General features: G+C 37.7%; 6 protein-coding genes across 9 annotated transcripts in view; 4 read left to right on the plus strand and 2 right to left on the minus strand.

Annotated features, from left to right (window-relative positions):
• Positions 1–2,999: 2,999 nt before the first annotated feature.
• On the minus strand, positions 3,000–4,292 carry LOC117291653 (alpha-N-acetylgalactosamine-specific lectin-like). The gene has a single exon (XM_033773497.1). It carries the CDS (start codon positions 4,180–4,182, stop codon positions 3,649–3,651), a length of 534 nt encoding a protein of 177 aa, XP_033629388.1. The 5' UTR covers positions 4,183–4,292; the 3' UTR covers positions 3,000–3,648.
• Positions 4,293–5,852: 1,560 nt separating this feature from the next.
• LOC117291657 (echinoidin-like) lies at positions 5,853–7,539 on the plus strand. Its single transcript, XM_033773499.1, has one exon. It carries the CDS (start codon positions 5,930–5,932, stop codon positions 6,539–6,541), a length of 612 nt encoding a protein of 203 aa, XP_033629390.1. The 5' UTR covers positions 5,853–5,929; the 3' UTR covers positions 6,542–7,539.
• Positions 7,540–10,386: 2,847 nt separating this feature from the next.
• On the plus strand, positions 10,387–12,042 carry LOC117291150 (echinoidin-like). Its single transcript, XM_033772701.1, has one exon. It carries the CDS (start codon positions 10,485–10,487, stop codon positions 11,103–11,105), a length of 621 nt encoding a protein of 206 aa, XP_033628592.1. The 5' UTR covers positions 10,387–10,484; the 3' UTR covers positions 11,106–12,042.
• A 3,365-nt stretch (positions 12,043–15,407) lies between these two features.
• LOC117291131 lies at positions 15,408–33,078 on the plus strand. Its single transcript, XM_033772675.1, has 7 exons — positions 15,408–15,580; positions 19,022–19,177; positions 20,640–20,754; positions 24,566–24,642; positions 31,182–31,327; positions 32,257–32,422; positions 32,909–33,078. Exons 1-7 carry the CDS (start codon positions 15,411–15,413, stop codon positions 32,949–32,951), a joined length of 873 nt encoding a protein of 290 aa, XP_033628566.1. The 5' UTR covers positions 15,408–15,410; the 3' UTR covers positions 32,952–33,078.
• A 13,689-nt stretch (positions 33,079–46,767) lies between these two features.
• LOC117291491 (solute carrier family 28 member 3-like) lies at positions 46,768–92,412 on the plus strand. 3 transcript variants are annotated; one of them, XR_004519156.1, is made up of 12 exons: positions 46,768–47,007; positions 56,181–56,333; positions 60,310–60,593; positions 65,091–65,232; positions 66,165–66,356; positions 67,576–67,737; positions 72,049–72,305; positions 79,907–80,075; positions 81,127–81,300; positions 89,656–89,836; positions 90,378–90,549; positions 91,982–92,412. XR_004519156.1 is itself a non-coding variant. In XM_033773229.1 (11 exons), the coding sequence occupies exons 1-11, from the start codon at positions 46,774–46,776 to the stop codon at positions 90,476–90,478; spliced, it is 2,049 nt and encodes a 682-aa protein (XP_033629120.1). In that variant the 5' UTR covers positions 46,768–46,773; the 3' UTR covers positions 90,479–92,412. The 3 variants fall into 3 exon arrangements, 2 of the variants coding, with proteins under 2 accessions (XP_033629120.1, XP_033629121.1); XM_033773229.1 differs by having other exon boundaries at positions 90,378–92,412; XM_033773230.1 differs by lacking the exon at positions 46,768–47,007 and adding an exon at positions 54,899–55,113 and having other exon boundaries at positions 90,378–92,412.
• Positions 92,413–98,849: 6,437 nt separating this feature from the next.
• Positions 98,850–144,179, minus strand: part of LOC117291490 (cGMP-inhibited 3',5'-cyclic phosphodiesterase A-like) — a 61,995-nt gene continuing 16,665 nt past the window's right edge. For both annotated transcript variants that reach the window (XM_033773228.1, XM_033773227.1), the window contains exons 2-13: positions 131,912–132,172; positions 130,621–130,696; positions 127,171–127,868; positions 125,812–125,967; positions 124,514–124,625; positions 117,892–118,014; positions 115,024–115,223; positions 112,588–112,791; positions 110,556–110,717; positions 109,208–109,382; positions 106,833–106,949; positions 98,850–105,328 (exon numbers count right to left, since the gene is read on the minus strand). In XM_033773228.1, the coding sequence (XP_033629119.1) occupies positions 104,991–105,328; positions 106,833–106,949; positions 109,208–109,382; positions 110,556–110,717; positions 112,588–112,791; positions 115,024–115,223; positions 117,892–118,014; positions 124,514–124,625; positions 125,812–125,967; positions 127,171–127,868; positions 130,621–130,696; positions 131,912–132,142 (2,592 nt within the window). In that variant the 5' untranslated portion in view covers positions 132,143–132,172 and the 3' untranslated portion in view covers positions 98,850–104,990. The remainder of the gene's footprint in view (positions 105,329–106,832; positions 106,950–109,207; positions 109,383–110,555; positions 110,718–112,587; positions 112,792–115,023; positions 115,224–117,891; positions 118,015–124,513; positions 124,626–125,811; positions 125,968–127,170; positions 127,869–130,620; positions 130,697–131,911; positions 132,173–144,179) is intronic.

Consider the following 144,179-nt stretch of genomic DNA (forward strand, 5'->3'; position numbering starts at 1 on the left):
TAAAAACGTTCACATGGAAACGGTGCTGTTTACACTCATGTAAACTTTTCTTTACATCCTGCTTGAAATTATTTTCTCTTCTGCGGCTCTGCAGGTATAATTTTTATTTCAAATTAATCATTGTTTTTGTTTTGTTAAAGAAAATTATGTTTTATCTTTGGAAACCTCTTGTTTTTATATAATACAGTATGACCTCTAAGATTTGTAAACTCACACAGCTGGACAGGCTTAACGGAGTTGCTCAGACAATTGAAAATATCAGTGTTTTGACAACTACTTTCTATTTACACGCCTTGGATTTGTTCATCTTAGAAATAAAGTAAAAGCTCAATAAGTACGATGAAAAGGGGCTTGTCTGAGAAAACTTCAAAAAGGAAAGCCATAAAAGGGTGACCCCCTTGCGCCCCTACCAACTATAATTGTACTCTATAGTTTCGGCGCTGATAACGACACACCAACCTTCTGCATTTTTACCCAACAATTAAACAACAATTTATTCTTATGAAATTGGAAAGTTATTGTTAGAAACAGCCGCAGGATTTCGATAACCTACGTTTCCAAACCGAAAATATAAACATCGAACCATGAATGAAGGAACGGATCGAACTATGTGAGTTTGTCTGCTGCCCCCCCCCCCTAAAAAAAAAGGCCCTATGGATGTGGCCCACTAATTAATATGCCTCATTTATTTTGGTAGGCCTTCAAATTATTCTAATTTAGCCCAATAATGGGGTACGGTGTAAAACATTAATTTGCCAGATTGTGACCAGGTGATCGGTGTCTTGTAAATTGAGGTATTTTGGATGACATAGGCCCTGAAGTAAATATACCTGTTTGACGAAAGGTGTAGGGACATTACTTTTTTTTCAAGATTTATGCTCGGACGTTTTGGAAGTTCCACCACTAGGGGTGTTTTTGTTTGGAGTGGAGAATGACTCGACGGGCCCGGGACTCACCATATCAAATTGAGCAGAGGATAAAGCTTCAATAGTCAATGGATAAATTAGTTCCCTTTACTGTAAAAAGATGTGAGACTTGAAGTATCAGTTTTTATTTTATTTTTGAATGTGCAGCATTTTGCACTGTGCTGTATGAGGTTTTTTTTATACTTTACTTTGGTGTGACCTGTTGGGGGCGTTAGTGCAGGGTTGAATAGACCGTATCGCAAATACCAATGCGCAAGCGCAGACTGTTGAATGAGGTGCATTGTGGGATATTATGGATCAAATTTAGATACCAGCTAGACCACAATGCACCTAATTCCAAGCTTTACGCGCGCGCCCCGGTATTTGCGAAAAGGTCTATGTACACCTTAACAGGGAGGCAATCGTAAGCTAATTAAACCAACAACCCTTTCTGTAAATCCAAAGATGTGATGGTTGTGGCTTTTTTGGATTGCTGAACAACTTGTATGGTATTGTGCCCTTGCTGTGGGAGCTACATTTTTCAAACGGGCACATTTTGGGGGTAACCAGCCCTCTAACGGTCCTATTTTGCTCGAAATTAGTGTGCGCCACTTTTTTTTAAAGATGGAGTCTCAAGTTGACCTACTCGTTCAGGGTGGTTTTATGTTGTTTGGGACTATAGCTCAACAATTTATTGGCTATCCTACTTACAATTGAAAATCAAAATTAAGTTGATAAGTAAAAATATTATTAGATTTGTTTTTCCAGAGATAGTGACTTCTGAATATTTGGTGAGTAATTCAGAGTGGTATTAAGCATCCAACTTATGTTACACGTGGAGCTTATTAGTGTGATGATGCCCCCAAATCAAGCCCCAAAGCCACCAAACCCAAAATGTTTGAGGCAGGGATAGAAGGGTCAAAGGGAGTAGGTGATCGGTGCTCGCCTTGAGTCCAATCACCATCATTCATAGAGTCCCACATACTTTGTTGATAGTAAAATCTTCTATTTCTAATACTGTCCCACTAATTTATTGATTGATTGTTCAAAATAAATATAGATAGGCAAATGTAACTCTCATCTGTATCCATTACTATTAAGAAAATACGTCATACTGATATTGCACCACAGGAAGGGGGGGGGCAGTTAGACTCCGTGATGATTTTTGTATTGAATGATGCCGATACCTTTGCCTTGGTTTCGACACCGCCCCCTTCCCCAACCCCATCATCCAGCTCACACTTTGGGGGAGAAATCGTTTAGGGTTGCACCGAAAATCATGCAGGTTGTATATTATAACAAAACAACTGCCCCCTGTCAGACCCACTGACAAAAGATTATAGAGCGCCAAGGCGCTCTATAATCTTTGCTACTGACCCAATTTCATAAAGCTGTTAAGCAGAGGAAAACATGCTCAGCAAAACAAAAGAGTGGGGCACCAGTCACAAAAATGTAAACTTTATGAAATATTAGCTGGTTACCTGATTCTTCTATGCAAGATTTCACTGTGCCTAGCAAATTAAATTGTTGTTGTTGGGCTTGCAGGCTTTATGAACTGGAGCCTTGTATAATATAATACGCATGAAAGCCACCCACAGAAAATAACCATGAGGCAATGTCCCCCACCCAAAACAGAATTATTGTACAGATGTGCTCCTGCACATACTTATTTTACCTAATTGATTTAACTTGACAACTGTAGATTAATACCCCGATTGCCTGCTTCCGTGAGACTTATGTAATAACCCCCCCCCCCCCAAGTAACGACACGTCCCCCATCCGACCCCTTAACATCTTTGCCACGCCCTGTGCCCAATTTCATAGAGCAGATAACACAAAATTAGCTAAACACAACAAAATTTTGCTTACCAGAATAGAGTTACCAGTCAAACAATTTGTGACTGGTATCCTGCTTGTTTCTGCTTAGAAGACAATTGTTAAGCAATATTTCCTGCTTAGCTCTATAAGTTGGGCCTTGGGTGCCATAGTTAGTTTTGATGGTTGTATAGTAGGGACGGAGGCCTGGTTACCCACTTACCAGTACTAAATTAACAACAATATTAAAATAAAACAATAGAGCAAAGACACAGAAAATAGAATTACTTTGTTGAAGACTGTTTAATGATCTCAACAACGTTGTTGACGTGTTGACTTTATTTTAAAATAAACAAAGACAGTGATGTTTGGATGGAAGAACGTCCAGTGAAACATAACATAATCTGCGCTATTGTTTTTTCATAAGTTTCTATTCATTCGTATACTATAGTTTTCAGTATTTGACTTTCTTCTTGCCGTACAACTTTTTCTTTTCTTCTAAAGATGAAATTACTAATACTGACGTGGTTGATGTCGTTCATAAACTTCAAGTTTTATAATGTATGAACCTCTACCGCAGCTATACGTTAGGAGGAATGACAACGACTGTTTCCTGTAGTCAAAACGTTCAACTTCGCAGCACTGGACAGACCTAAACTTGGGCTGATTGTTGGTGACTCTGTTTAAATTATTTAACACAAAATATATTAAAATGGTTCTTATGGTAAACTGAAGCAAAATGGAGTTTCAAAAGTTTGGTTTGTCCGGAGACATCAGTTCTCTTGGTATCACATTTTGACCTCAGTCAAGTAAAGGTCACCATCCAGTTCTGTCAGATGTCCGATTTCTTGAAAGTGAACCAGTTCGTAGTCCCTCGCCGTGTGTCGGAGCATTACCCCCATTACCCTCGAGTTCAAGTCTAGTTTGTTTAACGTGGTACCCCTTGTCCTGGTTGTCCTGGGCACTGTACGGGTTTCTTGTTAGGGATGATGCAAACGTATGGATGGAGCCTTGTGCATACTTCATCGCCCCATTGTCCCTTCTGGAGACCGTCCATACCCTGAACAGAGACGCAGTTTTCCGCCAGGTTGCTTACCGGATTCGACTGGCCGAAGTTTCTGTATGTGACTGACCAGCCGTCGCTCCACTGGAAGGTACCCTCAATCTGTTGGTCGTGCATGCCGATCCAGAACGGCCCCTGTGTCGGTACGCTGATCATATCGTACAGCCTGGTCACGAAGTTGTTCTCGTCCAGGGAGTGGACGGAGGCGAGATGTCCAATGTCGCCCCCGGTGCAGGAGGTGTACGAGTTGCAGTGCTTCTCGGCCTCTAGCCATGTCTTTGACTTAGCTACTGCTAGGTAGCATGCATCGTTCTTGTACGGGGTGAAGTCGGCGGGGCACTCGCCCGCGACGAGGACGATCACCGTCAGTAGCGAGAGAGCTTGAAGCATCGCCATCATGAAGTCTCAGACCAAAATGGTGCAGCTGAAGTGAGTGCTATCTGCAGTTTGCTTTAGAGACGCACGACCTAACCGGTGGTGTTACTTCAAAAGAATGGCGAGGAGCGGTCGCGTTGAAAAAGCAACCGATATCACTTGATGTGCTCACCAAAAGAAGAAGTATGGGCGTGGACGTTGTCATCGGGCATCATTTGCATATGTAGATTTATGTTAATGAGTGATGCATTGACGTATGGGTCAGTCATGTCAGGCTGGGTCAAGGGGTGAGGGTGTCACATCGACTTAGCTGGTTCCTGAGTCATACATCGCCTGATTTCCGTTCATTAATCTACAAGGATATGAGTTTAACGGTCGTATCGTTGTGTACCAGTGCCGTGTCGAGTCAACTTGTACCACTCTCTATGATCGTGATCTATTGACTTTTTTGTTATTACTCCATAAGTTTAATGACAATAAAAAATACCTGGAAAAGAACACTTTGGAGGTTGATATTATTAAAGTTGTTAGAAACAACCCCCTTTGAAGTAGTGTCGTTTTGAGAAATAGGTATTCTGAGAAAGGCATGCAGCATGCAGTGTTTCTAAGGTATCTGAAAGCACACAATTTTATATGCAACAAGGGTGTTTTCCTCCATTATTGTCTCGCGACTTTCATGACCATTTGAGCCCAACTTTGTTTACAGGTTCGTTGGTTTGTTGCACTTGTTTGGGGTACACTAATGAGTGAGGATACTTCTTGTCTTTGTCAACCAAAAGTGGACCAACTTTAAAGGCAGTGGACACTATTGGTAACTACTCAAAAAAATTATATTAGCGTAAAACCTTTCTTGGTGACGAGTAATGGGGAGAGGTTGATGGTATAAAACATTGTGAGAAATGGCTCCCTCTGAAGTGCCATAGTTTTCGAGAAAGAAGTAATGTTCCACGAATTTGATTTCGAGACCTCAAGTTTAGAACTTGAGGTATCGAAATCAACTATCTAAACGCACACAACTTCGTGTGACACGGGTATTTTTTTCTTTCATTATTATCTCGCAAGTTCGATGACCGATTGAGCTCAAATTTTCACAGATTTGTTATTTTTATGCATTTTATGTTGAAATACACGAACTGTGAAGGCTAGTCTTTGACAATTACCAATAGTGTCCGCTGCCTTTAAGGATGACAGTCACAAACAGGATTAAAATGAAGTAACAAAAAAAAAAAAAAAAAAAAGAAGAAGAGAAAACTAAGGACTGAACAATGATTTATTCTCGAGTAGTATACTGCAATTCTGAACGGCATGGAATTTTGTACCTGTCTTGCGTGGTACTGTATTTGACCTTTTTGCATTTACATTAATAGTTTATGTATTCCCGCCGTTTCTGTTTCATTTGTTGATTTATTCAATCATTTTATTTTGACGATGTCATCTTTGAAGGATTATCTCATTTTCAATCGAGCCTGGGGTCACAGATTTTCTTTGAAACTTTAAATTTTCGTACGATAATGCTCTGCATCGCGGAGGAGTGTTGTGACTGAGATTATGCTAATTGCACACACAAAGATAACGCCCTCTTGCAACTATCGTCCAATCACAGTCCATCTCCGCTTACGCATAATTAGGTGCACGGCGCATGCGTGTTTACCTCACCAGCACATCGAGCGAAAAACGCAAGCTGTTTGCCGCGTCTCATTGCAAAGTGTAGCGAGCAGACGACCGACAGTTCGCGCTCTTTTTGCAATAGCCCCTGGTTTTTGCAGTCAAGATGGAGTCCAAAGCAGTATTGATATGCTTGGTGCTGTGTGCTGTATTCTGTGGCTCGAATGCAGGATGCCCAGCTTACTGGACACAGAATGGAAACTCTTGCTACAGGTTTATAGGCCTGCCACAAACCTACGCGAGAGCCGATAGTGTTTGTAAGATGTTCGCAGGGTGCGGAGAATCAGGGCGTGGGATCGGCCATCTTATCTCCTTGAACACACCCATGGAGAACCAATTTGCGTTCGGTTTGCTCGCCAACGTCTTCGGTGAGATCCCTCCAGCGCAAGCTTGGCTCGGACTGAGTGACATGAATCCCAACCAGGAATTCATGTGGTCTGATGGAACCCGCCCTACGTACAAAGCATGGGGACCCAACAGCCCATCACAGAGTCACAATTCGAACTGTGCAATCTTTGGTGAGTTATTAGCACCAAGATGGATGGACGTAATGTGTGAGGAAGAATTCCCATACATCTGTGAGATGCCTGCTCGTAGTGAGTTCACCTGCCCAGAAGGGGCTGGCCCCGCCGCTGCCCCTGTTCCCGTGATACTTAAAAACCCCAACGAGCCTAGGGTCGTCCGATACCCCGATGGTCTGCCCAAGCCACAACACTAGACTAAGAAAACCAACGAAGGACGTTGACGAAATCTACACATTGCATTTTGCTCCTTGGGGGAAGCATTTCATCGGTGTGAAGACCGCGGACACTTTGCCCTCATCACTATTCATTGAACTTTGAACTTTGACCTCATGAACTTTTGACTCTTTAAAGTTTAAAGCACTTTTATTATAACTGTTCATTTACGTCAAGTTTAAAGCCAAACTCAAAGTATTATGATGGATTGATTTCAATTATGTGTTCCTTTTTAACCCTTTTTTCCCCCGGTTGGCTAATTATTCACTTGTTACCCCTCCCCTATTTTTAACCGATTTTTAAACAAGATAACCGTCTTCAAACTAATCTAAAAGATTGTCATTGTCACCTGTCGTGTTTTCAACGACACATCAGGGCCCAGTTTCATAAAGATGTTCAGTAGAAAATACTGCTGAGCAAATTTCTGTACAAAGCAAAGTGCTAAGCAAAATATATGAGCGGGGCACCAGTCACAACGAAGTAAACTTTATGGACTTTTGGCTGGTAACCCGTTTCTGCTGAGCAATATATTTTTCTGTGCAAAAGCAAAATATGGGCGGGGCACCACTCACAACAATGTAAACTTTATGGAATTTTCCCTGGTAACCCGTTTCTGCCAAGCAATATTTGTATGTGCTAAGCAAGTTTTGTTCTTATGAGCTTAATGAAATTGGGCCTCTGAGGACACATCAGTTGAATTCGTGCCTCCATTTTGTTTTTCTAGACATCAATGTGGTAACCGGAAATACGAGCGATTTTGAAAGAGAGCGGGACCAATTAAAACACTCTGATTTATCTTTTAGCTGTGTCGTGTCAACATAAATTTTGTTTGTTGTGTTTAACTGTTCAATGACTTGGTGATGAACATAATTATATTTTGAAGTACCGAAAGCCAACTGACATTTTATGTTTTGGGGTGTGGTTTTCTTTTCTTTCTAGTAGGTGAATAAAACAAGTACACTGCAAACGAATAAACGAATTTGGACTGTCTTTTTCTTGTGTTTCTTAAAAGTAGTCCAATCATTTATAGAAAGGTATAGCCCCCACAATGCATGTCCCAATGCGTTGATCGGAGCGCAAATGATTCTGGGGGAAATCAGAGTCCGCACAACACTGACAGCCATGAATCATGGGTGCACCCCACGAAGTAGGAGAAAATAGAGCGTAATTTAGACCTGATTAATGATTTTTGTAAAATATTCTTGATTATTAGACAGATTGAATTGAGGGCCCCAAAAAGGGTTTCAGTGTAAAACAAATAGTCCTGAGAGGTGTATGATTGACGTTTGAGCAATTGAACTGCTATAAGTGGTGTTTTTATTTAGAGGGGAAGAACTTGACGTGGCCACTCAGGACCCCAAATACCGAGCTAGCAGTGGACAAAAGTAAGAGTCAATTGAATCATTTTTATCCAACAGTAAAAACCTGTGAGAGTTCTAATTATTATTCCAATATTTATATATCTGTCATAACATACATAATAAGAGCTGGGTTTTTTATTATTATTTATTTACATATTTACGCCAGGTTTTACTTTATTATGTGGACTGCATCTTGCCCCATGATGCTTGGTTTCCCAAGATGCATTGCGCCTTTGAATGTTCTGGGTGTGTTTGTATTGTGTTACTATACATGTATAGGGGGAATTTCTTTACTGGTGATAGGGGCGGGCAGGTAATTCGCGTCTGCTTGAAACCTACATTTTATTATTTAGAGATATTGAAACCTAAATGTTCATATGATGCTATAACATTTAAATCTGAATGGAAGTCGGGCCCTATAAACTGTTTGGAAATGCTGTCCCCACACTTCTGATTATACCACGTTCTGTAGTCAAGAAATTGTGTATGCTTTGAATCAACTGGGCCCAAAACATTTTTGTTGCACAATGAAGTCACATGATGGGCGGTACAAAGCAGACTATTTCACTATGACAGCTGTAGGTTACAAGGTAATGTTGTTGGAAGAGGGGGGGGGTGTTGTGAGTCACATATCCGTTGATTGTACGTAGCTTTGCCCCTCGTACCATCACAACACCTCCCTGGATGTAAGTGACGTCGGGGACTTCTAAAGGTGCCTGGAATACTCAGGGACCACGTTCAGAAAATAAAGTTACGAAGTTGGATATGTAGAAGAGTGTATACGAGAAGTGTAGAGTGTGTGAAAGAAAATAGAAAAGAACTTCAAAAGACAAGTTTTGTTATTCAATGAGAAGAATAGTGGAGAGACACAGAACTTGTTTTTCTGCTGATAAGTTATACGTATTTTTGTGATTACCTGATGGAATACCAACTTTTGTTGTAAAAACTATTGCTTACCTTTACTTTGGAAATAAAGGGTGGTGGACATTCAGTGAACTAACAGTTTCGCAGAGGGAAGTCGCATCAGAGGCCCCCCCCTTAAAAGTTTAATAATTATAATTGTAAAAATCAATCCATTAATAAACAAATGAATAATTATTCTTGTAATGACCTGATGGAGTACCAACTCTTGTTGCAAAAACTAATGTTTAACTTTCCTTTGGAAGTTGAGGGTGAACATTAAGTGAGGAAAAGTTCCGCAGAGGCCCCCCCCCCAGTAATAACAAATTATTATGGTAAAATACATCCATTACTAAATAAGTGGAAAGATCAACAATAAAAAATAGACACCCTAGCAAACAAATAAATTAGTAAATCAATAAGTGTATAAATAAATAAATAAATAAATAAATAAATAAATAAGTAACTATAAAAACAAACAAACAAATTAGGCTAATAAAGAAAACAAAATATCAAAATAATTCCTGGAATTCAATGAAATTGAAGACAAAATGGGGCAGACATCATGCTACATCAAAACGCAACATGACTCATGAGGTAAATAACATGATGTTGAAAGGTGCGTGTACAGGAAGTTCTTAAAGGCAGTGGACACTGTTGGTATATACTCAAAATAATTATCAGCATAAAACCTAACTTCGGTAACGAGTAATAGGTAGAGGTTGATAGTATAAAACATTGTGAGAAACAGCTCCCTCTGAAGTAACAAAGTTTTCGAAAAAGAAGTAATTGTCCACGAATTCGATTTCGAAACCTCAGTATTAGATTTTTAGGTCTCGAAATCAAGCATCTGGAGCACACAACATTGTGTGACAAGGGTGTTTTGTCTTTCATTATTATCTTGCAACTTCGACGAGCATTTCAGCTCAAATTTTCACAGGTTATTTTATTTAGATACACCAAGTGAGAAGACATTTACCAATAGTGTCCAGTGTCTTTAAGACAATACAATAATGATGCATGAAGCGTTAAGTTTGTGCTTAAATTCGAGGCCCTAAACACACATGACGGATCCGCTATTATTTTTTCAAAAACAATAAAGATCACCATGTTTACAAATTTTCACTTCACAGATCTTCTGATGTTTGTACAGACCTACACTATGTGTATAAAGTACCACAATGGTGAATAGTAAATTTAAGTTATTTGCACTGTTTTCCATTAAACTAAAATCGCTAACAGTATCTGCGTCAACAACTTATTAAAAAAGTAAAAGTAAAAGATGTTTCGTATTAGAGATTACTCATAATTATGAATACGGTCAAGATGTCATCCAGGGATAGCACCGAGTAGGTCGGGAAGGGGCGTGTTTATGGGGTCAAGGTTTACCCCCGCACTCTCAACAACAAGTCAAGAGGCGTGGCTTAGACCGGGTTAGTTGAAAGGTCACGATGTTCACGCCCACTTAAACTCTCAGCCAATCACATCGCTTTGTTTATGGAGCCAGGGTTTCGCGTACTGCGCAGACGTATCCAAGCCGCCTCTCCATGTTGACTGCAGAATAGAGCAGTGCTAGTTTCTTCTCACTGCAGACCCAAGCCAGCAAACAACCGACACTTCAACTATTTTTTTTGAAAAATCTACTCAGTACGAGGGGCCAACAATGAAGCTGTTAGCATTGCTGGCGTGTATCACGCTGTACGTTGGGATCTCCAATGCCCACAACTACGACCCATGCCCAACATACTGGCTGAAAAATGGCAAATCTTGCTATCGGTACTTCGGCCAGCTTTCGAACTGGATAACTGCCGAGAATATCTGCAGGATGTTCTCGGGATGTTCCGGCGGAATTGGCCACCTCGTCTCCATCAATGATGCTGCGGAGAATGACTTCGTTTTCAACCTTGTGAAGGGTATTACGGGGGGAAACGTTCCACCCCCAACGTGGCTCGGTGGGAGACGCTATGCCGCAACCCAGCTATGGCAGTGGAGCGACGGCACAACCGTTAGCCCGTACAATGCATGGGCCCAAGGCCAAGCACCGCAGCAACAGGGCAGAAATTGCATGGTTTTCAGCGAAACCGCGCTGCCAACTTGGAGAGACATCAATTGCCGAAACGAAATGTTCCCGTACATTTGCGAGATGCAAGCAAATGTTCCAGTTGACCCCAATACGTGTGCTACCGGCGGGACAGGAACCGGAACAAACCCATCCGCCCAACCAGTACCTTTCCGCTACACAAAGTCAGGGAATGTAGAACAACGCAGAGTAAGTGAGCCATAGAGCGAGACGTCTAAAGAAAACAATCGTTACAAACTCCGAAACACATCATTATAAAGCAGGAGCGACTGCGTTCAAATAGGAAACGTGGAGCAAAACAGGAGTGTCTTCATCAAACTGCAGTCGTCTTTTATTGACCCTTGAACTTCGACCTTTGAGGAACAGTTCAAACATTGTTTGGATGGCCGTATAAGATCCCTTCATGCGTCACTGCCCAGACTGTGTCAATGACTTTCTCAATTACTCACCTTTAAACTTTAACAAAATTACTGGAAGAGGTTATGAACATGACGTCATTTTAGTATGGCGCCCTCATTGGCCATTCCCTGTGCCTCTAAGATGGCAGCTTAATGACGTCAATGCATAATGTCCATTGTTTACTCTCTTTTTTAAATCCAACATCAACAAAGTTGCCTTTTGAAGATTCTGTCTATAATCGGACACCAAATGTGCAGCCATTTCTAGTTCCACTCATTTGTAAATTAAAAAGAGAACAAAATTATTAATTGGGAAAGAGAAAACGATTGTGGTACCCTTTATGCCTCAATGATTATTAATGTAATCATGATGTTGTTTATTTGGAGTCTGACCAAAATGTCTGTAGCTTGATAATGATGTGTGATGTGCCATTTTTGTTAACAGGAAATAATCGATGACGTCAGATCGTTGGTCATTTTGCAGTTCAAACAACAACATAATTCAAAACCCAAAGTTTTCTCAACTTTTTTGTCATCCAAATTACAAAAATTAAGCTGAAGTTGCACATTCTAGAAAAGAAAAATTACTGCAGATAAGTCTTACACCCTTTGGGTAAATGTTGTAACTTTAGTCTCTTTATGAACCCAAGTTTTATTTTGAGAGCACTGTTGCCTAGATGTTGTTTCTCCAACTAGAAAATAATGATCAAAATAAAATTTAAAAAAGTGATAATATTTCAGTATGAATAGTGTGCTTGTGTATTTTATTTTTGTAACTTACTTTAAACAAACTTTTTATGAGCGGAATGTTTTTTTAACGGACATGCTATTTGAACTTTGTTCACCATTAAAATGTAATTTTGATATTTTACACCTCCGATTTTATCGTAATTAGGCCTATCGATTAAAATATCAGAAAAATTAAAAACACTTCTGCCGTTGACGGCGCGCGTCAAAAAGACAATGCTTCGACGTCATGCTTGGGAGTTTGCTTTATCTCCAAGCTGCAACAACAAAGCGGCTATATAAATTGGAGCTCCAAACTATGACGTAACATGATGGATTTTGTAACAGAGCTTTTCGTGAATCTTTTAGAAAAGCGCTGGAAATTATTGTTTTTTTTACACAACTAAAATCTATTTTACAGTATTGACTCGATTTCCCTATTGATTGAAATATTTTAAATGAAATTCAGCAAAGTTCACGACTTGACATTTTTTTTTTCGCTCAAGCAGGTATTTAAAAGTTAGGGGCGTGGTCGGTGGAATGGGACGTGGTGGGTCGGGGTGGGATTCATAGGTATAATTATGTTTTTTGCTTGAAAATGACGGGAGAATAAGCCCATCCCATGAATCACGCATGCTTAACGACCTAATTGTGATAAACGCCATAAAGTTGTGACGAATAAACGTGCATGCGTCACGCCACCACCATCCCCATCCCGCCCAAAAGGTGCAGTATTATGCTCTTAAAGAGCGCCCTCATTTTGTCCAAGCCAACTTCAAAGCTAAACAAAACTATGCTTATCAGACTAAGTTACCAGCTTGACTACCACTGTGTTGAACAAATGTTACTGGTGTCCTGCTTAGTTGTGCTTAGCAGAATATGTTAAGCAATGTTGTTCTACTTAAGCAGCTCTTTGAAAAATTTCCCAGAACTTTACTCCGCTATTTTTTCTGTTCTTAAACTTACTGTTAAAGGAACACGCTGCCTTTGATCAGACGAGTTGGTCTAAACAAAAAAGCGTTTGTAACCGTTTGTTATAAAACGCATGTGGCTGGAAGGATTTTTTAAAAGTAGAATACAACGATCCACATAATTTCCTCGAAATTGCGTGGTTTTCCTTTTCCTTTGCAAACTACACGGTCCAAATTTTGACTCCCGTAAATGGCCGACCGTGTTATTCGACGAGGTAAAAGGAAAACCGTGCAATTTCGAGGCATGTTTGTGTGGATCATTGTATTCTTCTTTACAACATCTTTCCAACCATATGCATTTTATAATAAACGGTTACAAATGCATTTTATAGACCAACTCGTCCGATCCTAGGCAACGTGTTCCTTTAATAGTTAAATAATGTCCCTGTTGTATTAGAAAACGTTGTTTAGCTTTGCCTACTTAAAAAAGTCGCTTTGCCGCGAAATGAAACTGCAATTTATGGTCTCCCCTCATTAACGTGGGTTGAAGGAGTTTGATTCAAAAGAGGGCGCTATGAAAAAAAAATCTACATTATTCCCGTATTGGTGCACCCCTCTAAAATAATACAGTGCAAAACGGCTAAAACATTTTTTTTAACGAACAAAATACCTAAAGGTCTCCATCCAGGGCTCATCGAGCAAAAACATACATACACTTTTGTGTAATTATTTTCCAAACCTTCAAGCATCAATCTTGACAACATTCCCTCATACCTCTAAGCAATTAAAGATGCTATGTCAGATTTTTGGCCGATTTAAACCAACATTTTTGATTTAAAATTCAATAGGTATTTTGATGGGGGTCGAGAATGTTACAAGCTTTGACCAGTAAAGGATTTAGGTACTTTTTCAAAATGTCCACAGATTTACATACAACTTACAGGATTTGAAGATAATGAGAGTGGATAGCTTCCCTTCAAATATTACTTACTGAGGGGCTGTAGTTTTTGAGAACCAATTATTAAAACAAAGTCATAAAAATACGTTTTTATATGCTCATAATTTTCGTCTCATGAGACGAATATTATTTTCACGACACTGTTTTACTCATTTCCCCAAAACTACAGCACCTCAGCACGTAATATTTTCAGGGAAGCTTTCTACTATCGTTATCTTCAAACTGTGTAAGTTTGGTGTAAATCTGTGTTAAACTTTTTTACGTTAGAGCGGGTGATACTCTTTGAAACACCATTCACTAAAAAAAATCTATTTTTTAATGTTTGGGGCCAAAAATCTGACATAGCATCTTTAATTTGGAAGTCAGCAACCCAAGGTCACAATTATTTTGGGCACCATTTTTACACTATATCCCTTTTCTTGGGCTCTCAACAAATCTGCTTTCAAAGCATTACTGAGGTCGACGCTCTGTTTCTGCGTTGTGTGGGGGGGGGGGGGGGCACACAGAACCTCATGCCATGAGAGTGGGGGTAATTAGTTTGGCGGTCGTCAATAGAGGGCGATCTGCAGCTTTATCTTACAGCCTCACAATTATGAGTCAAATTATTATATTATTTTCAGACAGCTAAACTATTAATTTGTTCTAATGAGTGTCGCGTAGGTGGGATAGCCATTTAACTTTTAGAGGAACACGTTGCCTTGGATCGGACGAGTTGGTCTATAAAAAAGAGTTTGAAACCGTTTGTTATGAAATGCATTGATTAGAAAGATGTTGTAAAAGTAGAATATATTGATCCACACAAGTATCACTCAAAATTGCACGTTTTTCTAAATACGTCGCGAACTAACACGGTCGGCCATATATAAATGGCCGACCCTGTTTGTCGACGAGGTAAAAAGAAAACCACGCAATTTCGAGGCATATTTGTGTAGATTATTGTATTCTACTTTTCCAATATCTTTCTACCAATATGCATTTTATAACGAATGGTTACAGAACGCTTTTCAAAGACCAACTCGACCGATCCAAGGCGACGTGTTCCTTTAAGCTAAACATGGAAAACACCCAAGAACTACTTAATAAACTAATATCGGACTTTTCTTTATTATTCTTTTTAGAACTTACAAGTGTCCCCCATGCGTCAGGTTGTATGATCAAGAAAGATGGTTGTATAAAGTCAATAACCCCATTTCAAAGTACTGGGTCATTATAAAAATCAATTCCTTTTATCGTCGTATTATTTTTGTCAATCAAAGGGGATGACAGACAGCTCCGCAATGGATAAATTAATGAGACCGTTACTGTAAGGTCTGCATGTTCAAAATAACAAACAATCTGTGGATGGTTTGCTGCCAAAAAAAAAATGCAAAAATGTGGTGAAACCAGCACGTGCTAGCGCACGCAAAAAAATCGTTTTGGGAGGCAAACAAAAATGTATACTGCGCCCTCTTGCGTTTAAAAAAAGTTTTTATTGGTGGCGCGCTTCACGTTATATTAGCAGTGCGGAAAATTCAAAATGGCTGCGCCCGTCGTAGTGAAAATGTTTCCATCAGTTGTCTATGACAATAGTGAGGAAAAATGCCACCTAAATGAACGAGATACGGAACTTGACTTAAGAAATGACTTATTTGGAGTGAGGATTCCTGGGAAGAGTAACAGGTGTTTACTTATAGGTAAACGAAGCAGGTGAGTTAGTCTCATTGAAGTTGATGACGTTTGGAGGACATCTGACATGCATGGTTGCTTACATTAAATTACATGTATTTGACTTTTTTATTTGAGTTATTTTTTTTCGAATTATAATTATGGGTGCGTTTGTTTAGCTTCCCTGGGTCGACCCCGGTCTGCCCCGGTACGTTCGAATAGCTTTGACGGGCTCACCTGGGTCAGCCCCTGGCAGTCATGCCAGTGCCCTACTTGTTGAGTGGGTCACTTGGGGGTGACCTGAGGTGCATGCCGTCACCACAATTAGAGTGAGAAACTCTAAATATGCCAAAGATCTGTTGTACATAACTTCAGTTTACATGTGATTTTTACAAGTATTTTTAAACTCAGTGTTTGAAGTCTGAGATGCCAGTATTATTTTATTATAGCGATACTTTGGAGTGAGAAACTCTAAAGATGCCAAAGATCTGTTGTACAAAACTTCAGTTTACATGTGATTTTAACATGTATTTTTAAACTCAGTGATTGAAGTCTGAGATTGCCAGTATATTTTTTATTATAGCGATACTTTGGAGTGAGAAACTCTGAAGATGCCAAAGATCTGTTGTACATAACTTCAGTTTACATGTGATTTTAACATGTATTTTTAAACTCAGTGTTAGAAGTCTGAGATTGCCAGTATTATTTTATTATAGCGATACTTTGGAGTGAGAAACTCTGAAGAGAAACTCTGAAGATGCCAAAGATCTGTTGTACATAACTTCAGTTTACATGTGATTTTTACAAGTATTTTTAAACTCAGTGTTAGAAGTCTGAGATTGCCAGTTATATTTTTATTATATCGATACTTTGGAGTGAGAAACTCTAAAGATGCCAAAGATCTGTTGTACAAAACTTAAGTTTGCATGTGATTTTTACATGTATTTTTAAACTCGGTGTTTGAAGTCTGAGATTGCCAGTATTTTACTTTTATAGCGATACTTTAAAGTGTGAAAATCTGAAAATGCCAAAGATTTGTTGTACATAACTTCAGTAAACTTGTTTCGTCACATGTATATTTTTTAACTCAGTGTTGATAAAAGTCTGAGATTGCCAGTATTTTACTTTTGTATCGATAAATTTACAGTGTGAAACTGAAAATGCCAAAGATTTCACTTTCAACTAATTTAAATACACTCAGGGAGAGACATTACACGATACATATGTATACAGTGTGCAGTATGTAGGCCAAAGAACATGATTCACAGCTGATTGTTAGTCTTCATGACTACTTAACTAAATTTTTTACAGTATTAAGTGCTTTCTAAATGTTATTTATTTGTCAAGACCTTTGAAACCTTGTAAACTGATGAATGTCAGTTAATGGAACCAGCTTTATGTATTCATGTTATTTATTTGTTAAAAAGTACTTTGAAACCTTTCTTGAAACTGATGAATGTCAGTTAATGGAACCAGCTTTATGTATTCATGTTATTTATTTGTTTAGACCTTTGAAACCTTTCTTGAAACTGTGATGATGGTCAGTTAATGGAACCAGCTTTATGTATTTATGTTATTTATTTGTTAAAGTACTTTGAAACCTTTCTTGAAACTGATGAATGTCAGTTAATGGAACCAGCTTTATGTATTCACGTTATTTATTTGTTAAAGTACTTTGAAACCTTTCTTGTGAACTGATGAATGTCACTTAATGGAACCAGCTTTATGTACTCAGCTTAATGTTATTTTGATGTGTAAATGTGTTTTAAAATGTGTTCATTACAAAAAAATAAAATCATGAAGAAGTACCATTGAAAAACTCTTAAGTCTTTTTTTTGTATTTTGTTTAATTTAATTATCGACTATCTTTTAACTTGTATATGTTAGATCGTAAATACAATCAGTGTTTTCAAGTGTCTTTAATAAACACCCATGTGTTTGTCCAAAATACTTTTTAGATACTAAACAGGACTGAGACACAAATATTTCTTATTTTTGAACTCGGAACAATAATATTTCAATGAAGCAAATTTGGTTCAATGTGACTTTGTATTAGAACAACCAGCAGCTTCAAGTTGCAATTATTGTAAACGATGACTTTTCAGATTCTAAACAGCTTTACTGATTAATAACAATCCTATTCTATACCAAAAAATGGTTGAAGTTGAACTGTTACTTTTAATAAATACATACACTAACTTAACTAGACCTCTTTGTGGAAAACTGTTGAACACATGCTCACATGTACACACAGTATATAGCCCTACAGTACAGTGTATATACTCTGTATGTACTGTGTGAGTTTTGCAAATTGACCTTGGTAAAACTCCTGCATACTGATGAGGTGTTATGTAACCTTGGCTGGAAAAGTAAACATCCTTGAGGGATTAGGCAATTTTAAGACCTCTGTCTTGGAGAGTTTGTGGTCTACTCTGATTGGTTCTTTAATTGGACTGGCATTCTTTCAACTATAGGTGGCACTGAGTAAAAATTCTCTCTGTAAAACCTGTGGAGAGGGCGAGTGTGATCGTTCGATTAGCTCTTGTCAGGGGGGCTCACCCGAGTGAGCACCGCGGGGTACACCCAGGGAAGCTTAACGAACGCACCCTATATCAACCCACCATCATCTTTTGATCTGTGATCATGCCCACCCAGCACTGGCATTGACACTGCAGCAGTACCAGCACGCAGCATTAGTAATAGTAAACAACTTGGCTGGGGGCGGGGTGCTAAAAAGTCAAAACCACCCAGCCCTTTTTGGTAGCTGCTACTGTTGACATAACTCTTTTATTTTATAAATAAAGCCGAGTCACACTGCAGCGCTAACAAAAACGGTAACGATCACGCTACTACAACAAAGAGAATGCATTGTTTGTATTGGTTGAATTGCTCCACACAGAATAGACCTTATGCACATGACGTCATTTCAGTAGGGCGCCATTTTTCCACTAAGATGGCCGCTGGATGACGTCAATGCATAGGTCTATAAGCACACGCTCATTCAACCAATAGAGTGCATTCTCTTTGTGATATTTATTTGTGTACAAAACAAGTCACAGTTGTCCTGGACCAGCGCACATAATTAGGATGAGTCGTCAATATTTTTCACCCATAGTTGTGAATGTGACATCACACTTATTTAGCTTTAATTTCCAATGGAATGTACACAATTAGTTTTTTACAAAGATTGGTTTCGCTGGGACTTGGGAGTATTTTAGGCTGATAGTTATTACAAACAGATCCACAATTCCCCCACATGGTATTTAATATTCCCAGGGCCTAATTATTATTATCAGTCATGTCACATTGCCAGTAAAACTATTTTTTTTTGAAAAGTTTGCCCAGATTTTTCACTTTTGACAGAGAAAATTTATTTTTCTTGTAATTGTTAACTTAGGTCTATTTGCATACAATAACCTTGACCCAAATTGTGTACACTCGTTCCATTTATTAATCAGTCCGGATACTTTTCCTTTTCCACAGCGGTCGGACGTCCCTTTTGTTCCAGTGTGCGCTAAGCTCTGCTTTGGAGGGTCGGAGGGTCATTTTAATAACACACAGTAAATTCCAGACACTACCATTATGTGTTCACGGAGCGCCACAACCTGAGCCATTGCTGATGAAACAGATTCATATCCTGTAAGTTTATAATGCCTTAGTCTTGATCAAGGCGCTCCATCCAGCGCCAGACCCAATACATAACACACAGCGTGCACATAATACGTGTACAGCGTATGTATGTACCATCTGTACGGTTTACATTACATTGTATGTGAGTTTGTTGTTTTAGCCAGGCGTACGAGGTTGAAAGAAACAACCATACTCACGACTTCGCTGTACTGTTCTCGCTGTACAATGTACTGTACATACACTGTATACATTGTTCGTGTATGCACTGCATGTAGTTGTTGCCGAATCGTGCCGCACCGGGCCGGGGCATACTACGCCAACAGCCTTGAATCAAGGCTAATAATGCCTAGACAATACTCCTAGAGCTATGAGGTTCGTTCTGCTATTGTCTCCAATATTCTCAGTTGGTCAACATGTACAAAATCCTATGTTTTAAACCTTCGCACCGAGCTCACTGTGTGAACAAAGAATGGATGAGCCAAATTTTGGCAAGATCTGGATTTAATTAAAAGAGGACTCAGAGGTGCATTTAAACGTGAAAAAGGGCAATATTTTTCTAATAGGATTATGTACATGATGACCAATGAGGTTTGTGGAGTATCGTCAAAGTTGTAGGAGTACCTGGTCCCCATGCAAAAGCCCTTAATCAATCAATCAATCAATCAATAAAACATTTATTTCCACATTCACATTACATGGAGGCATCATCCTAAAAGCCGAGGCTTGTGGCGGATGTGCCCGTTACAAGATTACAGAACAAAACAGGAAAACAGCACTAAATAGAAAAATAAATAAATACCATACCACTACGGTACATAACTACACAAAGGTTTAACCATGGTTAAGCAGTCCCCTATGCCTGGTTTTTACTTCAAGCGAAAGAGAAAGGGAAGTGTTCCTTTTCTGTGTCGCAATTGAAAAAAATGTGTTCTGATTATTGCGTCACCAAAATTTGCTTCACATTTGCTTTAACTAGAGTATGAACTGGGCTTCTCTGAGGTCAATGAAGATCTATCATTGGCTGAAAGTTGTACACACATGCATAATGAAAGTTTGTTCATTTCTATTGGAATAATATTTCAAGGGGCACAAGGCAAGGATCAGGGGCCACAGAGGCAAGTGCCCCTGTAGCCGTGGTAGTGCCACTGCAACGGTGGAGTCCAACCTGGGCTAGTGCCTCCTTTGCCTTCATGAAGCGTCAAGCCTCTAGAGCCAAATTTCATTGAGCTGCTTTAAGCAGAACATGTTTCTGCTATTACATGTAGGAGAAATAAGCAGAATACCAGTCACAAATTGTAAATGTGACATTCAAGTTTAGCTGGTAACTCTATTCTGGTAAGCCTTATTTTGTTGTGCTTTAAGCTACTTTGGGGGCTTTTGAAGCTTTTGATGAAAATGGGCCCATGTTTTTGCATTGCTGGTGACTGGCATTATAAAAGTTGATAATTATTTTCTTAAACTCCTTCCACAGATATCATCAAGACAGATCGTCTGTCTTGGAGTACCTTGCCAGGATTCAAACCTTCCCAGTACTTCCCGATGTTATCATTATTGATGACGTGGATTTCTATGCAACACATCCAAAGGTTAGAGTCCATGTTTCCCTAGACTTGTGAACAAGTCGTTAAATGTCTGTCGCGCTGATAGCGTTCCAACTCTCTCTCCGCGAGTCTGGTTCCTGCGACACTGGCAGTATTCTCACGAGACTGCTAGACCGCAAGACGACTGCTCTCGCGACTACGGTCCCATTCAATGGGGGAATAGTAGTCGGCAGCCAGCAGCTTCACGAAAGCATTATTCGATTGTGGAAACCTGAAGCATTACACCACCACCATGACTCGACTATCAAACCCTGACAGACCATAAATGACTTGTCCACAATTTTAATGTTTCCCTGACTGATTTCTCATGACACTCTCTAAGATTTATCTGAGCCTTTCACAAAGATTAATAGTGCCTTATATTAACTTGCCCACACTGAACCCAAACCTCTACAGGGCTTGAATTTTTGGTACAATTGTATAAGACCGTAGGGCTTATAGCTTAACAAAATTACTGGCCAAGAATTTTATTTACAAGACCAGCATCTGAATGAGAAAGAATTTTCCACAAAATTTATGCCCTTGCAAAGATTGATTTTGTTTGTCTGATTTGTAGGCTTAAGTATATTTTGATTCTCAACAGAACTGTATAAACCCTGGCAGACCTATGTCAACATTGAACATTTTCTTTCTGTTGAGATGTTTACACGTGAGGTATAATTGTTCAATTGAAAAGACACAGGACTGCAGGATTTGTCGGGTCTCGAGTTTACTAGCCCCTGGCTAAAATCACTGGCCTCTGCTCTGGCCTGTTGTCCAGTGCCAAATTCGAGCCTTGCTCTAGCTTACAACTGTATGCTACATATTGTAGTAAGTTGAGTTATTCATTTTAGATAACACATTTTTAGAGGAGGTCATTTGCTAGACCAAAGAAAACCCAGACCCACTAAAAAGTTAATTTGTCAAAATGTTGTTTTAACTACACACCTAAGTCATTAGTTTGTTTTGCCAGATTAATATTATACATAAACTGCTCACAAAAAGTAAGGAAACTTTTTTCAATCCAGTATATTTGTTATTATTTAATACTCTCCTTGTATATGGTATATATCAATGCAAAGCTGAACTGTTCCTCTTTAAAATGATACCACATTTGCAATGATTACATGTTGCTGGACTTGGCTATATGCATAACAATGAGGCAAAGTCACAAATCAAATGTGCCAAAATTACCGTTGTCTGTGAATGGTCAATAGGTAATGCTCATTAATCAAACCGATCAAGTTTTTTAGAACCATTACACAATGATTTGCACCAGTGAGCTCATCGGACACAATTTACCCTCATCTCATGAAAAACACCTTGTTTGATGGGTATTTGCAAGATGATATTCTACAGCCGGATGCATTCCCATACTTGCAGACTTTGGACCAAACTCCATCTTTCAAGATGACAACGCTCGCCCCCATCGAGCCCGACTGGTGACTGACTACCTGAAAAATGTTGGGGTGCACCGGATGGATTGGCCCGCTAACAGTCCAGACCTGAATCCCACGGAACATCTGTGGGACCAGCTTGGCCTCGCTGTCCGCGCCAGAACCACCAACACATCAACTGTGGCTGACCTAACCAGGTTCCTTAATGAAGAATGGAACGCCAATTCCTCATCATCAGCGCATCACAAGACTTGTGTGCAGCATGAGAAGAAGGTGCCATGCTGTCATCAACGCCTTCGAAACATCCACTCGTTACTGAACTTTTTGTATCAATACAGTGTTTTAAGATAAGTAAACTGTCTTGCTTTATACCAAATTTCTTGTCTCAATCAAGTGGATTAAGATCAGTAAGTTGTCTTGCTTAGTAACACAAAAATATTGCTAATTTTGGCACATTTGATTTGTGACTTTGTCTCATTCTCATGAACGTGGTCAAGTCCAGCAACATGTAATCATTGCAATTGTGGTATCATTTTGAAGAGGAACAGTTCAGCTTTGCAATGATATATACCATATACAAAAAGAGTATTAAATAATAACAAATATACCAGATTGAAAAAAGTTTCTTTACTTTTTGTGAGCAGTTTAGTATGAGATATTTACACGGTCATACCAATATCTTTCTAAGGTTTGAACTTCCAACTTGCAAGCTTTGAATCCTAATTTATTTTTTCCCTTAGGTATTAGAATAAATGCTAAGTTTGCAATTTGTTTTACTTTTCCTAATGTTTTTCACAATTTGGTACTCGGGGTTAGGTTCTCAATTAAAACGGGGGTAAACCTTTGGTAGTTACTCAAAAAACAAATGACCTTAACAACTTACTTGGTAAAAAAACACTGCAGATGTTGATAATGAACACAATGAACACAACTCCCTTCAAAGAAATGTTGTTTTACTTAGAGGGAGGGATTAAACATACTTCGATATGGGAAAAGTTTCTGCATGAAATGTTTCTCAGATTGTGTGTTTCAATGGATTCAGATTAAATGCTTCCTGTATGGACATCATAACTCCAGATTTGTGGCAATATCTCAAAAATGATATCACCTTTTTTGACATCAAAGTTGTCACAGGTGAGTTTTATTGTATTTAGGATTACAAAAATGTAGTGGTTCCAAAAATCAATGGTATACCTTGCAGACAAAGAAATGCTAGCTAGTTCAGTGTTGAAAACATCCCTATTTTACATGGTATGGACTGAAAACTGGCAGACTAGAGAAATAACAAGCTAACTGGTCCAGCTGGCTTGTCATTTCAAAATTTAAGGCATACTTTATTTTTACTGTTTTTCATTTATTTAAATGTTTCCTGACTTATTTTTTAAACTATTTTAGTTGTTGACATTTTATATTTGTACTTAAATTGTGTAAACATGTGTTTTGTGTACTTTATTCTTGTACCATTGTTTAAATGACGCACAAATTTCTCCTGGTGGGACAAAAGCACTCTGCAAAAAAACTAAATATAGAACTTGTAAGTATCCAGATCTCTGTCAAGATTCACTGATGTATTTGCGCGTACTAAGTCCAAGCTTAATGTTTACTCGCATGAACTGCAGTCGGGTGCGCCTATGCAGAGATCACGTGAGAGCTAGTGGTGCAGTCGGGTGTGCCTATGCAGAGATCACGTGAGAGCTAGTGGTGCAGTCGGGTGCGCCTATGCAGAGATCACGTGAGAGCTAGTGGTGCAGTCGGGTGCGCCTATGCAGAGATCACGTGAGAGCTAGTGGTGCAGTTGGGTGCGCCTATGCAGAGATCACGTGAGAGTTAGTGGTGGAATGTTTTAGCAAGTGACATCGTTAGTGCAGAATGCTATCAACCCAATTAATCTAATTTAATCTTATTTAATTTGCTCGAATCTAAACTTATCTACTCTAATCTAATTTAAACAAATTTAATATACATGTAATCTAATCTAATCTAATCAAAACTAGCATCTTTCTAATCTAATGTAAACTATTTTAATCTAATGTAATCTAATCTGATTTGATTTGATTTGATCTGGTGTAATCAAATTTAATCTATTCTAATCTAATCTAATCTAATCTAATCTAATCTAAACTAATCTAGTCTAGTCTAACCTAGTATTGTCAAATCTATATTTTCTAATGTAATCTAATCTTATTCTTATCTAACCTATCTTATTTACCGCAAATTTATCTTGTTACCGCAAACCAAATATACATTGATACCTCACCATGCAATGCCTCAAATCCTGTATACTTATATCTAATTTAATCTAGTCTAGTCTAGTCTAGTCTAGTCTTGTCTAATCTATATTTATATATCTAATCTAATTTATAGTCTAGTCTATTGTAGTCTAATTTGATCTAATCTTATCTTATCTTCTGTACCTCCAGACACAAGACACTGCTTCCACGGTGGCCAAGCTCTGTGCTTATTTAGTTGATACAGCCACGTTCATCGAAACACAAAGGTATGGATCTTTAAGACAATTCCTTATTTAAATAAATCAAATGTTTCATTCAACAATCTATCGAGGGGCCAAGTTATTGTTACGCTTATAATTTCAACATAAATATAAGATTGTGTGTAATTTTTTATATTTTGTATGCAATTCACCAGACACACAAGGCCTGAAGGCCACTTCAAGGTGTGGGCTACAATTTTTGTTCTTCCAGGGGCCGTTGCCACCTACTCCTAGGGCTGAAACAGGGTTACCCCCTTTAAAGTCCATACGGATGTAGGCTTGGGTATCATCAATCAGAAGCCTGGCTGGTAGAAAGCACTACCTCCCCAACTTTATGTAGCAAGTATCATGACCAGGATTCGAACACCGGGGGCCAATTTCATAGAGCTGCTTAAGGGCAGTTCCATAGAAATGTAAACCTCAGTGCCAATATTTCAAAATGGCACTAATGTGGCAAATGAGGCATCATTTTGTAGCTAATTGTATGAATTTTAATAAAATATAATTTGTTACTGAAAATATTCAGCGGCTCAAGTGCTATTTTCGACTGAAAAAATACTTTAAAAATAGTGAAATTGGCTCAAAAATAATGTTTTGCCAAATTAATCAAAATTTTTACTGTGGTTAAATAGTGTTTGTTTTGGTTTTGCACCTGATTGAAGTTTGCTATGGTAACAACACAATGATGGAAAAAAAATTTAAAATTTCTTTCAAAATTTTATGATATTCAATATTTTAGGAAACTTACTTTTCCGATGTACGTCCGACACCAAAATAGTGAATATTTTAATCTCCCTATTTCAACCGTGGGCAGAAAATTTTCAAATTGACACTACAAAGCACAATTGATGCCCTCTATCCAACCATGGAATTATTTCTTTAAAAAAATCTTCTTAATCGTACAAAATCCTGGTGTCGGACGTGCATTTTGTTCGTACGTCCGACACCAGTACGTCCGACACCTCCAAAATAATTATGTGAAAGCCTTTTTGAATGCCTTTAAAATATCATACAAAGCTATAAATTGGTACCTAGGGTAACTCTCACCCAAATCACTCAAATATTGCCTCAAAACAAGTGTATTTCATTCCCCTTTTTTTCTACTGGCTGCTAAAAACACAATAATTTTAATCCGCAGAAAATTTTAATTTCCATTTCCAAAACCCACTGGTACTTATAATTAATATAAGAAAAGCTTGGTTTTTGCAGTATATTTGTTAAATTCAGGTACATGTGGTAGCCCCCAAGCAAGGATAGAGCTCTCATTCATTTAGTAAACTGTTGACAATGCTCTAAAGTTGGTTCTTGAGAGAAAATATCAAAACATTTAACACCAAAATTCTTGGTGACCTTTGACCTTTGCAACAGTTACCCACCAAGAACTTTAAACTTTAATTTTTTTAAACACAAGTCCAATCTACAATATATTTGGACCAAATGTTATTTTGCAGACTCATATCTATCATTGTTAGGCAACATTTTGAAACTTGGGTGTTTTGCCAGTAGTGGTTGCCACAGCAATGCATAAGGATACAGATGTACATCATGTACAAGTTGCATTACACATATGCACATTGTTTCTATTGATCTCAAAACGTGGTATAATTTGACAATTAAACCACTTTTTTCAACAAATAATGATTTAATCTGATATTACAACACCAAATTGGTAGATTAAATCATTATTTTATAACAATAGTGAAAAGTTGAACTGATTGTTACTCTTTTTTTGAATGCAATTTCGGACAAGTACGTCCGACACTGTGAAATGTACGTCCGACACCAATATATTAAATGCCGTTCCTTAAAATTCAAGTTTAAAAACCAAATGTCTTATGGTAAAGTGTAATGACAGAGGTCTGATGAATCCATAAATAAGAAAAAATTGCATTAAAGTTCAAACACATCACAGAGTTTGAACTACAAATATTGGTTTTCATAAAAAGGCGTTTCTCTGAGTACGTCCGACACCATGGTGTTTTGGGCGAATGGCGTCCATATCCAAAGACATGGATGAATAATTTTTTGATAAAATAACTTAAGTGACTGCCTTATACCTCTATCCAGAATAAAAATTCCTTTTATTTATACCACTGTAATAATACACTCTGTTAAAGTGTCCGAAATGTACGTCCGATCCCGTGGAACTGCCCTTAAGCAACAAATTTGCTTAAGCATGAAAATAGCTCGCTTATTTTACACATGTTACTGGCAAAAATGTCATGCCATATACATTGCTTGTGACTGGTATTAATAGCTGTCGTTAACTTAGCATAACAATTGAGTGGAGTCTTGGCCGGTAATCTGATTTTACTAAGCAAGGATTTTTTTGCTTAAGCAAAATTTTGTGCTTAAGCAGCTCTATGAAATTGGGCCCTGAGCTTGAACCCGGTGCTGTTAACCGCCCGGCTATGACACGCCAAATGATGCACCGAATTCAACTGCTAAAAGCTAAGCTATGAGGGTGTGGGTTTGAATCCCAATCATTTAATGTCAATGAGCAAGACACTTTACTACAATCATATCCTTCTCCTTGTCATGTTTTCACAAAAAATTACAAAATAGGCACAGAAACCTGTGATTTAGGCCTACCCCACAGAAAAAACATTGTCTAAACAATGTAGACAGTTCCATGTAGACACAATTTTGTCTGCATTGGCTAGATTTCTCAGCCACAAAATGAGTATTTTCTTTCCAGTTGGCCAGAGTCCTATCTCAAGCTGCTTAGTTGACTGTAGTTTACTGTTTACATAGTTTAATGTAGTTTTAAAGGAACACGTTGCCTTGGATCAGTCGAGTTGGTCTTTGAAAAGCGTTTTGTGACCGTTTTTAATATGGTTAGAAAGATGATGTAAAAGTAGAATACAATGATCTACACAAATATGCCTCGAAATTGCGTGGTTTTCTTTTTACCTCGTCCGATAACACGGTCGGTCATTTATGGGAGTCAAAACATAAATGGCCGACCTTGATAGTTCGCGACGTAAAAAGAAAACAGTGCAATTTTTAGTGATACTTGTGTGGATCATTATATTTTATTTTTAAAACATCTTTCTAACCATATATATTATTTATAACAAACGGTTTCAAACGCTTTTTAGTGACCAACTCGTCCGATCCAAGGCAACGTGTTCCTTTAATGTGCGAGTATACTTCAGAGGAGGTTTCTGCACTGTATAGGAAGATGATGAACTTGATATTGTTTTACTTTTTGGATAGGGACTTTGATATTTACTGTTTGAACCATGACCTGACACTCAGGTTCCAGCTAAAGTCATAAAACAGAAGGCCATAACTTGTGTTCCAGAACTTGTGTTTGATGCTCTAGACTGCTGGGCCCCCCAAATGTTTTCTTTTCTGGTCAGAGTCCTCATGTAAAGCATCATAGATTACCGATTTTGAAGTTGAACAGATACCTTTCTTACAGGGACATCCCTGTGGAGATTTACTTTTTGACCCTTGACCTGACACTAACCATAGTTTCCAGCTAACGTCATATAACAGAAGTTTAGCATCAGGTCATTTTAAACAGCGTCATTCCAAAACTTTTGTTCCAGACTTTGTGTTTGATACTCTAGACTGCTCACCCCTAAATGTTTTCTTTTCAGTTGGTCAGAGTACCATGTAAAGTTTCTTAGCTTACTGATGTTGATATTGAACAGTTTTACTTTTTCGACAGGGACTTCCCTGTGGTGATTTACTGTTTGACCCTTGACCTGACACTTACCATAGTTTCCAGCTAACATAATAAAACGGAAGTGTAGTGGACCATTTTGAAGTACGTCATTCCATAAAGGCAGTGAGCATTCTTTTCAGTTGGTCAGAGTCTTATGAAAGCATCATAGATTACCAATGTTGAAATTTAACAGATACTTTTCCCCGATTGGGACATCCCTGTGGAGATTTACTGTTTGACCCATGACATGACAATAACCATAGTTTCCAGCTAACAGTCATAAAACAGAAGTTTAGTATCGGACCATTTTAAACTACGTCATTCCATAAAGGAAGTGAGCATTCTTGGCCATTATGGTAAATCCTTATCCCGCCCCTGCGTTCCTGACAGTCACACGAGACCTTGACCAGTAACTCTGTATATGTATACCATAACAATTACTAACTCTTGGGACCTTCAATTAAATTCCTATTCCCAAGAATAAGGCTTGTGGCAACCTTGGCGACTGCTGGAGTCCTGGGTGTACTGACAAGGTTTTGTGCACTTGACCGTGTCTCTGGAATTGTAATTTGGCTTTAATATTACCATGTGAACATGTGTGACCGTAGGCTAAAATTTTTGAAATAGACAATACTGCTGTACATAATTGAACAGTGGACAACCAGGGCCCAATTTCATAGAGCTGCTAAGCACGTAAATTTGCTTAGCATGAAATTTCTTTCTTGATAAAAACAGGATTACCGACAACATTTGTATTTGTTGCATACCTATTGCTTGTTATTGGTAATCAGCTGTTGTTTGCTTAGGCGAAAATCACTTGGAAATTTGGTTGGTAATACTGTTTTTATCAAGGAAGAAATTTCATGCTAAGCATATTTGTGTGCTTAGCAGCTCTATGAAATTCGGCCCATAGAGCTGCTTAAGCAACAATTTTGCTTAAGCACGAAAATAGCTCGCTTATTTTACACATGTTACTGGCCAAAATTTCATGCGATATACATTGCTTATGACTAGTAAATAGCTGTTGTTTACTTAGCATAACAATTGAGTGGAGTCTTGGCCGGTAATCTGATTTTACTAAGCAATGAATTTTTTTCTTAAGCAAAATTTTTTGCTTAAGCAGCTCTATGAAATTGGGCCCTGTTCTTAAATTTCCAGAAAAAGTTGACACCCTTTTATCAAACCCTGATGTTGAAACTGGACCAGATTTTTAAATACCAGGCTAAAATTCAACTTTTGAACATCATTTCTTTCTGTAAAGATTTAACACAATTGAAAAACTCAAGACTGCCCCAGTTTTCTGGCCCAGGCCCTCACAGTTCTAAAATTCCTGGATAGAACATGAATATCATTGGCGGTGGCATAACCAAATTTCTCAAGGGGATTTTCAATGTATGGAACCGTTCCTTTGTGCGTTTTTTTAATCTTATGTGGGGGGCAAGATAAAAGTTTTTGTTTTCGTCCAGTACCTCAAATGGAAGTTTATAATTTCCTTAAGATATCTGTATTTCAATCCAGATGTGTAGACTTTAAGAATTAAAAGTCTTTAAGAATCTCGCTCTAAAACAGTCGGTGTAGCGCCCTCTTCTGGTGACTAATACAAAAGACAGGGTCACTATTCAAGACTAGGCAAGATGTAACTATACGTCTTTCCATAAAAGCAATCACTGACGTAAGCCTAATCCCGCCCCCCCTGTTTCTCCCAGTGTACATGTGATGTAAGACCTGAAGACCTTCACGACTCAGGAGTTAATCAAAATTACCATTATACCCTAATCCGGTCAGGGTTATGGAAATCTCAGTGCCTCTAATCCCTGGTGTACATATACACAACAAAATCCCTTATAACATTGTGCAAGTATACTATGGAGATATACACAGTTATTGCTTTATAATGTTTAAAGGCAGTGGACACTATTGGTAATTACTCAAAATAATTATTGGCATAAAACCTTTCTTGGTGACGAGTAATGGGGAAAGGTTGATGGTATAAAACATTGTGAGAAACGGCTCCCTCTGAAGTGCCATAGTTTTCGAGAAAGAAGTAATTTTCCACGAGTTTGATTTCGAGACCTCAAGTTTAGAACTTGAGGTCTTGAAATCAACCATCTAAATGCACACAACTTCGTGTTGCAAGGGTTACTTTTCTTTCATTATTATCTCGCAAGTTCGATGACCGATTGAGCTCAAATTTTCACAGGTTTGTTATTTTATGCTTGTGTTGAGATACACCAACTGTGAATACTGGTCTTCAACAATTACCAATTGTGTCCACTGCCTTTAAAGACCATGTAACCTGTGACATCACATGTTTACAAAAAAGCTACAGAGCCTGCAGCCGATTTCACAAAACGCAAACATTAATCCCATCTTGAGTAAGGCAAGTAACTCGTCCTAACTTAGGATTGGTTCAATGCGTCTTAACATCTATGGTCACAGAACTCAGTCCCAAAGATTAATCATAAATTAGGAAGAGTTTGGTGACATCAACAACTGGACTTCTTGCAGGGGCGCTTAGTACACAGCCCATATGGAAAAAATATCAAATTTTATTTCTGGAGATTGCATTGTCTGATTTTTATTGAATTTTTATATGAAAGAAAGTTGGCACATCTCCAACCTTTTTCATTCGCTATTTTTATCCCTCTTGAACCCATTTCGAAACTATGACACAAAGATTAAGATTTCCCGTATGGCCAGTGTGGTATTTTGCCTGCCAGAAAATGTACAAGGCTTCTCCTTTTGTAAACAAAGGTTACATCATGGTCTACACTTTGACGACAAACATTTCAAGTGAACTTTTTCCCAACTGTATAAACTTGTTTTGATCTTGGATTTCCACGGAAATCTTTTCCTTTTTTCTCCGCAGAATCAAAATTCAGGAAAGCACAAGTAAAAACAATGATCAGGAACATAGATGTTTAGTAATCGGCTCAGTTTCCATGACAACCAATGGAGAAGTCAGCCACCAACACATTTATGAAAGCTTCCTTCCTACAGTTCTTAGGATTTCAGGTAAAGATTGTAATGACCTGCAGCAAATGGAAATATGAACAATGTTATATGTTTCTTTTTATTATTTATTCGATAGCCAACAGCGTAGTGTCTTTAATTTCAGGTGTATAAAAAAAACATTTAAAATGATGTATAAGTAAATTCAGAATTACACAAGGCATAGTAAAAATTAAATTAACAAACTAGCAAAAAAAACGAGTAAAGTGAAACCCTCATATAAAAAAACAGACTTGGCACACTAGAGTGCTATTCACACGACAGCAATTTAACTGGGGTCCCTTGTTTAATTTTAGCTTGGTTGTAAAATGTTGCAATGTTTGACGAGACTTTGCAAAAGAACATGCACAGTTGCTGTCCTTTCACACAAGGTACATTTTGTAGTAATTTACACAATTTTGCAAAGGACCCTTGCTAAATTGCTTTCGTGTGAAAGGGGCTTAACAAACACAAAATCAACCCCAGAACAAACATAATAAACAAACACCCCATAACCAAACAAATGAACCCGACACACCAACATAACAACTAGCAAACTAGCAAAATACAAACACCCATACAGACAAATGGAAATAAAAAAAGATAATGTTGTGACTTAGTAAATGTTAACCCTTTAAGAAGCGAATGATGCTATAATATTCTGCCTTGAATCTTTTCTCATTAAACTTATATGTATAGACGATGTGACCTATGTTTACATTCAAACCGCCCTCTGTTGACAAAACACTGTATACGTCATGTTTCGCCGGGCAAAAAGACGCGTAGTCATGGTAAGGTTTGCGTACACTTTCTAGCTGGCTGCTAAAACAAAAAGGTTTTGCCCGGCGGTAGTATGCGCGCAAATCATGTTATGATTTTCGAGTGACGTCAGAGGTCACATCGTCTATAGCTTCATTAATATTGGAAGTTTGTTACTTGTGTTTTTGTTTCAGGGGTAGCTGGCACAGACAATGTCCACCAGCTCTCCCTCCACCCAAATGGTACGGCTCAGTCAAACTGCACTATCACATATGAAATCCAGGACAGCATCCGACTGCTGGACTACAATACAGGGGAAGCAGCTTTTGGTATTTCTCAAGAGTTCTCGCAGGAAACTGAGTAAGACATTTTGTGAAAACTTAAATTAAAAAAGTCTCAGCAGAGCTTCAACTTAAAGAACATAATCTCTTGAGACTTTAAAAAGTCACAAGAGGTTACACATGTATATGCTCTTTGAGTTGAGAGTGCGTATCATTATCAAGAAAGTTGCATAAATTTGAGAAAGTTCCTAACAATAAAATGGCTTAATGGTGTTTGAAACTTTGCACGGTGTGGAGAATTAGAGTAACTATAAATAAAAATTTTAATAGTAAACTTGCGGGTACAACCATGTGTAAAATCTCTTTTGAGGGAGTGTTGGCACTTTTTCCTGATGACGAGCAGAGTATTCTGTTCGAAACGTCGAGACAAAACCAGCTCTTTTCAGAGCCAACACTCCCTCAATATTCACGTGGTTGTACCTGCAAGTCTACTATTCATATTTATATTAATAGTTACTCTAAATAAAAAGGCTGACGGTTAAGTAGAGTTCAACCAATTATCCAGGGCCCCTGGAGTTACTTGTGCTTTTACTCCGTTAACCTGTTAACCTTGAACCTGTGACGCATAACTCTGAAGTACCTGGTATGGGAGATGGTTTGTTGGAAGTAGGTCAACAAGTTGCAGTGTAACAAGAAATGAAGATATTATACACATAATGAATGTTTATGAGTGCAATGGTGCGAATATGTTCATGAGTTGAAAGATGGAATGTTCTATTCAACGAGGCGGAGCCGAGTTGAATGGAACATTCCAGCTTTCAACGAATGAACATATTCGCACCATTGCACGAATGAAAAACATTCATTATTTGTTTTATATAACATCCAAGTAGAACTTTGTCATTTTGATTGAAAGAAACAACTTTCAAAACAAACAATTTCAACTGTAGAAGCCGAATGCTAGTAATTAAAGTAACCAAAGACACGCGCACGCAGTGATGTTTTTACTCAGCTTTTTCGTTCCATCCGAAAAGTACCATTGCACGCTGGCAGCGTGCCAGCGTGCAATGGTACTTTTCGGATGGAACGAAAAAGCACGGCGAGTGACTCAGCGTGCAATGGTACTTTTATTTGCTATCACGTGACGGACAATCCTCCAATCAAATGGCAAGGATCTGCTTGGGTGTTATATAAAAGATCCTATTGGTAAGTCGTTGCATCACACGTGTGCATCTCTGCTCCACGCCCAAAGTTTTCATTAGGCTTCCCTCTCCATGGCTGGCATATGTTTGTGTGTAAGTTGACCAAAGGCTATTCCATCTTTCAAAAACAGTTCTTATGACAGAATTTGTTAGTTCTGAGAGGATCTTTCAAGAATGTAGGTACAAGCCAAGTCCAACTATTAAACTTTTCTTGTAAAAAATTATCAAAGGAAACCGCTTCAATCTAACTCCTATGGGCTTCTTGGAGGAACATTTAACATTTAAGTCAATGCGGCTTACTGTAGAAGTACATCACACTTACTAACATGGTATTCTTAAAGTCGTTGCCAGTCGATATTTTCCCTTTCCCTTCTCCATGGAAAAACAAACCAGAAATGAAGAACCGAGTGTTGCTGTTGGTAGATTGGTTGATAGTGTCAGTGTTTGTTGGTGGCAAAGGTACCACAACATTGTTAAAGGCAGTGGTCACTATTGGTAATTGTCAAAGACTAGCCTTCACAGATGGTGTATCTCAACATATGCATAAAATAACAAACCTGTGACAATTTGAGCTCAATCGGTCATCGAAGTTGCGAGATAATAATAAAAGAAAAATAACCCTTGTCACACGAAGCTGTGTGTGTTTAGATGGTTGATTTCGAGACCTCAAGTTCTAAATCTGAGGTCTCGAAATCAAATTCAAGGTAAATTACTTCTTTCTCGAAAACTATGGCACTTCAGAGGGAGCCGTTTCTCACAGTGTTTTATACCATCAACCTCTGCCCATAACTTGTCACCAAGAAAGGTTTTATGCCAATAACTATTTTGAGTAATCACCAATAGTGTCCACTGCCTTTAAACATAACAAATTCATAAGGTGCTATTCCATAAAGATCATAGCACACATAACAGAAGTTAACCTGGATGGATAGAGTTCAGTCTTCAGAGCATTGCCAAATAAACAAACAGATTTAGGTTATGAAGATTGTTTAAATCATTGGTTCAGCTACAGTGGTCCAGCTTTTTTGATACCCAAAACTTTTTTTGACGTGAACATTCAAGTGAGTGATGCCAAGTGTGGACTGAAAAAATAATATGACAACAAATTGGAAAACATAATATCAAGTAGTTTTGGTCTAAAATGTTTGTTTAATCTCTTTAAATCGGTAGCCAAGTTCTTTAAATCTGTTTCCTAATTTCCTAATGGGGGTAATGTTCGTTCGAGGGTGTGGAACATATCAAACGAGCTGCACTGTTTTGTAATCTTTGAATTCTGTCCAATTCATTTGACGCAGTGCCAAATAACAGATAATTGCTAGAGTCAATATGAGAGATGACTATAAAGCTCCACCAACTTGTTGGAGAGTTGTATTAATCCACGGGAAGCTGAAGAAATGTTCAAGAAAATCTCATGATGTTACAAAGGAGTAATATCAGAATCTGGTTTCAGTTTAAGGGTCATCAGCTCTTGGGGAGGGCCTGGGACTTGTTTTGCCCCACAGTTTACCCCTACTCTGGAGCAGGGGTGGATCTTACCGGGAGTATGCCTAATTGCCAGGGCAGACCGGGGTAAAGCAATAGTGTGAAAAGGCCAGCCGTGGCAACCTCGGGGAATAGAGTTGTGCGAAAAGGACTATATATTGGTTTTTGTTAAAAACAGTGGCCACTATTGTTAATTGTCAAAGACCAGTCTTCTCACTTAGTGTATCTCAACATATACATAAAATAACAAACCTGTAAAAATTTGAACTCAATTGGTCGTTCAAGTTGAGAGATAATAATGAAAGAAAACACAACCTTCTCACACGAAGTTTTGTGCTTTTAGATGGTTGATTTCGAGTTCTAAACTTGAGGTTTCGAAATCAAATTCGTGGAAAAAATACGTCTTTCTAGAAAACTATGTCACTTCAGAGGGAGCCGTTTCTCACAATGTTTTATACTGTCAACCTCTCCCCATTACTCATTACCAAGTAAGGTTTTATGCTAAAAATTATTTTGAGTAGTTACCAATAGTGTCCATTGCCTTTAACAATTGTGCTGATTTGCAGAAAAAAACGATAAAAAGTTACACGTGAAAGTTTCAGCTGAATACAGTGTCTACTTGCTGAGAAAACAGCAAAAAAGTTCATGGTATTTTCACAAGAAGCTTAAATCCATCTTTGTTATGCGAAGTAACAACTGGTACAACAACCGTGTCTCTTGACAAGCGGACATACACTCACAGAAGTGTGAGAGACTCAAATGTTTTTTAGTGAAAAATTATCCAAACCGTAATTATTTCGAAGAGATTCCTTTCCCAAAATAGTTTACATTATGAACAGCTGCTGTGTATCTCACTCCTTTTCTTATGGTCATTCGTTTTTGGAGTATTTATCAATCTATGAAACTAAATTTAATGAAAACTGCCCTTTTATTTAATTAAACTTTACCACAGTCAACACAATCTCTATATAGCCACCGTCTGTGTAAATAACATATACAATGTATAGTCAATTCTAAATTAGGCCAAGCACAGACTTTATGTTAATATTAAGTATAAGTATGGCTGGTGGGTAAAGAGCTGATTGTTGAAATGGCAGGTATATGTTTTTTATAATCACTATTAAAATTATTGGAAATAAAAAGCTAGGAAAAAAACCTATACTGATTTCAATAATAAACCATTTTGAGAATCATTTGACTTCGAAGTAATGTGGTTTTGTAAAAAGAGATCAGTTTTTATGCCCCCAAAGTGTCAATCTAAGAAGCCTGGTTGTCAGTTATGTTACTCGGGTATTGTGTATTCCTGCAGTGCTGCTCCTTATTAGGGATTATTCTTCAGGCACGATGGACATAATTTGTTTGCTCTGGATTTTCAGCGATATCTCTAAAACGCAACCGCCTTTTGGAATGAAGTTTCCACAAGTTAGTTTTATTGTATATCTACATCTACATGTTTGTATGGGATAAAAGCAATCGAATGGTTCCAAAAACCAAAGGTATACTTTCCCTAATGATCAAAGAGCTGATTTTGAAATGTTTACAATTGTTGTCTTCTTTTCTGATGTTTATCTCTTATTGTGTTTTATACATTATTATTAATATATATATTGTAAATAATATTGAGTTGAAAACCATTGCTGTTAGATTTGTTACACTCCTTGTTTTGTGTATGTGTAGGCTACTAGTAATGTGTCAACTTTCTGTTGACTCTGACATTCCTATGAGCTACGAGTATGACCAATTTGGAAAGACAGTGTTTTGCCATCCAGTGAGGTATAGTTCCAGTGGATTTTGCGTCTGTTTTACTCAAGTTCAGTTTGTTCTTCAAATAAATAAAAAAAATTAACCTTTCGTACTTATTTATACAAAATAAAAACAAATTGTATAAACTTTCGCCTCCACCTAAACTGAGTAAGAGTCATAAGGCTTGGCAATAAAGTCGGTTGAACATTTGATTGAAAATTCTGAGCAACAGGCGCTTCATTTAAAAAATAACTGATAGGGCTATACGAAAACAGGAGCCATAGCAATGACGTATGTCTGACTACCGGTATTGAGCACGAGGTTGTATAGCTGTCAATGACGCGCTCGTCTGATATCGTTTCTATCAAAGAGGTTGATATCATCCAAGACTAAGCGACTTTATGTACGTGACCTTGAATCAATTCCGCTAATCACTCCTAACCATCTTCGCCTTGTTTGCTCAAACAATAAATTGATGATAGTAAACGTGAATGAAATTAGATTTTCCGCTACGGATATAAACCTACAGGAAAGAACAAAAAAATAATAATATACATCATTAGATCCACCTACGTTTGAATTCAATTAATGGCGACCGCGCAGAGGTGGGTAATTCAATGTGCATTAGTGGTTTTGAGATTGCTGACGTCATTGGTCGAACTGTCAAAACAACTTCTGGGATGTTAGTTGCTCTTTAGTTGAGTCAGGATGGATGAGTCTTCGAATTCGAACCTACTCGTCCCTTACATGGCAAAACAGTCTAACTTGTAAATTTTGGTTTTTTTTTAATAAAAAGAGTCTTTTTTGGTAAATTTATGGTGTTCTTCAACTTCAACATGTCAAAGGCATTGCAAAACAGCTTATCTCTGTAGGACTATACTTCCTCTTCTCAAAATGTCTTTTTTTCGGGTTACTATAGCTGTTTTGCTAATGGCGGGCCGAACTGGTACTCGCATCATCTGAGAGGTTTCTGTGTTCGGTGCGGTTTCTACCCGTTGATGACGTGTGTATCATATTGGTATATCAGTAGCTGAAGATATGGCGAAACCATTTCGTTTGAAGTGAAGTCACTTTTAGCTTTTAAGGAAAGCAAAACACTCAAGTGTTGTTTTGGAATGTTATGGAAAACAACGTGGAAAACACGTAGATCATGAAGTGCAGACACTTTCAAAGTAAACAAATTCACGAAATTTAAAATGTACCTCAACTGCATCTAGCCATCGGGAAGCTCAGTCTAGAGGAATACATCTGCATAAGCATTGCAAAGGTCATGGGTTCGAGTTCCACCCGAGTGATTTGCAGTCAACACCTTAGAATGATGAGGTCTCGAATACAACCATCAGGTTGTTGTTTTCTTCCTCATTATCTCGCAATGTTGACGACCAATCGAGTTAAAATTTCCACAGGTTTGTTATTTTATGCTTACAAAACAAACCTATGAAAATTTGAGCTCAATTGGTCGTCGAAGTTGCGCGATAAGGAAAGAAAAAACGCCCTCGTCACACGAAGTTGTGTGTCTTCAGATGCTTGATTTTGAAACCTCGAAGTTGAATTCTGAGTTCTCGAATTAAAAATTCAAATATTTCAGTGGAATATTAGACCTTATACTTCTTTCTCGAAAACTACTCCACTTCAAGGGAGCCGTTTCCCTCACAATGTTTTATATACTATTAACAGCTCTCCATTTCTTGTTACGATTCTATAGTTTTTTATGCTAACAATTATTTTTTTGTAATTACCAATACTAGTGTCCAGTGTCTTTAAGGAAAACATCCAAGAAATCTCGAAATAAAATGTGGCTTGAATAATTGTATAACAGGGAAAATGCTCTTATTGTAGAAGCCTATTGTTTATCTTGGGTTAAGTTTTAATTTTTTTTACTTAAACCAAACAAGCAAAGCCAGACTCCGTATTGAATTCTAAGAGAAAAAACACATCGAAATAAAATAGTGCATGCGAACCATTCACCTTAAAGTCTGGAAAAAAAAACCATAAAGCATTTATAGGCCAAACTACGTGCGTCATTGGATATTTATTTATAAAAGTTCAAACTAAAAAGTAATCACAAGGGAAATTAATTACATGGATGGGTAATTTTGTTTAAATATTAATTTATAGCACGTACCTTTTTATAATCCACGCCTATCCATTTATAATTTACTCTTCATCAGTTTGCAAACCATTGTATCTTATAGTTGTTGTCTCAATTGGTTATCTGAAGCACACAAACTTGTGCAATTCCTTTGTTTTCTTGCGACTTCGACGACTGATGAGCCCTAATTTTTTACAGATTTGTAATTTGATGCATATGTTTTGGGGGAAACACTGGTCTTTGACAATTACCAATTGTGTCCATACATACTGAACAACTTTTGGCGGAACAGTAGCAGGAAACGGATAACAATAATTAAGCCTCAAACCACTGTATGTTGTAGTAAAACCATATTTTGTGTAATGATTAACCATGTCATTTTCGAAACCACGACTTAGCCTTGGGCCTGGGTGACTGTGTTAAGCCCCGTATACTGACGAAGCCTAAGCCGGTAAAGCCCAAGCCATGGTTTGGAAAAGGCCAATGGAATTGACGTGGTTGTGGATGCGGGGGAGGGGGGGGGGGGGGGGGGGGGCCATCATTGCATCCTGCCACATCCGGCCATTGCGCACACGAGTTAAATGGGGCATCGTACCATTCATTTTGTTGCCGTTTGGAATTTGCTGATCCTTTGTTACTGCACAAAAACAGTCAAAATGTGTTACAATTAGTGAAGTTATTAAACTAAACATAATGTTTCCTTGAATAAACAATCGGGAGGAATAACGGTCCGCCATAATGAGTCAAAATTTGTTGCTACCGAAATGGCAGACTTATTGTTATTTCATCATGAAATTAGACCAAAAAACCTCACAGGTATTTAGCCAGTATTATGTGAATCATTACTCTACTAAAATTGTATTTTTCCCAAACCAAAATAACTCCATAAACTTCTTTAAAAAAATTAATGCTCTCTGTGTTAAACCCGAAAGCGCCAAAACCCAAGGCAGTGTGCCCCTTAATTTATAGGCTACATACAGATGAGTTGGGTTTCCTATTACGGAGGCACGCTTCCGCCCCGACGCTCGGACCACGCGGAACCTTTAGTCGAATATCGGTAACTGATTTCAGTCGCGTTGGAATTTTGTCAGGGACATACTGGTGGTATTAAAGCCTGTTGCCCAACCGATCTGGAGACGTAATGAAGGTAACTATGAACCAAGATTTCTTTCGATTTGATGTGTTCTTGCCCAAGATATAACCATGGAGGTAGAAATATAACGAACAATTCGTGACCATTGTATTTAGGTAACGTACATTGAGAAACTTGTCGGCCAAAATCGAGGATGGAAAAAGTGGGTATATATGGTGCGGCCATCTTGATTTTCTCGCATTCAAATAAATGCAACCAAACCGAGGCTAGAAGGAGAAATAGTCTGGTTCCTTTGTGTGCAATATTAATGTCATTAGTGCTGTTATTGGATAAGCTGGTGTGATGTGTCTTAAGAATTTTTTTGCGGGTTCAGCAGATGACCAAGACGTTTATGGCAGCATGAAAAAGGTCGCGAGTCTCCCCCGTAATGCGAGTTGAAACAATTCTCCATTGTGACAGGGTGAACACCACGTGTAGTGGTCATTCAAATTTATTACTGTGTAAAAGTTTCTGGAATGATAGAAACAAAATAACTTACATGACATAAAAACAATCGTCAGTCGTTTTCAGCCCCTCCATACATCAATTTGAAATTGAACAACTATTATGGTATAATGACAGGCATTTATTGAGATAATTTCAACAACTTTTTGAATGCATATTGTAAGATCAAGAAGGCACGAAGTGTTTTGTAAGAATGTACGAAGTGTCATACTAAGAAGGTACGAAGTGTCTTATAAGAAGGTATGAATAGGTGCGAAGTGTCCATAGGGTACTTCAAATTTCACTTCCAGTGTATACGAAGTGGTCAAGACGAAGTGACCTGTGACAACATTCTTGATAGGAAATTTTCAATTTCAACCCTGGTCATTCAGTAGAACCTTTTGACAAAAATTGTTCTAAATCATCGGTTTATGTTGTTGCTGTTGAAAAAAAACCGCAGCAACCTTTATGGGAGTCTCTAGCAGTAAACAGGTCTAAGCTCGTTACTCTTCTTTTCCTGCTTTATTTTCGTGAAAGTCATCCGCTGTGCATCCTATTTTTTAAAAACTACACCGATAATTGTTTAATTAGAAACACGCATGCAGAGGTTACTGCACTCGGGTTTTTCCCATATCCGTCTTGGTTCATGATGGGGGTTTTCCAAAGAAACAGCGGGTTATAAATTTCGCGGCACCGGTGACCAGTTCGTAACCTTGCCGTCTGCGGCCTCCGTGCGTAAGCCGTTGTCACGTTCGCTCCCAGACTTCTTATAATGAAGGTCTCATAATCTTACTTTCAACGTGCTTTCAAGAAACCTGGAGATGTCTAATAAAATTTGAAGACAAGTTGTCCCAGACAAGGAGTCAAGGGTGACCACAGAATTAATTTCGCTGCCCGGATCATGCTCAAATAAAATTTGGAAACTGCTGTTCGCAACTTGACGTTAATTCAGTGACAAAAGCCAGCCAAAATATATTGCATACCGTGTACGGCATGTAGGCCCATAAAGATTCTTTAGTTTTTTGACGAGAGATAATAATGATGTTGATAATGTTGACCTTATTGAGATTTAGAAAGGTTTGCGGTAACACCATGAATGACTATCTCTAATGAGTTGTGGTGGTTCTGAAAAGAATTGTCGGTTTCAACTCGACGTTTCGATCAGATACTGATTCAGTATGCTCTCTGATCGTCTGCTGGAGAAAGCTGTTAGACGATCAGAGCATACTGATCGAAACGTCGAGATGCAACCAACGGTTCTTTTCAGAACCACTCCAACTCATTATAGAGATAGTCATTACATGGTGTTACCGCAAACCTTTCTATATCGTATTTCCACCATGCAAAGTTTCAAATCCTACTAATATTGAGATTTGTTCGTGTGGAAATCCGAAACCCGCATTATGTTGTCTTTAAGGCCTTGTGGGTGAAGAAAGAACCGGGCGGTTGTTTTTTTCTTAGAATTATGAATGTCTAATATTATAGCCACGCACCCCCTCAGACGAACAAATTAAGTTCAAAAGTCGAATGCGATAAACCAAAGGAATGTTGTTCGACTTTGCTTCTGGGTAAAGCAACATTACAGATATAATAAAACCGTTTGAGGTATTTTGTGCATGGCTGATTTGCCTTACTTGATGTTCAACTCAGTTTGTTGATCCGTTTGCACGATCTGTGAGTCTTGTTCCTTTTTTGGTCATTGTACGGTGTGGATTCTCATGGTTTCATTTTGACTCAGCTGATGTGTTGATAAGGCCTATATACAATGGAGGTGAAATTAAATGTTTATTCCTCCATTTTGACATTAAAGATGCTATGTCAGATTTTTGGCCCCAAACATTAAAAAAAACATTAAAAAAAAACTTAAAACGTTTCTTATAAACACATAAGAATTGGTCACGTGATATATTGTCGGGATCCCGACAAAAACTAAGTTTGAGCACTTTATTTCACTGCTTCTATAGGTTTTCTCGGTCAATTTCGGCAAATGAGCAGTCAATATTAAACCACCAAGCTGTGCGATTTCAATTTTGTTTTATGATTAGTAAAATGTAATGTTGTGTCACTGGATTTAACAAAAGAATCATTCAATTTAACAATTCATCAAAGCAGCATGTAAACTCACAGACGCTTCGTGTGTCACGAAAAAGAATGACGATAAAAAATACGCTAAATTGAACAAAGTGCTAAAGGAATTTGACTCGACTCAAAACGTAATTGAATGGCCGAATTCTGAATTTGAAACGCAGTAACAACTGGAGAGGCAAAACAGCTTTATTTCGAACGCATGAACATGAAATTGGCTGTTCATTTTCTGAATTTGACCGAGAAAACCTATAATAATTGGCGGACTTTTTCGAGCAATGGCTCAAATGAAAGCTTGTAACTTTCTCGACCCCCATCAAACAAAATGTTTCGGTCAAATCGGCCAAAAATTTGACATAGCATCTTTAAACTGTGTTATATGGGCCATTTCCTTGCTCTATGTATGGGCCAATGAGGTGGGCTTACGCAGGAAAATAATCTCATCGATCCGGGCCCTGTTTCATATAGAGCTGCTTAAGCACAAAAAGTAGCTAAGCTCAACATAATTATACTTACAAGAAAAAGACAACCAACCATAACCCTCATGTGTGCATTTGCTTTTTTTGCTGTTAAAAGACACTGATGGACACTAATTTTGGTAATTATTGTCAAAGATCAGTCTTCTCACCACTTGGTGTAGCTCAACTATGCACAAAATAACAAACCTGTGAAAATTTCAAATCAATTAGTCGTTGAAGTTGTGAGATAATAATGGAAGAAAAAAACACTCTTGTCGCACGAAGTTGTGTACTTAAATACTTTCAGATGCTTGATTTCGGGACCTTTAAATCTAATTTTGATTCGAAATCAAATTCAAATAATTATTTGAGTGGAAAATTACTTCTTTCTCGAAAACTACGTTACTTTAGAGGGAGCCGTTTCTCACAATGTTTTTTTTTTTTTATATATTATCAACAGCTCTCCATTGCTCGTTACAATACAATACAATACAATACAATACAATACAATACAATACAATAATCTTTATTAGATCCCAAAAAGGGTATTTCAAATGCTCGCATACAGTTCAAACATTAAAACATGCCACCAAGTAAGTTTTTATGCTAACTTTTGTTTTTAAATAATTACCAACAGTGTTGGTCCCTGTATATAGTGTCATGGTTTCTTAAGAGGACTACCAGTGAAACAACGGGGAAAGTACAATAAGATGTTGACGGCTGCCACAACTGCCACACATCCGTAACACACTACCGTTACCAAGAAAACCATCTGCAACGAACCACGTATCAACACACCTTTAGGCCTATGTGATACATCATCGCTCTTATATGACAAGAATGGGAGGGCCCCTCCATCCCCCCCAATACAATAAGTTTGATGTTTGAAAAGCCCAATTTGATTCAGGAGTGACACATTAATTTCAATAATGTGGCTGAGGAGGATCCTTCGACCGAGTTCGTAGAATGATGTTGTATTTATTGGATACAATACAGGAGCAACAAACTGTTGTTTTCCATAGATTGATGTTGTTGTATTGAATTTTCTCTGGTTCGACCCTAGAGCCAAGGACTGGTCCTTGCTGGTGGTTCTATTTACCAATCAATGGCACGTACAACTACACTATTTCATTTCATGTATCTGGCGAACCAAAAAGACAGCGATTCATATCATAGCTCCTTATGATTTTACACGAACCACGAGGACCACATGACACATACTCATCCTATAGATGAGGCCTATAAAATATAACCATAACTATTATTATTTCTGCAGCATTGTTTTAGGTAAAAAAGAAACAAGAAAAAAAGAAAAAAAAAGAGAAAAAAAGAAAAACCAAACGGTGACAGATATTCAGTGTTGTCCTTGTTTTGATGCTATCAATCTTATCATTGTTGTCAATGTTCAAGTTGCTGGCTTTATTAATATTTGAGTTTGGTCTGAGTTGCTGTCACTGCTGTCCTGTGTTTGAGTTGGTGTCATTGTTTTCCATGTCTGAGTTTATGTCGTTGTTGTCAACGTCTGAGTTGCTATCATTGTTGTCCATGTCTGAGTTGCTGTCGTTGTTGTCCATGTCTGAGTTGCTGTCGTTGTTGTCCATGTCTAAGTTGCTATTATTGTTGTCCATGTCTGAGTTGCTATCATTGTTGTCCTTGTCTGAGTTGCTGTCGTTGTTGTCAATGTCTGAGTTGCTATCATTGTTGTCAATGTCTGAGTTGCTGTCATTGTTGTCCATGTCTGAGTTGATGTCATTGTTGTCCATGTCTGAGTTGCTGTCATTGTTGTCAATGTCTGAGTCGCTGTCGTTGTTGTCAATGTCTGAGTTGCTGTCATTGTTGTCCATGTCTGAGTTGCTATCATTGTTGTCCATGTCTGAGTTGCTGTCGTTGTTGTCAATGTCTGAGTTGCTATCATTGTTGTCAATGTCTGAGTTGCTGTCATTGTTGTCCATGTCTGAGTTGATGTCATTGTTGTCCATGTCTGAGTTGCTGTCATTGTTGTCAATGTCTGAGTCGCTGTCGTTGTCAATGTCTGAGTTGCTGTCATTGTTGTCCATGTCTGAGTTGCTATCATTGTTGTCCATGTCTGAGTTGCTGTCGTTGTTGTCAATGTCTGAGTTGCTATCATTGTTGTCAATGTCTGAGTTGCTGTCATTGTTGTCCATGTCTATGTTGATGTCATTGGTGTCCATGTCTAAGTTGCTGTCATTGTTGTCCATGTCTGAGTTGCTGTCATTGCTGTCCTGTGTTTGAGTTGCTTTCATTGTTGTACATGTCTGAGTGTCATTGTTGTCCATGTTTGAGTTTGTTGTCGTTGTTGTCCATGTCTGAGTTTACGTTGTTGTTGTCCAAGTCTGAGTTGCTGTCATTGTTGTCCATATCTGGGTTGATGTCATTGTTGTCCATGTCTAAGTTGCTGTCACTGTTGTCCATGTCTGAGTTGCTGTCATTGCTGTCCTGTGTTTGAGTTGCTTTCATAATTGTTTTACATGTCTGAGTGTCATTGTTTTCCATGTCTGAGTTGCTGTCACTGTTGTCCAGTGTCTGAGTTGCTGTCATTGTTGTCCATGTTTGAGTTGCTGTCATTGTTGTCCATGTCTCAGTGGCTGTCATTGTTGTCCATGTCTGAGTTGATATCATTGTTTTCCATGTCTGATCTGTCATTGTTGTCCATGTATGAGTTGCTGTAAGTAATTGTTGTCCATTGAGTTGATGTCATTGTTGTCCATGTCTGAGTTGCTGTCATTGTTGTCCATGTCTGAGTTGCTGTCGTTTGTTGTCCATGTTTGAGTTCGTTGTCCATATCTGAGTGAGTTGCTAGGCTGTCATTTCTGTCAAAATATTGTCAAATCCACATATTTAGATCTTTTCTTAAAAAAAAAAAAAGAAAATCAATTCAGCCTCCTCACGGCTGTGAAAAAAAGCACCATTGGCCACACACCCACGGATACGGTTTAAAATTTAGCATCAAAATATAATGGGGATTTCTTGAGTAACCGGAACCATAATTAAGTAGGTACCCTCGGTATCTAGGGTCAGACAAGATTCTGTTGGCAAGCTCACGTAACACTACAGTTGGCCAACTTCCAAGAAATTCACAACTTCCTGTAAAATGTAAACAGAGATTGGTCACGCATAATCATCAATGGTGTGTGGCATGTGCGACCGCTTTACGTAGGCAGAAGGTGCTACCATTATGATAGGGGTGTTCAAATCGTTTGTTTACGTTTTTCCGAGGGTGAACATTCATGAACAATAGGTCAAACTCCATTCGGCTATCTCCATGATTTAGACGGACACGTAAAAACACTTGACTAAAAAGGGGCCAAAGAATACTACATAAAAAGGTGATTTTGTTTTTATTTTATCACTAAATGACACATGTACCTCCATGCCCCCACCAATACTAAGTGTATGTTAAAATATACAAGGAGATAACACTTATAACACAAGTTGTTCCATCAAGAAAAGTATACTTAGGGCACTATTCCACCTGGTTTTCTAATAGAACATTTTTTCCAACAGCACTTTTAGTTTGTGAAATCATGGACCTCCATGGTGAAATCATGGAGGTAGAATTAGTGGTGAAATATTCGATCCGCGAAAGAAAGACACCCCCATTGCTAAAATGATTGCCTTTGGCGCAAATGGCCAACCGTCGTCACGCGCCCTAATGAATATTAATCGATTGAAGGTCTGCCATTCATAAAATTTTTGCACCGATGATCGGCTCTCGCGCCCGCGCGCATAATTGTATGCATACAACCCACACAATCAATTTACACACGTCGTATGCATTTTGTACACACAGAGTGTGCACATGTACATTCTTACAACAATCCCCTCCTCGTTAACCTACCGGTCTCTGGAATAACTCTCCATTTTCACCACAAAATGGAGTATTCACAAACATACGACCCCGACTCGGGCCATTTCTCAACAACGATAGATTTTCCTCCTGATGAGTCTATTACTTGGGGAAAGTCGTCGCCCAGAAAGAGTGAAAAACCCGTCTCAAGAACACTGGTAAGTGCAACATTTTGTCTCGAATTCTTCACGTGGTCCACACGCAGTGTAAATGACGAGCATCAGGAAATATTTTGCCAACATTGTACACGATTTCCTCCCATACAGAATTTGTCCGTGAATCTTTGTTTCCTGATTAACAAAATGTTGTTTTGTGATACTTAGCCAATGTACAATTTTGAAAATAAGTGTGAAAAAAGTATCGTTAATGAGGATAAACACTGACGAATTGGATTCGGATGTGTTCGGGTTTGGAAACAAACCCAACTGGCGCCAAATTCAAACGCGCCAAAATAAAACCACAACAAAGTATTTTCACGGTCTCGTCCATGGTCATTTTCGTTAAAAAATTTCCATATCATGCAACCACCTTTTCAGTCGTATTGAAATAAATAAGTATCTAATTTACTAAAATGAGGTATTCCTTTTGGTAATTCTGAATGAAAAAGTGGAGGCAGGATAGGGAAATTTGGCCAAACAAAAACTATTGTAAAAAGTGTAGGCCTAGGGTAGTAGGTGGGGGAACACTACAGTAACAACAGTGATGATCGTCACTGGACTATTTTTGTTGTGCTCTGTTGCATTGAACTCTGTATCTGAATTGAGTGTGCTGCTGTTTCAGATTCAGTTATTAGTTAAGTTTATAGGCTCACACAAAAGTTGTTTTAGTATGCACCTACTACAGACTGGGCTGGCTTCACGAACTGACGAATGGTACAAAATAAATGTTTTTCTCATTTTGCTTCATGAATCAATATCATGGACGGACTTTGTTAAACAAATAAAGAGGCCAGATTGATAATTCAATTTTGTTTGTAAATGTAACGTAAATGTGATTCTGAAAGCTGGGCATATGTCAGTACTACTATTACGAAGTAAATCTAACTAAGCATTCATGTCGGGGATGAATTTGTCTGTCCCTTGTCGACTGTTAATAAACTTAGTTTAGGAAGATGAAACTGAAATTTCGACAGCACAGGACTTGACTTTATTATTTTTTAGAGTTTGAAAATCTTCTGAAGGCTTGTCCTTTTTTAATTACAATATAGTAGCACATTTGAAAAACAAAAAATAAAGCACAGCCAAATGAAAAAGATTTGGAGCCGAAGCTTCTTTCGCTTTCCAGAAATGTATCTTGTGTATCTGAGTGAAATTCATTCAGGGGAAAAAAACATGCAACTCAAGCTTGCTTTGCCCCTGGTTTGAGAGCTTGATGTTGGAACGTACCTGTTACGTTATATGTTATACCGCCCTCTTGTGTTGGTAACTATAGGCAGTTGCCATGCGGGCAGCCATTTTGGATTACATGTGATTCCTGAGAGTTAGAGAACATGACCCGATGATACTACAACAGAAATGTGTCTTTGTCTCTATTCATAAACAATAAATAACAGTACCTCCATGGTTGGAACGTACCTCCATGGTTGGAACTGTTCTAATTTCCACACTTGTAAGTTGTAGGTCGCAATGCAACATCGGCCTATACAAAGGCCATGGTCTTACATACACAATGGTTTCATTTGAGAAAAGGATAGACAATCACAGGGTCCAATTTCACAGAGCTGCTTAGCACAAACATTTGCTTCTACTAGCATGAAATTTCCACTTGTTGCATATTGATTGTTACTGGTATTCAGCTGTTTGCTTAAAATCCTGAAAATCATGTGGAAATTTGTTCGTAATCCTGTTTTTATCCAGGCTAAAATTTCATACTTAGTATTTTTGTGCTTAGTGTAGCTCTATGAAATTTGGCCCTGCATGCAATGATGCATTTCTACAGACTGAAGGTGATCGTGATAGTACTTGTAAACACACAGTATTTTGGCATACAAGGTCAAAGGTAAATACTGCCAGTAGTTAAAGGATCGTTACAGAATTGGTAAGAAACAAAACTTGGAAGATCACAGATTTACATTTTTTTCACATGGTCTAACGATGATGAGAGTTGAAAACATCCCTTGAAATATTTCTCTCTGAAATTTGATGAGAAATAAATAATCTAACTTTGCGTTTTGAGTTTATAGCTCAGTGTGCGTTTTATTCAAAAATTTAGTTTTGGCATTGATGCAACATTTGTAATCGATTTTTCACTGTACTCGTGTGACCCAGATGGCTGATCGATCTTGAACTTCTACAGGTTTGTCAGTTTATGGTGGATTACATAAAGTGCTTACATTGCCAGCAACTTTTTTGCTAGCAAAACCAATTCTGTAATCTTCCTTTAACTGAAAGGTTCTAGTAGCTGGTATCTGGCGCTATTCATGAGCCTCCAAGTGTGAAGGCAAATGTTTGGGCTGCATTAGCCTTTGTTGTTGCCTATTGTTTTTCTTGGGAGCAGATTGTCAATGTCGGGTTTCCACCTAAAAATAAATAGATCCCCCATGCACTATGCAGAATGGATTTGTGGAGTGGAGTCCAAACTCAAAGTTGTCTAAAATAATCTAAGTTCGCAAACTGGGATAGAAATTTGTGAAAGTTTTATCTTACGAAGTACATTCTTATAAGAAAGGAGGGTTTCCCCATGCACAAGCTGTGTGTAGCATTATTCGCTCGCCAATGCAAAAATAAATAAAAATAATACTAGTATAATTTATTTTTCCATTTTGTTTCTTTATTTATAATTATGTATTATGTGGAATTCACATAAATCCATTGAAGAGGAGTGGTCCAGATTGCAAAGGACTGTTGGCCTATTTCCATTTAAAAAAATATTCATAGTCTAACCTAATTGTTTCAATTCAGATTTTGAGACTCATAACTTTGCAGTTTGTTACTGTTAGATACTGATCAACTAAATAAAACCACCAAAATGTCATATCGAGGTTTTTGTCATGTGTTTGACTCTCTGTGATGTTGCAGACAACCAACTGCAGCTAGCTGACAATAAATAAAGACCTTACTGTATCTCTGGCCTAGAGTAGACACACAGTGTTTTCATTTGACAACAGACTAAACATTGCCAGGCAACAACTGTAAATTACTCAGAAATTATCATTTATGACTCTTTCTATTCCTGGATACTAACAATGATGCACACTCCAAGAGAACTGTCGTATTTAAGCCAGCTTTTTAAACAATTATTCTTAGCTAATAATGACGATGGCTACATGTACTTTATCATGTGTGACTCACAGCCTTGACTCAGACAAAATGATTGTTGCCTCTCCCAATCTTACCAACAGAGGGGGCTACAACAATCATCTGTACAGTTGTGCTTGTGTGAGTGTAGTATAGTTGCAATGAAGAGTCAGTGCAAACAGAATTTTGTCGCTGACACTGTTACTAGGTCTATCAACTTAAATTTCATTGATGAAAATATGCAGTCAATGCTTTTTTGGTTCATTGTAAGATAAATTATACAGTTCAATTGCATGCTAGTAATATTATGTGATGTTTTGGTTTTAGCATTTCTTGCACAAGGACACAGCAACCCCCCCCAGTAATGGGCAATTAATGTGGGAAAATTTTTTCTCATGGCAACAGTAATACCTGCATAGTGCATGGTTGACAATTAGAATAAAAGATCCCTTGCATATTGACGTCAGAAGTCCCCGCAGCCCTAACTCAGACTTTGGTTAATGAAGAGCTATCATTGGCTGAGAGTCGTGCGCATAGCGCCTACTCACGTTTTTTGTTTTTCTGTTGTTTGACATAAAATATGCAAGGGGATTATAGGCCTAGTTGATGCATCTGGTTAACTTCCGGCGAGTTTGGCTCTCAAAAATACTGAGTGACTGATGGGATCCAAACATATCTTATGTCACAGGTTTTCAATGACTAATTTTGTTATGTCTGTTTTTCTTTGTGTTGTGTTTTGTTTTTGTTTTGTTTTTGGTTTTACCGCCACCCAGAGGAGTGGATATGTGCGCATTACAAGTCTTATTATTATTATTATATGCTATCAGTGATATAATTTTGCGTTTTACAATGGGTTGCCAGATCTCGAATTAGAAATAAAATACCACGACTTTAGGGCTGCAGCTCAAATCGGTTCAGAATTGATTTTATACAGGACTAGAACCAGTTTTTAAACGCTATTTCACTTTTTATTTGGAGCAGTTAAGGGAAGTCTAGTTTCACACATAATATTTGTTTCGGTAAACTAAGTATTCTTCAATTTTCAACAGAATTGAAAGATAATTATCAGATTCAAAGTCAAAATTTGAAAACAATAACAATTATATTTAATTGAAAAACACTTGGCCCTCTGGACTTGTCGGGGGGGCTGGAGTTTACCGGCCGAAGGCTAAAATTGCTGGCCTATGGTCCAGTGTTAAAGGAACACGTTGCCTTAGATCGGACGAGTTGGTCTATAAAAAGCATTTGTAACCGTTTGTTATAAAATCAATATGGGTGGAAAGATGTTTCAAAAGAATGATCCACACAAGTTTGCCTCGAAATTGCGTGGTTTTCCTTTCCTTTGCAGACTAACAAGGTCGGCCATTTATGGGAGTCAAAAAGTTGACTCCCATAAATGGCTGACCGTGTTTGTCGACGAGGTAAAAGGAAAACCGTGCAATATCGAGGCATGTTTGTGTAGATCATTGTATTCTACTTTTACAACACCTTTCTATCCATGCATTTAAAAAAAACCGGTTACGAACGCTTTTCGAAAGACCAACTCGACCGATCCAAGGCAGCGTGTTCCTTTAAATTACCGCCATGTTGTATACATGTAGTAAAGCCATGCAAACGAAACAGCTGTTTTCTCTTTTAAATTTCTGCAGCTTGGGAGAGAGTTATTAAACAAATTGTCTTCACGTCAATGGCATTGCCTGCACGTGAAAACAGAGACAATGCTTTCTATTTGAAAGGTTAAGAACACCAAATCATTTTCTTGTAAGATGGCAAGGCCATTTTCATTTTGCAAACGGCACTTCCATTGGAAAATGTTTCAGTCTATGGGAAACTTTTAAAGAGGCATCACGACCAGAGTCTGCGGCATCTACGTATTTCTATGCCTGCCCTGCATTGTGATGGCAAGTGTTTTTGAGTTTCTACCGTGTTCAATAACACGTTGTTGACAAAAACAAAACAATTTGGGGCGATTTTTGCAGTGGGGTTGAATGGAAACACTTTGTGCTGCATGCAGTAAGTACTTAGTGTTTTCCCTCTTCCATTATTGTTGAGTGTTTAGATTTTTGTGATGCAGTTCTCCCTGTGATCTGCAGCCCAAATGGCACTTTACTTGCAGTAAACACTTCTCAAATACTTTCTCATGCATGAAACAATACATGGAAACCAATCATCATAATATAATCAGCGCTCTCCTTTTACAGTTGGTCCACTGGCCAATTCAAACGGCCGAGGATCGGTCAAAAATTATCTGCAAGTGCTCCGGCTGTCTAGTGCAGTGTAGAAAAGCATCTTTTTTTTTAAACCATGGAAAAGCCTGATACTTCGGAGGCAATTGCCTTCCCTTCATGCCCCCTGGTCATTACCTTGGTGACCATGCTCCAGTAGAGATTTACAATTTCCTGATAGGGTGCCCTTTACAAAGGAGAAAATGCCTTTGTGCCTTTGCCCGATTCAAAAATAAAAAATACAGGGCTGCATGGACCACCACTGCAAAAGCTGGTGGACCAGTGAAACAACATGCTAACTTAAAACTGGGCCTGCTAAATATATGCAACTGAAAAAGTTTAAGGGCAAGATAAACCCTGCTTTTCAAAAGAAACAGGTATTGTGCTTCCCCCCCCAAAAAAAAAACAAAAAAAAAAAAACTGTATTTTACCAGTTAATCATGCCCCAAGCTCACCTTTTCTTAACTTGCTGTCTAGTGGACCATGACTTGCAGAAACACCTGATTGTTGCACTATATATACATTTAAATGTACCTCATCTGACCTGCTGTCTGCCAACCTACGTTATAGTTTACTGAGCTGAGCAGAGCTTTCAAGAAAAACAAAATTACACAAGGATTTGTGCGTTTTTATCTTGTTTGCACAGTTTGCCTCCCTCGTCCCACGTTCATTCTTATATTCATTATAATTAATTTAGGTTTACTTTTATTAAAAATACCAAACAAACATTTCCAAGGTATAAGAATATTCAATTAACAAAAAAGTGTCTGGTTAGGCCTGTATGCTTCATTTGTGAAAGGGCAAGGGCACCGAGGCATTTTGCTCTTGGTAAGGAGCACCCTTTGAGGAATTTGTAATTTCTACTTTAAGAGCAATTTTAAGGGCACCAAGGTATATGAAGGCAATGGCCTTTATTGTCTCCATGAAGTGTCAGACCTGTTGTTAGTGATATCAAATATAACTTTAAGTGATGTAAAATTATAATGAATTAGACAAAATGTGAGGCATTTACAATTAAAAAGCTCACAATACAGTTCAATTGGAGAGTTTGATCAAGATTCCTGACGATGACTAGAGCAAGCTAGTCGAAATGTTGAGACCAATTCAGAACTGACTCCGCGGCAGTACAGTTAATTACGATTCTATAAGCTAAAGTATAGTTGTCCAAGTCTATTTTCTATACCATCCGCCCTGGTAATAGTTAAAAGCAGGACAGTTTTTTTCAGAACTGAGAAGTCTCCCGAACCCCCGATTACAATGTATCTACTCCACGGCAGTAGAATAGAGCAAAACAGTTGCCTAAGAACAGACTCTACCTGGCAAGTAGATACACACATGGTGTTACTGCAAACCAATATCAATAACAGAATATACAAAAATATGTACTAAATTCCTCAAGAAAGAACGGCTTTCAGTCAATACGTTACTGAACTTCGCACTTTGCAGGTCTTGCTGAGTCAGAATTACTGGCCAACAGACTCGAGGCCAGTGATTTTTACATGCGGAATTAGTAAACACATTGACCGGACAAGTCCAGCTTCGGGTCTTATCTTGTGTTTTTTAATTGAAAAGCAATGCCTCACTGTTGAAGCCCTGTGTATATAATTTTTTTTAATACAAAATTTGATTGTTGATTGTAAGGCTGATTAAATATTATCGTTCAATTTATTTTTCATTGAGGTCTACTAAATCCATTTATACTGCAAAATGAAATAGATCTTTCCTCAGTACAGTTAAAAACAGTTTATATGTTATAGCCTAAACTACGGAAAGTTGTTTTCTCATTTAGATTCTGGTCATAAAAAAACACTGGTCCAGTAGAAGAACAGTTTTAAAACTTTTGAGCTACCATTTTTTTGCAGAATGAATAAGGCCAGGCCTTGCCCTTCCAAAGATGAAATTTCAGGCCCTATTTGTAATGTTAAATAATTTGTGTTTTGATGGTTCATTATATGTGTTGGTGAGTTACAAATTTTGTAGTACAGTTTACAGGTCAATTTCATTGAAACCTATAGCACTGAATTTCTGAAATGCATACAGCCTGTTCAACCTTGAGGTTTTCAATTGTGAAACTTTACTGGACCGTTCACACCTCAAACTATTGTGTTCCTAAAACAGGTTTGTATTCACACAGTGCAAAACGCACCTTCCTGGGTGGGTCACCATTCCAGCTTCAGCAACTCACCAATGCACTAGGACAGTTCCACAAAAGTTTTCAGACTCAACCATTTTCAGAATAGGGGGCCCCTCTTGAAGACAAACATTGACTGTTGAGAAGGATTTATATTTTAGCACTCTACTGATAAAATAATGTTTTATTTATGATGATAGGCACCATACAATTGAAGATGTATCAGGAACCGGGGAAATGTCAGCTTTCAAAATTGGCATTGTTAAATTAAAAATATCACCTTGAAAATTGTACCCCTACTTTGCAAATTACACATCCTACCACGTCAAGGATTATGCATTGTGTGTGCATTTGCTCTATGGTGTGTTGTACCTTTGTACTTGATTATTATGTAAATTGTACAGCATCAGATAGCAAGGTCCTAAATGCTATTATTTGTGTTAGTTAGCGAGCAGTATTAGCCTGATTCTACCAGCGGGTCGCAGTGTGTAGTTTTTGTCCGGAGAATGCTTTAAAAAAGTTTGCCACCAATTTGCTCTGAAAAGAGTTCAGCTGAAAAGTGCAAGACTTTTAATTGAAAGGTCTTTCTCACTTTGAGTTTCCAAACCGTCTGCTGAGATTAGTAAGATGGCTGAAGTTAAGAGTGAACACCACATGGATATTTTACCAGCTGTAAGCACACAAGTTTTTATTCAGTAATAGGTCCACTGGTTAATTTGTTTATCTACTGGAAGTGGAGAGAGGAAGAAGGTGGCTCTACCTTTACCCTAGCAAAGGACTTTTGATCGATGGACGAATTCTTGAAAAAAAAATGTTCATGATTTTTGTTCTGGTCTGTTGAATTTGGTCAGTTTCAGCTGCTGCTTCTAAAAACTGTCATTAAAGTTGCAGTTAAACTTCAACACCAATCATTTTTAAAAAGCAGAACACACCCTGGCTCCCAGATGGACTTTTTATCGTTCAGGCATGCAACCACATGTAGCAGATCAGCTGATTTACTCGTGTTTGGTTTTTAAACTGTGCCATTAACCAATTTAAAAATGCAGTATTGCTGTGCAAAGAAGTTTCCTCTGCACAGGTTTTTTAGTTACAGTTTTTGTTTGGCAAGCTCCTGCAATTGCATGCCTGATGCAAACTCGGGCGCACATGACTTTAAATCCAGTGGACTGCTTGAGTGTTCTGCTTGAGTGTTCTGTAAGACTGCATCATTGTGCTGAAGTACTGGAGCATTTGTGTTAAAGTAGATTTGCACATTATTTTGAATATCGAGTGAGACGTTCCAGAGGTCCAATCACAGGTCCAATAGAACTGGAACTCTGAATTTGCCAACGGTCTACTGTACATCTATGTAGTTTGAAACTTCTAAACATCTGCGCCCAGTTTCATGGCTCTGCTTATACCGAAAGCAAAGAATCAGTGCTTACGGAAGCGGGGATTTCCACGCTTACGTCAAGCATTTTTACAAGTCAGCAGGGAATTTTGGCTTGTGTGCGTGTGTACCTACATGTAGGTATGTGTCGTTTTAAATACAGCTAGCGCAGAAGTTCACCCCTTACCTTGCAAGCGGAGAATGGTGATCGTAAGCACAGATTTCTGCAGTCTTTAGCGGTCGTGAAATTAGGCCCAGGTCAGCCAGCCACCACCTGCAAAGGATGTTGCTCTTGAGTGGATGGTAAAATTGAATATTTTATTGAAACCTTCATTCATGTTACTATATTTTATTTCCAATTTTCCAACAGGATTCTGAATTCGGCATCCCCATGACAGACCTAGACAACCCAGGATTCGAAGCTTCGCCTAGATCCGGAAATAAAAATAGCAAATATGACCCCGAACGAGCTGCGGATGATGTGGAAGAGGGAAGTGAGACCAGTGAAAACAAATGTTGGACGGTAAGATCTCAAATGGTTTTCAAAAATTATACTCATTGCTTAGATTTAACATAAAAGGGATCTGTTGCCTTGGATTGGGCAAGTTGGTCTATGCAAAAGCAATTGAAACTGTTTGTTTTAAAGGCATGATATTCGTTAGAAAGAAGTTTTAAAAGTATTGAATGGTTTTCCTAACATGGCATGCTAGTTTGTGGAATAGTTTACTCAAGAAAAAAAGCTGATGATGTTAATAATAGTCGCAAATTAAAAAGAAAACCTTGCAATTTCGAGGCATATTTTGTGGATTATTGTATTCTTTTTTAGGAATCACATTGAATCTCTGAACTCTAAGAATACATCCTAAAGGCTGAGTCACACTGCAGCGATGATACAATAACGATGCAAAGAGAACGCATTCTATTACTAGTTGAATTTCTCCATGCAGAATACATGTACGCCCACGCTTATTCAACCAATCAAGGGCGTGTATTTTTAATATTCTTGTTTTCGGTCTCGTTATCGAGGCCTGTTGTGTGACTGGGGTGGATTTCACAAAGGTAGTCCCAACTTGGGACTAGTCCTAGGCAATGCTAAGAGATAGGACCAGTACTAAGTTTGGATGAATGACTGGTCCTAACTTAGGACCCGTCCTATCTCTTAGCATTGTCTAGGACTAGTCCTAAGTTAGGACTACCTTTGTGAAATCCACCCTAGGCCTTTACAGATTCTCAGATAGACTAGAAGTAATTTATTTTTTTTTAAATTTTTTTTTTACAGTTTACACACACAGAGCAAATTTGTAAATTTCATGACTTGTTGAAGCCATCTTTCCAACCACTCTTACCACAATTAACAATTTCCTGTGCTGTGAATAGCTGAATAGCAAAAAACCAATTGCCAACCACCAACCACATTAGTCATCCTTGCATGGCTCCCCAAAATCTGGAGTTGGGTTCGGGACCTCTTTGTCCTGGTTTCAATTCCTTGTTGTTATCTCTGCATATCAAGTGGTCATTTGCTTTGTAGATTTTACTGCTGGTGTTTGTAGCTTTCATCCCCTTGGAACACTGTTTACATGTATTGTATGTAACTTGAGGTGACTTGGGGTATCGAAATTGCTACAACAAATTACCATTTCAAGAATCAAACGGACTTGTTGAGAAGTTTGTTTACCAGTGTTGAGAATTTATCAGTGTTGTCTAGAGAATCGGTGCATTGGATTTTATAACTGGGAGACCTCGAACGATCGAAGGCCACGTGGCATTCGCAGGGATTGCATTGGGGTAAAAATCCAGAAGACCAGAATGCAGGTCTGGTAGCTCAGAATCTTACTGTATCTTCACTTTACAAGAACGGAATCAATCAACATGAAAAAATGAGACTAGAATTTGCTGGCCCAACATTAAAATCACTGGCCTTTTAGGCCTGTGGTCCAGTTTACAATTGCTCTGTTGTTGTGGTGCCCTTTTTTCATTTAATGGACCCCAAGACTTTCCAATTACAAAATGAAAACGGCCCTTGCTACAACAAATTACCATTTCAAGAACTCAACAGACTTGTTGAGAAGTTTGTGTACCAGTGTTGAGAATTGATCATTTGCAGGGCTTGAATTGGGGGTTTAAAATCCAGAAGCAGAAGACCAGAACGCAGGTTCTTGTAGCTCAGAATTTTTACTGGATCAGGATTTTATTTACAAGAACGGAATCAACATGAAAAGAGACTATAGAGTAAACTTTCTGGCCCAACAATAGAATCACTGGCCTTAGGCCAGTGGTCCAGTGTACAACTGCTCTGTTGTTGTGGTCTTGGCCCTGCCGGGGTGCCCCTTTTTCATTTTAATGGACCTCAAGATTTTCCAATTGCAAAATGAAAACTGCCTTGCCCTCTCAAAGGCCTCCGGACAAATCTAGTTTAGGAACAATATCAGAGCAAAAACAGTTATTGTCTCCAACTAATTTTTTCTTCATCATCATCATCATTTGTAAAAAAAAAAAAAACTGTATCCATGAAAAACTTTATTAGGATTGGAAATGCCAGGAAAACAAATATCCCAAGTTTATACATCAACGATTGAGGACATAAAGACTAACAAAAAACCCCTTCTAATTTCTATTGGATTTTTTTTGGGCTACATTTATACTTTAAAAACAACAGAAAAAGAAAAGAAGAAAAAAAAGGAATTAGTAAGCAATAAATAACGTTTCTCTTTAAATTAGCAATTTCAGAAGAAGGAATCGATTTAGTTTTACTTGTATTTTGATGAATGTCCTTTTGTTGTTGTTCAATAACGTTAGGTGCCAATCCCAGCAGATTAAGACCAAAATAAACAATTATACAGTCAATCCAAACATTGATTGTGTGTAATACTGTATCAAGCCTGTACTGCCTACACCTGTAGCATCTTCAAACATTAACAAACGTCAGTTTACAGATCGGTATGTAAATAAGGATGGATCCGTACGTAAATAAATATGAGTTGTATAAACAAGAGGGTTAGATAACACCTGGTACTGTCTGAATGCTCTTTGGACTCGTTCAGCATAACGCCCATTTATTGGTACTACCCAGTGTTGTCGGATCTGTTGTTATATTGTGGGGCTGGAAGAAATTTTCTTTGAAATTTAGAAAGTGTTGCCCTTTAAGTATTGGAATAAACAAAAATACTAGGCTTGAATTGTGGGCAATTACTGGATTACATGGTACATGTAGGAAAAAGAAAGCAAAAAAGACTACTCTACAAAAAAAAAAAAAGGGCAAAAACTTGTACTTAAAAGTGAGAAAATATATTTTTGCAATGAAAGATAATTTAATTCATTTTATTATTTACAATAGTATGCATAAAAAACACACAAGACTGCTGAACTTGTTCGCCGTGAAGTTAACTGGACCGAAGCTAAAATCACTGGCCTCAGACCTGCGGTCCAGCGTGAATTCCGAGCCATGCATACCCCACCTGATGCTACATTTTGCAAAACTAACTTTTCCCTGAAATGACTAAGTATAGCAGAGCAAAATGCTACACAAATACAAAAATCACCATCTGTGCTACTCAATATTTGCATTCAGTAGGCCTTTATGCACAAAATATTAGTTCTAAGGCAAATTGTTTTGCAACGCAAAATTGCTATGAAATGGCTCCCTGTTCATGTACATGTTCCATGTTAGGGCTCAAAATTTACTGTGGACTACAAGGTCAGTGATTATAGCACTCGACCAAAAAATCAAAGACTGCAAAAGTCCAACAGTCAAGTGCTGTTGTTCAAATGTTGACTTTCAGTCGGATAAATCTCTTTCAGCTCTGTAATACAACTAAGATAAACCATCTTCACAGTGCTTCCTCATTTAAATTTTGTCTTGTAAAAGAAATTCTGGTCCAGTAACATTTTGAACTACAAGCCAAGGGACTGGTATAGTTTTTTTTCGCCAGGCCATAATCTTGTTTACAACTTAACCAGAATCTTGACTGTGGTGCCCTCAACCCATAAAAGTTAAAAGGTTTTCAAAAAACACACATGACACGTTACAAGGGTCTATATGAGCGTGGTTTAAAAAATCGTTAATTTACATCAATTAATTATGCAAATATGAAATAAAAATGTATGGTCCTCAAATCACACTGCGAAGATCTACGTTTGTACGAGCGCGGTTTAGGCCTATAAATAATAAATGCGAGTAAATAAATAAAATGTTGTTTTGAGGCAATGCATTGTGAGGACATGTTACTGTATCAAATGTATTTTGGTTTGCAGTAACACTACATGTAGTTTGCTGGATAGGTTATTTCTTTTTAAACCTTGTATGCTATTATATACTTCCTCGGAGATGATTTTTTGAAATTTTGGATGGTTCTATACCATCCCATTGTAGATTTCCCGAATTCGGGAGACTTTTTAATTCTGAAAGAAGGTCCTGCTTGTTAACTAACAACAGGCTGGGCAGAATGAATTATATCTTGTTTTAAAATGTTTCAAATCATATTAAATATTCTGTTTTATAGTTTGTGGACAGTGTACTGGATGTCCTGAAGGAGTTCTACGCTGATAACAGGTCCGTCTTCCTCAGTACCATCTACACCATCTTGGTACTTCTCTACTTAGCGTACATCATCTATGCTTGTTTCTATGACTTCCAAGAGGCCATGGTACTGTTCATCATTTCTTGCATAGCTTTCGGTCTCTTTCTGTATGGGGTCATTCGAGACCACGCAGGGAAAGACATCTACAATGCTACCTGCAAACCAGGCGGTAACTTTGTTGACAAGCACTGGAGGTATATCAGATGGTAAGTTACATGTACATGTTTTTTTTTTTGTAAAAGAACATGTGCCTTTGATTGGACGAGTTGGTGTTTGAATGTGTTTGAAATCGTTTGTTAATGAATGCTATGGTTAGAAAGATTTTTTAAAAGTAGAATGTAATGATCAGAAAGATTTTGGAAAAGTAGAATGTAAATACACACAATTGCACGGTGTTCCTTTTACAATGTATGTCGCGAACTAACACAGTCGGTCATTTTATGGGGTCAAAATTTTGACTCCATAAAATGGCCGACCTTGTTTCTTTGCAAAGAAAAGGAAAACCATGCAGCAATTTTGAGGCATGTTTGTGTGGATCATTATATTCTACTTTTAAAGGGATGCTGCAGTGATTTCAAATAAAATAGTTTTAACTCGGGTTACCGACTCGACGTCACGTTTATGCAAATGAAGGCTCCCTTTCAGGGGCGGGGTGGGTTCCCCTAATCTCTTGAAAACCATTTTTAAAATACTTGCGGATTTAATAAAAAGTATAAAAAAATATTTCAGGTTTAAAAAGTCATGTTAAATCGTTTAAATGAATAATAAAAAAACTGCAGCCACCCTTTAAATAGTATCATAACAATTATGCATTTCATAACAAACAGTTTTAAGATGCTATTCAAACACCAAGGTGTTCCTTTAAGTCAACTTACAGATTAGAAAACAATTTATTCTATAATTCTATATTCTATAATTCTATAATCCAGTTATCAGAGGTGTAGATAATGAAGGTATATATGGAACCCATTGTGTTTCAATCCTATGTAGCTTAGATACTGTACAACTGGTAGCATTTTTAAGATTAGTCTATCGGCGAAAATCTGGAGCTTGGATGCAATTTGCGCAATTGGAATACATAATCTGAGAAACGTTACTGTCAGTAATGCTGTTTAAGTTCAATCTTTTTCTACAATAGCAGTACTTTGAAGTGAAATGTTTTTCAAAATTCATTATTCTTTCTCTAAAACTGCTGCCGTCGATTTCACAAAACTCTTCCTAAACTTAAGACAAATCTTAGGACTTGGGACGAGTCCCAACCCTGCACTGTAGCATGCAGACCTTAAGATTAATCCTAAGTTAAGAAGAGTTACTCGTCCTAACTCTAGATAAGATGAGTCCAAACTCTTTGTGAAATCGACCCTGTACAAGTAAGTTTTTATTGCCATTAATTTTTCAGAGTTATTACCTAGCCTATAAAGACCCTTTGACCAAGTTGTTGTGTTTATGGGCTTTATGAAGTCAGGCCCAGATGAGTTGTCAGCAACACTATAGTGATTTGTATTGTGACATCACATTTTGCCTCGAAATTAGGAAGGATACACAACCCTTCAAAAGATCAATCTTAGCTTTTGCGGAAATTGGATGACATTTGTCATGAAAGAGGAGAGGCTTTCCCTTGTGTTTCTGGACCGGCTTCATGCCTTTTTTGAGCATGTTTTGAGTATGCTGTAATAATAATACCGTAATTTTCGGATTATAAATTTTCGGATTATAAACCGCGGTTTATATGTTGATTTTGACATTTTTTTGAACTCCTGCGGTTTATTCTCCGGGCGGCTTGTAAGCCGACGTATAAATATTTAAGAGAAAAAACGACATTTTTTTAAAGAAAGATCGTTTGTAAAATATTCTAATTAATGTTTTTTTTTCTTAAACGAGAACAAAAACCTGCCTGTGTGATGACAAAATCCTGTTGAAAATCCCACCACAATTGTATTCCATGTTTCCTTTGTAAAACGTTTATCAACCGCCCTCAGCTCCCCCTCCCTCTAGCTCTCAGCGCAACTCGGGTTAGACTAGACTGGTGCCCGTCTATTTATCCTAGCGATCTCTACATGCTGACGTCAGACATTCAAGCTATACTCGTGTCTCAGCGAAATAGACTCGTCCCCTGTCTATTTATCCCACGATCTTTATATACTGACGTCAGACATCCAGGCTACACTCGTGTCGGCCAGCGGTTTCTTCAGCTCAACCACGCACAACGCAACGGCAGAATGGTGAATGGACGTACGCAAAGAACTAGCCGCTTCGGGGGATCAAACAAAACGTGTTCAACCTGCCCTGATTGTTGAGTCCAGTAACATTGGGAATTTTATTTCCAGGCGGCGCAAATGCGAGGGCGTAGCGCAACCCGTCGGCGAACATCGCTCAATACGGTGCCACCAACATCTGTTGTGCAATCTCGAGATTGAGCAGCGCATTTAACAGATTGCTAGCTTTACGAACTCGCATGTGTGTACATGTGCAGGATACATTACTCCACACACACGCTACGTCCGTCCGCCGTTGCAATATCTGTTGTGGATCCTCGTTGTGGGACTACAATAATAAAAGGGAGGGAGAAACACCGGCCAACCACTTTTCTTATATCCCTTATTGAAAGACCCATTTCAACCTTATTTCCCGTCTAGTCCGATGTTTAATAAAAGTGAATCCCCTGTCCTTGTGATTACGCAAACAATAAGGTAGCGCATTTTGTTACCACCGCTATACAATAAAAGTGAGGGAAAACTTTAGCCGTCCCCATTGTTATTTCTTTTATATTTTATAAAGGCATTGTGCATGTTTAAAAAATGTTCCTATATACATTGTAAGCAGAAACAACACTCATAGACAATACTCTCGTTTGTGTTGTGGTAGCCCTGAAAAGGACTGTTTGGTTTTGGTTTTGTCTATTTTCTATTTAAACAAAACGGAAGGCAAAGGATTCCTTGGATATAAATCTTCGCACTGTTTCTTTATCACTCACTGCACGTTTTTATGGTTTATAAACCATGATTTGTGAGTGCACACTTTTATGGTTTGTAAACCATGATTTCTGAGTGCACATTTTTTATGGTTCGTAAACCATGATTTGTGAGTGCACGTTTTCATGGTTTATAAACCATGATTTGTGAGTGCACATTTTTTATGGTTTGTAAACCATGATTTGTGAGTGCACACTTTTTATGGTTTGTAAACCATGATTTCTGAGTGCACATTTTTTTATGGTTTGTAAACCATGATTTGTGAGTGCACATTTTTATGGTTTGTAAACCATGATTTGTAAGTGCACATTTTTTTATGGTTTACAAACAACGTTTATGAGATGTGTAAATTTTCATGGTTTATAAACCATGTTTTTTAAGAAGTCTCGATTTTCATGGTTTATAAACCATGTTTTTTAAGAAGTCTCGATTTTCATGGTTTATAAACCATGTATTTTAAGAAGTCTCGATTTTCATGGTTTATAAACCATGGTCACAAACCATGATTTTATGGTTCATTTGTTATGGTTTATAAACCATGATTTGTAAACCACGATTTTTATTCTTTTCATGGTTTATAAACCATGTTTTTTAGATGTCTCAATTTTCATGGTTTATAAACCATGATTTGTAAACCATGAATTTGTTGCTTCAGTTTTTATGGATTATTAACCATGTTTTTAAGATGCGTAAATTTTCTTGGTTTATGAACCACGATTTGTAAATGTTTTTTGTATGTTCATGGTTTGTAAACCATAAACTTATACACAACAAATACTTTACTGGTATGTAAACCATAAAAGAATTTGGCAACAGTTTCTATGGTTTACATCTAATTGCTGTAAACCATGGTAAAAACATGCCTTAAAAGTGTCAAACAATTAATGGACAAACGGCGCCCCATAGGGGCCCAGTCTAATCAAATGTGAACAACTTTTGTCAACAGAGGGCGATGCGATGCAGGGCAAAGTTCAACTGTTTCTCGGCGTGCGTTGTCGGCCGATCTTTGATTCACGGAGAGTTTGTTGCCAAATAAGTTTTCAAACATATGGTCAACAAATTCTTGAATAGGGTTGTTGATGGAAAAAAAAATATAACTCAGGACTGATAGTGTGAGATAAGAAAATCACCCGTAACGCGGCAGGTTTGCGTACTTTACTTCCGTGTTTTGAGGTTAGTTTTTTCATGTTTTTATTTTTTATTTTGATCGCGGTTTATACGCCGCGCGGCATATACGCCGACACCTAAATATTTTTTTGTATATTTTGAGGAAGTGCGGTTTATACGCCGCGCGGTTTATAATCCGAAATTACGGTAATAACAAATTCTTATATAGGTGCATTTCACAATAAACCATATTAATGCGCTTTACATTAGTCCCCTGGTCATGGGGTCAATAACATTTCTTTAATCTCTCTCAGAGTATACAGCTCCGAGCTGCTGTGGCGCTCCGAAGGCTTTTTCATTCACAATATCAACCTCTACCCTCGCAGGTACCCATTTCTCCCCCATGGTGAAGAGAAGCAATTATAGTAAAGTATTTTGCTCAAGGACACGAGTGTCACGACCGGGATTGGAACCCACACTCCAACGACTTATGTAGCATCACAACTTGAATTTGATGCTCTTAACCACGCGGCCAAGACACACTATGAGTATGTATGTGATGTGCATTTTAGTATGAATTGTGCTTTTAACATAACATGTATCTCTTTTCTTTTTGATGCACAGGCCTCTCTACTTCGTACTTGTTGCTGCGGTTGCCGTTGCTCTGTTCTTCTTATGCAAGGATAATCCCGTCCAGCTGATCTCCGCTGGGGGTCTCGTTGTCTTCGTTCTCTTTACCTACGTCTTCTCAAAGCATCCTCGCCGCGTAAGTCAATCTTCTTATAATCTGTCTCGGCAGACACAATCCCACAGTTTGATTCTAAAAAAATGTAGCGACAAGGCCTGGGAACAAAAGTGGGAACAAGGCCTGTATGATCTGTTATTGAAAGGGCAAGGGCACCAGGCATTTTTTTCCTCAGTAAAGGGCATGCTATGAGGAAGTTGTAAATTTCTACTGTCAGAGCATTTCAAGGGCACCAATGCATGACTAGGGGGCATGGAAGCAATTGCATTGCCTCTGTAAAGAATAAGGCCTGGGCAACTGTCAAGTACGACTTTTATTTGAATTTGGACTTTTTAAAGTCTAACTTGTTATTAAGATACTGTGTTTTTCTCTGACTTAAACAAGTCATGCTCTGAGGATACGTTTCCCAAAAGCTTCCTTGGAATCTATAACTCCAGGGGAATCAAAAAGTGCACTTTCTATCAATTGAATGTAGCTCCTAAGATCTGGATTCCTGTCCGAGAAATTTTCAGGCTGTACTTCACGGAGGCAATAAAGGCGATTTCCTCCTCGCCCCCTGGTCATTGCCTTGGTGCCCTTAAATTGCTCATTAGTAGAAGCTAACAATTTCCTCACAAGGTGCCCCATACCAAGGAGAAAATGCCTCGATGCCCCCGCCCTTTCAAAATCACAGCATACATGCCTGTTTTTTTTGTCAGCAGTGACTCATCCCTTCAAGTAACAAGTATCAACATTTCTAGGGGGAAAGGGTTGTCGGAAATTTTGATTTCAATTTTTTCCCTTTTTTTGTGTGGGGGAGGGGGGGGGGGCGGCGATTGTAGGGCAGTGGCAACAACAAGTGTTTGATAATCTGAAAGTTTTGCTTAGCAAAGTTTGTTATGATTTGTTTTGCATACCACAAGTTTTTGCTCTATTTTTGATTCTCATTTTTTGTCTTGTCTCTCTGTTAACAGGTCAAATGGCGTCCAGTGGTCTGGGGCTTAGCACTACAGTTTATTCTCGGCTTGTTTATTCTACGTACATCCGTTGGGTTCCAGGTGTTTGAATTCCTCGGCGATCTTGTGCAAGCATTTCTTAATTTCACAGATGAGGGGTCCAAGTTCGTCTTTGGCGATTCATACCAAGATCATTTCTTCGCGTTTAAGGTAAGTATTTAGACTATAACTATCATAGCTTCTTTACAGACAGTTAAAAAGGAACTGTCTATCTATTATCAATTTTTTTCAGAGCTTGATTTTATCGTAAGGGCAGTCCGTTATCTGAGGTTATCTACTCAGAGCCATACATGTACTTATTAATGAGGGTACAGTGGAAAAATCCTGGCAGGCGATTTGAGGGAAACCCTTGTTCAACATACTGTACTTACTAAGATCTGGATCCAAGTTTCAGATCTTTTTGTCAGCAATAACTTTTACCCCAGAATAACTATTCCTCCTCAAAATAATTGTTTTGTAGAAAGTCATAAAGAACCAGTGCATCTTAGTGGACTGTTAGAATCCGTCAGAATATTTCCCAATTACTGCTTTATCATGCTATTTTATATAAATTGACCTTCTAAATGTAAAGTAAAAAGATAAAGGAAACATTAAACCAGGGCTGACAAGGCCTGTGGCCAGTAAATTTTTAAATATTGATTGTGTATTTACAAAGTGACTATATTTGATCTTTGCATTAACTCAGTTCAGCTGTTATCTAAATATATTTTAGTATGTGGAGAAAAAGTATTTTTTGTCAACTTTTAATCACAATGCTTATCAAGAGATTATAAGCAAATGATTGGGGTCAAATTCCCAACAGGGATGACATGCATTTTGTAGTGGTTGGATTTCCCAGTTTTTAATCAGAAATCCAACCCCCATTTTTTTTCTTCAAATATTTGTTCTTTTTAAAAATATTTTGTATTTTTATAAGTAAGATCAATTTCAAAATAAACCACAAGGGAAACTGACTGGGTAAATTTTAAATGATTTTTGGGGGTTGAACAAAGAAAATTGACCAGAGTGGGATTCGAACCAACAAACTCCGGATTAACGTGCCAGAGCTCTACCAACTGAGCTTTCTAGCCCTAAGTTGGTTGGTAGAACGCCGACACGTTAATTTTGGAAGTCGTTGGTTCGAATCCCACTCTAGTAAGATCAATTTTATTAGAAAATGAATTTCAAATCATATGGATTAGCCCAGATTGTAGAGTAGGGCTTCCAAAGCCAAACATAAATGTTTGTAAACAGGCTTCGCACTCCGAAGCTTTCACTGATTTTGTTTATTGTTTTTTTGTGCTGAATTGTAAAAGCTGGGAGGTTTCAGATTTAGAAAAAAGTGGGGACCCATACTAACAAGCCCCATTTGTATCATTATTCTTTTCAGGTTTTACCAGTTGTAATATATTTTAGTGCATGTATCTCTGTCTTCTACTACCTTGGGGTTATGCAAGTTGTCATTGCAAAGTTGGCGTGGCTTATGCAGAAAACGATGCATACATCAGCATCAGAGTCATTGAATGCGGCTGGAAATATCTTCATTGGTCAGGTGAGTGTAGACCAGGCCTGTGATTGGTCAGTTGAGTGTAGACTAGGCCTGTGATTGGTGAGTTGAGTGTAGACCAGGCCTCTTACAGTATTCTCAGAATTTTGTTCCTGTATTTAGGATTTTTCTTGAGCCTGCAGATTGTCTTGAGAGACATCATCTTATCTTGCCATCACAGAGACCAAAGACTTAACATTTGTTATGTGGTGATATATAAAGAGTCTGAAGTGGGGGTAGTGGCTGAGCGGTCTAGGGTTGTGGACGCAAGTTCTATAATTTACAGAATGTGGGTTCGAATCCTGGCTTGGTCAGTTGGGATACTTGTTTCAATGAGCAAGGTACTTAATCATAAATGTTTTTTCCCACTAATAAGAACAAATTGAACTAGATATAGTGTTTGTAGAAACAAACACTAGGTGTTCGGCTATTGTTGGGTCACTGTTTGAATCAATGAAAAAAAGTGTTGTTGATAGCTCGTCAAATTGCAAAGAAATCAAAACCAAACAGTTTTCTTGATGTGTAATAATTTTATGGTAAAGCATCAAAAAGTGTACATTTCAACCTAAAAGCCTTTAAATGCCCTTTCAAAGCATTTTACGGGCACTTCCGGTGTAAAAAGGTCAAAAGGTCAAGATAAGGTCACCAACATACCCATTTTTGTGAAGTACGTGAGGCCCTTTCATATGATGTATAGATTGTCAAAATAGCTTTTGTGGTCGAGGAAATGTGAACTGATGAATAATGACGACTGGAGAAGAGACTAACTAACCGGAAGGGAAATGTTTGTTGAAAACGCCTTGAAAACAGACTACGTACGTAAAGCCCTTTCATATGATGTAGATTGTCAAAATAGCTTTTGTGGTTGGAGCCTTATGCATAATGACGACTGAAGAAGAGACTAACTAACCGGAAAATAAATGTTAGTTGAAAACGCCTTGAAAATAGACTAAACACGAAGCTATTTATAGGAGAAGAAAAAAAAAAAATTAAATAGATATAGTGTTTGTAGAAACAAACACTAGGTGTTCGGCTATTGTTGGGTCAGTGTTTGAATAAATGAAACAAGTATTGTTAATAGCTCGTCAAATTACAAAGAAATCAAAACCAAACAGTTTTCTCGATGTGTAATAATTTTATAAAAAAAAGCATCAAAAAGTGTACATTTCAACCTAAAAGCCTTTAAATACTGCCTTTTCAAAGCATTTTACAGCCTCTTCCAGTTTAAAAAGGTCAAAAAGTCAAGAGAAGGTCACCAACATACCCATTTTTGTGGAATACGTGAGGCCCTTTCATATGATTCTAGCAATTTTCCAGGCATTGTACAATAAAGTAAGCATTGAGAAGTGGTACGGTCCGTGCTTATCCCAGACGCTTCCAAAAAGTATGGGAAACGTTGGGCGCATTTCCGAGCCGATGCCAAAAGATGAAAAATGATGGGTACAGATCAAAGCCGTTTTCATGCAGTGGTGCACAATTCAGGCCGTTTCGAGACTCCTTAACTTTTGAATTCGGTCGGTGTAATTACGCTTGTCGAAATGATCTTTGAACAAAATGTCAGGAAACGTAAGGAATAAAGAAATAGCTTAGCTCTTGGCCAATATCGTAAGAATTTGTTTTTACTAAACGCCTGACCTGACATTTAGTGTATTCATGCTAAAAAAATTAATGAAAATTATAATTAGGTCTCCGTTCTACAAACTAGAGTTAATTCGAATTTCATCTTGCACTGCTGTTTGGCATAATTATTCCACTTACTGCAAGTACTGATTTGTACTTTTCAGATTGATATAATTGCGCAGATAATATTATTAAAATGTTCACCTTAGTTTGTATTTATAAATTACTCATGTTTGGAGCATTGTTAAGGTTCCAACAGCCGGTGTGGACGTTTTTTTATTGTCATTTATGAGCTAGCAACTATTAGCTCCCCACTTAACTGTTTACATCTGTTTTCATAAATATACAAGTCATTAAAACAAATATTAAGTTTTTATTGATGACTTGTGTATTTATGAAAACAGATGTAAACAGTTAAACGGGGAGCTAATATTATTTGTAATGTCAAAAGTTGCACTAATAGTTGCTAGCTCATAAATGACAATAAAAAACGCCCACACCGGCTGTTGGAACCCTTGATAATGCTCCAAACACGAATAATTAACAAATACAAACTAGGTGAAAATTTTAGCATGTGAACTTGTAGTGCACCCCAGTTAAAATCTAGGGACGAAGGCTTGAATCGTGTGGATTGATTGTTCAGACCCTACGTGATTGTTTGGGGTTTCCCTCTATAATGGTTGCCTACCACATCTAAAACTGACATTTCTTAACCACTACACGAGTATCTCCAGGTATATGGCTCTTTCGAAAAAGATGTATAAAGAAAAACTTTACATGTAGTGGTTGTATATTTACAAACACTTGTTCGGTGTACATATCTATTTTTTTTTTAAAATCAAAACTTAACCCCTTTAATCCTAACACAATGTGTTTTATAAAACTGGTGGGATTTGATCCTACAAGGTTTGCACTGCTGGAGCAGATCTCTTACCGCTGCTAGAGCAGGGCCCAACTTCATAGAGCTGCTTAACGGTCGATTTTGTGCTTACTGGACGCACCTAGCAAATTGTTCATTTCATAGCCTTGCTTAAGACAAGTCAAAAGGTCAAGAGAAGGTCACCAACATCTCCATTTTTATGAAGTACGTAAAGCTCTTTCGTATGATGTAAAGATTGACAAAATAGCTTTTGTGGTTGAGGAAATATGAACTTATTAAATACTGACGACTGTGGAAGAGACTAACTTATTAAAAGAGGGAAATGTATTTATGAAAACGCCTTGAACGCGACTATACACAAGCATTAATGTGTACATTTCAGCCTAAAAGCCATTAGTTAACGCCTTTTTCAAAGCATTCAAAGCATTCTAAAGGCACTACATACATACGTAAAGCCCTTTCATATGATGTAGATTGTCAAAATAGCTTTTGTGGAAAACTGGAGAAGAGACTAACTAACCGGAAAGGAAATGTTTGTTGAAAACCCCTTGAAAACAGACTACGTACGTAAAGCCCTTTCATTTGATGTAGATTGTCAAAATAGCTTTTGTGGTTGAGGGCATAAGCATAGGAACTTATGCATAATGACGACTGGAGAAGAGACTAACTAACCGGAGGAGAAATGTTAGTTGAAAACGACTTGAAAACAGACTAAAAACGAAGCTAATAGGAGAAGAAAAAATAAAATAAAAAAATAAATAATACAAAATTTGGTCGCCAATTGGTCTCCCATCAAAGTACTGACCAAGCCCGATTTTGCTTAACTTCAGTGATCGGACGGGAACCGGTCATATCAACGCAGTACGGTCGTAGATAATATACAATAAATTCGATTTGAACCAGAAGACAAGGTCAAAAAGTTAAACGTCTTGAATGAAGACTATTCTACATGAAGTTTTTTCGCGCTCTATGGATGATCACTGGAGCGTGACTCTCCCGCACAGCTAATACACTACATGTTTATGCACATACCAACGGGGGATTTACGTTGTTTTTCAGACGTGAATTTCGAATTTTTCAACCTCTCTTTTGAGCCGGAAGACAAAATCAAAATGTGGTCATGTCTGTGAGGCGTTTACGGAGTTTTTAATGCCCTTTCCGATGATGTATTGATTGTAAAAATCCCTCATGTAGATCAAAAGTTATGATTTTTTGAAATAATAAACTTTGAATTAGTGTATCTCGTCAACTGATGACGTCATCGTGACGTAACAACTTTTGTATCATCTACTGGTTATTGTCTACCTGTGTGCAAAGTTTCAACTTAATGCAAGCTTTGCACCTATGCTTTTTCTTGCGGACAATCGACAGCGAGAAGAATAAGAAAAACCAAAAAAAAAAAAAAAAAAAAAAAAAAAAAAAACGAACAAAATCAATGAGTTGTTCGGGCTGTTGCCCGAACACCTAACTAGCCTGCGATAGATTGGCATCCTGTCCAGGGGGAATAGACATATTCTCAGTTGATTAATGCCAATAAAACTGGATAAAAACACCAACCTGATGAGCATTTTTGGCTTGAGACACACTTTACCTCTAAACCCCGGAAATTAAAAAAATTACAATTCTTCATAAGAGCTTCATCCCCGTAGACCAATAGGATTTTGCTCTCCAGTTTTCGACTAAATTTCGATTTCACCCAATCTTGTCCATGGTTAGACAGGTCGCCAAGTAGTAGTTTCAAATCACTGTTTTGTCAATACTGCTAAATATTTCAGAATTTATAATTTCTTTTCTTTCTCTTTTTAAAAACTTTGCAGTCTGAAGCTCCCCTCCTTATTCGACCATACCTTCCTAAAATGACGCGATCAGAGCTTCACGCCGTCATGACTGGCGGTTTTGCGACCATCGCTGGTAGCGTTCTCGGTGCGTATATCTCGTTTGGAATCAGCGCTTCTCATCTTCTATCAGCTTCGGTGATGTCGGCACCCGCTGCTCTAGCCATTGCTAAGCTGTTCTACCCAGAGACTGAGATTTCACAGACCAGGACAGCAGCTCAAGTTAAGCTCCCAAAAGGGTAAGTGTTTTGTCAGAAGGGACATGGTAGTGGGGTTTTGGGGAGTACAGTTCATGCATGAAACCTTTTTATAAACTAACCTAGATTAGTAGATGTTGGTTTTTAAGTTTGTTTTTACCCATTCGGTCACCTGGCTAACTTGGTAGTCAGCTGTAGCAATGCAGATGTCATGGTTTGAAATCCCACCCGGCAATTGCTGTAGGTGCCGCTGGTTATTTTCACCCCATTATTGTTTCCAAAGCTACCTAAACATTGCTCACATTTAAGAACATGTATGCCTATGGTTCTGATGGCCTGGGTACATTGGACATAGTTTTAATGCTGACAAGGTTTCTTCTTCAATGTTGCTGTGATTTTCCAAAACACAGGCCTACATGTATCTGGATTTTAAAAGTATGTAGACATATTTTTTTCTACTTCAATCCAATATACGGGTCTTTTTCCCTCGGGAAAATGATCAACATTGTTGTTACATGCAATAGCCCAAAAGGTTTATGAAACCTTTCTCATGTGTACATTATATAGATCATCCCTTGCACTAAATAAAATGTCCCTAATTTTTCCCCAAGGACCAAATATCATGCCTTGTACATACTGACCACCATATTGTTTGTGTTTAGTCACGGTCTGACCCGATGACATTGGCACCAGCTGTTGATCCCATGCCTATTAGAAGCATATTACACAATGAGCACAAAATCAGGCCAAGGTTATTGCATTGGTAAAATTGTTCCATTGTAGATTTATCTGAAACCACCATAGTGTACACTTGAAATCAGGGTCATGGTAGAATACTTCAACAAAAGTACATGTACTCTACATTTGATTTTACCGAATTAAGATTTATATATGCAACATATAGTTGATGGCCTGACATTTTGACCGTAGGAGAGTCTTTCTCCAGGGCTAAAATGAAAACACAGCACACATAAACAGGTATAATAAAATGTAAATGAACAACTTGGTAGTTGTCCTCCTGTAACTTCCGCTGGGGAGCTTGACAAGGAGGTCAGTAGTATGGAACGCCAAAGAGGCATTTAATCATCGGTGATGGTCTTTTGCAACCGGTGATCAAATTTGTCATCGGTGGTGGTCCTATGCGATCGGTGATCAACTTTAGCGAGCGGTGATAAAACACGATCGGTGGTCCATTTTAGCGATCGGTCATGCATATTCATGATCGGTGATGGTATATAGCGATCGGTCATGCATATTCACGACCGTTGATGGATTTTTGCAATCGGTGGTCAACTTTAGTGATCGGTGGTGGCTTTTTGCAATCGGTCAACTTTAGTGATCGGTGGTGGCTTTTTGCAATCGGTCAACTTTAGTGATCGGTGGTGGCTTTTTGCAATCGGTCAACTTTAGGGATCGCTGATGGTTTTTGCAATCGGTCAACTTAAGGGATCGGAGGTGGCTTTTTGCAATCAGTCAACTTTAGGGAACGGTGGTGGCTTTTTGCAATCGGTCACATTTTGCAACCGGTGATGGGATTTTGGGATATCCAAATTTTGCGTCCGGTCGGTGCAGGCCTACTTCAAAACCTATGATTGTGTAGATTGTGGATATGAGTTGTTGTTATTTTCTAGTTCACACCACCATGGAGGAATAAATTACACTCACCAGCGGGTTGACTGACTTGCCAAACATTTGTAGAAGAGTACCATTTTATAACTATGTAAGGGGGAACGCAACAAACATCAAATTAATCAGCTCTTTCTAAAAAGATAATAATAATAATAACAAATGGGGAGGAGAGGGTGTGGAAGGGTTATCTATGTCCCACAATTGGTTGTCGTCTTCCGGAATTGGTGTATGCCGGGGAAATACAAATATTTATATTCAGTGAAGGGAAATGTTTTTGAACAAGAGTCTCTACCGATAGTTTTGTGTGTAAGGGGAAATCTGAAATCATACAAGTAGCCCTGTGTAAACAGACCCGGAGGTGAGAACATTATGACCACACAAAAACCGTTTTGATGGAAAACACATATTATGTGCATCATGAATGTGATGGACAAACACAGACCGGGACGCACTCAACACGTTTCATAAAAGGCTAGGTAAAGTATTATACAAATATTTCCTTGTAATAAACGGAGAGGCACGTATTAATTGAATCCAAAGCGAAAAACGTACTATATAAAGTTCTTAATTTAGGGGGGGGGGGGGGGGGTGTATAAAAGAGTTAAATCTTATATAAAAGTGAAGCTTTAAAATAAGCTTTACTCTAAACTTAATTTTGTTTTAAATTATTAATTAATCAATCGGTCAACTTCAGGGATCGGTGGTGGCTTTTTGCAATCAGTCAACTTTAGGGATCGGTGGTGGCTTTTTGCAATCGGTCAACTTTTGCAACCGGTGATGGAATTTTGGGATATCCGAATTTTGCGTCCGGTCGGTGCAGGCCTACTTCAAAACCTATGATTGTGTAGATTGTGGATATTAATTGTTGTTATTTTCTAGTTCACACCACCGTGGAGGAATAAATTACACTCACCAGCGGGTTGACTGACTTGCCAAACATTTTTAGAAGAGTACCATTTTATACCCAGATAACATACATACATTGGGCAATCAGTTATTTCAAATTATTACATTATTGCAATCAAGATTTATTAATATCTACAATTTTGGGGGAGATTTTATAGCAAAACAAATCTCAACAAATTACATTACTTTGTCATTTTTTAATTGTTTCGACAATCTTAAGACATCCTGTGCCACAGCTTTGACACCCTGCCTTGAAAATTGCATATTATGACCAATGTCGGTTCAATGCCGGCCCAATGGTGGCCGTTACCAAATCAGTATTGGCACAAAAAAGTTGTTTTATACCATTATTTGCCAAAATGGTGTGCCACTTCGAAACCAGTATTGGCCCAGAAAAAGTTGTCTATACCATTTTGTCAAAATGGCGTGGCGCTAAAAAAAAAGTATTGGCCCAGAAAAGAGTGTCTATGGTGCAGCTAAAAAACCAGTGTTGGCGCAATAGAGGTTTTCTACCATTTTGCCAAAATGGTGTTCCGCCAACAAACCAGTAGACAGATGACAGAAAGTAAAACTTTCATTATCAGACGAAAATTCAACCAGCATTTTAACTCGTAAGTTTTTATTAATAAAATAAAAATGCAAAAAGTATATTAAATATATTAAATTTAAATGTAATTACTTTGCAATAAAAAAGTTCATTACAATAAAGTGTAGTTGTCCATGATAAACACAAAACATAAAAAATGAAAAAACAGCAGCAATGAATAAATCAAATTAAAAATGCTATGTAAAAACCAATAAACTAAAAAAGGAGGTATTAATTTTAGAATTTTGTTTTATTAATAGTATTCGGTTTCTCAAAATGCCGGTACCATCAGGGGTCGATTTCACAGAGAGTTAGGCCTAGTCCTAACTTAGGACATAGTCCTTGGAGATATAAGAAACGTATGGCTAGTCCTAAGTTAGGACTATTAACTCTTCCTAACTCGAGATAAGACTAGTCTTACCTCTTTGTGAAATCCACCCCAGCTTCAATAAATAACTTGCATGGGCTAATTCCTTTTTAAATATCAAGTCGGTTTAGTCATTAGAACATATTTCTTTACCGTTTTGCCAAAGCCAGTATAGGCATGATTGGCCCCGAAAAGGTTTTCTATAATGACACCATTTTGACAAAAAATGGTGTGCAGCTACAAAAGCAGTATTGGCTCAATGAGAGGTTTTCTGCCTGTTTTCCCAAATGGTGTGCCACAAAACCAGTATTGGACCACTGCAGGTTTTCTACCACTTTCCCAAAATGGTGCACCGCTACAAAACCAGCATTGGCCCATTAAAGGTTCATAATTTTGCCGAAACGTTGTGCCGCACAAAACCAATATTGGCCAAGACAGGCAAACCTCCGTCCTAACTAAAATAGTTTGCCTCTATAAAACCGACATTGGCCCAGTGTGGGCACTTTACTAGCAAGGACATAACGCTTGACCGGAAGAAGGCCAGCACTGTCCCAATTCTGGCTCAATATCATCATCATAATTAACGGCACCGTTACGAAACTCGACGCCGGTACATGCCACCATTGGCCCGATACTGTATTGTTTGTTAGGCTATAACTGAAAAAAGGTTTGAACATAGGTTGTGAAGTTCTTGGGATATTGTCCCACTTCCGGTTGACCTGGAAGTAGAGCTAGGTCAATATGGGGGCCAAATTTTGTTAAGGTTAATCCTTAATGCTCAAAGAGTCTCTAAGTAAAAAAGGGTTTGAAAATCGGTTTTATAGTTCTTGAAATATGGTCCCACTTCCGGTTGACCCGGAAGTAGAGGTCAACATGGGGTCGCGGAAACTGGAACAAGTTTGAAATAGGTTGTATAGGTCTTGAGATCTGGTCCCAATTCAGGTTGACCCGAAAATAGAGGTCAACATGGGGTCACGGTTTTCCAAAGTAAAAATTTGAAAGGAGCCTATAACTGAAACAAAAAATGAAGATTGATTGTGTAGTATAACTGAAACAAAAAATGGGCCAACTTCCGGTTGACCCGGAAGTATACTTCTTGAGATATGGCGCTCTACTAAGATTTACTAATTAAATATGCAAATGAAGATCACAAGGTTAATTAATTAATAATTTAAAACAAAATTACGTTTAGAGTAAAGCTTATTTTAAAGCTTCACTTTTATATAAGATTTAACTCTTTTATCTTTATACTTTATACACCCCCCCCCCCCTAAATTAAGAACTTTATACAATACGTTTTTCGCTTTGGATTCAATTAATACGTGCCTCTCCGTTTATTACAAGGAAATATTTGTATAATATTTTACCTAGCCTTTTATAAAACGTGTTGAGTGCGTCCCGGTCTGTGTTTGTCCATCACATTCATGATGCACATAATATGTGTTTTCCATCAAAACGGTTTTTGTGTGGTCATAATGTTCTCACCTCCGGGTCTGTTTACACAGGGCTACTTGTATGATTTCAGATTTCCCCTTACACACAAAACTATCGGTAGAGACTCTTGTTCAAAAACATTTCCCTTCACTGAATATAAATATTTGTATTTCCCCGGCATACACCAGGGACTTTCCGTTTTCGATGACGGATGGTTCTGCGACGGTAAAGATGACATTTGGCGTCATCTGCGCATGCGTCGGCTTTGAGGACGGTCGTCCCTCAATTTCTACGACAGTACTTGGGATGAATCTTCGTTGTGCTGAAAACGACAACGTTTAGCTGAACAACCGTCGCAGAACCGTCCGTCGTCGAAAACGAAAAGTCCCTACCATTTCCGGAAGACGACAACCAATTGTGGGACATAGATAACCCTTCCACACCCTCTCCTACCCATTTGTTATTATTATTATTATCTTTTTAGAAAGAGCTGATTAATTTGATGTTTGTTGCGTTCCCCCTTACATAGTTATAAAATGGTACTCTTCTAAAAATGTTTGGCATGTCAGTCAACCCGCTGGTGAGTGTAATTTATTCCTCCATGGTGGTGTGAACTAGAAAATAACAACAACTAATATCCACAATCTACACAATCATAGGTTTTGAAGTAGGCCTGCACCGACCGGACGCAAAATTTGGATATCCCAAAATCCCATCACCGGTTGCAAAAGTTGACCGATTGCAAAAAGCCACCACCGATCCCTAAAGTTGACTGATTGCAAAAAGCCACCTCCGATCCCTTAAGTTGACCGATTGCAAAAAGCCATCACCGATCCCTAAATTTGACCGATTGCAAAAAGCCACCACCGATCACTAAAGTTGAATGATTGCAAAAAGCCACCACCGATCACTAAAGTTGACCGCATGCAAAAAGCCATCACCGATCCCTGAAGTTGACTGCATGCAAAAAGCCATCACCGATTCCTAAAGTTGACCAACTGCAAAAAGCCACCACCGATCCCTAATGTTGACCGATTGCAAAAAGCCACCACGGATCGCTAAAGTTGACCGATTGCAAAAAGCCACCACCGATCACTAAAGTTGACCACCGATTGCAAAAAGCCATCAACGGTCGTGAATATGCATGACCGATCGCTATATACCATCACCGATCATGAATTTGCATGACCGATCGCTAAAATGGACCACCGATCGTGTTTTATCACCGCTCGCTAAAGTTGATCACCGATCGCATAGGACCACCACCGATGATTAAATGCCTCTTTGGCGTTCCATACAGTAGAGCATCGTCTCATTCGTTTTGGTGTTTAAATTGTAAATGTATTTGCTTTTGAAGACTTGGTGGGATTTGGAATCTATGAGGGATTGATTGCAGATTATTCCATACTTTCAGTGTTCTTTGGAAGAAAGATTGTTCGTAGATGAGATTCTGGGTATTTTGAACTGATTGAACAACAAAAGTACATGAACTCTAGATTTGATTCCACCGAAAATTAATATGCAAAGTATAAATGATGGCCTGAACATTTTACCATAAGAGAGTCTTTTTTGAAGGTACATACTGCAGCACAACACAACACACACAAACAGGCATACAAGTGTAACAAAATCAGTCTTTTGAAAATACATAAATAGAGAGAGAGAGAGGGAGAGAGGCAGAAAGCACACAGAAAAAGCAAGGGGCGAACAATGAATATGGAGGGGGGGGCGGGGGAAGGTGGAGGGATTACATTAGAGGCGAAAGGTTTCCACAAAAGTATTCACTGTCGATCCACACTGCGTTCTTAGAATTCTTGTGCAAAGTTCAAAAATATATTGAAGATTTCAAGGTTGCAACTAGAAATGATACATGTATAGTGCTACATGTAGAATTCAGTTTGGTCCAAACATTTCCAGTCTAAATATTTTGCCATGCAAAATAACTGAACGAAGTTGTTCGCTGTGATGCCACCAAGATTTATTGTGGTACTGTGACGTCTACTGAATTGGGTCAAAACAATATGAGTACTGGTCGGTGCCAATCGGCAAGGCCACACCCCTGGATATGTGGTTGCCATAATTCCAAAGTACCAGTATTTAAGGTTAAGTAAATACAACCTGTAATGTTGGTTTGACTCCTTGAGCTCAGCACCCTCCCAATTCATGAAAATGTTGATTTTATTTCTGGTTTATTCATTTTTTGTTTGCTGTGAACAGGCTCATTATGAGACCCTAAGGGCCATGTCACACGAGGCAATTTCTGGGCAACCAGTTCCAAGCAATCTCCAAGAAGAAAAGGCATTCCAATTTGATTGTTAAGATTTTTCTTTTGTGGATCGTAAAGACAATGTTACCACAGTGATCTTGTAGCATGCACTGCAGTTGATTGCCTCGAAGTCGCCTGCAAAAGTTGCCTCGTGTGACAAGGCCATAACGGACAGGCAAAAAAGAAAACACAAAAGGACGTTGTTCCCCATATAAATTATCAAGTTCCCTTGAAAAAAAAAAAACACTTTGTTCCCTCGGAAGAAAACAACCTCATTCCTTCAGATCATCATTTTTGTTCCCTCAAAATAAAATCTCAAAATTGCTTCCTCAAAATATTGTTCTGTTCGCTTGAAAAAAAAATTCCCCCCTTGAATCACAAATTTAACTCTCTCGAAATACATCGGGTGAAAGTTATTAACTTTCCTCGGCTTTTGTGTTTTGTTTTTTATTCAGTGAGGAGAGGAATGTTATCGAGGCTGCCTCTTCTGGAGCATCCACTGCGGTCATGTTGGCCTTGAACATCGGAGCTAACCTTATCGCGTTCTTGGCTCTTCTAGCTCTCTTCAATGGCATTCTGGGATACCTCGGGGTTCTCGTTGGCATTGATGGACTGAGCTTTGAGGTAGAAATACTTTTTTTTAAAGGCAGTGGGCACTATTGGTAATTACTCAAAATAATTATTAGCATCAAACCTCTCGTGGTGACGATTAATGGGGAGAGGTTAAAAGTATATAACAGTGTAAGAAACGGCTCCCTCTGAAGTAATGTAGTTTTCGAGAAAGTAGAAATTTTCCACAAATTTGATTTCGAGACCTCAGATTTATAATTTGAGGTCACAAAATCAAGCATCTGAAAGCGCACAATTTCGTGTGACAAGGGTGTTTTTTCTTTCATTATTATCTCGCAACTTCGACGACTGATTGAGCTCAAATTTGCACAGGTTTGTTATTTTATGCAAATGTTGAGATACATGTACACCAACTGTGAAGACTAGTCTTTGACAAATTACCAATAGTTTCCAGTGTCTTTAAATGTGAATTGAAACTTTCTAAATAGATTGGGCAGTAGATTTAGTGATAACAAGTGTTATAATACCATAGTGTAAACATGTACCGTGCCACGCGCACTCAAACTGCAAGAGATAATTTATGCTTGACCTTTCATTGACCCCGTAATCTGTTTTTATGAATGAGTCACTTACTACAAGTTTTCTAGAAGCATAATCTAATTTTGGAAAACTGACGTAATTGTGAGAAGTCGCTAAAAACTCAAAAGCTCATAGTTTAAATGATTAACTTCTAGAAAATGATGAAACTTGTAATGTTATGGGCTGAAAAAGATTGCAAGTTTAAGTAGGATTTGAGGCTGTACATCGTATATCAGGAGCTTTGGTATTGCTTGTGACTAGCCTGAGGAAGTTCCTCATAATTAATTGAAGTGTGAGAGCTGAATTTCATTCCAGAAGAGACATTTTGTGAACTAAATATACCGTTCAATATTTTTGCGTTTCTCCTTCCATGTATCTTTTGTAATTGGAGGCGGCTTGCATAATTTTATACCCTGAAGAGACTTTCCTTTGCCAGAGTCTGCTCAAATTTTTCGCCTTTTAGACAAGGCTCAAGTGTGTCATGTGAAAAAATTACAAATTGCGATTTATTTTAATTTTTTTCCAGCTGATCTGCTCGTATTTGTTCATTCCCATCGCCTTCCTGATGGGAGTAGAAACTCAGGATTGTCGGGTGGTAGCTGAACTCATCGGAACCAAAACATTTTTGAATGAGTTTGTGGCCTATGAGCGACTTGCAGAGTACATCTCGCATCGTGGGACAGACGAAATATCATTATCGGTAGGTTTTTTTCTACTTTGCAGCATTCCGCTAACCTCTCTTAACCACCTTGGCATTTCCTAAACTTGGCTATGCTGAAAGGCAGGATTAATTGTATAACTTGGTTTTGGGAAACATTGATATCGCAATACAAAACCATGACTTGACCAAGTAAAGACAGTGGATGGTCTCATTTAAAGTCTCAGGATTTCTTTTTCTCTTTTGAGAAAATGTTTTTTAAAATTATTATCAATTGGCCAAAACCTTGGCTTGAACATTGGCCATGGCATGTCGGAGTCTGTGACTTGGCTTCCATGCAGTAAACAATATACACCATACGGGCGAGCACCGAGCGCGCAAGTATTGAGCACCGCACGCCATTTGCAGCGGTGTCTTCAGTGCCTAGATAATGCACAAAGACACAGCAGTTGCTAACTTTTCAATAGAAGGGGCTTCCAATTTTGTTTCATCGAATTGGTCTATTGGCAGAAATAAGGGAGACTCCTGAGCATGATTTCCAGTACCCTTTGTCTCTCTTTGTTGCGCGCGGTGAGTGCATGCACTGCGCACGATACACAATGGAATGTTTTTTTAAACAGGTATATCCGACTTCTGTTTGCATGCCCATAAATATTTTGCTTGCACCCAGGGTCCTCAAAAGTCTCTCGTTGATTTTGTGGAACTGCTTGTTCATATTTGAAACAGCTTTTTTTCTGTTGATTGTGCATGTCTTTTGTAGATTAGTTAATTTTTAACTTGGGTATTATTTTTGATAATGGCAGCCCTTTTCTTCAAAACAAATCTAACACTAGCACCTACCTACGTTTTTATTTTGCTTAACTTGCTATCTTTAACTCCTTTATCCTTCCTTCGATCCACATGTATACAATATCCAATAGCCTGTGGTTAAGTCCGCATCCTATCTGTAGCACTTTGGTGATGGTAGTGTGCATGATCCTGTGTAATGTGTAATTTTACTTCACTAACTAGTGCAGTCAAACAAATCAGACAAAATATGCTGTTGGATTATTAGGTGTTTAGGATGGTTAATGGAGCTAATTCCTGCGAATGCGAATGTGATATGCATTTTGAGGTCACAAATTCCCAACGAATAATTTGCATCGGTTGACTTGTGCTCAACTCCTGCGAAACATTTGCTGCGAAAAACAGCCATGTGACGTCAACACAAATTCACAAAGAATAATTTGCATCAGTTGACTTACAAATATCCGTGCCCAACTCCTGCGAAGCATTCGCTGTGAAAACAGCCATGAGTTGGCAAAAATCGCCTCGCATTCGCAGGAAGTATGAACCAGGCTTTATTTAGATGTAGTTGCATGCACTCTTACTCCCCTTCTCTAACACAACCCTCTCCTACTGCTACCCCACCCTCTCCTGCAATGTAGCATGCTAACTAGCACAAAGCATCCCTTCCTTTCTTGCTTAACCTCCTAATTAGGATCGTTCCGAAGTTATTGCGACATACGCCCTCTGTGGGTTCGCCAATCTGAGCTCCATAGGGATCCAGTTGGGTGGGTTGACACCCATGGCGCCCTCGAGGAGGGGCGACTTTGCGGCCGTCGCCATTCGCTCCCTAGTGGCTGGTACGATAGCGTGTTTTATGACGGCTTGTATTGCTGGTAAGTAACTTAGATTGTCGAAGTACTTTTCAATTCAATTAGCCATTTGCGAGTTAGATTTGAAGAACGTCTGGTACAATGAATTACTTTAGTCACAATGTACCGCTTACATTTATTTGTTATAATTCCTTAGACTATAGAGACAGTTGCTATGTCAAATGGTTTAGGCAAGTTTTTTGTATAGCACCCTCCAGATGAGCAAACCCTGGTACCATTGCGCCACACATCCATTCAGAATTGTGTATGGGTGTTCGTCTTGCTCAGCAAAAGCTTGCCCCTAATCATGTGACATAGCGAGTGTCTTGATAGTCCGAGGAAGTCAAATTCAAGTGGTAACTTGTGATCAAGCACTTCATTGTACCAGACAATATTAAAATTTAGCATCGAATAGCTTATTCAGATACAAATTAATTTTTTTTAAGTAATTTTCTTTTTACATTAAGTACATGTAACTATGGGGTAAAGCAAAAATAGAAAAAAGTAGCAGTAAGCAGGATTAATGTAAATAGAGTGTGGGGCTGTTTTGATAAGCAGAAACTTGTAAAAAACAGTCAGACATGCAAACAAATAACTAAAGACACTGGACACTATTGGTAATTGTCAAAAACCAGTCTTCTCACTTGGTGTATCTTAACATATATGCATAAAAAAACTTTGAACTCAGTTGGTTGTCAAGGTTGCGAGATAATAATGGAAGAAATCAAATTCGTTGAAAATTACTTCTTTCTCGAAAACTATGTTACTTCAGAGAGAGCCGTTTCTCACAATGTTTTATACTATCAACAGCTCTCCATTGCTTGTTACCTAGTAAGTTTTTATGCTAAACATTATTTTGGGTAATTACCAATAGTTTCCACTGCCTTTAAAACAAGCACACAGACACGCAAACCAAAGGACAGTGAACATAACACATACCAGCTACTCTGATTCAAGATTCATAATATAGGTTAGAGACAATACAATGAAATCATAATTAGTGAAAAGATGGCAGAACAATTCAAGCAGAAGCAATTCAAAATAAAAATGTTAGAAGGATTGAGAAGTTTGTGTGATTGAATTACTAATTACTTAGGAGGGAAGCTATTAAAATAAACAATAGTATTCCTTGAAACTTTTCTGTGGCGCCCTTTGTAAAGTTCCAGTCAAATTTAATTTGGCCTCATAGAAGTTCCCCTTCTTCAAGGCTTGCTCTAGCAATTGCAAAATGAGTGGTTCACTCAATTGAACCTTGAAAACGCTCTTTAGATAGCTAAATGTATGATACACGAGACATGGTTTTTAAAGGCAGTGGACACTTGGAAATTACTCAAAACAATTATTAGCTTAAAAAATGATGAGCTTATTTGGTAACGAGTAGTGGGGAGCTGTTGATAGCATAAAACATTGTGAGAAACAGCCCCCTCTGAAGTAATGTACGTGTAGTCTTAGTGAAAGAAGTAAGACCTCAGAATTAGATTTGGAGGTCTTGAAATCAAGCATCTGAAAGCACACAACTTTGCGTGACAAAGGGTGTTTTTTCCTTTATTATTATCTCCCTACTTCGATGACCAATTGAGCTCATATTTTCACAGGATTGTTATTTTATGCTTATGTTGAGATACACCAAGTGAGAAGACTGGTCTTTAACAATTACCAATAGTGTCCAGTGTCTTTAAAATAAGGCACTACTCTGAACAAGTGACATGAAAATAAAACAAAAGACAACTAGTTTTGTTATTATTTGTTGTCCTGCCATTTTTTTCCAGATAACAAACACAATACAAACATTCAGTTTGCAAAAACTACGAAAATAAACTTATAAATGGAACATTAAAAGTAACATGTTTATATTAACAAATAAATAGATCATTATGAAAACTCGTAAGTGCACAGCCACGATAAGGGGTACACTTTTTTTTTTACAAAGACACCAAAATGAACAATAAATACAAATATTGAGTAACTCTTTGCAGATTTTGTATTCGACAAACTCAAGCACTTTTCATTGACACAGCAAGTGCCAAATATGTTCATCAGTGGTTTTCAAATTGCTGTTCATAAAATGGACCACAAAAAGTGTAACATTGATTGCAGGCTTTGAATTTCACTGAGCCCACTGAAATCATGCCCTCCGTTGCCCTGGTCTTGGCCTTGGTGCCCCTTTCAAAAGTTTCCATAGACTTTCGAATGGGAGTGCCCTTTCAAAATGAAAAATGGCCTTGCCCTCTCAAAAATGAAAAATGGCCTTGCCCTCTCAAAAATGAAAAATGGCCTTGCCCTCTCAAAAATGAAAAATGGCCTTGCCCTCTCAAAAATGAAAAATGGCCTTGCCCTCTCAAAAATGATATTCCTTGTCTGGTCAATGTGATTTGATGTTTAAAATATTCTACACTTGTTCAATACTTACCTTCCAGCCCCTTATTAGGTTGTTCTAAAAGTAAAACTATTTGATGAGAAAGTTTTAGAAACCTAGTTTGAGTTTGGGCTTGAAGTGTCTGGTTCGGTAGTAGACCATCACATTTTTGACCTTTGTTGTCTGATTGACATTGAGTAAACTATACAAATGACCGACTACTGTAGCAGTATAGTTTATTAAGAAAAATATTTAGTAGGAATGAAGAAAATAGAGATATGTTAGTGTTGAGAGAGAATTTTTGCTATTTAAAATAATCTTAAGTTTGTCAATAGTGAGGAATTAGTTATTTACAATTATTACTGTTTGTTTTATTTAGATAAAGTTATTATTCAGGACTGTTAGGGATAAAAAAAAAATCAGTTAGGGACATCATTTATATTTATTCTGAAATCTTACTGATTATGAAATTTATAATGTAGTCGTTTTGTAGTGAAATATTTCCATCTTAAATAAATGTAAATTCTATGTAATTTTAACCTGTTTCACCCTCAAAGCCCCAAATTACCAATATCAATGGTCAACAAATTTTCTTATTTTCAGGTGTTCTGTACGTGCCCCCGACTGAAAACTTCCTAGGTTCGACCATAATGCCTGGTGGAATTTCTCCCGTCTCTAATCTGACTACACCAACTATATGATAGAAATGAAACAGGCTCACCACCATCTGCAGGATCATAAAGGAGTTTAAGCTTGGGAGTTGAATGGACCATTTTCATGAAATATGCTTATTACATTCACGCATGCGTACAGACCCTGTTGGTTGGCAAGCGCCATAGAGTTGTTCACTAAGCAGTCGCACAATCACGTCTGCATCACGCAGCCATTAACCATGTACAAAACAGCGCGATGTTCCCTCATTTTGCCAACCAAAATGAGAGTGCGCACTCGCTATGTACAATTTACATATATTCCATGAAAAGGGTCCATCGTCACCATGTCAGGGCAGGGTCAGCAATATGACGTTGCGAGATGTATTTGTCTATTGTCTGGTGTATTGACTCGTTTAAGTTTCCGCTTGAAGTTTTAATTCCTAAGACTATAGAAACGGTTGGGATGTTACATGATTCTGGGCAAGCTTTTGCGTTGTTAAGTAAGAGATTGTGATCACCCTACTACATGTACACTCAATGCATGTGTGGCATGCATTCTTAAATTTATTGATTAAAAGCGATGCAGTACCCGCTGCTAACACATAGCATTCCAACTTCCTCTAGCTGCGCTAGATCGGTGGTCTAGTGGTAAGACATCTGCTTTAGCAATGCACCTTTTCTTAACAGACAGTTTCTTCATTTCTATTGGTCGAGAGCAACGGCTGAAACAGTTGTGCCGCATCATGCGATAGGCGTGACGGGCACAGCATTCCCTTATAAGGAGTTGTTGACCTGAGGACGTTGACTGGGCCTTACCATTTCATAGCTGGAGGGGTGTTGTGTTATAAGAAATCATCGAACAATAACAATTTTTGCGTTTATTTTACTGTTTGACCAAAAAGTGTTGATGTTTTTGACTGAAAAAGTATTTATGAATGGGAATCAAAGTGTGTTGAATCGGTTTTCAACTAGTGGTTTAAACCTGCCGAGGCCTGGTTCTTGATAGTTTACCTCGGCTTCCCTTATTCTCAAATATAAGCATTTTGTTAAAACACACCTTGCATGAAACATGTCCACCTTCATAATTGGTGGTACGAACTCTCTCACCCTCAACATCAACATATCAATCCAGTTTCAAATAAGGCTTCATTTGTTTGTGAACAATTTACAAACCAGATAAGTTTAAAATGTTTTGAAAAAATGATAATGTTGATGATGTTGCAATGAGTATGAAACAAGTGTTGTTTGTTTTTCTTCTGCAAAACACCAACAGCTGCACGTAGTATTTTTAAGAAAGTCAATAATAATTTAAAGATTTCTTTATACAAAGATGTTCTATATTACACTGTCTTCCAAAACTAATCCATAGAATGGGTGGGCTTTGCAAGGTACAGGGGATTTGTTGAGGCTCATTATTTGTCGAGACACGTTGTAATTAAATAGATTGTTTTTATCACTTCAGTATTTGCTCAAGCATTCCATATCGTAAATAATTTGCAATTTTGTAATTATTTTTTTCCCCGGTGCGTGTTGAACTTTGTTTCACCTGTTTAAACAATACTAGCATTTTAAAGGAGTTCTTCTCCTCGTATGGGGGGTTATAATATTAAGTTACTAAAAAATGTTTGCTAAAGATACAAATAGTTTGGTGCAGTGGCAGAGAGTTTTGCCAATTCAATTCAGTAATCGGGTTTATATTTGTCTTCCTTATGTGAAAAAAGAAAATTTGTGTTCATACATGCTGTGAAAGTCTTGTGCGTATATTCAATCTTTTATTACCAAGTTAATCCCAACCAGATTTTTTTTTTTTTTTTTACGGTTGCACAAATTCAGGTAGGATTGTCAAACTGGGTTTCTCAAGAATAACCATCCTCATCCCAAGTTTTGGTTTTGTGTCGATGTTAACAAATTATTAGTGTTATACAAAATTGAACTTGTAATTACAGCACATTGCCCAGGGTATTTTTTCTTTTCAAGATTTGTGTGTGAATTGGATTTTAAAAGGTTTTTTTGTTTCCTTTTATAAGTGCGAGAGTTACACAGCCTATTGTTTTTCCTAAGATATGTGTAGTTGTTTGGCTTACAAACAAGGAAAAACATTTATTGAATTCTATGAGATTATTTTAACAGTATTGTTTTTTTCTACTGAGATTAAGGTTCTTTGTTAACTGTTAATCACAAATTTAAAAAAAAACTGTTTTTGCAGATTTAAATTTTTTTTATGCAATGTATTCATTTGAGGGTCAATGTAACTAATTGTTGATGATGAAGAAAAAAAGATATGTGTGCGAAGTGTAAATATGGCCACTAAATTAAGATTTTAAATAAGAGTGATAAAGATGCAATTTTAGTTAACTGATTTGATTTTTCAAAACTGTTCTGATCTTACTATTCGCAAGTCTGACTAGTTTTATTTGTATATAATGTTGATTTTTTTCCCCTTAAAGGTGGCATCTGTCCAATCAAACAAGAATCTTTTCAATGCCTCCTGTGTCTTAAATTATAATAAATTATTCCCTTTAATTGTTTTTACTTTGAGGTCAAAGGTTCGAAAGTCAAAGGTCAATTGTATGTACCTGTACATCACTGATATTTTTATAAGACATTTTATGTAGATATTTTTAATGAATGAGAATCCCATATTTTATTCGTTTGGTGAGCTCAATTAATATATTTCAAAAATGAAATGATTGTATTCATAGTATATTCATGAACACCACTGTTGTATTAACCCTTTGAGTTTCTTCCAATTTGAAGCAAAATATATTAAAATTGTCAACAAGTTTAGCAAACCTGATTTGATGTGGTATCTTGATTTCTTTACTCCCTGCTTGAAGAAGTTTTGCATTTGAGCAACAACCAAGTGATCTCCATCTTTGAAAGCTGAAGGTTTGTGCTGAGTGGTGAAGGGGAGGCATAGATGGTCAGGGCTACTCGAAGCGTGAACCCTGTATAGTGTGAGATGCAGGGTTCGCCTAGACTTGGTTCCAAGTCTGGAATCGTAGCTTCTTATATACTGCACATGTTCGTGACGCTCTGGCGCTGTAGCATACAGTATTCCGTGTAAGATATGTTGGACTACGTTTTGAATTATGAACCCGGGGCAAACCTTTCTTATTCAAATGAGTGCACTGTTTTTTTATATACATGTATTGCATGACACATTTTTGCCTGAAGTAGCGCCCTCTTGTGGATTAACCTTTACATTAGCCTACGATCACAGTTGGATTGCGAGTTTGATAAAAAATCTGTGGGAGAGTTTTGTATTGTCTCTGACTTGATATCAATTCTAGGGCTTACTTATAGGAACACGTTGCCTTGGATCGGTCGATTTGGTCTTTGAAAAGCGTTTGTAAACCGTTTGTTATAAAATGCATATGATTAGAAAGAGGTTTTAAAAGTAGAATATAATGATCCACACAAGTATCACTTAAATCCGTAATTCTCGCTATCGAGAATTTATATTGTTTTAATGTTTTCTCAAAAAGTAAAGCATTTCATGGGATAATATTTCAAGAGAAGTCTTTCACCATTACCTTCTGTAAACCCTGTAAGATTTTTTTTAAATCTGTGAACTTTTTTCTTCTTTTGTGTACCGAAAGTGTATAATGGCTTTAAATGTAGATATAAGTCCTCCCTTACACTCAACACAGCTTTCCTACTTTTTTTCTAAGGACCAAATATAATGCCTGTTTGATAACATCCTGAACTTATTATTATTATTTTTCTCATTTTCTTGAACTGTTTACAGGCTCGTTCAGAGGTGATAACAACGTATGCCCTTTGTGGTTTCGCCAACCTCGGTTCCGTTGGGATCATGATGGCAGCTCTCACTTCTATGGCTCCGCAAAGGAAAGGAGATATTGCATCAGTTGCATTAAGAGCTTTGATTTCTGGCACCACAGCATGTTTCATGACTGCTTGTATAGCAGGTAAGATCTCAGGGAAAACCAAGGATGAGATTGTTGAGTCTTTTGGCTGAATTTAGTCTTTTTATGTCGGCCTGGTGAAGAAAATCAGACAATATTTTTGTCCACAAACAAAGAAAAACTGCTCATTTGTCTACTTCTCTGGTGCTTTGGATACTTTCTAAAAGCCTCTTGGAATCTATAACACCAGGGGGTAACCAAACAGTAGAAATGCCATTTCAGACTTTTTCGTTAGTAATTACTCTCACCCCTGGAATCCACAATGTACCTGGGTTTTAAAGGAGCACATTGCCAAAGTGGAGTTGGTCTTTGAAAAGCATTTGAAACCATCTGTATGAAATGCATTATGGTTATAATGATCCACTATGAGGAGACTGAAAATTTCTACCGAAGGGCACAAAGGCAATGACCAGGGCAAGGGGATTGGAATGGAGGCAATCGCTTTCATTGCCTTCATGAAGTATCAGGCCGGACTTGTTTTCATGTTTTATTTCAATTTCCATTTTATAATGCACTTTTAATAACTTGTCTTTTCATCCTAAAGGAGTGCTTTATATAGAGCCAGCTGCCATGTTAGATCCTGCTACAGTACTACCTGGGGGTATAGAGAATGTCACCGATGTCATGATGGCGACAATGTCATAGTAACGACAATGACAATGTCATGTTATGGACTTCACAGATATTAACATGATGTTGTAATAATAACCTGATTTGTAAGTTCGTTTAATTTGTACTTAATATATCCGAGTTGTACAATTCATGAGTTCTCTAAAAACTTTTAGTGAAATGAAAAAAAAAAAAGGGAATTGTAAATAATAAAAAACAGCATCTTGATATTCTGTGAGTTTGTTTTTGAAATTTCAATGAAATTTAAAAGGATCTCAATGTGGATTCAGCTCATAATGAAATGATTCAGCCCGCAATAATGAAATGGAGAACAAAAACCATTACCCTTTGGGAAAAAAGTGACCCAACAAAATTGACTTGAAATGCCTTGAATTTGTATCCCACTTCTAAAACCTTCCTTATAAGGATATGAGCATTGATCTACCTCACATTTAAATAAAACCAGTGTTTTCACTTCTGAAGACAACCTTCCGAAATAAAAACATTGAAATGAAATGTAATACCTGTCATTCAAGAATGATAGATCAAACAATCCTTTTGACCCCCTTCTAAAAATATTTTACACTGTCAGAAAATAAGTTTTGTTTCGTTATTATATTAACTTACTGTGTGCTGACAAACTGGTAAATGTCAAAGATGTTGGAGTAACGAAAGTGTACAGAAAAATGATTCGATTAATAAATGAATTTTAAAGAGTTTTTATTTGATTTTTAGGTTGTTTTGGTCATTTTCGGCAAACAAGCAGACTGTTTCACTTTCATGCAGATGTATTCAAGGGATTTTTGCCTATTTATTTGAAACCATTCATCAACAATTTGAGGCTTGAGAATTTATGTAGCAAAGAAGCTTAGGCGTTCGTTTTAGGAGCCATGCGAAATCGCAGTCAATTGAGTGGAGTAGCCGAAACTGTAGAATTCTACGAAAAGCTGCAGCAAATTTGAATGCTGGTCCAGTGAAGTGGTGACATTTGGCTTCACACAAACGAACAGTTGCTTGAAGTGAAACTGAAGAACTGTTTTGAAAAGATTTAAAGCTCATACAAAATATATTATGTGATGCTTAAATTGTTTCCTTATTTGCCGAGAATGACCTGGGAAAACTTTTAGTATTAAAGGAACAAGTTGACTTCTCAAAATTGTGTGTAAATGTTTTTTAAAATAACTTTCGGTGCAGTTTGATCAGTGCTGGTGGTAGACTTTTTAAAGGATATTACTTTGTATTATATTTCAGTTGTATTAGCTTATATTTGAGAGGTTTTATGGACAAGGGCAAATAGACTCTATTGATGGAGTTTTATTCAATTTTTAACCCGGGTATGAGATATTGTTTGGGAAGTGTTAATATTTGACAAATAGGTCAAAAGCTGAAAAAAAACATAGGAAGTTCTATGGAAACTAGCTTTCACATTTAAACTTGAAAACTTCTTGTTTTTGTTCTTCCAAATCTATGTAAAGTATGTGTAGTTTTTTTAAATTTTTTTTAACAGGGTAAACTCAACAAGTTTCTTGTTATTTATAGTTTCAGTTAGTTCCCAAGACAATCTTTTAACATGTTAGGCTGTGTCTGTATGCTGCAGCTTTTTCTCAACACTCCATGGGACGATCAAGCGGCTTTTGTAATTTGGACACAGTCTTAAGCAGGAAGGCAGACATCTTGAGAACCTTTTTGAGTTGGCATCATTTTCAATAAATCACCTTGTATTATAATGTATTCAATCAATTATATTTTTTATGTCAAATACCAGAGCAGTGCCTTATTGATTAAACTATACAACATAGCCTAATGTCAAGGTATTTGCACTGTATGTGACCACAAGTCAAGTTTGAAAAAAACAAACCAGCAATTCAATCAAACTTCAACCCCAAAATTTAGGTAAATTTTGTCAAATTTTGCACATAAATGTGTACTAGGCTATATAGCCTTGTGAACTTGTCAAATTTTTTCACAAAAATGTGTCCTTGTGAACTTATCAAATTTCGCACAAAAATGTGTACAAGGCCTTGTGAACTTGTCAAATTTTGCACAAAAATGTGTACAAGGCTATATCCTTGTGAACTTATCAAACTTCGCACAAAAATGTGTACAAGGCCTTGTGAACTTGTCAATTTTTTTCACAAAAATGTGTCCAAGGCTAGCCTTGTGAACTTGTCAAATTTTGCACATAAATGTGTACTAGGCTATATAGCCTTGTGAACTTGTCAAATTTTGCACATTAATGTGTACTAGGCTATAGCCTTGTGAACTTGTCAAGATTTATACAAAAATATGTACAAGGCATGTGAACTTGTCAAATTTCGCACAAAAATGTGTAACGTGTGAACTTGTCAAATTTTGCACAAAAATGTGCACTTGTCAAATTTTGCACAAAAATGTGTACAAGGCTTTGTGAACTTGTCAAATTTTGCACATAAATGTGTACTAGGCATGTGAACTTGTGAACTTATCAAACTTCGCACAAAAGTGTGTACAAGGCCTTGTGAACTTGTCAAATTTTGCGCTAAAATGTGTACAAGGCTATATAGCCTTGTGAACTTGTCAAATTTTGCCCAAAAATGTGTACAAGGCTAATAGCCTTGTGCACTTGTCAAATTTTGTACAAAAATGTGTACAAGGCCTTGTGAACTTGTCAAATTTTGCACAAAAATTTGTACAAGGCTATAGCCTTGTGAACTTGTCAAATTTTGCCCAAAAATGTGTACAAGGCTAGCCTTGTGAACTTGTCAAATTTTGCACATAAATGTGTACTAGGCTATATAGCCTTGTGAACTTGTCAAATTTTTTTACAAAAATATGTACAAGGCATGTGAACTTGTCAAATTTCGCACAAAAATGTGTAACGTGTGAACTTGTCAAATTTTGCACAAAAATGTGAACTTGTCAAATTTTGCATATAAATGTGTACTAGGCATGTGAACTTGTGAACTTATCAAACTTCGCACAAAACTGTGTACAAGGCCTTGTGAACTTGTCAAATTTTTTACAAAAATGTGTCCAAGGCTATAGCCTTGTGAACTTGTCAAATTTTTCCCAAAAATGTGTACAAGGCTTAATAGCCTTGTGCACTTGTCAAATTTTGTACAAAAATGTGTACAAGGCTATAGCCTTGTGAACTTGTCAAATTTTGCACATAAATGTGTACTAGGCATGTGAACTTGTGAACTTATCAAACTTCGCACAAAACTGTGTACAAGGCCTTGTGAACTTGTCAAATTTTGCGCTAAAATGTGTACAAGGCTATAGCCTTGTGAACTTGTCAAATTTTTCACAAAAATGTGTCCAAGGCTTTAGCCTTGTGAACTTGTCAAATTTTGCCCAAAAATGTGTACAAGGCTAATAGCCTTGTGCACTTGTCAAATTTTGTAAAAAAATGTGTACAAGGCTATAGCCTTGTGAACTTGTCAAATTTTGTAAAAAAATGTGTACAAGGCCTTGTGCACTTATCAAATTTTGTACAAAAATGTGTACAAGGCTATAGCCTTGTGCATTTGTCAAATTTTGTACAAAAATGAACTTGTCAAATTTTGCCCAAAAATGTGTACAAGGCTAGCCTTGTGAACTTGTCAAATTTTGCACATAAATGTGTACTAGGCTATATAGCCTTGTGAACTTGTCAATTTTTTTTACAAAAATATGTACAAGGCATGTGAACTTGTCAAATTTCGCACAAAAATGTGTACATGTGCCTTGTGAACTTGTCAAATTTTGTAAAAAAATGTGTACAAGGCCTTGTGCACTTATCAAATTTTGTACAAAAATGTGTACAAGGCTATAGCCTTGTGCATTTGTCAAATTTTGTACAAAAATGAACTTGTCAAATTTGCACAAAAATGTGTACAAGGCTATAGCCTTGTGAACTTGTCAAATTTTGTACAAAAATATGTACAAGGCATGTGAACTTGTGAACTTATCAAATTTCGCACAAAACTGTGTACAAGGCCTTGTGAACTTGTCAAATTTTCACAAAAATGTGTCCAAAAATGTGTACAAGGCTATATCCTTGTGAACTTGTCAAATTTTGCACATAAATGTGTACTAGGCTATATAGCCTTGTGCACTTGTCAAATTCTGTACAAAAATGTGTACAAGGCTATAGCCTTGTGAACTTGTCAAATTTTGTACAAAAATGTGTACAAGGCCTTGTGCACTTGTCAAATTTTGTACAAAAATGAACTTGTCAAATTTTGTACAAAAATATGTACAAGGCATGTGAACTTGTGAACTTATTAAATTTCGCACAAAAATGTGTACAAGGCCTTGTGAACTTGTCAAATTTTGCACAAAAATGTGTACAAGGCTATAGCCTTGTGAACTTGTAAAATTTTTCAAAAAAATTTGTACAAGGCTTTATCCTTGTGAACTTGTCAAATTTTTCACAAAATGTGTACAAGGCTATAGCCTTGTGAACTTGTCAAATTTGGCACATAAATGTATACTAGGCATGTGAACTTGTGAACTTATCAAACTTCGCACAAAAATGTGTACAAGGCCTTGTGAACTGTACAAGGCTATATCCTTTTTTCACAAAAATGTGTCCAAAAATGTGTACAAGGCTATAATCCTTGTGAACTTGTCAAATTTTGTACAGAAATGTGAACTTGTCAAATTTTGCACAGAAATGTTTACAAGCCTTGTGCACTTGTCAAATTTTGTACAAATGTTGTACAAAAATATGTACAAGGCATGTGAACTTGTGAACTTGTGAACTTATCAAATTTCGCACAAAAATGTGTACAAGGCCTTGTGAACTTGTCAAATTTTGCACAAAAATGTGTACAAGACAAATTTTGCGCAAAAATGTGTACAAGGCTATAGCCTTGTGAACTTGTCAAATTTTGCACAGAAATGTTTACAAGCCTTGTGCACTTGTCAAATTTTGCACATAAATGTGTACTAGGCTATATAGCCTTGTGAACGTGTCAAATTTTGCACATTAATGTGTACTAGGCTATAGCCTTGTGAACTTGTCAAATTTTATACAAAAATATGTACAAGGCATGTGAACTTGTCAAATTTCGCACAAAAATGTGTACAAGGCCTTGTGAACTTGTCAAATTTTGCACAAAAATGTGTACAAGGCTATATATATAGCCTTGTGAACTTGTCAAAATTTTCACAAAAATGTGTACAAATGTGTACAAGGCCTTGTGAACTTGTCAAATTTTGTACAAAAATATGTACAAGGCTATACATAGCCTTGTGAACTTGTCAAATTTTGCACAAAAATGTGTCTTTGTCAAATTGTGCACAAAAATAATGAACTAGTAATGAATCTTGTGACCAAAATTGAACATTTTGTAAGCCACTTACTTGTACTTGACAATAACTTCAAAAGTTTTTCTCTGTGTTTGTTGTGTTTTCTTACATGACATGTCTGGGTTGCAACTTAAAGTTTTACAATCCTTTACGGTGTTTTTTTTAAAACAGTATACATGTATTTATGCAATTTTTAAGTACTTCTAATTAGTAGCTTCCAGACAGACGGTTTAATATAAATAATGGGTGTTTTTATGTAAACACTGTCCAATATATTGAAGTAATAAAAACTTCTGAAATAAATCTAATGTTTTTGAGTCTTTTTCTTTCAGTTGCTTCAGATTTTAATATTGTATTCATATTGCGCACACCATCATGCAAATGAATTCAAATCATATTTGCTACAAATCAAGTGAATAATTAATCAGGATGATTCGCTCACACTGTTTAATAAAATTTGCCACGAGTTGCTAATGTAGAAACCTAAATGACCATCCTTTTTCAAAATAGATATAACACGTTTTCTTTGTACAACAATTTCACTGACTGTCTATTCTAGTCTAGAAAAGCCTTATTTACAAACAAACAGCTAGCTGGTTATTTATTTACAACGTTTAAATATGAGCCGGGTCAGCAAACAACAGGGCTGCATACATACATGTGCCTTACTGATGTACATGTACAATTGTAGCAGGTTTGTTTAGCATGCTGTGGGTTGCTGTAATCTACAGCGTCGTCAAACAGTTTAGCTGTGTACATACATGTATTCTGCCTTACTGATGTACAGCTGTAGTAGGTTGGTTTAGCATGCTGTGGGTTGCTGTAATCTGCAGGATCGTCAAACAGTTTGGCTGTATACACACATGTATTCTGCCTTACTGATGTACAGCTGCAGTAGGTTGGTTTAGCATGCTGTGGGTTGCTGTAATCTGCAGGGTCGTCAAACAGTTTGGCTGTATACATACATTTATTCTAGCTGCTTTACTGATGTACAGCTGCAGTAGGTTGGTTTAGCATGCTGTGGGTTGCTGTAATCTGCAGGGTCGTCAAACAGTTTGGCTGTAAACACACATGCATTCTGCCTTACTGATGTACAGCTGTAGTAGGTTTGTTTAGCATGCTGTGGGTTGCTGAAATCTGCAGGGTCGTCAAACAGTTTGGCTGTATACATACATGTATTCTGCTTTACTGATGTACAGCTGTAGCAGGTTGGTTTAGCATGCTGTCTGTTCCTGTAATCTGCAAGGTCGTCAAACAGTTTGGCTGTATACACACATGCATTCTGCCTTACTGATGTACAGCTGTAGTAGGTTTGTTTAGCATGCTGTGGGTTGCTGAAATCTGCAGGGTCGTCAAACAGTTTGGCTGTAAACACACATGTATTCTGCCTTACTGATGTACAGCTGTAGTAGGTTTGTTTAGCATGCTGTGGGGTTGCTGTAATCTACAGCGTCATCAAACAATTTGGCTGTATACACACATGTTATCTGCCTTACTGATGTACAGCTGTAGTAGGTTTGTTTAGCATGCTGTTGGTTGTTGAAACCTGAAGGGTCGTCAGACAGCAACTGGTTGTGTCGTTATATATTACAAGCACTGTTGTACTTGTATCCACCAGATCCATGCAAGATGGACGACTAGAGAAGAAAACTACATCGGGATCAAGACTTGTTAGTGTGAGACGGACATAATAAATGCTTATGTAAAGCATGGAAATAAAAAAAACAAGTGTTTCATTCGATCTACATCACCCATAATCAATAACTCTTTAGATCATGTTGTAAACCATGATCTTTGTCAATTTTGGCAAAAGGGATGCTAGCTGATCAAAGTCCAGCCGTTGTCTATTTATTCTATTTGTACCAAGTTAAGTTGCAATAATGGTTCTAGAAATCGTGTCATACTTTTCTCCCCCAATCTTGCTTAACAAGTACAAATGTACATACATGTTTGGTAGACTGACAATGTGGGCTTTCCAAAGGTGTTGTGTCTATGATCCCTTTTCTTTAATCTTCCTGTTAAGTGCACCATACAATGTCAAAACACACCACAAGTTCAGTTCCTACCTAAAAATCACTTTACATGGTACTGTATATCTTGCAAGCACACCTGACATGTACATTGTACACATGTTCACATTTACATGTAAATCCTGTGTAAACTATTATTACATGTAAACTACAGCAACACTATTGGGACATACCACTATTGACCCCTTGGAACGTAGTGCCACTATTGACCACTTTTGACCCTTTGGGACAACCATGTAGCACTAACTATTAACCCCTTGGTAAACAGTGCCACTACTGCCTCCTTGGGACAATATGTACATGTAGTACCACTATTGACCCCTTGGGGGACATACATTGTAGTGCCACTATTGATCCCTTGCAGGCACGTCACACATGGCGATTGTGCCTCACAGCATATAAATGCTGCTACGCCTAAACTTTGCACTACACAGTCACAGGGAGATCTTCTCCCAAAATGGTGCAACCAAGACTATTTTAGGTGACATTTTAGGTGATTTTACTTGAGATTAAGAAACTTACGATGTGACTAAAACCAAGTGAAATGTCAGGTATTACAAAGTAGTTTTCAAAGCGTGTTTTGGCATGAAAATGTAGGTTCCACAAGAAAACAACAAAATAGAAAGCAAGGTTTGTATAAATAAGAATTATTCTATAAAACCACTATTGCCATACAGGAAGCACACAACATAAATACAGTTGTCACATTCTGTTAATGTACAGAAAAAAAAAGTAATTTACAAATCATAGGCAACGTAATAAATAATTAAGTATAGTGATATAAATGTGTTGGCTTTAATAACCAATGTATCAAAGTTTGTTACAGCTTCAAATAATCATGAATGTTGTGTGTCTTTTGACCCATTGCACAGACACTTACAACATGTACATGTGCCTACCCAGTCCGACATTTTGGGAGTCACAATGTACACAAAGGAACTGACTTCAAAAATGGTGGAAATGGTAGACAGGTGGAGGTCCAATGTGCAAGGGGTCATTCGGAAACTATTTACGACTTCAACAATACAATCTGGTTTTAAAAAAGGGAAAATTTATACAGGCCTTAGAAGCACAAAGTATTCTTCATAAATTTAACTCTATCATTTTTTAAGGGTCTTTTTACAGAACGATGCAAATCAAATTACATTGATTTGTGACGGGTTAAAATATCCTTTCTAAAGGCTACTCATAAAATACAAATATAACATAATTTTATTAACATGTATATATTATAAGTAAACTTTTTCAAATAATTCAAACACGCAATATAGTTCTTTGAAACTGATTAAAAAGAAGAATTTAAAACCAAAGAGCACACATGTGGTATTCAATGACAACAAGTGACACTAGGTACGTGTAGAAATAGCCCAAAGGTGTTGTGACACTAAGTGACAGTTGGAAAACAGCTTCTAGGTTTTCAGTGACATTATGACGCTAGGTGAATACTTCAATTTGTAGTAGACTCACATTAGTTTCAGTTATTCTTATAAGCAACTGAAAACTATTAATTGAGTAAATATGTTAAACTAAGATAGGCATGCATTCCTTTTGTAGAATCAATTTCATTTTAACAAAAATATTTTTTAAATATATTTTCATAGCTGTCCAGCAGAGTTTACTAAAAAATAATTTAATTTTTCAAATCCGATACTGATTAAATAGTAAAAAAAAAAAAAAATGTAAGTTAAGTCATTGAATTTTCTGATAAGAGTGCAGGGTACAGAGGTTAAAGAGTTACATTATGTGAAATTAAAGACCAATTCAATTCCCCCTCCCCAGACCGAAGAGGCCCCACCCCTCCACCTTTCCTTTTGTTGAATGGACATGCATTAAACTTAAACCAAAATTATTTACAGGTTCTAGTTTGGTACCTTTTATATGATTGGCTGCTTACAAATTCATTCATGTTATCTACCCTATCAAAACAGATGGTGCGTTTAACACATAAGCCTTTAACCACAATTTCCTTCCATTCCGCCTTGAATCTGTATACATTGTATATCCAAATAGGGTTTGGAATCAACAACACATTAATAAGAAAATGAATACCACAAAAGAACATTGGAAGTCTGCAGACTTGAATGAAACATAGGGAAACATGAATTTGTGAATTCCACGAATGCTCAAAAAGTTCTAGCATTTGGAATTTACGAGTGTCCAAATATGCCCCTTTCACACAAGAGCAATTTAGCAAGGGTCCCTTGCTAAATACACGAGGTACATTGTGTAACCCATGCTACAATTTAGCAAGGGACCCTTGTTAAATTGCTCTCGTGTGAATCAAGAGGAATGAGAATTGACTACAAGCAAGATGTCTATATGTACATGTGGTTCATAACCACAGGGGACAAGTCAAGTAAGACATGTGTAAACGTGCATCATATACTCTTATTGAACATCTCTAACAGTGAAACAGTCAAATCTATAAGTGATTGCCTCAGTTTACGGGACATTGTCCTTTCCTCAGGGCACTGACATTCAGTTATGTAGAGAGACAATTCATGCATAAATGCACTAAATGGTCAAAGACATTTTGTAAGAAGCATTACTCATAGAGCTGTACTTCACTTCTCCTTTCGCTTAAAAGTAGCCACTCACACAAATCTACCTTTGAGGTCTTAAAGGGTGTGTACAACAATGAAAAGTAATTTATGTTAAAGATTTTCATAATTTAGGATTGAACAAAGCAAAATTGACTAAGAGCCTTTCACTTTCTTGTGAACCTGTTAATTCTGTAATGTACATTAACGTGTTACGCTCTACCAACTGAGCTATCTAGCCCCAATATTGGTGGTCCCCCTAAGATGGTTTCTTACTTGAGTTTTGCACATAACTTACATGGCACAAAGATATTCATGGTAGATACTTCCCTTGAAAATTTGATGCCTGAAATGATATACATGTAGTATTTGAGAACTGAGCCAAACAATTAATTTTGATCTCGCGAGACCAACCATATTTCTAAAAAAGTAAAAAACATTAGAAAATAGAGGTTCACTTCATGTACCTTCTTGTCACTCGAATGACCAATTGAACAACAGTTTTCACAGGTTTGTTATTTCATGTACTATGACAGCAGTCGATTTCGGGAAACGTTAGGATTAATCCTATCTCGAGTTGGGACGAGTAACCCGTCCTTTCTTAGAATGGGTTCAAGGCGTCTTAACATATTTTTTGGATACAGAATTCAATCCGTTAGGATTAATCCTATCTTGAGTTAGGACGAGTAACCCGTCCTTACTTAGAATGGGTTCAAAGCGTCCTAACATATTCGGATACAGAATTTAACTTGTCGTATGTCCTAAGACTAATCCTAAGTTAGGAGAAAGTTTGATGAAATCGACGGCTGGTCACATAAAGAGCAGGTACTTGTCTTTGATAATCACCAACTATGTACATGGGCCTTAAAGACTCACTAGGTTTTGAAGCATGAACAAATCTGTTCAAACAATATAGCAGATGAGTGTGACGATGTTTTTCATGCCGAATTTATAAAAAACTATTCCAATATTGGCTTTTAAAATGTTATAAAACTAAATAAAATCTCAAATTTATTATAATTAAAAAAAAATGAAAGACGAACATTTTGGCAACTAAAAACACAACATGTTTCTTTACAAGAAAACACTGGGTTTTAGGGTGTCATTTTTCAAAGATTTGAAAAAAGACAGAACGAGTAAAACTAACAGAACGGTGACTACCTGAGATGAAAAAACAAAGATCTTTCATAATACAAAACAATGTTCAAAGTAATGAATCTTTACATTTTATATGGGGCTTTTCTCAACAAAGTGTAGTAACTTCAAGCTCAAATCCTCACCAACACCCTGTATTTGTTATTAGAGAAACTGTCTTTAATTTCATGTTTGTTTGCTTATTAATTTTAATTGTCACTTGAAAAAATTAACAGGGACTTTGAAAACCCACCAGATGGATAATACTTAATTTAGAGCTAATAAAATTTTGATAATAATTATGAATATGTCTATTTAAAATGTGTATTTTAGGTGGATGGAGCCTGTAGTTTTGAATACAAGCTGAATATGCACCATCAGTACGGGTGGTACTTGTACAATTGTAACCAATTAATAATTACCAGATTTCCTTGAAGTGGGTGAATTGGTTGGAGGGAACCTAATTTTCATACAAAGGAAAACAAATCACTTTTAATAAATGTCGTTTTCTTATGAGAACAAAAAAGAAAGTGGTTGAACACAAGCAAGGGAGTATATGTCTCACCCAGGGATTGTAAAGACACAAGAAGTCCCCCAACAATCTTCTCTGTGACGGTAGATCAAAATTTCAAGTTATTATCAGAATTAAGCAGGACTATTTCTAAACAGAACTAAGCACGACCAACTGTTATCAGACCTAAGCAGGACTAGTTCTCATCAGAACTAAGCTAGCATAGTTCTTATCAGAATTTAGTATGACTAGTTCTTTCAGGAACTAGTTCTAAGCAGGACTAGTTCTCATCAGAACTAAGCTAGAATAGTTATTATCAGAACTAAGTATGACTAGTTCTTTCCAGAACTACATGTAGTTCTAAGCAGGAGTAGTTCTCATCAGAACTAAAGCTAGAATAGTTCGTATCAAAAGTAAGTATGACTAGTTCTTTCCAGAACCAGAACCAGTTCTTATCAGAGCTAAGCAGGACTAGTTATTATAAGCTAGAATAGTTCTTATCAGAAGTAGGACAAGTTCTTTGCAGAAGTAAATCTTATCAGAACTAAGCAGGAAAAGTTCTTATATAAGCTACAAAAGTTGTGATCAGAAATAAGTAGGACTAGTTCTTTGCAGAACTAGATCTTATCAGAAATAAGCAGGACTATTTCTCATCAGAACTAAGCACGACGAGTTCTTATCAGAAGTAAGTATGACTAGTTCTTTCCAGAACCAGAACCAGTTATTATAAGCTAGAATAGTTCTTATCAGAAGTAGGACTAGTTCTTTGCAGAATTAATTCTTATCATAACTAAGCAGGACTAGTTCTTATGTAAGCTAGAATAGTTCTGATCAGAAATAAGTAGGACTAGTTCTTTGTAGAACTAGATCTTATCAGAAATAAGCAGGACTATTTCTCATCAGAACTAAGCACGACTAGTTCTTATCAGAAGTAAGTATGACTAGTTCTTTCCAGAACCAGAACCAGTTATTATAAGCTAGAATAGTTCTTATCAGAAGTAGGACTAGTTCTTTGCAGAAGTAATTCTTATCAAAAATAAGCAGGAATAGTTCTTATATAAGCTAGAATAGTTCTGATCAGAAATAAGTAGGACTAGTTCTTTGCAGAACTAGATCTTATCAGAACTAAGCAGGACTATCCTCAACAGACTTGAGCATCAGGACTAGTTCTTATCTGACCTATGTAAGACTAGTTCTTATCCAAACTAAATTCTACAAATAAAAGTTGATGAAACACATGGTGTCACCACAAATCGAAAACCATATGAAAAAGAGCATGCAAAACGGCATTTTAAAAGCTATTTGGATGTTAAATGTGTATGTGTATTTACCCTCAAATTGAGCTAAGATTGCAAGCCTGTTATAACGGTAATTCCCTGTGCATTATACTCACTAGGAGTCTGTACAATATTGTTAACACCAAGTCATGCGGGTAAACTCGCTAAAAAATACTGAGGTATGAATCAAAAGGGATTAAAACTTGCTAAAACAAATGCCCAATTGAAATAAATATTAAGGACTTGTACTAGTCCAAGTAAAGTACATGTAATTACGTACACCCTCCAGTTTCCAGTTTTTTACAAACACCTACCACCAATGCGACACCCATCTTTCCCTATACCTGATCTTGACAGATGATTTTAGAAAGTGTGCATAAATTACCTTGAATTAATAAATATTCATGACCCACAGAACATGAATATTTATACTCACCCTAATACAATAATAGCTACCCTGATGTCGTGCAGCGTCAACAAAGTCTCTTTTTTTACTCGTCTAAATATCAATAATGCATCCACGCTAAAATGTACATAGTCCTGCTTAATCACATACCTAATACTTAAGGCCCGCATAGTAAAAACAACAACAAAAACAAAAACAACAACAACAACAACAACAATAACAATAATAATAAAAAACATCTTCAATGGAAAAAATTGCAGCACATCTTAAAAAATAATTCCTATAACTAAGTTGTACTTATATTTAAAGTATAATAAAATATATACACACATGGAACTGAATTCATCTGCGTTTTGTCCCCATAATAAAAAGGACAGGTATGTACACGTACATTGTTCGACTTACACCGGTGACAGTCTTTTATAAGTGCGTTTGAGCCAATGATAGCCATAATAATGTCATTGCGGTAAACATGTTAACACCAGTTATATTACAGCTAGTTACCAACTGTTACTAGTTGGTAACTCAGTAGCACTTAGTACATGTAGTTACCATGTAACTTCTAGCATTAACCATGTAACTCTAAGAAGTTACCAAGTAACATGGTAACACTAAATAGTTACCAAGTAACATAGCAGTTACCAAGACACTAGAGGGTAACTATGTCACACCAATTTAGTTATGAAGTACATTGTAACACAAGTGGGTTACTAAGTAACACCTTTAGGTAACTAATTCACACTTATTAGTTACCAAGTTACACTAGTGAGTAATGTAGCCAATTTAAAGTAAAACTAATCAGTTACCAAGTAATACTAGACTCATTAGCACAGAAGTAAATTGCAGGTTAGATTTGTGTGTAATATAAACTTATAGCACTACACAAGACGTTACTTGCTTTCATTATTCAACAACAAATAAACTGGCAATAGTTTATCATTCCTTTTCTTATACAGGCCACTCAATACTGTTATATTATGACAATGCTTTGCATGATTTGTGTTGCTTAAAATTCCCCTATCCTCCCACAACACTTTATAGAACTTCACAGTACAACTAGTCCCTCCGTATAACATTTAGAACCACCCTAACCGGGTTATACTAGATTATTTCTGACCATCAAATACTCGTCAATACCATCTCTTCTATGGTAAATGTTAAGTCACACTGACTTTCGTCCACAGCCATTGCGCTTAACTGAAAGCGGTTCCGAAGCCAACATCTGATTTTTTTTCTCACATCTTAAATATGAAAGATGGGACCTTTTGATTATTCTTCTTCGTAAATTTCAAAAGTTTTGTCTGCATTTGTGGATGACTCTCCTGCAGTGAATCACATTAATCCTCATTGTTAATCCATTTCCTAATCCCCTAATCTCATCTATCCTGTTCTTCATCCGAGCTGGCTCTACATCTGACCTCCAACCCCCTGGAGTCTTCTTTAATCTCTTTCAATTCTTCTTCTTCTACTTCCTCCTCTATCCGCTCATCGTCCTCCCCTTTATCGTCGGAATTCCTCTCCTCAGAGTCTTCTCTAATTGGTGCCATCCCGCCTTCATCCTTACCGTCCTTCTTGTCTTCCCGTCTCTTGGCGTCGTCCTCTTCCTTTAAGACTTTGATCCAGTGGTCGTGATTCTCCTTGAGATGCTTGGTCAAGATGCTGACCATCTTCCGCTGCTTGTTCTTACCACTCTTCAAGCGGAGCTTTGACTCCACTGCAAGAAATAAAACAAATAAAGAAATCACACAAATTAATAGACCCTTCCCATGAAATGTGTAAAGTGCACATAGCGCATATTCACTAACATTTTGGTTGGCAACATTGCGCTGTTTTATATGTTGCTAATGGCGGCTTAACGCAGATGCCATTGTGCGTCTGCTTAGTGCACATCTCTATGGCATTTGCCAACCAACAAGGTCTGTATGCATGCGTGAATGTAATTAGCATATTTCATAAGAAAGGTCTATTAAACAGATGTAAAATTTGCATAAGGAATAAAGAACATTTTATTTGGTTTAACCCATACATTGATCTTTGTTAAGCACTCAGTAATTTCCAGTTTCCTGTGAGTGAAACAAAATCCACAGGCATATTACTTGGATGGGATATGAACCCACGACCTTTGGTTCCAGAGCAGTTGTCTTACCACTAAACCAGCGAGATTGCCTGGTAGCTAGATGCAGTTCAAATCCTATATTCATGGGTTCCAATTCCAGCCTAGTAATATGATGGGATTTTTTCCAAAGGAATTTGACAAGTCCAAGTATAGAGCGCTTATCAGACATTTGTTTATGAGTTAAACCAAATAATATCAATGGGTTTGACATACATGTACTGGGCTAGGCTTTACCGATCACTTGCCCTCGCAAATATAAATTTCTGATTTCGCCATCTGATATAAATAATAAACAGTCAAACACTTCTCTGATCGCGGGTTCGAATCCCACTCGAGTAATATGCCTGTGATTTTGTTTCTTCACAGAACTCGGGTAAGTAGTGAGTATACAGACAGTGCTAACACACATCGGTGTATGGGTCAAAACCAAAATGAATATTCTTTATCCCCTGTGCAAATTTAACATCTTTACAATTTCTCTGATTCGTCAAACCATTGGTTGTTACTTTCCCAGGCCTCTAATTAACCCACTGCGCCAACAATATAATTGTCGTGGTGCCCTGTGCTTTCGCTGTGATGCAATTTGCAAAGATCGCAAACAAATTTACATTTTTCTCATAGAAGTGCTCCTTACGCGAGGAAAATTGCTGGCCCCTTCAAGAGCAGAATTCAAGGCCTGCTTTTAGTATATATTCTCTTGGTTTTAAAAGCAGTGGACACTTTTGGTAATTACTCAAAATAATTTTTACATGTAGCATAAAAACTTACTTGGTAATGAGTAATGGGGAGCTGTTGATAGTATAAAACATTGTGAGAAACAGATCTCTCTGAAGTAATGTACTTTTTCGAGAAAGAAGTATATTTTCCACGAATTTGATTTTGAGACCTCAGAATATGATTTTGAGGTCTCGAAATCAAGCATCTAAAAGCACACAACTTTGTGTGACAAGGGCGTTTTTTCTTTCATTATTATCTTGCAACTCCGACGAACAATTGAGCTCAAATTGTTACAGAATTGTAATTTTGTGCATATGTTCGAGATACACCAAGTGAGAAGACTGACTTTGACAATTACCAATAGTGTCCAGTGTCTTTAACTTACTTGGTCCTCCCTCACTTGATGTATCCTCTTCTTCGATATCATCTCCTTCCTCTTTAATCTCTTGATGGAGCAGTAGACCCAGGGGTGACGTCTCTTCCTTAGGCTCCGCCTTCTCACCTGTCAATCAAAAACACAGTGAGTCACAGACCTTAGTAACTGTCCAATCAACTGGTAACCACGAACAAGGAATTAAAGGTGTTATACAGGATTGGTAGAGCTGATGAAACAGTTGCAGACAGTGCTCATTTTTTATGTCATCAACCATTTTGACCCATTTCACCTGACGTCATCATCAGAATAATCTTGGATGCACCATTTGGTGGGCAATGTCACTGTGCGTTATTTAGTTAAGTGCGCATTTAGGCGACACAGCGTTTACACGTAAACCTACATATATTGCCCACCGAAATGGTGAGCGTGTGCAAGGGGTCAATACATGAATAACAATCCAGTGAAAATTTGTCCTTAATCCCTGGTGTGAGTCTGGAGAAAAAGTGAAAACTATACATCATATTCAGATTGTAATTACATTGTCCTTAATTTTGGTTGTAACAACAAAATTCAGCTCAGAGAGGTTTGCAGTAACATCATGTGAAAATCGGTTGGTTCTGAAAAGAATCGGTAGTAGTTGACAATTCTTTGAAAATCTCTTTTGAGTAGTGTTGGATCAAGAAAGAGTGGGTTGTTGACAGAACCAACACTACTCATCAAAAGATAATATTACATGGTGTTATTGCAAACCTCTCTTACTTAAACTTTGACCACGCAAAGTTTCAAGTCCGACATAAAAACCTCTCTTTTTTTTAAAAAGTTTTCGTATACAGATTTCTCCAATATGACATCACTTCAGAGGGAGATATTTCACAGAAAAAAAAAGTTCTACATGTACAGTATGTACTTGATAATCAGTAAGCTTTCAGACTAACAAGGAGTAATGATTTGAATCCCTACCAATCCCATATGTATATTACCTTTAAACATGCCGCAGGAGAGTAATACATGCTGGTTACTAAGTTCAATTATAGGTGACCATGAATACAACAAAATTGGATAAATCAACGGTGATTATTTAACCTGGTTCATTGAGTACATGGATTGGTTGCCATAGGAATGACCGATTTCTCTAAATGGAGATTTTACCGAGCACCAATTCAAAGAGCCTGCTGTATGTCAATTGAGCATGTTTACATGGAATGGCCTAGTTCCTGTTTTTCTAAGGGGAGGTGGGTAATCAAAATACGTTTTGTTCCACTTTGGCGTCATTCTGGTGAAAAAATAGATCCTCATGCGTCTGCTCAAGAAGGAGGCCCGAAAAAAGAAGTAGGCATTAGCTCAGTTTGCAATTCTCAAAGTCAACTTTATAATAGATGTGTATGGGTAAAGCATCGGTGTATGGGGGAAAAAAAAAAAAAAAGGGCAATTTTTTTTTCTTTTTCTGACTGGCCTCAAATCTCAAATCAACTATTGAAAGTGTGACTTAATGGGTTTTGAAACCTTTTGTAGATCAAGTTTTTGGCCATGACATGAATCTGTAGTCCTTGTGAACGAAGATGTATGTAATACAATTTACCTGTGGAAGTTTCAGCTTCATTAGTAGTAATTTTTTTGAGAATAAAAAGTGAAAATCACACAGCAATGTTTTCAGGAGTGTTGCTTATGCCCGTTGTACATGCTAAAATAATTTTGAGCAATTTCCTGCTAAATAAAAAGGAGAAGGATACCAATTTTACAAATGGTACATTTGAAATGGTATTTGGCCAGTTACCTTTTTTCTGCTGAACATAAAAAGTAGCTAAGCACAACAAAATTACGCTTAACAGAATAAGTTTACCAACCAAAATACCATCTCACATGTACTACATGTGTCTGTTGCTGATAGCCTGCTTTTTTTTTGACTTTTTTTCCACAGCATTTTCTGCTTAAGCAGCTCTTGGAAATCGAGAGAGTTCATAATTACATGTACAGCCACAAGCTTTGATCATGAAGACACAGCCCCTTCTCAATCAATCTATAGCCCTAGGCCCGGTTTCATAGAGCTGCTGAGCACGAAAATTTGCTTATGGTAGCATGAAATTTCTTCCTTGATAAAAACAGGACTACCGACCAAATTTCCCTTTGTTGCATATTGCTTGTTACTGGTATTCAACTGTTGCTTGCTTATCGTGAAAATCACTTGGAAATTTGGTTGGTAATCCTGTTTTTATCAAGGAAGAAATTTCATGCTAAGCAAATTTTTGTGCTTAGCAGCTCTATGAAATTGGGCCCTGTTCATACAGCTCCTGCAAATGCGAATACGATACGATTTTTTACCCCAGAAGTTTGCAACGAATAATTTGAATATCGCATTCGTAGGAAGTATGATCCAGGCTTTTTACCTTCATTTTCATCTTCATCCACCCATCTTCCTGGGAGTAAACCGGCCGATCCGTAGGCGTTACAGAGAGGTCCAACAAGGTGATTGATGAAACCTTCTTGGAGTTTAGCTAATTGAGGAGCACCTCGGTCCATGTAGGGTGAAACGGGAAGGCCAAGTTTTCTCTCGTCATCACCCTACAAGACAAACAAAAATCTCAAGTGATTACTTTCTACTTTGATAAAAGTCGGATCACTTAAAAAGACCTTATGCCAGTCACGTCATTTAAAAAGACACCCTCACCTCGAGGTCAAAAGGCCAATTGTTCTTTGGTCAATCCCTTGCATGGCGCATACAAATATGTGCATTTCCATTGTTTCATCATCAGTTTATCTCCAAGATAGCAGTTGAATGATGTCAATGCATAAGGTGTTATGGTGAAATAGACCAACTGTGTGAAATAGTAGATGGGGGAAACTAGCTAAGCCATTGGTTGATTTGTGGTACTTTCATCTAAGATTATAGATAGAATAAGGGAACAGCTTAAAGGTGGGTCACCGTTTGGTTTTGTCAACTACGTAATGTCGATTTATACGCAAGCTTCAGGGTTTCATTAACTCAGAATCAACCTTTTGTTACTCATGACCACAACTTGAATGTCACCAAGCTCACTCTGGTCTTGAACTTAGACTTGACATTGAAAACACATCTCTGGAAACAGGTTAATAGTACTAATAATAACCATATTTATAACGCGCCTTTTGCCAAAGGATACAAAGCGCCAGGTATTATTACTGCAAGAAGTGGGAGGAAGTTTGAGATATATGAGCTAATACTTAGCACCATGTAATGGTTTACGAGTTGCTGTGGCGCAATATGCAGCCAATCCCGCCATGACACCGGGGCGAACCCCTTCTCTTTTCGATAAGTGTACTGGGTTCTTTTACATGCGTTTACACAACACATTGGACCAACAGTTTTACGTCCCATGCGAAGGACAAAGCAATATTTAAGTGTCTTGCTTAAAGACAGAAGTGTCACAGCTCGGGATTTAAACCCACACTCTGCCGATCAGAAACACCAGAGTTTGAATTTGGTGCTCTTAACCGCTCGGCCACAACACTTCCACAAGGTTACCGTTTCACAATCCACTAGGAGCCTGGCTGCTTGAGCAGAAGGCACTTCCATCCCAACTTTTTATGAAGCAATTATGTTTAAGTGCCTTGCTCTGATCAAGGGCACAAGTGTCATGACCGAGATTCGAACCCACACGCAGTTGCTTGGGACAACACTACAACTCTGGCCGAACTATACCGCTCAGCTACAACACGGCACACCCCTACCCTTAAGCAGGGGACCTTGTACATTACCTGCTCATAAAACTCCTCAGAGATACCCATTGTCCAGCTAAAGTGGAGATCAAAGGTCTTGGTAGGGCCAGCAATGTCTGCGAGCTTGATGCACATTTGACTGACAAGAAGACGGTCTCCTTCAGATGCCCAATTGATGCCCGATGCTTCTACATCATTTACCTTCAGATGAAAAATGACATTATCAGGTAAGTCCTCAATGTGTAGAAGAAACATATTGGTAAGCTTGTTGGCTGGCTCAGGACTACAAGGTCGTTTGTGCACATTGAATGGATTTCATCAAATGGTTTTGAATATTTTTTGTTTTTTTTAGCTCCTGGGAAATGGAGTTCATTGATCAAGAGTGGTCTCCAAACTATTAGTTTGGCAAATAGAAAAACATTAATTTGTGAAGTTGGATTAATTTGTTTCAAATTTATTATTATTTTTAATTAAACACTCTTTTGACTAATACAGCTAAGAAATCGCAACTAAGGAACTTATAGAACATGTCAAAAAATGTTTTCCATTTCAGGTCAAATTGCCAAAACATTAGAATGCCCCAGATGGCACTTTCAATTTAGCATGCTAGGGCAAAACTTCCAAAATGTTTTTCCCCCATCTCCCTTGTTTCAAACAATCCTGTGGGAGGGGGGGGGGGGGGAGGGACACTTGCTTATCCGATGAATTGATTGCTATTTTTTTCTGAGTGGCCATGTTGCAAACTAACTGAGACCTCATGTGACCCAAGATTCTAGATCTGTGGCTTTTTTTCTGTAACTGAAAACATCATCTAATTTTCTCTTCATTTGTTTCTCTCGATGGGATATTTTGGGTGATATGGATGTTGAGCGAGACCCAATTTCTGTCAGTGATATAACATCCCCCTTGAATAAAAGAGCTAGGGGACTCACTTTGACATTTGGAAATTTACTCATTAGTTAAAAAGGGTCCAAGAAAGGTCAGAGATTCAAGTCCCACTTAAGTCAATGAATTTGTTTCCAATGTGAAAAGCTGCATGGAGCAATTAGGGTTTAACGAAACAGGGAAGCAACAACATGAGCATCCTTTGCTAAAATATTCCACTGAATGACGCTAGAAATCAAATCGCTTGTGTATTTCATGGGGGAGTGAAACCTCAGTAGTGGGTGGTAATTGCTTGGTAAATAGCGCTGACTTTAAGAAAACATTTGATGAACTCAGGTTGAGCATTTCTTTGCATAAGTGCGTGAAAATAGAAGCATATCATAGGTTGGTTGGTATGGGGGATGTGAATCTTTGCATTGAAATGAACTGGCTCTAGTTTTGCAGAAGCGCATAAAATGGCCAAAATACATAGCTCCTTTTTTTTATATACAGCATTACACCCATCCTATATCAGAGAGTGGTCCCCCCTTGAAATATATATATACCTCTTTCATCAACTCATACCACTGACTCAATGAGTTAATGGATAATCTAATAATTATGGAATACAATTTGAAGTGAATAAGTTGGGCAAAACACATAAATATTTTTACGCCGCATTACGCCCGTACTACATGTATGTCAGAGAGTGGTTCCCCCTTTAACTATAGCCCTTGTATCAACTCAAACGACTGAATCAATAAGTTTATGTTTAGTCATATAATTATGGGATACGACTTGAATGGATAAGATTTGATGGGATAGTAGTTGAGACCGTTGCACTGTTTTCTGATAATAGGCCGATATGCATGACCCTCTACAAGACCAGTACTTTTTAGTTGACATGCATCTGGAAAATGGGAAATGGGAGATTTTTGAGCACGCCGGTTGAACCTGATCTTTTTTACACAAGGTACATTTGTAACACCAGTCGAGAGTGCCAGTCAGAAAATGGCAAGCGTGAAACATTAACACACGACTACTCGCACATAATGTTTCATCGTTAGACATTGGGTAGCCTAATATGGCCTCGGGGGGTACCGGGTGTGCGCACAGTATGCCTCGCACTGCATCATTCAGGCCTTCACAATTGGATTACGGACCCAGGACCCAGTCGCATCGCAACATTTGACGCAATCCTGATTACCTTGGCATTAAATTCCACCAGAAAGTCAAAATGCCTCTTGAGATCGGTGGCTAGGATGAACTCGACGACGAGGAATCGGAAACGTCGGAACTCGGCATCCTCCAGACATGACAGGAAGTTGTACTCTGGCTTGGAGAGGAGGAGACTCCAGGAGGATGCAGCGTGGTGGTTCTCCAAGACGGAGCGGTCATTGTAGAGTATAGCCTGAGGAAATACATTGTACAACATGCATTAACAACTGTTACTTAAAGATCCTGGACAATAATAAAAATAAATAATAATAACCGTATTTATAACGCGCATTTTTGCCAAAGGATACAAAGCGCCAGGTATTATTACTGCAAGGAGTGGGCGAAATTTGAGATATAAGACCTAATCCTTAAGCACCATGTAATGGTTTACAAGGTGCTGTGGCGCAATATGCTGCCAATCCAGCCAGGAACACCGGGGCGAACCCCTCTCTCTTTTCGATAAGTGCACTGGGTTCTTTTACATGCGTTTACACAACACATGGGACCAACGGCTTTACGTCCCATCCGAAGGACGAAGCAATGGTTATGTGTCTTGCTTAAGGACACAAGTGTCACGGTTGGTGATTCGAACCCACACTCTGCTGATCAGAAACACCAGAGTTTGAATTCGGTGCTCTTAACCGCTCGGCCACGACACTCCCACATGACACTATTGGTAATTGCCAAAGCCCAGTCTTCTCACTTGGTGTATCTCAACATATGCATGAAACCTGTGAAAGTTTGAGCTCAATTGGTCAGCGGAGTTGCGAGATAATAATGAAAGAAAAAAACACCTTGTCACACGAAGTTGTGTGAGTTCAGATGCTTGATTTCGAGACCTCAAATTCTAAATCTGAGGTCTTGAAATCAAATTTGCGGAAAATAACTTCTTTCCCACTTCAGAGGGAGCCGTTTCTCACAGAGGGAGCCGTTTCTCACAATGTTTAATACTACCAACCTCTCCCCATTACTCGTTACCAAGTAAGGTTTTATGCTAATCAATATTTTTTTACCAATAGTGTCCACTGCCTTAAATTATTTCATGGGTGCTTAAAATATTGGCAAAATTTCATCTTAAAAATGTGTTGCTTAGCAGAAATTAGCAGGAGTACCAGTCACAAATTGCACATGTGACATTATAACTTGGCTAGTACATGTACATGTATGTACATGTATATATCCTTGTAAGCATAGTTTTGTACGGAGCGGTTGTAGAGCATATACCTTGAGAAGATACAACCACGCAAATTTTACAAAGCACTCATGGTTAAGTGTCAAGACTGAGACTCGAACCAGCACTCTGCTGATCAGAAACACCGGAGCTTGAATCCGGTGCCCTTAGACACGCACAAATAAAAAAAAAATGAAAAAGTACTCAACCTACAATGTACATTGACATTGTATGATCCAGCCGTAATGGTTATGGATGAAACATACACTTTATGATTGACCCTTTTATATAACTGAAGTAGTGGAAGTCTACAAGTTCTGCAGATGAACAGCTCTTTAGTAGAAAAGGTCAGCATTTTCAAGTTTCATTGTCCTCCGTTTAGATTTCTATTGATGTTTGGATGGGGAAAGTGTAAACGTATCTGAACAATATTCAATAGAGATGAGAGGTGCAGTCAATACTGTGCATGTTCATGAATATATCTTGACAGCAGGCGAATATCCACATGACATTTTACTCATAAAAGTTCATGCCACACAGAGCTATAGTGAATGATAGCAGATGCAATATCATTGGTAAATACTGAATACATTCATATACTCTTTACAATAGTGTCAGTTCAGAATAATAACATCTGGTCCCAATTTCATGGCTCCGCTTACCGTAAGCAAAGAATTAGCGCCTACAAAAGCAAGGAATTCTGCGCTTAAGTCAAGGGTTAGTAGGGTGCGTATACTCCCAAGTTACGAAACATCCTTTGCTTAAACAGCCAGCGCAGATAATTTATGCTTGCACAGTAAGCAAAGAATGGTGATGCCTAGCAACAAAAACTCTCAGCTAACCAATAAAGGTATTTCCAGCTTCAGTAAGTGCGGATTCTTTGCTTATGGTAAGCAGAGCCATGAAACTGGGCCCATGTTTTTCGAATCTAACCTGAAAAACTATAATTCCCAAATAAATCACACAGCCTTTTGTATCAGATTCTCAGATTATATGTAAATGAATGAGAGGTTTGCGCTAACACCATGTAATGACTATCTCTAATGAGTTGGGGTGGTTCTGAAAAGAGCCGTTGCTTTCAACGCGATGTTTCGATCAGTATGCTCTGATCGTCTTCTGGAGAAAAGAAGACTTAAACTCATTAAAGATATATGTAGTCATTACATTGGTGTTACCGCAAACCTTTCCATATCGTATTTCCGCCATGCAAAGTTTCAAATCCTACTTAATCAGAGGTTTGCGCTGGTAACCTACCTGAGGCGCACTTGTTGCTACCAAGAATGCATTGGTTCTACCAGGGTGGTCGTAGTCATGCATGGCCGATGCTGTGTACAACGCCATTAGTTCTAATGCTGGCAGGTTACCGGCTAAGATACCATAGCTTGAGTCATTGCAGATACTTGCACGTGGGGTTACCGTAGGGGTGTGATGAGATGAAAAACCATCACTATCGTCTGTAAAGACAAAACAGTCAAAACCTTAGGTGCTATATAAATTTGGTCTTATAACTAACAAAAATAAAAAACCTGCCTTAGAATATTTCGGTCTGTTCAAAGACCTTCAACTATCTTTTCATTATTCATTAACTGGATCAAGTTTTTCATTTGTACAATTTTTTATACATGTTTTCTGAACAGTATTATTACACTATGTTTTGATTGATGTTGACATAAAATAAATGTATCTGAAATGAAATATCAGCAGATGTGCGCTACAGTATATAAGACATATTAAGATAATTATAATATCCTAGTTTCAGAGGAAAACTGATTCACCTACGAGCTCTGTCAATCTGATAAAATCTGATAATTCGAGAATTCTGGCAATTGCATTACTAAGACAAGCGGTTAACAATTCCGCAACACAGCTTGACCTACACGTACGAACTTTGACACACACCCTCCAATGCCATTCCTTATTTACCAGTGTCACCAACACAACCATGAGCTCAGCCTAGAGAGGTCAAGATTTTCCTTTTGGCCTAATCGGATCCTGAGCATAATCACCAACGTCTGCTGAGATGATTTTTTTTTTTTTGAGGGGGGGGAGGGGGGAGGTGTACTTTCTCCTCCTGAGTTACCCAGGGTTCGACAGGAATTTGAGTAATGATGAGTAAATACCCCTACCCTAGGATTGCAGACTGGAAAAACCTTATATTTGTGGATAAAGCTGCATTAAACGTATATATTAAATCTGACAGCATAAGTTAGTGATTTAAAGAAGTCTGAAACCGAACATGCAAATGCCTGCAAGTATGAATTCCCCTCAAATAAGAACGACTAGTCAGAATAAATGTCAGCGCATGGTGTACCAGTAATATTACTATTATCATTATTAACTGTCACTTATATAGTGCTTTTCCCAAGGGTTGTAGGGCTTTACATTCAATTTGAAATAAAACAAAAAAATTATATTAGTGATTGCAATTCACTAATTACAATTAAAAATAGTTTCTTGATTAATGTATGACCAGTAGTACATGTTTGTACAAAATAAACAATAAATTTGAAAAATATCTATGAACAGACTGTGCACCTCTCAAAGGGGATTCAATCTTCGGGAACCATATTAAGCTTTACATGTGCTGATTCTGTTTCTTCAAATAACTTTTAAAGACCCAGGACACTATTGGTAACTGTCAAAGACTAGTCTTCTCAGTTGGTGTATCTCAACGTATGCTTAAAATAACAAACCTGTGAAAATTAAAGCTTAATCAGTCGCCGAAGTTGCGAGATATTAATAAAAATAAAAAAACACCCTTGTCGCCCCATGGTCACGCAAAGTTGTGTGCTTTTAGATGCTTGATTTCCAGACCTCAAATTCTAAATCTTAGGTCTCAAAATCAAATTCGTGGAAAATTGCTTCTTTCTCGAAAACTACATTACTTCAGAGGGAGCCTTTTCTCACAATGTTTCATACTATCAACCTCTCCCCATTACTCATTACCAAGTAAGTTTTTATGCTACATGTAACAATTATTTTGAGTAATTACCAAAAGTGTCACTGCTTTTAAACCCATTACTCGTAATCAAGAAAGGTTTTATACTAATAATTATTTTGAGTAATTACCAACAGTGTCCACTGCCTTTAATGTATAATGTAGCTATTATATGTGGACACTAAAACTTTGCGATAAATGTATGAAAGTAAAATCAGTTTTAAAAATCAAAAAAGGACAAGACTTGAACACAGTTTCTGGTTATTTGTGTTTAATCAAGAATTTTTGTGCTATGTAAAAACTGAAGGGAAAAATAAAAATAAAAAAAATTTCTTGCAAAAGTGGCCTGACATTTCAACGCTAGTGGAAGATTTTTCTATCTATAGAATTTAAAATGAATTTTTCATTTAATAAAAAATTAGCCTTCGTCTGACTTGTTTTTCTCAATTTCCATATACACACAAAAATTGCACAGTCGATTGCATTACCAAATATAATTGTTTTCTCTCTGAACTTCCTTGTGTCTGTTCAGTACAGTGGAAAGTCTGCCATAAATGTTCATGGATTCCTGTGTACAGGTTATCATGGTGGTTTAGAACATCAAATTCAAGTTCTAGTGGTTAAGTCATCGGAGTGTGGGTTCGAATCCCTTTTTATGACACTTGTGTCCTTGAGCAAGATGCTTTACTATAATTGCTTCTCTTCACCCAGGTGTATAAATGGATACCTGCGAGGGTAGAGGTTGATATTGTGTATGAAAAAACCTTCTGAGCACCATGGCAGCCCAGGGCTATATACTCCCCGGGGTTGAGTAAGATTACTAGATTATAGGAATGTTATTGGCCCCATGACCAGGGCTAAATGGCAGACTCTGTGCTTACTATGCGATTTCCATTTTATAGCGCTGCTAACCCTAAGTGTAGGAAAAGGTGTCCTATCCAGCCATTTCTCACTGTATAAAAATGAATGACGTAAGAATGTAAAAACCCACGGTTAACACCGAAGCTGGCTGCCTGAGAACCTAACCTGAGAAATACGATTACGCTTAGAATTTTTTTTTCTTACAGTTAAGCAGCGCTGTGAAGGTGACCCCTTGGCAATAATGAAAAGTGTATTGATAAGTTTTTATATAATGCGCTATACAAGAACGAGAAATGAGTCAGTGATAATTCTTGAAATCTTACCGCTTCCCTTCCTTGCATGGGGATCCAAGTCTTCAGGATTGACTTGTCTGAAGCCAGGAATCTGCTGTGTTGACATGTAGTAAACAGCATGAAGAACATCTGCTGCATGAATGCGATTGTGGTCTGCAAAATGAAACAAACAAATTAATTTGACTCCTAGTTGTCATACAGTAGCAGCGAACGATTTGTCCAGCTATTTCACATCTTCTATTTCACATGGCGAAATAGTTAGCCAGTGAACATGTTTTGTGCACACTGAATGCTCATATTGAGTAGCAAATGGTGATTTTTTTAGTAGCAACGGATACTTTTTGAATAGCACTTTGCAAAACTTGAACCTCGCTATTGAAGGGGCACAGCGATGTCTCTTTGGTAAGTGAAGAAATGTAAGCTTGTACAGGAACCTTGCTTTGACTCTACATGTATGTAAGTGAATATGGCATTAACTTTGAGTGAGTATTTCTGACTGACTATGAGTGACTATGTTTTTGACTCTAACCGACTCTGACTGAAAAAGTAAGCGAGTCACAACAGAAGCCATTGCAATTCTTTGGACAGCCTTATAATAACTGAAAAGGTAACATATACATGTAATTAAAAAAATGGATGAAGTTTTGCAATTTTTTTCCTATAGTCGGGGGGGGGGGGTGCTGATGTATAATGGTTAACAGGCATTTTCCAGTTGTGTTTTTTCTTTTAGTGACATTTTCCAGTTGTGGCGTTTCCCTGACCACAGTTGAGAAGGTATTCCTTAGAGTTGAGTGATGGGTGTGTGTAAGTGGATCAAACGATTACGAGGTCATAATGCCCTTAAAGTACAGGAGTGGGTAGGTACAAGAGCCCTGGCACAAAAGTGTTACCTTTAGTACACTTTGCACTCACAGTACAACCCAGCTTTATACACCTGTTGTGTAGTAGCCCAGTGAGAACAGATCAACATCCATGTATAATCTACCAAGTAAAAAAGGGGCAAGATCCCAATATACACGTAAAACCTTTTCAAGGCATTATATGGAGAGCTTCGATGTGAACCATGTTCTCAGCAGATGACAGGTTTGATGAGAGATGTAGTGTGGTGAGTCTTCCATGCCACAGTTTTGGACTCCTGTGGGGACCATGCCTCCACAAACCAGTGCCATATTTTCATGGGACTGCTTACCGTGGAATTATGTGCTTACCACGGAATTATGTCCTGCCTATAAAAATACAGACTTAAAAGGGTCCTACAGTATCAGAGAATGTTATTTAAGCATTGCCATGACATTTGGACCTGGGCACAATTTCATTTAGCCTGTAACCACAACAAAATGCTAAGCACAGAGAAGCATTGCTTAGCGGAAACAGGTTAAAGCCATTGGACACTTTCGGTAAACAGTATTGTACAAGGCCAACACTTCGTGTATCACAACTTCTATATAAAATAACAAACCTGTGAAAATTTAGGCTCAATCGGTCATCGGAGTCAGGAGAAAATAACGGGAAAACCCACCCTTGTTTCTGCACGTTTCGCCGTGTCATGTGTTTTAAATAAATCCGTAATTCTTGTTATCGAGAATTAATATTGTTTTCTCAAAAAGTAAAGCATTTCATGGAATAATATTTCAAGAGAAGTCTTTCACCATTACCTTCTGTAAACCCTGTAAGTTATTTGTAAATCTGTGAACTTTTAGGTTTTGTTTCTGTACCGAAAGTGTCCAATGGCTTTAACAGCCAAAATTACAATAAGTTTGCAATATTGTGCCCCATTCAATTTTTGCTTAGCAAAGAATTTTGTCAAAGCAGTATTTTCTGCTAAACAGCTTTATGGAATTGGGCCTAGTGTGTTGGCTTCAATGGGAGACTTTCTGGGATGATAGAGGGCAGCAGACTTACCGGGTAAATCCATTGTTCTCAGAATTATGCGCATGTTCAGAACTACGTAAACAATGGAAATTTACCCGGTATGTCTGCTGCCACCTAGCGTTGGAAAGTCTCCTATTGCATGTTCGAATCACCCACTTTCCAAAGTGTCTGATTCTCTCATAAACATGTTTTCTTGTCTTTTTGAAGAATAAAGTTTCACAATGAAGTTCCAAGCTGGTTAATAAAATACGAACACCGCCAAATAGACACAGCTGACTCTATCTCCAAGATAAATCAGAGCAACTTCTTGCTTGGGACAAATAGGATCAAAGTATCTGATACAAAACGAGCAACTGCAAATGTCTCAAATTGAAGTCGCAGGTCGATCACGTCTGTTTCAGGTCTGTTTTCTGTACATTTCCTACGGGAAATCTGGTACAAATGCATTAATAATGAACCAATAGCTTTGGATAATCTATGCAATTACTACAAAGGGTACTGGTAATCAGAATTGTTGTCAAAGAAAGAAGGAAGAAACATGCGACGAAAAAAAATAGCCACCGGTGAACGAGAATTGTTTTTCCCTGAACTGTTTCAAATGATTAAGTTCTCCTGATGCAGGAGAATATACAGCAAGTTGAAGACTCACCACGGTGGAATTTTCAATGAATATTTCCCTAAAGTGTTATCCCTTCTTCAGAAAACGAAGCGGGTTATTGGTAACTTTAAATTAAGCCTTTTCGCACAAAGTGATGTAAAAAAGGCTGTTATACTGAAGCTTGAAGTGAAATTGTTCCTTGGGGTTTGGTTCACAATTATCGAGAATGTGTCAAAATAACAAGTCATAAAATTAAGCAACAGATTTGTGACAGAATTTGACAGCCAATAATTATTAAAAGTGGGTAAGATGCTCACAAAGTAATTTTTCAGAAATGTCCGGGAAACTTAAAGATGTGTTTCCATCTGTTCGGATGTCTTCGTAGGAAACATTTCTTTTCAAAATTGCTTAGAAAAAGTAGTCAGGAGCAAGGGACATTGCAATCTTCTGGGCTAGGTTCAATGGCTGTGCTTACCACACTTACTGCTTAAAGTTAAGTGCTTTACAGGTGCCGTAAGCAAAGAACATTGTGGTTAGCCAGAGTCGTGAAATTAGACCCTGGCTGATAAAGTGTACTAGGGACAAGAATTGACGAATGTGAAATGTTCTGAAAAATGAGATGTGGTCCTTGGTTCCCCCTTATGCAAGACCCAGAACCTCTAGAAGTTACACTTCAGGAGGTTTACAGACTCTGTGTATCCCCTGAAATACAAAACTACAGGTTTGGACACAATGTGGCAAAACATTCTTTATCCTTTTGGAGACTGCTTTACCTCTTGTAAGAAAATATGAAGACCAACAAAGATTTTGAGAAAAAAACTAAAATCAGGACTTAGAGAACAAGCTCCTGTTCAATTCAACATCAAATAAGGGTATCATGTTAAGCCCATTATGAAGCTTTTGAAGCTCTAAGAAATTCAACCCAAGGTTTTGAAATCTACAATCGCCAGATGTTCTTTTGTTTTGAATTCTGACCCTCTTTCTTGCATAAAAAGAAAACAAAATAACTTGAAAACTATTAGTAATCCAATAACCTATTGGCGCTAGACAGACTGGCTATTTGACTGGTGTGAATCTACAATACATTGAACGGTGGATTGGCCAGGGCATGGCCACAATGCCCAGAAATCAATGGGAAGAGAATTTTACGAATAATCAACTAATGGAACATCACGGGTGATTACTATCTCCAGAGACAGGACACTGCCACCAATTAGAGCTCATTCAATATCAGGCTATTGCCATGGTAACAACAGAAGGAAAGCTCATTTAAACAAGACGAGGATGGGGTCTACAAATGGCAAAGGTCCCTGATAACAGGCACAAATCTGTTATGATCTGTCGCTTAGAACTGAAAAATTGGAAAGACTCAAAACAGTCTTAAAGGCACCAGACTTATTTGGTAATTGTCAAAGACCAGTATTCTCACTTGGTGTTCCCATGCATAAAATAACAAACATGTGAAAATTTGGGCTCAATGGGTTGTCAAAGTTGTGAGATAATAATGAGAGAAAAAACACCCTTGTCGCAATTAGTCATCAAATTTGCCAAATAATAAAGAAGAAAAAACACCCTTGTTGCATTACTTTGTGTACGTTCAGATGCATAATAAAAGGCTTCAGCTGAAGTCTTTTATTATTTGAGAGAGAAATTAACTCTTTCTCACAAACTACGTTCCTTCAGAGGGAGCCATATCTCACAATGTTATAGGCTATCACTTATAGTGCCTTTAAAGAAAACAAGCTGGTGCATCTTTGAATACACTGCAATAACCCAAAAGATCTTACATGTATATATTATGGCATTAGCCATACTGTTTCCATTGTTGGTTGTTTATTAATGAATTTGTCAAAGCTGTAACAGCCTTGTCACTGAATAGCCATGATTACCCATGCTGAAAATGAAAATAACAGCTGGAAATACTGCCAGTTCATAGAGCTGCTTTAAGCACACAAAAAACTTAGCGCAGCAACATTATGCTCACCAGATTATGGTTACCAGTCAAATTACCATGTCACATGTCAAATTTGTGACTGGTGTCCTGCTCAGTTCTGCTAAGCAGGATATAAATTGTTAAGCAAAATTGTCTGCTCAAGCAGCACTATGAAATTCGACCCTGGTGTTGGTACTAAAGACAAGCAAAATACTGAAACTTTAAACTCATCAGCACTTGGAAAAACACACTGAGTAATTCTCTGCGTAACACTCCCAGCCACGCCGTCAACAAAGAGACACATGAAACAGAATTCAAGATACTGTTAAAGTTGGGTGCGCAGAGGGTGTAAATTAAATGAAAAACGATAATGAGACATGACGACTGGGGCGGCAGAAATGAATTTGTCAGAATATTGACTTTGATGGCATGTGTGCGTACTCGTATGTCTGACACCTTGCATGCTGAACCTATTCCTAAAAGGTCACAGTGTGAATTGGGTGACAACTCACTATAGGAGTGTCACGCTTGGATTGTCAGAGGATATCATAAGCGATATGGTGAAGCTGGATGAGCAGAAACCCTGGAATTGAAGCAGCACAAATTCAACACGAGAATAGAGATAACTGAGAAAGTCTCACTGTCACTGGTCAAAATAAGTCCACGTCATTCTTACTTTTGAGTATCTTTCAATACATCGGCAATCTTTTTGGATAGATGGAAAACTTAATGCTTTTATCAAATGGTGTTAGGAAAAAAATATTATGAAGTTTTATATATAAAGTGATAGATATGTTTGTTTTTATGGAAGTCGAGCTCAAAAAGTTCTTGGGTGACTGTTACGGACTTATTGATGTAAGTCACTCGGCAGCACAAATTTAAAACATCAATAGAGATAACCGGTAAAAATAAGTCCACGTCTTTCTTACTTCGGAGTTTCTTGAAATACATAAACTGCAATTTTTGAACAGGATATGTCTTGTTTTTCTGTAAATTGTTCCTTTTTGTCGCGCCTACTTTACAAGTACCTGAGTACCATATTATTATTAAAGGATAAATGGAACTCTTAATGCTTTTACCAATAGTTTTGAAAAGGTGTTTGGGGGAAAAATTGATGACAAAGTTTTATTTTATGAAATGGTAGATATGTATGTTCTTGTGGAAGCAAAGCTCAAAAAGTTGTTTTAGACTATTATGGACACATACGTGTAGGTGTGAGTAAGCCACTCGCCAGCATTCCATTTTATTGAAAAAATAAATCTTGTAATTAATTAATTAATCACCTATAACTGACGTATCACTTCAAGTAATTAATTGTGTATGCCTTTTGTCCCCATGTCTTTTCTACGTGCTCATTGACCGAGCAATCATTTGTTATATTTTGGTCATTGGCCAGTGTGAATACACTTTTCATTTGTATTATAATTTCGTTTTTGGAATTCTAAATGTTTGTCTGAAATAAACAAAAATATGTATATTTTGATAAAACTCTGTATTTTAAACACAATTTTGCTTTTTAAAGACACTGGACACTATTGGTAATTGTCAAAGACCAGTCTTCTCACTTGGTGTATCTCAACATATGCATAAAATAACAAACCTGTGAAAATTTGAGCTCAATAGGTCATCAAAGTTGCGAGATAATAATGAAAGAAGAAAAAAAACCTTGTCACACAAAGTTGTGTGCTTTCAGATGCTTGATTTTGAGACCTCAAATTCTAAACTTGAGGTCTTAAAATCAAATTCGTGGAAAAATTACTTCTTTCTCGAAAACTATGTTACTTCAGAGGAAACCGTTTCTCACAATGTTTTATGCTATCAACAGCTCACCATTATCTATTACCAAGTAAGGTTTTATGATAATAATTACTTTGAGTAATTACCAATAGTGTCCAGTGCCTTTAATAAACCAATAACTATAATAATACCCAACAAGAAACATTAAAAAAAGAAGCTTGTTTTAAAGGATTCGGGTACTTTTTGGTACACAAAACACTGTCCACAGATTTACAGCATTTGAAGATAATGGTAGTAGAAAGATAACCTTAAAATATCACTTAGTGAGGTGCTGTAGTTTTTGAAAAAAGAGTAAAACAATGTCACGAAAATCTGTTTTTTCAAGCTAACATAAATTTTGTCTGTAGAGACAAAAATTATTTGTTTGTGATTTGTTTAACTCATTTTTCTGACCGTCCAATCATTAATTCCGACCCACCACAGTTTGACCTTAGGTCAAAGGTCCTACTTACAGGGCAATATCCTGTAGCCATTCTCTAATGCTTGGAAGTAGTTCATAAACTCCCGCAATGGAATCGGAAATGTTTCAAAGATGCCTGCTTCTGTGAAGACCTTGTAAGCGATCTGAGAAAAACACAAAAGAGCAATGAGGAAAAAACTTCAACTTAATATACTTTCTACTTTCAGAGTGCTTTGAAAAACAAGGATGAAAAGAGAGTAGAACAATAACCAAGCATTGGGCTAGCATAACTTTTGAAAACAAATTATTTTACTTCAAAGCTGATACAAAACAAAATTGAAATGATAAAAATAATAATTTGAAAGAGGATCGAAATTAAATGCAAGTAAATGGTTAAAAATATAAGAAACATCAAAGGAAAAATTTTACAGTTTGGGGCATCGTATCTCGCTTAAAATACCCAGGAATAAACTATAACGGAAACTAATTTGTACCTGTTACCACCAGAGTAACATGCCCAGCAGCCGATTTCACAAAACTTTACGCAACTGCGTAAGTCCACTTGCGCAACGTTTGTGGAGTAACTTGCGCCATAAATGTTGGGCAAGTGGACTTACGCGTAAAGTTTCGTGAAATTGGCTGCAGGGCTGGACCAACTAAGTGATCTTGCTCTAAAACTTGCAGTCTCCCTATCTAGCCAGGTTGTATTGTTAAAGGCATTGTCGATTGAGCTCAAATTTTCACAGGTTAGTTTTTTTATGCATATGTTGAGATAGACCAACTGTGAAGGCTAGTGTTTGACAATTACCAATAGTGTCCACTGCCTTTAATGTGGGTGTGATCCCTGTATATATGGCGGTTTGATGTTGAGTAGCTTCTGATTGGCAACCTCAACCAAACATATTAATAACATAGGAAGATAGCCAAAATTAGGGCTAGATGGCTCATTTGGTGAAGTGCAAGTGTGTATGAAAATCTGGAGATTGTGTCCGTGATAAGAAATTAACATAAGCTGCGTCATGTCCCAATTGTTGGCTACAGATAAAAGAGGGTTCTATCGGAAGAAGTTTGTACACAGTTAGCCAAACGAGGGACAGAATCTCAATGAGGGACAGAATCTCCTGCCACACTGCCTGTCAATCCAGAGCTCACAGGTTTAAATCCCTGTCAATTTTTCTTTTGTCAACCTGAGTTCAATATTCAGGATGCACACACCAAACCTACAGAAGCGAATTATCCAAATGTCTGTGAAAAAAAAAAACATTTGTATTTCCGTTCTTGTAGAGATACAACTCCAGTACAACATTTAGATTCACTTTTGCTTCCTACAGCCATCTACTACACCCTTACCTGGCTAAGGATTTGACCATGTGCTGCGTCTGAGAGCTCGAAGACAGCAAAGTCCCAGTCATCAACTCTCTGTAAATGCTCTCGACATTCCGGTAATGTTGGGTCCCAATCTTCTGAAGGGACGATGGCTGTGTCATCCTGTATGAGTACTTCAGGCTGCTCATAAAAAGTTTAATAACAAGGAGAAAAAAAAAATACAAAAATTTCAATAAATAGAGTTCCTGATCTCGTGTCTGAATTCTTGGCTACGGCTCCGGCTGTTGCTAAGGAGGTTGCTATGGGAATCCTATACATCTACAAAGGTTCACACAATGACAAAGCTGCAGCACAGTTGCAAGTTTTTATATAAATCTTTTATTTTTTTTATGAGAGATTGCCTAACATCTCAAGAACAGGGCCCAATTTCATAGAGCTGCTAAGCACAAAAATTTGCTTAGCATGAAATTTCTTTCTTGATAAAAACAGGATTACCAACAAAATTTCTATTTGATGCATATTGCTTGTTACTAGTAATCAGCTGTTGTTTGCTTATCCTGAAAATCGCATGGGAATTTGGTTGGTAATCCTGTTGTTATCAAGAAAGAAATTTCATGCTAAGCAATTGTTGGTGCTTAGCAGCTCTATGAAATTGGGCCCTGGCCACTTCAAGGTGAGGGCTGTACTTAACCAATTTGGGCCGTCGACCCAAACCAACTGTCACCAGGGGCAATTTGGTTACCCCCTTCACAGTCCGAAATGATGTAGGCTTGGGTATCATCCACTAGAAGCCTGGTGGAGCAGAATGTACTACTTTCCCCCAACCCAGTTAAAAAAAGCACTATTTGCGAAACAAAAACTTTTAACCAACTATTGATTTAAATTGAAAATTCCTTCAGTTGCAGATAATTTTACTATGTTGGTTACGAAGAAAGATTTAGCAAGTTTAAAAAGAAGACCTAAAATGTGGTATGTTACGCTTTGTATGCATGGATACATTTTGTGTCAAATTTTATCTAAAACTTGTGGCAAGTCAGTTTTTACAGTTATAGTTCTTAATAATAATAATCAAAGTCTTGTATAGCGTCGGTCTCCGCCAATGCAGGTGCTCGTAGCGCTTGCTCAAAAAATCTGCACCCTATAGTCAGCTTAGCTCCAGGTGCACTGCTCGTGATATCTTATAAAAAGTTATAATCATTATGCTTTGTATCAACCTTTGTTTAATCATGGATGGAAAGTTTAAGAAAGTTTTAAAACAGCTTGAAAAAGTACTCCTACTGCAGGTAGAAAATCAGCAATCTCACTAAAAACTGATATCAACATGAATGACCCTTCGGAAAGTTAGTCATTGCTGAAGAGTTTCACTTTTTCCCCCAAACTTACCAAGACCTGGTCCGCTTCATTTGATCCGTTTTGCCCGTCATATTCCTCTGTGGCTATCAGATGCTCACCATCATCTTCAATCACAGTCACATGTTCACTTATTGTTACACTACCCCTCTTCTTAGCAGTTACTGGAGGAGGGCTCGTTCTTTTGCTTTCAGAGTCTGTAAATTGCTCCGAGGGATAGGAATCTTGGGGGCTCGAGATTAGTTCCTCTGGGCTTTCAATGTCTGTATCTCGCTCCGCTGTGTCTTGGTTTTGTTCTGATTCAGGAATGGTTAAAGAAACAAGAGACGTCGAGGAAGGATCTTGATACGATGAATCGTCATCACTCAGCTCCCCTTCCGAGCTCACCGCTAGGTTGCTGTCCAGTGCGTTTAACAAGTTTGCATTGCCATCGTCACCCTGCCCGGCCACACCAAGGGAATGCCGCGGCGCTAGGGACTTGGAGCGTGGCTTCTGTGCCGAGTCAAGAGATAACAGTGGACTCGGAGAGCGCCCTCTTGGGGTGATACCTCCTGTCCCGACTGAGTACGAGCGTCCCTTAGCAGAGCTTGCACTAGACTGCTGCACACTTGGTGATGGGCTACTACATCTACTACCTGATGGACTGGGGGTAGCCGAGTTATTATTTTCCCTTGTGTGTCTAAATGAAGAGCTACGCGTCCTTAGCGGTTGTGGTTCTAGAGTTGGTAAACCTGAAAGAGATGGGAGGAGAACCAAAGTTAAGATAAACAACAGCATCTTCCAGCAAATCGGTTATGATATGCAGATTTCCGGAAGGTGCGCGTGATGACTGACAATCAAATCAAGAATCATAACATACAGGAGGATCGATCGTGCCGTTGTAAAATTATCTGATTGTACTCCAGAAGGAGCTGGAATCATTTGTAAGTGTCTTATCGGTCATTCGGCCAAGATAAATACCTCGCCTGTAACTCAACCCACACTCTCCTCATCTCATCCACACCTCACAGGCAAGACCTAATGTACTAATGGATCAAGTATTTCCGTAATGACTGTTAGCATCACGATTCTCCGTGACAATTGAGACATTTCCAGCAACAAAATCAGTCTGCCAAAAAACATAAGTGGAGCAGAGTGCAAACCGTATAAAGACACATACATTTTCAACTCATTGTAACGCAAGAAAAAGAAGAAAAAAACACCTGCACCTGAACTCTTCAAGAAAGAAAATGCACAAGATTTGTTGCCACTGAATGCCTGGAGAGCATGCTGCACTTTTGGTGTCCGTCGGTTTTCTAATTTAGGTTTTGTAATTTGGGTGAGTAACACCTGATTGCAGAAGTAAAGAATGAACCATCTCTTTGAGAGAGAGAGAGAGAGAGAGAGAGAGAGAGAGAGAGAGAGAGAGAGAGAGAGAGAGAGAGAGAGGAGATAAGAGATATGGCCAGCAGCAAGGTAGCTCTAAATCTAGACACTAAGCATATCGGTACCAATGCACTGCACAGTGAGAATATCAAATGCAGTCCCACAATACACGTTTTTCTTCAAAAGTACATTAGGTCTTGCTCGATGAAATCTAGCTACTGGGATTTTGTTTTAAATGGCACTTGCATGGTAAACACTGTAATTAGCCCCTCCCATAAGAAAAAATTATACTAAGTACATTGTGAATGTCCCAGGTCAAAATTCTAGTTGAACCTAGTTAAACTGTGTTTAGCTGGAACTAGTTGAAAACCAGTTGATAAACTAGTTAAACACAGTTAAAACCAGATTGGTTTAACATGGAAAGTGGACAGACACCAACTAGTTTATAATTTAAAACTAGTTGAACACAGTTAAACCTAGTCCAAACCAGTTGGTTAATATGGAAAATGGACGAGTTTGGTCAATATCCAGTTGAACCAGTTTGACCCCAGTTGGGGTATGCGCACAGACACTGCAAACGCCGCACTAGGTGGGTACACAAATGCGTATGGGAGCAAGGTAGCTCTACAACGATATCTAGGGACGATGAGATGAACAATGTGCAAACACAAACATATCGGTATCAATGCACTGTATAGTGAGAATATCACATGCACAACCGACACGTTTTTCTTCATATTTGTTTGTCAACATCAGGCATGATATATGATTTGATTTTTGGGAACCCGGGATGAGCTACTTGTTCATTTGCTATTTCATGCTGTTTAATCACAATGTTTCTGAATATTCCAAGGGCAACCACCCCCCTCCCCATCCCCAAGATTTACCGTGGTGATTTAACGTGGTGTGAGTTTGAGTCGGTACATTAACTTCATTTTTATTAAAGATCGATTTTAATGTTTTAAATCACCTCTTATGCCAAACATGAATATCATTTAAACACTGACTGATCAGCCCCACAAATATTGGCAAAATGCCAGAACTTGCGTAACTTTTTGCACAGTGTATTTCTAATGAAAGCGGTTGTTTTAAACTGAATATCAATGCTTGTCAATTGGGTTTCTGAATAGGTGTTAGAGGGAGGGTATATCTTTGGTACATAATTACTACGAATATAAATGACCATTAAAACTTCCATGGAAAGAAGCACTGCAGCTGTTGAAAACGTATAATTTTTTGAGAAAAAAATCCCTTCAAAAGAATTAAAATAATAGATTATTCTTCCTGGATATATAGCCACTCCAGACTTATGGCAACATCTCAAAAGCGCTACCAATGAAATGTTCACAAATGATTAAAAAAAGGAGGGATACCTCGCCTTTAAAGACACTAGAAACTATTGGTAACAGTCTTCTCACTTAGTGGATCTCAACATATGCATCAATTAACAAACCTGTGCAAACTTGAGCTCAATTGGTTGTCGAAGTTGCGAGATGATAATGAAAGAAAAAACACCCTTGTTACACGAAGTCGTGTGCTTTCAGATGCTTGATTTGGAGACCTCAATTTCTAAATCTGAGGTCTCAAAATCAAATTCATGGAAAATTACTTCTTTCTCGAAAACTATGTCACTTCAGAGGGAGCCGTTTCTCACAATGTTTTATACTATCAACAGCTCTCCTTTACTTGTAAACAAGTTAGTTTTTATGCTAAACAATATTATGAGTTATTACCAATAGTGTCGACTGCCTTTAAATCATGTCTTGTCAAAATGACTTAATTTTTGTGATTAATAGGAAATAAAACACCCATTTCACCTTGCATCAAATCTTGTACATTTGGCACGCAGGTGCCAAAATGCTAAAATTCCAGGTAACTAATTCAGCTCCTTCTATGTGTCTGATTTCAGAAATCTTTGTCGCTAAAGCACATTCCAGTTTCACCGAAAGTACTCAATTACTTCCCATTCCGAAGAAACACTTTTAATGTACAGTTCACTCTCATCAGCAGACGATAATCAAAATGGGGGAACATTCTTGGGTAGTTTTTTTTCTTTTCTGGGAAAATCTTTTTGCCCAATTCAAGAAGAGGGAAAGAAATATGATAGTGTTGACAGACCTGTAGCTGAGGTAGTCGTTGTCCAAGTAGACGACATTCGTCGTATGAGGCTTGGGGGCAGGCTTCGTCGCAATCTCTGTCAGGGTAAAGAAAAATTTTCACTTGGATTTCTCTTATTACATGGTATCGTACAAAACAATTTACTGTTCCATTGAACTTTGACCCTTATCCTATATTCAGAAATGAACAATGTTGATTAAAGGGAAGGTGCACGTTTGGTAATTGTCAAAGACCAGTCTTCTCACTCTCACATAAAATAACAAACCTGTGAAAATTTGAGCTAAATTGGTCATTGAAGTAGCGAGAAAATGAGAAAAAACACCCTTGTTGGCAAATTTATGTGCTTCTGGCTGGAAGTCTTTTATTATTTTAGTGAGAAATTAACTCTTTCTCAAAATCTATGCTACTTCAGAGGGAGCCATTTCTCACAATGTTTTATACTATCAACAGCTCTCCAATGCTCGTTACCAAGTCAGTTTTTAAGTTAAAGTTTGTTTTGAGTAATTACCAAACGTGTACCTTCCCTTTAAACTTGATTGACCTTTTTGTAATGACAACTGTTCAATATGATTAACAGCATTTCTTCTTGATTACCAAAGGCTCATAGAAGGTACCTGAAAGGTTCCTTAAGATATCTCAAAGGTTTTAAAATGTTACTCAACATGCTCAAAGTACCTCAAAGGTTTTCAAGGTATCTTAAAGGAACCACCAAGGTTTGTCAAGGCGTCTCAAAGCATTGAGAAAGGACCAGGGCTCAATATGTTCTTCAAGGTATCTCAAAGGTGCCTTAAGGGTTTCCTAAGGTGTCCAAAAGGTACCTAAAAGGTTCTTCAGGGTGTCTCAAAGGTACCTTAATAGAGTTTCTTCAAGGTATCCGAAAGGTACCCGAAAGGTTTTTCAAGGTGTCTAAAAAGTTTCTCAAAGGTTCTTTAATGTGTCTCAAAGGTTCAAGGTATATGGAAGGTACCTCAGCTCAGAGCCTCTTCAAGGTTTCTCAAAAGTACCCAGAGGTTTTTCAGGATATCTCAAAAGTACCTCAAAGGCTCTCTCGATCTCAAAGGTATCTCAAAGGTACCTCAAAGGATTCTTAAGGTTCCTTAACTATTTTTTAAGGATGCTTCTCGTCTTTCCAAACCTTTTAAAGACAGTTTGCTATTCATTTATACAAAATATATTCTGATCCATTACTTCTTGGGAAGATGAGGTTTTATCAACATCTCCATCGATCTTTTGCATAATATGGCCAAACTGTTCTCACTCAAACAACTCAAGAAATAGTTTGCTTAGGTACCTTGGGTAATGATAAAGGCCTGTCTCCAACATACGGCGAATCATCAATATCCGATGCTCCGTAGTTACTCTCGCTCAGTGCCACCAGTGGACTGATCTTGGGCCGTTGCAGCGTGTTGTAGCTGGTTGGTGGACTGAGGAGAGAGCTGACCGTCTTCAAGCCGCTCACGACGTTTGGTGGGAGGCTTGAGTCGGCCATCATGTCCATAATCAGACCATGGGCCTCCTGCATTACCGCGATGTCTACCACAGAATTGCATACCTAAGAAACAAGGAAAACAACAACTTTGATTGAGTATTTTCATCTTAGTTTCAAAACAATTTTGGGTTGAACAATTGAATAGAGTGGGATTTGAACCAACGACCTCCAGTCCCCCCCATTTTGTCATTATCTTTGTTTGGGGGCCAGTCGTAAGCCATACAACCATTAACTGCTGTGTAGCCAGAGATCACATCCAAGTTTTCGATACAACCTGGGAAGCGGCAGCTAGAGGATCACCTTCGTTAAACAAAATTAAATGTTAGATTAGATTTTGGACAGCTATGGTGCAACTTACCGGTTAACCAAACATCCCTGCAAAAAAAAAAACACAACATTTCTATATCACCATCCTTTCTTCCAAGTTGGAAAACAGAAATGCATTGTCACTCATTTCTTTTTAACAGTAAAAGTATCATCGAACATTAGCAATGGAGTTGTACCAAATAGAGTTAAAGAATTGTTAACAAGACACAGAACATAGGCCTACACACAAAGTAGTTTCTGCATAAACAAAAAACAGAAGCAAGAGTTGTAACCCTCTGGTTTTATACCGCAACTTAAAAAGAAGATGAAATGAAGCATTTATTTGTACAAGTACTGCATCTCTAATTAGCTACTGTACCCTACAGTCCCCAACACAATGACACCACCTGCTTCACCTTTAAAGCCACTGGACACTATTGGTAATTACTCAAAATAATTATTAGCATAAAACCTTTCTTGAGGACGAGTAATGGGGAGAGGTTGCTGGTATAAAACATTGTGAGAAACGGCTCCCTCTGAAGTGCCATAGTTTTCGAGAAAGAAGTAATTTTCTACGAATTTGATTTTGAGACCTCAGATTTAGAACTTGAGGTCTCGAAATCAACCATCTAAACGCACACAACTTCCTGTGACTAGGGTGTTTTTTTCTTTCATTATTATGTCGCAAGTTCGATGACCGATTGAGCTCAAATTTTCACAGGTTTGTTATTTTATGCATATGTTGAGATACATCAACTGTGAGGGCTAGTCTTTGACAATTACCGATAGTGTCCACTGCCTTTAAGAGCCCATTTATACGAGCCCTGTATAATCATCACCATGCACCAAGACATTGATTATCTTATTGAATTTTCCGACTAAGCTATTTTCAAGAAAAATTTCAGGAAATATAAAAAGAAACAGAAATATAAATGGTTTATTTAAGACCTGTAGATTCTTTGTTAACATGGGAAACGTTATGGAAAGTGTCAATATGGTAGTGGATACAACCTTTTCTTTGAACTATTGCTCTTTGTTCAAGCATAAGTAGGTCGTTAGTGGATGTTATGGGCATTTCACTACAAGTAACTTGCGGTCGTTATGCTTAGTAAAGGGTAACACACAACCTACATGTGTACTTATATATACAGCTTATTCATTACGCTCAAACACTCATTACAACTCACTGTGTTTTACTCCCCTAGGCAGTGCAAATAACTCCAACCCATACACACATACATGTGTATGTAAACCCACTGAACACTTGGAACACGTCTTTGCGTTTTCCTTGAGAGCTATTCGGGCAAAATGATTAAATGGATTCCAAACCGTTAGTCGCAAGTAAAAGAACATTCTTATTCTGCACCTAGCGTTTGGTCATCATGATGGAGTACTTAAAGACCAACACTGCACATCATCACCACGGTGATATCACCGCGGTGATAGTGGATTACAATACAAATTGCTGCCCTTTTAAAGGCACCAGACACCTTTGGTAATTGTCAAAGACCAGTTTTCTCACTTGGTGTATGCCAATATAAGCAGAAAATAACAAACCTGTTAAAATTTGGGCTCAATTGGTCATCGGAGTTGGAAGAAAATAATGAAAGAAAAAACACCCTTGTTGCATTACTTTGTGTTCTTCAGCAAGTGAGAAATTACCTATTTCTCAAAACCCAAGCTACTTCAGAGCGAGCTGTTTCTCACAATGTTATTATACTAAAAACAGCTCTCCATTGCTCGTAACATAAGTAAGTTTTTATGGGTACACCTATTTTGAGTAGTTACCAATAGTGTAGTGCCTTTAATGTGACATTAATAAGAAACTCGCCCTCTGTACGTGTTCTCATGGAGATGCATGGCAGCATCTTGTCATGTGGAGCCTGAGATGGGGATGATGTAGAGCACTCTTGTATGTGAATTTGATGCAAAATAAGTCCATTCCCTCCTCTTATTTTGATACATACGTGAAGATGTGCCAAACATGACTGTGAGAATACCTACAGGTTATTTAGGCAGTGCATGTCTTCTCTACCTCTTTGCATATATGGTAGATGTTAACACAGTTTGAAAGTGAACCATTTTGTTGTTCTGTTCCTTCATTTAAAGGCGGTGGACACTTTTGGTAAATACTCAAAATAATAATTAGAGATAAAACCTTACTTCACAATGAGTAATGGGGAGAGGTTAATAGTATAAAACATTGTGAGAAAGAGCTCCCTCTGAGGTAATGTAGTTTTGAAGAAAGAATAGTTTTCCACGAATTTGATTTCAAGACCTCAGAATTAGAAACACACAAATGCATACCTTCCCTTGGACTAGGAACAAATACCACCGTTCCTAATAATGGCAAACTTAATCTGCATCTGTCTTTACAACATGAAAACAACTATTCAACATACTTAATGCAGATTGGTTAAAGGCACTTGACACTATTGGTAATTGTCAAAGACTAGCCTTCACAGTTGGTGTATCTCAACATATGCAGAAAATAACTAACCTGTGAAAATTTGAGCTCAATCGGTCATCAAAGTTGTGAGATAATAATGAAAGAAAAAAACACCCTTGTCACACAAAGTTGTGTGCGTTTAGATGGTTGATTTCGAGACCTCAAGTTCTAAACTTGAGGTCTCGAAATGAAATTCGTGGAAAATTGGTCTTGCTCGAAAAACTATGGCACTTCAGAGGGAGCCGTTTCTCACACTGTTTTCTACCATCAATCTCTCCCCATTACTCGTCACCAAGAAAGGTTTTATGCCAATAATTATTTTGAGTAATTACCAATAGTATCCACTGCCTTTAATATCCAACAGTGCTACATGTATTACTATCTGCTGAAGATATAAGCTCCTTAGTGCCAATTGTATGGATTTCATCAAATTGCTTTTGCATATTTTGAAGCTCTTGCTAATTGGAGTTTATTGATTAAGAGTTGGTCTTCAAAGCATATGTTGTGCAAAGAGAAACATTCATTTACTAAAGTAAAACATTTATTTGTAGAATTCAAACTGATTTGCATTTTTCTTTTAGTGACCTTTTGATCAATATGAGTATGAAATTGCAATTTATGACCTTACTGAGTCGATGACACAAGGATCTCCCTTAAATTACAGTTTCTCATTTAGGTGTCAGTTCTAAACTCTACATCACTTTTTGTGTCTCTGCTGTCCATCTGCTGAGTTCACAAACTATTTGGATTGTCATATATTTTCAACCTATTTGTCCGCGGAGTGAAACCTGAATCCATTTACACCATTTCAGATGAGATCCTTCTCAATTACCATCACAGACAACTCCCCAAACACCCTAGGATGCAATCCATTCGCACAACGGCGTAACCAAACCCTCTCGCATCCCTCAGCATAAACCGCAAACTGATCCCATGTCTACCCCTTGAAAAAACTCCCTCTTGGGTGCAGTGTCTTACTGGCCCACATCATTACATGTAGCCCCGGCGCTGCCGCGATTCATGATGACACGAAAGTCCTACTTTTACGGTATTTTTCCAGCGCCGCGCAATCAGGAGCGTTGGCAATTTCCTGCGACTCTAGCAGCCGCTGTTTTCGGCCCGACAAGGAAATGGCGGTTAGGGTTTCAGCAGATTTGATGGCTCGTGATCTAATTGTGTATCCGGACCTTATGGTCTCCCAACTTCATTTTTTTAGGAGATGAAGTGGGTTACATTTCTCTGCTTGACTTACTCAAAGGTTTGGTTGCAAACACATAGGTTTTGCCGATCATGCCATTGACTGACAACTCCACCCCCACCCCCCCCCCCCCCACCACAATGGCAATGCTTATAATGGGTTATAATGTACCCATCAAACTGTTCCATTTGTCTACATTTTGACAGCAAAACCGATAGCAATTGCTTCGATTCCTTTATTAGCCAACAGTCTTCTTACAACTCAGGATCTTGTCAACTGGAAATATCTAAACGACAGACATTCAGCGTATGGACTTACGTACGCGACTGCCCTTACGCGTACGTCCGCACTACGAAAACTGTAAGTTTGACTTCATTGATTTACTAAAAAAAAGTATCTAGCCTTTTAAACATGACGCACATGATGCTCGCAGTTTATGTGCTCATCAGCAGATTGGTCGTTCACATTTGCTCCGTTTTTGGTACGATGACACATAGAAAAGAACAAATGCACTATCATGCAAATAGCCGTACAATTGCCGTACAAAATTCCAAGCTTTTGTATTGGTTTGTACATAAACATGGATGCCCCCACACGGCTTCAAAACCTTAGTGCGTGTATAATGGGGTGTTAGCGCTCTAGTCAATGTATATATAGCTCTATGGGTTCAGCAGTTCAGACCATTGCAGGAAAAGCAGCAACTGCTGGTGGTATATACAGATTTCTATGGAAAAACCTCACAAATATCCCTGAAGTATCGGTTTTATTTTGCATGTCTACAATTTCACATCAATCTGACAGCTAGGAGTCTGAAAGCTCAGACTTTAATGCCACACTTGTCAATCCCGTACAATCCGCTTAGAGTTAAGATGTCTTGGAGATTTCTTGGATAAGAGAAGCAGTGCTACCCAGGGAACAGTACACCTCTACCTCTCACGAGACTTGGGTATAGGAGTGAACATGTACTCCAGTCAGGAGGGGTGGTGTGTGGGAGTGGGTGTGAGATGCTACATACTTAAAAGCACTGGACACTATTGGTAATTGTCTAAGACCAATCTTCTCACTTGGTGTATTTCAACATATGCAAACAATAACAAACCTGTGGAAACTTAAGCTCAAACGGGCGTCAAAGAGAGAATAACACCCTTGTCGCACAAGTTGTGTGCTTTCAGATGATTGATTTCGAAACCTCAAAATCTAATTCTTAGGTCTCTAAATTAAACTATAATACTTGAATGAGAAATGACTTCTTTTTCAAAAAGTGCGTTCCTTCAGAGGGAGCCCTTTCTCACAATGTTTTATACTATCAACAGCTCTCTATTGATCGTTAACAACAAGTTTTTATGCTAACAATTATTTTGAGTGATTACCAATAGTGTTCACTGCCTTTAAGATTTTTTCAACAACTGAATCAACTTGTGACAAATTGCACAACCCACCTGAAATAGGAAACTCTTCAAGTAAAAGAGTTTTTGTTTTGTTTTTTCCCCCTTTTAAGTTTGTTTTTATTGGGGGGGGGGGTGACTCTTTGAATTCAGATCAACATTTGAAACTTGTAAAAACTGTTTAGTACAATTACACAAAAGTAAAAATTGTAACCATTTTAACATGGGTATACAATAAATTAAAAAAAAATTAGTAGGAGCCTTGCGCAGAGCCTCAATACACTGTTACAAAATAGCAAAAGAAACAAGAGGGGAAAAAACAATGAAGCAAACATATAACAAACTAGATTTTGTTTATTTGAAGTATATCGTTTTGGCTCAAATAACTTGTTGAGTGGATACTCTGAAGCCTGACTAAATCTATCAGATTTCCATAACTCAAACACTCCAGCAAGATTTTGTTTTACTTTCTTTCTGTTGTACACCCTTGACTTTAAGTACAACTGATACTGATTCTTGTTTTTTATAAAATGAAACGTCTGCTTTACTTTACCAGTTGGTTTGATTACAAAAGTGGATACTCAGGTTTTGATTCTTCAAACAAAGGTGAAGCAATCTTTCTTTTAACCATTGGTAGGATTGCAATTTTGTGCACATATTTTACATTGTACAAAAAAAGGTCATAAGACAAAAATTCCCTTCAAATACTTTTGAGAGTTGAATAAAACAACAAAGACAGTTTAGATCTTGCAGGTCTAAAACCTGGGGCCAACTTCATAGAGCTGCTTAAGCACGAAAATAGCTCGCTTATTTTACACATGTTACTTGCCAAATTGTCATGCCATATACATTGCTTGTGACTGGTACTTAGCTGGTGTTTACTTAGCATAATAATTGAGTGGACTGTTGGCCGGTAATCTGATTTTACTAAGCAGCTCTATGAAATTGGGCCCAGATGTTTCAAAATAGTGAAAGCTAATAAGAATTGTGTCCAACTTTTTTCTCTGACTCTGATGAATGATTGAGTATAAACTTTTTCCGGTCACACAAAGTGTGCATACTGGTCATTGACAATAAAGGTGACAGGCTGTATACGGAAGTTGACCGATTATTTTCTTTAAAGATAATTCAAAATCATCTTCTACTATATGTATCTTTGCTTTAAAGCCTTTCCGACGGTGCCGTAAAATTTTAATCAAAATTTGTTCCCACAATAAATCATTCACGTTCCATTTCCTTCCTACTTCATTCGTTCTGATATTCAGGGATGTAATAATATTTTTTAATTACAACGGATTGCAAGTACATCATGCATACAATAGAGGGAGTATCATAACATATTCACAGAACAATAGTCTCAAGGTACCAAAATAATTGCTTTTATCTGAATGATTTGAAGTAAAAATGAAACCCTTTACAAACAATTGTTGGGAAATAAGCTGTTGGGGGGGGGGGTAGGATATTATCTACAGCTGCTCCCTGTTTGTCACATTCAACCATCCGGTGGCTCCATAAGCATTGGTGAGAATCATTGCTGTCAAAAAAGTCTGAAACTTTGGTCGAGATTTAAACAGGTACACACATGTACATAGAAATGATGGCATGTTTATAACCCCTAGACAGGTAAAGGTTATGAACAAGCATATTATTATGCACTGTGTGAATATTTAATGTCACATAGGGCCTAAAAAAAAACAAAAAAAAACAAAAAAATAAAATCTTCAAAAAATATCATGAAACCTTAAATCCTACAGCGTTACACAATCATAGCCAACATGTACGTGTAGGAAAGAAAGTGAAGCATACTAGCTGTATACATTTCATAGATATTTTAGGAACAGCATCCGAAGAGCTAGAGAAGTAGATCAAAGAGCATGACTTAATTAATTTGGGAAAACATACAGCAGTTATTGTTACCAGGCAAACTTTAACAAGTCTGAATTCAGATAAAAGTCTGAATTTTCCCTGCATAATGCCTTTAAAAATTCAACAAAAAATTGCTAAGTCTGTACAAAACCGGGGTTTAAAGCCATTGGACCCTTTCGGTAAACAGTATTGTCCAAGGCCCACACTTCGTGTATCACAACTTCTATATCAAATAACAAACCTGTGAAAATTTGGGCTTCATCGGTCATCGGAGTCGGGAGAAAATACCAGGGAAAAAATAAATCCGTAATTCTCGTTAACGAGAACTGATATTGTTTTACTGTTTTCTCAAAAAGTAAAGCATTTCATGGAATAATATTTCAAGAGAAGTGTTTCACCATTACCTTCTGTAAACCTTGTAAGTTATTTGTAAATCTGTGAACTTTTTTTTTTCTGTACCGAAAGGGTCCAATGGCTTTAATTAGCAACGGTTTGTACCAATGTGATACTACAGTCACTGCAACATTAGCGGGGTTTTCTAAGTATGAATTGTTATGTAAAGCTTTAAGCACCCACTAGGAAAGTCAATCAAAATTGATACTTGATCTCAGCGTAAGACATTTCAACTAAAAACCACAGAACAATTACTACAAAGGCGAAAGTGGGAAACAATTGTTTCTCGAGAAGAAACTTTTAACTATTCTGTGCGTTGTCTTGGCTATTCATACGTTGGCTGTTCATGTACGTTTGATGTTATTACTAGAAACAGTTATTGTCACCAGACACTTTCAGTTGCTATTTGTTTGTCTCTATGAATTAATGAGAAAACAAAAAATGGAAATTGAAAAAATCTTGACAACAATCGCTCATGACGGCCAGTGTCTCCACTAATGGATTCAACAATGTTGATGATCAGACCTTCAATACACAGTTCATTTCCCACAGAGCGGTATCTATTTACAGCCTCAAGAGAAATACACAAACATGTACAATTCAATCTTGCAGCTGGGGAGTTAAAGGCACTTGACACGTTTGGTAATATTGTCAAAGACCAGTAATCTCACATAATTATGGTGTATCCCAACTAAATGCGTATAACAAACCTGTACAATTTTGGGCTCAATCGGTCATCAAATTTGCAAGAACGGAATAATGAATAAAAAATAACCTTTTGTTGCATTACTTTGTATGCTTTCAAATGCATAACAAAAGGCTTCAGCTGAGGTCTTTAAATACTTTTTGAGTGAGAGATAACTCTTTCTCAAAAACTAAATTACTTCAGAGGGAGCCCTTACTCACAATATTTAAACTAGCTCTCATCATCTCCTCATTGCTCGTTAGCAAGTAAGTTTTTATGCTAACAGATATTTTGAGTAATTACCAATAGTGTCAAGTGCCTTAAACACAACACAGTCTTAATTTGTTCGCTCTTCTCGCTATCTCTCTACGCAAGTCCCATTAGTTCCCACAGGGCACGCCCTTCGTGCGTTTGAGCTCGCCGCTTTCTATAGGTCGGTCCGACCGCGGTGGTAAAAGGAGTTCATAATTGAAATGTCATCTGTAGGGTGGGATTGAAACTAAACAATGCTTCCTATACTTTATATTAAAGAAGACCCATTGTTGGGGTTTTGCCATGCGATGAAGATGACTGTCTGCTTTTCAAATGAACTGTGAAGAATCTTGTCACTTGCGTAATACCTTTTGCTGTTAACTTAAGTTTTTGCTTTTACTGTTTTTACATGAGAAGCGCCTTGAGGTGCTCTATAAATATTTCATTATTATTATTATATTGAGATGTACTCACACCATGCAGATAGATAAGATGGTACCCCTTCGAGAAAACTGTGAGGATTTCTTCAAGGCAAATGATTTGATGACACACCATCATGTCAGGCATGGAAACATCTCAAGTGATAATCAAAGAGCATGATCCTTTTTCTTAAATTCTGGTGAACAATTTCATTTGATTTTTAAGCGCTAATTGAAGGTAATTTTGAAATATTAAAGATGAAAACCTGAATACTCTTTGCGTTATACATCAATGTGTGATTACTACTGTATAAGCTACATGTACTCAGTGCCCCCCCCCCCCCACAACATTTTATTTGGTGGGATATGAGAACCAACAAACTTTTTTATTGTCCAGCACATGTCTTACCAATGAGCTTGCTTGGTTGATATAAAGGCATTTTGAGTCCTATATTTAAGCTGCAGGTGCTGCAACATTTTACGTTAAAGGCAGTGGACACTATTGGTAATTACTCAAAATAATTATTAGCATAAAACTTTACTTGGTAATGAGTAATGGGGAGAGTTTGATGGTAGGCCCTCTAACACAGTGTGAGAAACGGCTCCCTCTGAAGTGACATAGGTTTCGAGAAAGAAGTTTTTTTCCACGAATTTGATTTCGAGACCTCAAGTTTAGAATTTGAGGTCTCGAAATCAACCATCTAAAAGTACACAACTGCGTGTGACAAGGGTGTTTTTTTTCTTTCATTATTATCTCACAACTTCGACGACCGATTGAGCTCAAATTTTTACAGGTTTGTTATTTTATGTATATGTTGAGATACACCAAGTGAGAAGACTGGTCTTTGATAATTACCAATAGTGTCCACTGTCTTTAAAGAATCAGTACAATGTATGTGTACATAAGTACAACGAAACAGTATTCGTTATCCCGTTCGAAAACGAACATCTGTTAAAAAGAAAATATGAACTATTATGGAAGAAAAGGGACCCTTACAGTTGAGGAAACCCACACTCGGTAAAAATTCATAACTGTTAAAGTTGTGTGGTTTGAAGTAGATTTCCACATTTGATAACCTTTTTTTAAAACAAGGACACTGTGGACATACCAGGCAAGAGCTTTAGATTACACTTGTCAACTGTCCAGACCGCCAGACTTTCCAATCAATTTCCCTAACATTCTCTCACATCCAAACTCCCGAATATTATCAACATGTCCACGTACATTCACCATGACAAACACACAAGTGAAGTATTATTGAACATGAATGGTTTATTAAGAGGGTCACAGATGAATGTTTACTGGTGAGAAGGGAAGTGTTTATGATTAATGTGCATTGCTGAGAAAGTGTGTGTTCACTTGGTCTCCAGTAGAATGACGTCAAAACAAGCCGGTCGAGACTCTTGAGACTCCCGGAGTTGATGTTTACATCGAAACGTGCTGGTATTCATGTAAGATGCATTCGGAGACATACAAGTCTGAAAGCTACAACTCTTGAATGCCACAACTCTTGAATGCCTAACATTTTTATTTAGTATCGTAATCCATGGTCAAAAGGGGGGTCTCTCGAAGTATAAATTAAACAAAAATGTTCTTGAGAATCAACGTTCAGTTTTTAGTTTGTTTGAAGCTTTCCTTCAGAGAAGTGATTTGAAGTTTTTAGAAGTTGGAAGAATCTTGTTAAACTTCCACACTTGAAGAGCCCAATTCGTATGATAACAGATTTCAGTACCTTTGAGTCACCAGTGGATCATGATCATACTTCCTGTCATATGCTTATGTTGGGCCTTAAACTTGATACCCACTCACAAACAGTTTGCCTCAGTGCAACCATGGAGGTAGGTGCAACAAGGAACACTGGGCTCAAAAAGGGTTCATATAACACTAGCCACCTTTATTTTAGTGGACGACTGGGCTCAGAGTTCTTATACCTTTACCAAGGTGCAGCCATCTTAAATGTCTCCAACAACCAATCCGAGGCTGGAAGAACAAAATATTCTGGTTCCTATTTGCAAAATTATTATTAGCATTCATTATTGTTATTTGACATAAGGAACATGACCAAGATGGAGGCAGCACGATGAAGGTCCGAGCCTACACACAATTTGCCTCTTTACTATGCCACAAGGAACCTGGCTTTCAGGGTTCTGATGTACGAGCTACTACTAGAACCTACACAAACAGCTTTGCATTATTTTCACTTGGAACACTGTCACAAGGCTCACATGTTATTTAAAAAAAAAAACTACTGGAACCTACCCACAAACACAAATCAATTTGCCTCTACATGAATGTCTTGGAACACTGGGGTATCAGGGTTCCTAGTAAAACGCAAACAGTGTCAATTTACCTCTATGACACTAGAACCCTGAGCTTATAGCTAAGAACCTACACACTAAGAAGTGTAAGAAGGGTGTTTTTTCTTTCATTATTCTCTTGCAACTTTGATGACCATTCAACAAAATGTTCACAGATTTGTTATTTGATGCATATTGGATACACCTAGTGAGAATACTGGTCTTTGACAATTACCAAAAGGTGTCCATAGTACCATGGCAGTCTACCTCCATGATAGTTACACTAACAGTCTCCAAAGGGAGAATATTTGTCTCTATGCCACATGGAAGACATGGACTACATGGGCTCACAAGGTTCTTTAAACACTAGGTACTGAAACCAGATTCAATTGTCGTTTTCATACTACTGTATACATCAATTAACCTCATACAACCTTAAATCACTAAAATTGTGATTGATAAAAACAAATTGTCTTTAAACCTGAACAACAAGCAGGTCCTCTGCTGTTAATAACACCTTGCACCTAATCTACAACCCAAAATTAACCCCATTTCCAACTGGGCCACCTCTTATAAATCGTGCTTTATATGTCAGCCTCGTAATCAAAGTTGCCCACAAATCTGTATTCTTCCTTTACATTAGTCTTCAAGCAAGACATTCTCATGTGGTTGCCATGTAGTACGCAGCACTGCAACTCAAGTGCGCCGGACTCAAGCTCTGGTGTTTCTAGTCAGAAGAGTGTGGGTTTGAGTCCCAGGTGTCCTACAGCAAGACACTTAACCATTATTGCTTTGTCCTTTGGATGCCATGTAAGACTG

This window comes from Asterias rubens, chromosome 6, assembly GCF_902459465.1.
Source record: "Asterias rubens chromosome 6, eAstRub1.3, whole genome shotgun sequence".
NCBI lineage: Eukaryota > Metazoa > Echinodermata > Asteroidea > Forcipulatida > Asteriidae > Asterias > Asterias rubens.

What these genes read in the sequence shown, in the direction of transcription:
- LOC117291653 (XM_033773497.1), bottom strand. Translation starts at nt 4,182, where the DNA reads ATGATGGCGATGCTTCAAGCTCTCTCGCTACTGACGGTGATCGTCCTC.
- LOC117291657 (XM_033773499.1), top strand. Translation starts at nt 5,930, where the DNA reads ATGGAGTCCAAAGCAGTATTGATATGCTTGGTGCTGTGTGCTGTATTC.
- LOC117291150 (XM_033772701.1), top strand. Translation starts at nt 10,485, where the DNA reads ATGAAGCTGTTAGCATTGCTGGCGTGTATCACGCTGTACGTTGGGATC.
- LOC117291131 (XM_033772675.1), top strand. Translation starts at nt 15,411, where the DNA reads ATGGCTGCGCCCGTCGTAGTGAAAATGTTTCCATCAGTTGTCTATGAC. An exon ending in ATGAAACAGATTCATATCCT is followed by an intron (nt 19,178 to 20,639) that starts GTAAGTTTATAA and finishes CTCCTTCCACAG; the next exon opens with ATATCATCAAGACAGATCGT. An exon ending in TACAGTTCTTAGGATTTCAG is followed by an intron (nt 31,328 to 32,256) that starts GTAAAGATTGTA and finishes TTTTTGTTTCAG; the next exon opens with GGGTAGCTGGCACAGACAAT.
- LOC117291491 (XM_033773229.1), top strand. Translation starts at nt 46,774, where the DNA reads ATGCATTTTGTACACACAGAGTGTGCACATGTACATTCTTACAACAAT. An exon ending in GTGAAAACAAATGTTGGACG is followed by an intron (nt 56,334 to 60,309) that starts GTAAGATCTCAA and finishes TCTGTTTTATAG; the next exon opens with TTTGTGGACAGTGTACTGGA. An exon ending in TCTCAAAGCATCCTCGCCGC is followed by an intron (nt 65,233 to 66,164) that starts GTAAGTCAATCT and finishes CTCTGTTAACAG; the next exon opens with GTCAAATGGCGTCCAGTGGT.